Below are 144,179 nucleotides of genomic sequence, written 5' to 3' on the forward strand. Positions count from 1 at the left end.
TGAAATTTTAACGGAACAATGATCAATGTTAAAATAAATGTTCAAATATAAACTGATGTATTTCTTTTTATTTAAATTGTCTTTATATATATCACCGGTTATCGTAAGATGAGTACTAAAAGATTATAATTAACGTTAGTCTGGTTGGGAATTTGGTAAGCTAGACTGCGTACCTGGTGAAAAAGTTGTGCAGTAATGCAAGGTTAACTTCCTCAGATAGCTCACAGCTTTTAACCCACTTTTATGGTCTTGAATATCAACACCGCCTTCAGAACAAATTAATGCAACAACATTACATACTTTCCCTTTCAGATTTTATTTATAAATTTCATGTTCATGTGATGTGGTGTTTTTTCGTGTAGTTTTAGTCTGTGACTGAATCACTCTCCCTGAAAAACCTGTGAGATTTTTTTTATCTGCCACTATGGCTTGAATAGTATTTTTTGTAGTCTGAAAGTATTGAAGAAGTTATTTTTCTGAGAACCCCAAAAAATAATACTACAGCTAATGACTGAAATAAAATATACAAAATACATATTTTTTAAACTTTAATGAATGATATTATTTATGGTGTTCATGACTTTGTTTTGTTACTTAGTATGCTGTGTACATGATAACTCCACAATATCTTTTTAATTACTGATACACTTACCTATTTGACACAGATTATGAGGTACAATTTTTTGATCAAATAGTGTATTTCACGTATACATTCCACAGACTGTTTTGTGGTGAAGTGAACAATTCTAGGTTTTGCATAGTTTAATTATTTTTTACTTGCTGTGGTGTGCTGCTGTATTTTCACTCAGTAATTCTATCGGTATGGCTGGAACCTGCAAATGAGTTTGAACTTAGAGTGTGCAATGATATGTCATGCTTGGTTCAGTCTCATACCATCCTCTATGTAGATAACTCACAAGTAATAGGCTGCTATAACACTGATGAAGATTTTATCTGTCATACTGAGTAAAGGCTTGGAGAATCAAGTGCTTTCTCAGTGTGGCAGATTATTTGCATGTTCCAGCAGAACCAATAGATTTACTGAGTGAAAGCACAGTGGCATACACAGCAGTGAGACATGCAACATGGATCATCTGGTATGTGATGGCAGTTCCATGAAGTTGACCACACTGCAAGTGATTTATCTTCTATTTCACTCATATGCAGTGGCATGTTTCTGTTCTATGTATGGAACATGATTTAAAATCCTGTATCTGTCAGTACATACGTGCAACAAACTTTGAGTCAACCAAGCCAGCAACAGCTCCAACGTAACACACCAGGTATGAGATTAATTCTGTCTTATGCACAATGATGAAATGCCTTGTGAGTGATCGTCATATTCATATATGCCCAGTGTTACATCCCTGTTCCAGTATACAATGCCTGCATTCTGAATTAATGTTTACTTACAGTGTCTGTTACTGAGTGTGAAGGACTAACTTTTGGCATACCTTGGCAGCAAGAGATCCCTCACAGCACACCAGGTTCGATATTAATTTTGTGTTATGCATAATACCGAAATGCCTTGTGAGACATCACTATATTCATATATGCCCAAGGCCACTTCCCTGTTCCAGTATACAATGCCTGCATTCTGAATTAATATTTACTTTCAGAGTTTGTCGCTGTATTGTGTGACACAGCAATTGTTACTGAACATCTCCAACACACCACCTAAGGTGGTCTGTCCCTGTAGCTGTGTGGTTAGAGAGAGACAGATAGCTATGCAGGGGCCCAGGTGCATTTCCTGGCCGAGTCGGAGAATCTATCCTCTCGGAGGCTGGGTGATATGTTGCCCTTATCACCATTTTACCTTTTTTTCAGATGCAAGGCACCAAAGTGGTATCAACTGATGAAGACTTGCTGTAGGCAGCCGAATGGTCCTGCATAGGATCTGCCAACCAGGATTTCCATTCGTTCACACTAGGTATGAAACTTATTCCATGTTATACAAATTATTGAAATGTGTTGTGCGTCATCTCAGAAATCATATATGCTCAGCCAATTTAATATTTATTTGCAGGGGTCTAGAGTAAGCAGTGTATAGCTGTGTACGCTATGATGCATTGCTGTGACTTACAACTAGCATGGCAGTACAGCATGCCACTGTAACGGTGTCAACAGCGCTGGGTAGTGTTGTCTGCTCCACTGAATGGTGGTGAATGAGAAATAGACTTGTCATAATGGCCAGTCTGACCTCTGTACCACAGGTTTGCATGCTGGACAATGGGTATTTGGGGCAAATCCAGTAATACTCAGCTACAAACAAGTTTATTTATTTTTAACATCACAGGATCATGTTTCTATATCTGCATCCATCCCCCGTCCCCGCTCCCCAGGGAGACAGGTCACAATTTGTTGTGCAAAGATAAGGTTAGACCATCAGCAAGAGTGAACCGCTAGTTCCTGCTACTAATAAGGTGAGAACACTGTTCCCTTGTTGTATATTTTTAAGAGCTTAAAACAGGACCAACTGCAGTAATGGATAGCAGCTGTACAGATGTGAACTGAGTTGGCGACCCTTTGCTCACAACTCCAGGCTGCTTTGGCTTCCGTCACACAGCTTGAGGCTGCTGCCAAGGGGCGTCAGTGTGGGGGATCGAACACAGGCATGCAAGGAACATCGAGCATGTCCCACGTTTCCTCCGATTGGCCCAGTGCTGTTACTGCCCCGGGTACTGCCTGCACCGAGGTTGATCCGCTACACATGGTCGACTGGGAGATCATTCCAAAACATGGCAGACAGCGAAAAACTTTCCAAGGGGCCGGTTGTCGGGCCTCCCCATTTCGTTTGACGAACAGGTTTCGGGCATTATCTGTGGCTGACGATGTCTCTGAGTCAGATGCAATCGTCCACCCTGTTCCAGAGGAAGCTTCTCGGCCCACAAGGTCTGGGCATTCACAGAGGGTGGGTTTGTTGGTAGTTGGGAGCTCCAACGTTAAGCACGTAATGGGGCCCCTTAGGAACATGGCTGCCAAGGAGGGGAAGGAAGCCAGTGTGCACTCCATGTGCGTTCCAGGGGGAGTCATTCTGGATGTGAAAAGGGTGCTTCTGAATGCCATGAAGATTACAGGGTGCAGCCAACTGCCGGTACTAGCTCATGACGGTACCAATGATGTGTGTCGCTTTGGATTGGAGCAGATTCTTTCTGGTTTTGAGTGGCTAGCGGAAATGGTAAAGACTGCCAGTCTTGCTTCCGAGATTAAGGTGGACTGTGGTCCTTTGGTGCAGAGCCGAGCAGAGGGTTTGAATCAGAGGCTCAGGCGGTTCTGTGACCGTGTAGGCTGCAGATTCCCTGACTTGCGCCATCGGGTGGTGGGTTCCCAGGTTCCTCTTAATAGGTCAGGAGTCCACTACACACAGGAGGCGGCTACACGGGTAGCGGGGGCTGTGTGGAAGGGACTGGGAAGTTTTTTTAGGTTAGAGGGTCTCAGTGAACCACAGAAGGGGCGTCCGTCTAAAAGTGGGCAGGTAAAACACAGTAAGGTAGTTGTAGAAACGATTGGTATTGTAGTTGTAAATTGTCGTAGTTGTGTTTGGAAAGAACCAGATCCCCAAGCCCTAATAGAAAGCACTGAAGTTCAAATAGTTGTAGGTACAGAGAGCTGGCTAAAGCCAGAAATAACTCCAGCCGAAATTTTTTCAAACGATCTAACACTGTTCGTAAAGGATATATTAAATTCCGTTGATGGTGGAGTATTTATTGTTGTCAGAGGTAGTTTGCCTTGCAGTGAAATTGAAGTAGATAGTTCGTGTGAAATAGTATGAGTAGAGGTTATGCCTGACAATCCGAGTAACCCATTAATTGGATCGTTTTACCGACCCCCCGACTCAGAAGATACAGTTGCTGGAGAGTTCAAAGAAAACTTGAGTCGCATTTATAATAAGTACCCCGCCCATACAATTATAATCGGTGGTGACTTCAATCTACCCTCGATATGCTGGAAAAATTATACGTTTAAAGCCGGCGGCAGGCATAGAACGTCACCCGGAATTGTACTGTATGCTTTCTCAGAAATTTATTTCGAACAATTAGTTCAGGAGCCCACTCGAAGCGGAAATGGTTGCGAAAACATACTTGACATCTTAACAACAAATAATCCGGGACATATAGTGAGTTTTGATGGACCACAAGGTGAGTCGCTGCTAGGCTGAATACCGTAACACCTACAAGCATCAAAAAGAAACGCGAAGTATATCCGTTTTAAAGAGCTGATCAAAATGCTCTTAACGCCTTTTTAAGAGGCAGTCTTCAATTCTTCTGATCTGATCATGTAAGTGTAGAAAAGTTGCGGAATGTTTTCAAAGAGATAGTATCGACAGCAATTGAGAGATATATACCACATAAATTAATAAGTAATGGTACAGATCACCTATGGTACACAAAACGGGTCAGATGGTTGTTGCAGAAGCAACGAAAAAAGCATGCCAAATTTAAAAGAACGCAAAATCCCCAAGATAGGCAAGGTTTTACAGAAGTTCGAAATATAGCGCATACTTCAATGCGAGATGCTTTTAGTAATTTCCACAACGAAATTCTGTCTCGAAATCTGGCAGAAAACCCCAAGAGATTCTGGTCATACATAAATCACACCAGTGGAAAGACGCAATCAATACCTTCAGTGAACGATAACAACGGTTAAGTCACTGATGACATAGCAGAGTTATTAAAGCCGGTTATCCGAAACTCCTTCACCAAAGAAGACGAAGTAAATATTCCTGAATTCCAATCGAGAACAACAGCCAAGATGAGAAACATGGAAGCAGATATCCTGAGTGTAACAAAGCAGCTTAAATCACTTAATAAAGGCAAGGCCTCCGGTCCATATTGTATACCAATCAGGTTCCTCTCAGAGTATGCTTATCCAATAGCTCCATTATTTAGCACTTATATAAAACCACTCGCTAACAGAAAGATCCGCACCTAAAGACTGGAAAATTGCTCAAGTCACACCAATACCCAATAAAGGAAGTAGGAGTAGTACGCTGAATTACAGGCCTATATCACTAACGTCGATTTGCAGTAGGGTTTTGGAACATATACTGTATTCAAACATTAAGAAGTACCTCGAAGAAAATGATTTATTGACACATATTCAGCACGGATTCAGAAAATATCGTTATTGTGAAAAACAACTAGATCCTTATACTCAGGAAGTAATAAGTGCTATCGACAGAGGACGTCAAATTGATTCCATATTTTTAGATTTCCAGAACGCTTTCGACACCGTTTCTCACAAGCGTCTTCTAACCAAACTGTGTGCCTATGAAGTATCGCCTCAGTTGTGCGACTGGATTCGTGATTTCCTGTCAGAAAGGTCACTGTTCGTAGTAACAAACGCAAAGTCATCAAGTAAAAAAGAAGTAATATCCGGTGTTCCCCAAGGAAGTGTTATAGGCCCTCTATTGTTCTTGATCTACATTAACGACATAGGAGACAATCTGAGTAGCCGTATTAGATTGTTTGCAGATGATGCTGTCATTTACCATGTTATAAAGTCATCAGATGATCAAAACGACTTGCAAAATGATTTAGATAAGAAATCTATATGGTGCGAAAAGTGGCATTTGACCCTTAATAAAGAAAAGTGTGAAGTTATTCACATGAGTACTAAAAGAAATCAGCTAAATTTCGATTACGCGATAAGTCACACAAATCTGAAGGCTGTAAATTCAGCTAAATACTTAGCGATTACTATTACAAATAGCCTAAATTAGAAAGATCACAAAGATAATATTGTGGGTAGAGCAAACCAAAGACTGCGATTCATTGGGAGAACACTTAGAAGGTGCTACAAGTCTACTAAAGAGACTGCTTACACCACGCTTGTCCGCCCTATTCTGGAGTATTGCTGTGTGGTGTGGGATCCGCATTAGGTGGGACTGACAATTGACATCGAAAAAGTACAAAGAAGGGCAGCTCGTTTTGTATTATCTCGAAATAGGGGAGATAGTATCACAGACATGATACGTGAGTTGAAGTGGCAGTCATTAAAACAAAGGCGTTTTTCTTTGGGGTGGGATGTTCTCATGAAATTTCAATTACCAGTTTTCTCCTCCGATTGCGAAAACATTCTGTTGCCACCCACCCACATAAGGAGAAATGAACATCACCAGAAAATCAGGGCTCTCACAGAAAAATTTAAGTGCTCGTTTTTCCCGCGTGCTGTTTGAGAGTGAAACGGTAGAGGTACAGCTTGAAGGTGGTTCATTGAACCCTCTGCCAGGCACTTTATTGTAAATATCAGAGTAATCACGTAGATGTAGATGTAGATGGGGGTCCTAGTAATTGAAACCTCTCTACTTTTCCAGGCTGCATTAACTGTCCCGTGCTCGAGCATCCCTGTCCTCACTCCTTCCCCTCTTCCCCTTCATTAGATGTTTCCTTGCTTACATTGGCCTGGCTGTCCTGGTTTTTTGCTATCCCTTACAGTCTTATCTTAATGCTTTTCCCTTTCCTTTTTGGAGTTTTTGGTCCCTATTTGCGGTTTGAACTCCTCTAAATTTTGTCTCAATGGTGTGAGTCAACTGGGGAGCAACACCATGCATAAAGTCTTTGACATGTGGCCTTACCACTTGTTTCATTTTTCACATAAAGCCATTGTCCTTTCTGTGTTGGGGTGTTATATACTCTTTTGATTGAGACCTCTGACAATACAGGGATCACAGTTCCGATACATGACCTGTTACCTCCCCGTGTATACCTGGGAGCAGTGGCTTGTCATTCTGGAGCATCGGAACTCCCAGCAACAGCCCCTATTCCAGGTGGCCCTTGGTGTGTTTGAGTAATGCACAAGGGGAGAGCCCATGATTGCTTTCGGTGATATCAGGGTATCAAACGCATCAAACTTAAAAAAAAAAAAAACCAGCCATTCTGTGGCTGCCTCTTTAGTCAGGAATGACTCTTTTCATGGTACCTCTTTTTAACCTACAACTTTCCCCTCCCTGATATCCCCTGACAGGAGGAGGCTCAGAGTCGCTGGCTTGAGGTGAGATCTTTTCCTGCTATCTGGTTTGCGTCAAGACTGACAAGGACACCTTCCCACTACCAGCTCATTATTTTTGGTAGAAACTATCAAAGACAAGTTTGGCTGATCTATTGATCAGATTTTTTGCTGCTGAACAGTCTGTGGCCCTTTGTGCCTGTGACCATCTTCGCAACATTCTGATGTCCATTACTCCTCAATAGCCTTTGAATATGTTTCAGGTTGTCATTTCTCACAGGGACCTCATCTTCCAAACTAGTGAACTGGTGAACTGGTGAACTGCGGGCCAGTCTGGAATGACAAGGCATTCATTTTGATCAGCATGTTCAGAAAGGTCCTAAGGAAAACCACATTGATAATGACCACTTTATTCTGGTCTTTGAAGGGGATACCCTCCCAGAAAAGGTAAAGGTTATGGTTTATCAGTGCGATGGGAAACTCTATGTCCATTACTTCTGAAGTGTTGTTGGTGTTTATGTTTTGTACACATGTATGCATGCTGTGCAGCAGATCCTGTATGCAATGAGTGATGGGAATGCCTTTGTTCCCTGCCTGTGTGCATTCATTGTCATGACTATCACTCTCCATGCTTGCTGGATTCCCTGGATTATAAGAAGGAAAGGAGATACTGGGATATAACTCCATTGACTGTTTATCATAAACTGAGGCTCTTCAGAAATATGATCAACTTTGCTTTGTGTCTATGAGATCTACTATTGACTCTATTACATCCTTCCCCCCTCTTCCTCCTTATCCCAGTGATGCCCCTCTCTTCTCTCCCTCTCCCTTGAAGTTAAAACTTCTTTCTCTCTGATTGTTGCTCCCTTCATCTGGCTATAGAAGTGATCCTTCTCTGGTGTCTGCTAGTGCGAGGGTCCCTTCTCAGTCCAGGAGTCTGCTGGTACACATTGACTGTGGAAGCATCAGCTCTGGGAGGGCTCAAGGCCACCCAGTGTCTCTGAGATCTAGGGCTTGCAGAAGCCTTCTCTCCTTCTCTCTCTCTCTCTCTCTCTCTCAAGAAGGAACATAGTTCCTGGGACGAGGCCCCTCATTGCCCAGGTTTCAGTGTTAAGTATCCTTTTCCTCATCACTATTTAAGGGCTTATGACCTCCGTCAAATTGTTGGTTACCCCTGGTCTGCATGAGGATGATTTCTGTGTCTCAGTTAGTTTGCACTTGGTGGCCTCTGTGGAGTGAGAGTTCCAGGGTGCCATGTACCATGCTTCTGCATGGACCTTCCCACACAGTTTTCAGTTTTCTCCCCTTAAACTGTGGGTAGTGCATTTCTGTCACCATATTGTGTTTGATACCAACTGAAGCTCTATCATGAGACCCATTCTCTGACTGTGGTCCCTCAATGTCCTCCACTTCCTTGCCCACACCTCTGAGGGTGCAGATAGTTTGACTCCACTCCATCTTTGTTCGACCTTAGTTTTGTCCCCTCCAGTCTGTGGTTGTCAAATTTACGGCTCAGCTGCTTCTTCCACACTGATCCTCTTAGACGAGGTATACCACTGTGATATCTGTCTGGCGTCAGTGCCTTTTGCAGTAGCCCTATTGTTTCTGGTTGAAGCTGGGCATCTCCCCCACATCACCACCCTTTTGGTTTTAAGCTTCTTGTTTCCTATGTCATTGCCATCTTCTTTTTCCCCACACACCCCTCCTATTTCATACTTTAGCATCTCAGACGTCACCCACCCTCTGACCACCTTCCAGGTGGTCTTGTTGCTCTTTGCCATGATTTGGTCTTCTCTCTTTGTCTTGTTCCCCACATTCTCTCCAAACATCTCTTCCCCCTTGGTTAGTTTCTTGACCCTGGATTGAGATGGATCTCTCCTGAGGGGTCTAAATTTCATTGTTTATGGGAGTTTCAGGATGTTGTTGTGTCTTACTGCAATTGGTCTAGGCTGTAAATTCGCTGATCTCAAGGGATTTACCATCATGTCTTCTGCTGGCAAGGTACACAATCTCTTGCCTGCCACATGTAGCATGTGTACTGCATAACTAATGGCCATTTACCAGGCTCTTTTAGTTTATGAAACAGTCCTCTCTCACCCATGTTGTGTTATGTGCAGACTCAATGAGTGCCCTTGAGGCTATCAGGCAATGGTTTTCCCTCCACCTCTTGGTCTCTGCCATCTACAGCCTCCTCACCAATCTTGACCATGTTGATTGTTCAGTTGACTTTCTTTGGGTTCCTGCTCATGTGGTATTCCAGGTAATGAGCTGCTGATCATGTGGCTTGGGGGTGCATTCCTTTTCTGTGACCTCTCTGGTGCTGGATTTGCAGCTTCACGTCAAATCCCATTTGCTTAGTTTTGGGCTTACTCTTGGAGACAACCCCCCTGCCCAATAAACTTCTTGCGATAAGGGTACTCTTGCTGCATTACCCACTGTGGATCTACCATCCTCTACTATCTTCGTATTGGTCATACCAGGTTGACTCACAGCCTCTTACTCCATAATGATCCGCCCCCAACATCTCTGCCTCTCACTGTCATCCATATTTTACTAGACTCCCCCACTAAATATGCTCTTCCACTCTCCGTTGTCACAGATGTTAGCAGACGACCTTGCATAGTTACATCTATTGTCGGTTTTCATCATAAAAGTAGTTCGTCCCCTATATTTAAGTAGCTGAATTTTCTTCCATAACTGGTGGCCTTCATCGTTGCCTTCACGCCAGCCAGCTTTTCCTCCACCCTTTTCTCTCCATTTTGCCACGCGGGATTAGCCGAGCTGTCTAGGAGCTGCAGTCATGGACTGCGCGGCTGGTCCCGGCGGAGGTTCAAGTCCTCCCTCGGGCATGGGTGTGTGTGTTTGTAGTTAGGATAATTTAGGTTAAGTAGTGTGTAAGTTTAGGGACTGATGACCTTAGCAGTTAAGCCCATATAATATTTCACACACACATTTCTCTCCATTTTGTTCGGTATTTTGTGCTGTTTCGTCCCCACCCCTCTCTTCTTGTGTCATCTTCCCTGGTGTTGCAGTCTTGGTATGATGTGGGGACTGGGGTGGGTTGGCGGTAATTCCAGCACCCTGTCACACATAGCACCATTGGGGCGCATTATGATCTCCCCCCCCCCCCCCTCCTGTTCATTACTCTTCCTGCCACCCCAGTGCCCAGTGTTCCCTCTGCCCATTCATTTGCCTGTTTTCTTTTCCCATCGACTAGACTGTGTTGTTGGTTTGTTGCTCGGACTGCCACTGCCACTACTTTTGATCTTGGGATCGATGATGTCACCGTTTGGTCCCTCTCCCCATTCCAATAATCAATCAATATCTGCATCCAGCAGGCAAGCAGTGAGACACAGTATCTGCTCTGTTAGCATCTGTGTCAAGATGTTACTTGGATTAATGACAAGTTTTAAATTATTACTTATTTCGAAATACAAATAGGCTTTATTGTTCTCTGATAAATTAGGGCTTCAAAACTATGTGTGTGAATTTAGGAAATAATGACCAGTAAAAAATGCATTATTCTGGAAATTGAGAAATTTGGTTACAGATTACTTTTGAAATAATGTGATTTTAAAAAAACTAAAATATATACTGCGAAGTGGAACCAAAAAGGCTTTCAGCTAATTATATTGCTACACTCAAAATTACTTATCCACTCATTCCTAATTCCATCTCCAAGTGTTTATACTGATCCTGAAATTAATATTTATTTATGAAATTTATTTTTAGGTAACTGAGTTACATTGTCAGGAAAATTGATTGTGAACAATCAGATGTAGATATATTCCCATCTATAACAAGAAAATATTTAATCTGTTTAGCAGTTATACGTGTGTTACTCATCTAGCTGGATCAAAAATAAATATATATTACAATTTGGTGATTGCAGTCTACTCTGTTGTAATTTACCCGATTGGTGACAAATGGATGGCCATCACCAGCATTGCACTGAGCCTCAATCACAGTCATCACTGCCCAGCTCAGATTCGGAGCGGATCGACCTAACAATGCTATCATTGTAGGCTGGTGGCACAACCAGCGTCAGTTGCTGCCGATGCATAATATAGAACGTCAGCAGAACTGCCATACCAGATGCTGGTGAAGAAGGAAGGAAGATCGACGTTCGACATCCTGTCAACAGTGTAGTCGTCAGAGACAGAGCACAAGCTCGGATACTTTCAAGGATGGAGAAAAAAATCAGCCTTGGCCTTTTAAAGGAACCATCTAAGCATTTGCCTTAGGTGATTTAGGAAAATAATGGAAAACCTAAATCTGGAAGGCAGGACACAGAATAGAACCATCATGTTCCTGAATATGAGGCCAGCGTGCTAGCTAATGTGCTATAAACCTTCATCCAGAAGTGTTCTCAGTAACTTGGTTTCTTCTGTATCAGGAACTGCCATGGGTATATGGCTTGAGGAATTCGTTTTCTTTGCTGAAAACGGTCTCCTCTGCGGCGCAAGATTTCTCTTGTGACTCCTTTGTGGGCTAATGAAAGACATCCACTACTGGTGTGAATAGCACTTACATAGCTTTCAACCAAGGCACCATTTTGTTAACCAGCTGAACTTTAGTAGCTGACATACCAGAAACAATAGAAATAATTTTTCTCTTCTCTTCTGCCAATGCTTCTGCGGCACAGGATCGCTTCTGTCTCATTACTGAAAGACATCTCTCCAACATTTGTAACTGGTACATATGTCAATTCAGAAATTTCCAACCAATTTTCTACTGTACTTTCTAGCTGGCAAACATCATGTATATGCTAGCACATATTTAACTGAATGCTTTAGTCAGTACATGTGCATGAAAATCTATGAATGCATACCTTACAGTCAGTACACACTAAGTAGATAATATTTTCTTCAAGAAGATAAACTTCATCTGATTCTGTGGCTGGTACTTCGTACCCTCTGCTTACATTCCTACTTGAGTCTCCTTATTCGTCAAAAAATACTGGATTTGTGCTTACAGTGCTTGTCTTTCATTTTACTTGTTAGTTTTACTTTCAGATCGACAATGAGCCTGTGAAATAGCTTTGCTGTTACAAGCGACATCAATGCAGATATAGATTTATTCAAATGTTTCACCTGCTTTGCATTACCATGTATGTATTTCAGTGTCTTATGCATACTCTCCAGGTGCATGTTTGTGTTGAGTCTGGCTCACATCCTATCACAATATCACAACACTTCACATTCTTTTCACAATGCGTCTTGAAATAGTGACCAAATTCTGAAGTCTGTGAATCACTGCTGAGTTTCTGCACTGCTTTTATCAATGATTCCTGAAACACGGCAACGTCTTTTATCTGCATTAACGACTTACGAAGTTTATACACCTCATTTCTCTTGTCCCAATTTCGAATTTTGTACTTAATATTGGCCCTCCAGGCTCTATCGACATGTCAGGTACAGAAAAGTCTCATTTCAGGAGGTCCAATTGTTTTGTTCCAAGCGATACTATATGATTCTGCCAGAACTGTCATGAATACTTTTGAGGAAATCTGTCCAACCTGAGACTTAACACAATTGAAAAATATACTCAAAACATCAGAGTCATTCCTTTTAGATATGAGGAAAGCACAGGGAAATCCTTGCCTCATGTCATCCAGTACAAGTAACGTAGTAACTTCAAAATCATAGCCATTTAGGCCATTAGTTTCATCAACACAAACACAATCACTTCCGTATTTTGTTAATATTTCAGATTGTGTGTTGTTCATTATAATTTACACAAAGTCTTCACTTCTCAGTTCAGGGTGGAGATCATTAATTGTTTCTTGAGGCGTATAGAACAATACACATGAATTTTGATTTTGCTGCACTTCTTGCACCCAAGCTTCAATGCTGATTGCATAATTTGGATGTCTGACTGACTTTGAAGACATGTTATATGCAGCTCCAGTATTACGCAAATCCTGCAACATTGTAAGATTCTCTCCAAATTTGAATTCTGCACTGTTTCTTGAATTTTTTTGGAGGACACTAGGGAACAGGATTATTGCATCAATGTCTTCCGCTAACTCCGTTCTTTTTCTGTCAGATGCAGATAGATGACTTAGGTCCAGCATGAGTTGACAGAAAATGAAAATGGGAGTTTCCTTCCTTGTATTAGACTTTAATCTCTTCAGGCACTTTCCATTGATTTTGTTGCTCCCTGTCAATTTTAGATATCCTCCCCCATCACCTTTGGAGATAAACTGGCGTGAGAGATGGCAAATATAATAGTTGGTGCCAAAGCTTTTAACGAATTTGGAATGTGTATCACTTTCCATTTTAAAAATTCTTCTTCACTTGATAATTTTAGGGCTTGTGGTTTCACACATAATACATGTGCAGATAGGAAACATCCATCCAGCACTTTTTAGAATCGGTTTCAAATGCACACGTCGAACACTTGAAGCAATTGTGTTGTGGTTTGCCATGAATATTTTGTTGATGGCGTTTTTAACTACCTTTACAAGTAAAATCCTTGTTGCATAAGTAGCAGTGATAGGTACACAAACATTCGTTATTTGTAACAGGAGGCATCATTTCACTCAGTTTCTGTAGGTGGACTGTGGAAATATGCCTCTTCAAAGTCTTGCGGTAACTGTACTCGTTTCCGCAAACTTCACATTTAAAAGCTGTCATTTTAAAACACTATGACCACATACAACTACAAGTGATAAAAACAGCCACAATGTACAGTATCTATTGAAATCAACAGCTTAGTTAATGCTTCAATACTAGAAATAAGTTTAATCCATAGTAAAGATGTTCATGTAGGCTAGTTACTTTGGCGTAGAAGGTGTTCATTGTTCAAGAACACACCATTTCAATAACTTGTCTCTTCAAAATGTGTAACTAGTAATTTCAATTTAAGAGGAGTGTTAAATGGTTAACTGGTGGCCAACTTCCTCCACTACATTCACAAATTTATTGCATAACTACCATAACTGATGTACCAAGTGTACCAAATAACATAAATTTTATGGAAAATTTTACCTCTGTGCATGTTTGAATGAGTAATATGTTCTGTGTAAATAAGTGTGGTAAACTAATTTTCTGTTTCATGGTGTGTGTCTACAACAGGTTAGAATGTTTTGTACTCCTGTATATTGTGGATTGACATACTGTACTGTATTTAAAGTTTATTGTTACTTCTTAAATGAAAATATGTTTAAAGAATTTTTTATTTACTTCTCGTCCATGAAAACCACTTCACATTGAATCTGTGGATGACGTATTAGCATATTTATTCTTTTGTGAATAGATATAACATGTATGGTCTCACTGTGAGATTGTACATATGTATGTTTCTGTGTAAATGAAAAAAAATTATGTCATCTCTCAGTTCTCACATTTTGATCACTGTAATTTGCGTATCTCATTCTAGATTTACTATGTTATTGGTCCCCAGCATTTTTGTTTCATTTGTGTAATGCCCATACTATGTACTACATTTTGGCACAATGTAGCGTATAATTTAATGCATACACTAAATTATTTGTGTCTGTTACGTTTTTAAATGCCTTCTGGGAGTTATTTGTCCTTTTACGTAATTTTACTCATGATTATTGCCTTCATTGCTTAAGTCTCACAGTATTTTTGGAAAATGAGAAGTGTGCCAGTAATGATGTTTCGGCCCCTCAATCAACAGTAATCATAATTTTATGGGAGTTCTAAGTTATTTCAAAACATTCAAGAAAGATTATTATTTTGGGTGAAGCTGGGACACAAGCTTCTACCCCTTTGAGATATTCAGAGTTGTTTCATTGTAGTAAGCACTGAAAATCTTTTAATCATTTATAATGGAGTTAACACAGCGAAATCATTCCTGACTGTTGAACTTCAGCATTACTGTTGTGCATATCACACTACCAAAGCGAACTGACTAATTGACCTATCAGATGTCTACTTGTATGTCACCTACAATTTGTTCCCACATGTGTTTGATTCTGATGTGTTAGGTTGTTATAAAAATTTTACTGAGTCAATTTAAGTATGTCATTCTAGAATTTTTGTTTTTTATTTCTTTGCTCCTTTCACATACGTGCTAGCTAGTCATTGTGTGGTAGATCTGAAGTGGTGCTGCTGAAACATCAGTTTAGTTTTGTGTAGATAACCAAATTAAAATCTGTCTAGCTTGTTTCTTCACATAGGGAATCTGCCAATATTTAACTGTTGGCTCGTTATTCTTTCGGTACTCTATTCTTATTGAATTCTTATAATATGAATTCTCACACAAAAGTTCCCTGCACATTTTCAAATTACACAGACACAGATGTGTTTTATTATGTTACCAAAGGGAGAAAGGCTTTGGAGGCAAATGATTACTTTTGAAGTAATATAATAGCTTTGTGATTTTGTTCTGCATAAAAGACAGTGGTAGTTGAAGGCACTTTCATTTGGATCAGTATTGTTATTCTGGATGATAAATAATTTCATGGCCATTTCTTACTACTGGAATTTTTCACATGATGCTTGGAACACAAGTTGAAGTCGTATAAAAAAAATTAAACTGATGTGAAAGTTATGTTCAGAGTTTACTTATGAATTACTAAATTATCAGATGTGTTTGCTCTCATGCACCTAAAGTATAGCAAGTAGTCTCATTACCTGCAGGGAAACGAAAGTGCTACACAAGTAAGGATGGAACTCTCCACAGATATTTTAAAAAAATTATAGTATGTCACCTAACTCTCCCTGGGATTACGGAAATGTCCGATTCCACCTGTCCGCTTTGACCCATGACGTCATTGGTATGGCGGAAATGGCTATTCTAAGCGTCTCCATAATGGCGCCTTTGATGTGATTACATACACATGGCAACAAACATGAAAATACGTATAATTAAGACAGTAAAATATCCCTCCCGAAATACAATCAAACTAGCATGACAACTGCGGGAAATTGGGGGTTTTTGGGAGGGGCCAAGCTAAGTATAACAGTAAAAAAAACACACCACGATCCCAAAACACACAGAATGACGAACAAAAAAATTACAACATCAATAGGAGTCGATAACTTCCCTTGACCAATACAGATCAACCGCAGCTGACGATACCAAAACAACAACTCCAACAGTAAAAACTACAGAAAGTGGAATCAGACATTTCCCTTGACCACAGGTAACAATACCGAAACACCAATACCTACATGTAAAACTACGACAATTGGTTCGGTCATTTCCCTTGACCTATATAGGTCAACCACAACTACTGATACGAAAATACCAACACCCATAACTACGAAAAACAAAACGAAAACCACAACACCTCGAAAACGGTCAAACATCATAAATTCCGCGCCGTAATGACGTCACACACAACAACACCCTTATTCATGGGTCAGAGCAGACGGGGGAATCGGACGCTTCCGTTGACCCCTCTCCCTCACACCCTATTATCAGCACTTTGTCAGTGAAATTAATTTAAGCTGTAGAATATACATAGATGCCCGTACTGGTTAACATATATATAATAATAACATAATAACAAACAATTAAAAAACGGAAGTGCTTCTTTGCTCATATTATGGTGAAGTATCCATGTACATTTCAAAAGTTTTTCTAGCACTTTAAAAATTGATTTCAAGTCACAACTGAGAAATTACAATAGACTTAAAGCTTATGCAAACCGACAGAATTTTTAGACTTTTTGGAGTGAATCTTAAATTAATATCTTGCTAGGTGTTAAATTTTGCAAGATGGTTAAAAGACACGTTACAATAAACGTGCACAAATGGCTTCAGCTGTGCCAGGTACTTCCACGGCAAACATAAGAGATAACAATTTAGCAATGAATTCTTTAAATACGAGAACTCAGTACTCAGATGAATAGCCTATGAAGAAACGTACTTCTATCGTATGTGAGAAAAAGCATCCAAAGCTAAAACTGGAAAAACCCACCCTCAAAAAATAATTTGCTTTGAGAAATTGGAACCACAGTATACTTGACACTTCAGTTTCAGAACTCAGACAGCATATGTGAAACAAGCACCAATGTTCGCTATACTTCCAATGGGCATCAAAATTACTTCGTTCTTGCTAGATCGATCCAAACTGTTTTCGCGTGTTATTCGCTGAATAGTTTTGCTGAAAAGTTTTAGGGGTGGAAGAAGAATTAGCACAGCTTGAAGAACGTTTTACAGCTGTGAAACACTGCAGCATTTATTTCCTCCATACCTGCTCTGTGACAAACATACACATCATAATCATTGTGTTTAAAAAAATGGTTTGAATGACATTTACGAAATTAATAGATCTGTTCGTTAAAAACAGACAGGACAGAGAATAACGACAGTTTATTTTCCTGAAACGTTTGCAATTGCATATAGGACACTGATCACACAGAAACAGCCACAATTCTTTATAACCTCGTTTATAATGCGCAGGGATGTCATTGGTAGAATTTACAAGTTAAAATTCACCCATTACCCATGCAAATATTAAAGAAATATGTCATATAAGCAAATATTTGACTGCTTTCATTATGCATTTCCACTTTACGGCATTCTTATATTCTTTAATTTTCGTGAGCTACTATGAGGGCACACACAAACCAAACGACTTAGACTTCTTTCTGTATAACGTTGGTTATAGACAATAGAAAATCGACTACATCCTTGGCTTTACTACAGACATAACAGACTCAAGACGATTGTTTTCCCATTGTATGTTTGCTCTGCTGTATCCCTCAAATGAACTTATTATAATAAGTGAATTAGTTAATGAAAATTTGTCCTTTTTGCCCTTAAATAACATCACGCTATTTTTTGTTTTCTATTGCTGGCGATGCTTCCAGTTCTCTATAAATATTTTTGTTTCTTTAATAATACACATTGATATTATATTGCTATCCAGAAAAGTTAAATTTCTTATCATTACTGAATTTCGTCACGGTCTAACATGTGTTGGACTGTGACGATAACAACTTTGATGCAGCTTCCAGTTTGCGGAACTGGCAGCTGTTTAGGGGACGACCTTACACTATTGATAGGCATGGAGGGGGATGAATGGGTGGGACGTGTTCCGGGTGAAATCCTAGCGCTAAGGGCACGTTTGTCAGACAGGCTCTCCGCATCGTGTCCGTCCTTGAGCGAGGCGCGAATGTTGGCCCGGCCTCCCGCTGTATGCTCGCACCCGGCGGCTCGCCCCATGGACTCCAGCGCCTTCCTCCTCCACGGCCGCTCGCGACGACTTGGCGAAAGTGGCTGCGTTGTTACAGCCTCTTTTAGCGTTCCCCAGACGTAACCCTTACCCGATGCTGGAAATAACGAAAATGTTGACTCGTTGGACCATACGGCGTGTTTTCACTGATCAGCTGTCCATGATTTAAGCTCCTGACACCACGTTTTACGCTTCTTTGCGTTGGTTGTCATAATTGATGGTTTCGATATAGCAGCTCGTCCATGAATATTTGATTTATGGAGCTCTCCCGACAGTGTCGATAGATACGGGGTCTCTAAGATGGCTATTCAGCAATGCAGTCACTTTATCAGCCATAGTTTCGTGTTAGCGTACGACGATTTCTAACATTTAGTTTTGATTTGCGCCCACTATTACATTTACACAATGATGTCTTTCCATGTTTTGAATCTGGTGCCACGACTGTTGAGGCAGTTGCTCTTGAAACATTCAATGAGTTGGCTTTCTTGGTTACTGATACTCCAGGTAATTGGGCCCCCACAATCTGCCCTCTTCAGAACTCTGTTAGATCTTTCATTGCACGTCGACCTCAGCCTCTGACTGCAAAATACGCAGCGTGCACTACTGATAAACCACCTGCAGTCATGCCTAGTCCATACTGAACACACACAGTCCGGAGTGTCTTACCCGCGTTGTTGACCATCAAACACGACCATCCCATTACTACCACTGTTCAAATTATTTTGTCTATCCCCTATACAACATGCTGTAAATTTTCTAGTTAGCAAATTTATGCACAATAACTAAAAATAAAAATAAGAAAGAATTTCATTTGGTCTTGGAATGATTTTGATACTGGTTAGCTAATTGTTGGTGTCTATGTTTGCCCTCTTCTGACATGTAAAATAATGATTTTCCTGTGATATTTGTGTGCAATTTGTATTGTGGTCAATACGGTATTCTCCTAAGACCAGTGATCTAAACATTTTTGTTTCTTGAACTTTTACTTGAAATGACTTGACATTATGTTCATATTGTGTTATAGCTCGACCAGTCTCTGGCCATTGTTGTTAGTGAACCTGTGTCCAGGGCATTGTTGTATTGTTCCTCTGTATTTCCTTTCTCATCCTAAGTATGAGTTTAAATCAGCCAATAAAATTTTGACATCACCTGTAGGAAGTTTTATTGTGGTTTCCTCTAGTTCATGCAGGTAGTTATCCACTGCACCTTTGTCTCTTTTGCTACCTTGGTTTACTACTGCATGTGAATTAATTATTTTTGTTGTTATTGGTATCATAATTATTGATGTCTTACAATTTACCCATTTCACACAACATGTAAAATGCAAAATAATGTTGCTCTATAATATATGGATGTAGAAATATCAGGAATAGGGTTCCTGATTCCTGGGCCTGAATATTCACAGCAAGCTCATGTGATCAGTGCACATGCCAGAAGTATGTAAAACTCTACACTCACCAGAATTTTCTGTTTGTGGATTTGTATCTATTTGTGAAAATGAGGTAACCAGAGAAGTATACCTTCATATGTTCACTCAGTCAGAACATATTGTATTGTGTTTACTGTTCTCGTGCAAGGGATGAATTGGTTGTCATTCATAAGCAGCTGGGAAAAGCCTAGTAATTTGAAGTTGCTGTGATGCTATCGAAGGTCATTTATCAGAGATACCCAAGGTATGCCAATAATATCCTCTGCTGTGGATATTGTCTCTACTGCAGGAACTGCAGAGATCATAATTACTCTACCAGTTGACTGTGAATGGCACGGCACTGGTAGATGTAGGCACCCTATATACGGGATGTAGGCATCAGTGAGAACTTAGGGCGCTACTCCCATCCACCTAACAGCAAAACTGAGCCAGTGAGACTCAATTCAATCGTTTGGAAACCTGCTGTATCCTTTGTGGTCTGGTAGGCATCAGCATTTCAAATATATGGAGAATAATGTTCCCCTTAGGGAAATGGCAGCAAGGCATGCAAAGAAACACCAGATGCCACTAGTGTGCATGCCTGAGGTCTTGTTTAGGATGTTGACAAGGCTAATCTAGAAGCCACTGAAGGAATAAAGTGCAAAACAATAGTAGATTTTGATACAATTTGGAAGAAACGATGCCTGTCGTCTGGGCTCTGAGGTCATACTTGGATCATTCCAGCTACTAGCAGAGAAGATTAAGAATAACAGCATTTCAATAGAGCTCGTGATCCTAAATAGATCATGGTCACCTTGTTCTGAGATGTGAGGAAAACTAAAACCAAAGACTGTGAAGGTTCTGTGACTTCTTACATTTGTAACATATGACTGAGAACTGAAAATTCTCCCTAAATGGGTCGGGTGTGCAATACACTTCATAGGCAACTATCAATGTTGCAGGCTCCGTGTGGCGTGCAAACAAGGCTGTTTTAGATGATGCTACTCTCCATTCAACCAAGATAACGATAGCTACAGGAAAACCAAAGCTGTCAGAGCAAGATCCTAAGAAAAGCCCCCACCCTCCCTCCACAGGTGAGAGTACTACAAACCTAGTGATTTATTGTCAATGTATTCACAATAAAGTGTAAGAGTTTGGAGAACTCCTAAAGAGCAGTAAAGCGCATGTTCTATTAATTACAGGAAGTTAGTTAAGTCCTGAAGTTGACAGTAGTGAGATATTTGGAGAAAATTTAGGAGTATACCTGAAGGATAGGCTAGTGGGAAATAGACAAAGTGTATTTGTCACAGTAGATAATCAACTCAAATCCACCAAGATTGTAACTGAAGCTGCATGCAAGATTGTTTGGGCTGGACTCAGTATTGTGGGTAGGCATAAAATTATAACTGGATTCTTCTGCCAACCACCAGACTTCTCTCTTGATGTAACCAAAAACTTAAGAGGAGACCCAGTTTGCTTGTACTTAAGTATGCCAGTTGTGTTGTAATCATCACAGGAGACTTTAACTATCCAACAATCTATTCTCATAATTACATTTTTGTTAGCTGTGGGCGTGAGGGGGCGTTCTGTGAAACATTACCAAATGCCTTCACTGAAAACTACCTAGAACACATACGATGAGAATACATTACATCTAATATCAATAAATCTTTCAGGACATCTGCAAGAAAACTGCTATCACTGACCATGAGGCAGGTTTAGCAACAATAAATACCAAAGTACAAGGGGCAACCAAACCAATTACACAATGTTATGTGTTCAGCAAACTAGACGTAGAAGAAGTAACCTCATACCTCACTGAGGAGCTTGAAACTTTTAGCTTGGAACAGAATCATGTACAGGAACTATGGCTCAGGTTTTACAAAAATTGTTGACTATGTTCTGGACACACATGTACCCAGTAGAACAGCTACAAAGGAAGGTACCTTCCATTCGATACAGTCACTGTAAAGAAACTTCTAAAGAAACAGAGAATACATTATAAATACAAAGCGGAGTAAGGGGCTATAGATATGGTCATACAAAATTGAGTGTTTAAGGCCTTCACTGACTACTGCAACAGAATATTGTCAAAAGGGCCTTCACAAAACCCAAGCAATTCTGATTAACTGTAAAGGCTGTTGGTGGCACTAAAGTTTATGTCTCAAGACAGGACTAAAATTGGGAGTAGTAAGGCAAAAGCAGAAGAACTTAATTTTGTTTTAAATGTTCCCTTACAGTTTAATTCTTGTACCACTGAAAAGATGACTTATGGGAATATTAGTGCCAGTGGCATTGAGAAACATCTGGAGTCATTGAAACTGAAAAGAGCCCTACAGCCTGGTAAAATCTCTATCAGATTCAAACAAAATAAAAGTGCTGAGTAGTTCATAGAAAGCACAAGCCATACCTGTCAGGAAGAAGGGTAGCAGAAGTGATCCACAAAACTGCCATCCAATATCTTGGTATACATTTGTTGTACAATGTCAGGACATATTCTGAGCACAAATATAATGAGGTATCTTGAACTGAAAGGCATCCTCCATGCCAGCCAGCACCCATTCTAAAATCATCCATCATGTGAAACCCAACACGCACTTCCCTCACATGACATATTGAAAGCATTAGATCAAGGCAGTCAGATAAATGCAATAATCATTGATTTCCAAAAAGCATATGATTCAGTACTACTCATAAGCTTATTACCAAAGGTATGGTCATGTCAGATAGCAAGCAAAACTTGTGACTGGATTGTTTTTATATTTTTGGTAGGAAGTATGCAACACACTATCTTGGATGGAGAGTCATCAGTAGATGTACACACAGTTAGTTAGTTATTTGTTCCATTGACCAATCTTATGGTAACAATTATGATGTAGACCAAGCCAAGTGCATAATAAATGCACACATGAATCAGCGTCTGTTTTTTAAGCTCAAAATTTTTATTACCACCCCAGTCAATTAAATGGCACAAAATGCATATATTACATGTATACTTTTATTTATTCCTATTCAAGAATTCATCTATGGTATAGAAGGAGTTCTCAAGGAGATACGATTTCAGTTCGTTTTTGAAACTATTACTGCTGTCTGTCAGACATTTTATTTCTTCTAGTAATTAATTTAAAAGTTGTACAGCAGCATATTTTACCCCTTTCCATGTGAAAGGTAGGTTAAATAGAACATAGCATAAGTATTCCTTTCGCCTTATATTATAATCATGGATGTTGCTGTTGTTTTCAAAATGGTCCATGTTGTTGAGAACAAATTTCAATTCTGAGCAAATGTACTGTGAAGCTGTTGTAAGAATTCCCAACCTTTTAAACAAATACCTACAAGATGCATGACTATGAGCCCCACACGTTATTCTAACCACTTTCTTTTGAGCAGTTAATACTTTTTACCTAAGTGTTGAGTTACCCCAAAATATTACTCTATATGACACCAGAGAGTGAAAGTATGTTACTGTTGAGATGGCTAACCACTTTTGAGTACATTACTTTATAGATGATTTTAGTAAACGCTATAAGCAAGGGTACTGGCTGGTGATTATTGACATCTGTGGTGTCCACTTTTCTGTAGAGAGGCTTGGCCATGGCACGTTATACCCGGTCTGGGAAAACAACTTGAGTTAATGATACATTACACACGTGACTAAGAACTGTAACTGCTCCGCATTGTTTTAATTTCTTGTTAGAGATGTCATCTATGCTAACAGAACAGTTATTTCTCGAACATTTAATACCTTTCCTTATTTCACAAGATGTTGTTGGGTGACAATTAATCAAACTAAGATTTCTCAAAATTGATACTTCCACATACTGCTTGGCTTTCTCTGTTGAACTATTCTCATCAATTTTTTCACCAACACTTGCGAAATGTTTGTTAAACACATAGGTTTGAGAGCACCCCAAATAAGTGTGTTGGGTCCCTTGCTGTTCATGTTGTATATTAATGACAATACAGACAATATAATAGTAATCACAGACTTTTTGCAGATGATGCAGTTATGTAAAGTGAAGTACAGTCTGAAAAACAGTACAGATATTCAGCCAGACCTTGGTCAGATTTCAAAGTTGTGCAAGTATTAGCAACTTGCTTTAAAAGTGCAAAATATAAAATTGTTCACTTCACAAAATGAAAAAAAAATATGTGTAAGATCCTAGGACTATAATATCAATGAGTCACAGTTGGAATCAATCAGCTCATACAGACACCTTGGTAGTGGTTTGTAGTGATATGAAATGGAGCAATTGGATTGTTCAGTCATGGTTAAAGCAGGTAGCAGACTTCAATTTGTAGGTAGAATACTAGGGAATTGCAATCAGGAAATTACTTACTAATCACTCCTGTGATACATCCTAGAATACTGGTATTACTCAAGTATGTGGGACACATACTGAGTAGGGATAACATGGGATGTTATATGCATATGGACAGGCACAGCATGAATGATGACAGATTTGTTTCACCCATTGGAGAGTGTCATAGAGATGATGAAAGAACTGAACTGGCAGACACCTGAAGATAGACACAAACTGTCTCAAGAAAGCCTATTTACAAAATTTCACTAACCAGTGATGGTTCTAAGAATACATTACAATTACCCACTCCCCCTCATCCTCCACCACCACCCCACCACCCCCACCCCCTCCGAGACGTGTTGTTCCCATAGGGATCATAAGTACAAGCTTAGGTTACTTACAAAACACACAGGCATTTAAACTGTCTTTCTTCTGACCTTTCATATCCCTGTCAGACCCTCTGCTTACAATTGTATACATTAATTTTTACTGTGTTTCAGCTGCAACAGAAGTATATCCCTCCAATGGGATACTGAGGTACACGTTTGTGAATGTTCAACTTTTTCATCATTTACAACTACTGCCAACCGTTGGCCATCACTATGAAAATATAAGAAGGTTAACATAGCAGTACACAACAATGTGCAGCATTGCGCCTCACCTTGTAACCACCAGAATACACAGTTATGATTGGTTTACTATATTTCACAGTATAATTGATTATTGTTGTTTTGATAGTGTATGGTAATTACTGAATGATCATTTTACTATTTATTACAATAGAGACTATTTTGTAATCAGTTATTTTAGTCCATAAAATGAAGCCAAGTGCACAAAGTATGTTTGAAAAATGGGCACCTATTTTTGTATAAATATTGCATGTAAAATCATTAAAAATCAGCTACGAGAATTATCACAAAAGAAATACTTTCTCTCCTCCAGAAAAAAGATCAGGTCTGAAAGGGATATGTTAATGGAATGGGTGAAAACCTAAATAATTGGTACAATGGGACAGATGCTATATCATGCACATCACAATGGTTTGCTGAGTATAGATGTGAATGTAGATGTAGTCAGTCAAAATTCTTTCATATTAGGAGGTAATTAACTGCTTTCTGTTATTGTAAAACAGTAAATTTTATTGACACAATATCTTAAGACTTTCATTATTACCTAAAGAACAATAAAAAATATACATCGTAATTTTTGTCATATTAGCACAACATCTGATGATTTTATAGCAGTAAAGATAAAATTATTGCCGTATAAAAATGACTGTGAAGCAATATACAGAATTCAACAATGAACAGCGATTGTTTGCAGAACTGGTGAATGAAGGGAAACAAAAAAAAAAAAATACTCACTGGAAGAACGTACATGGACATGTGGATCTGGGTTTGAACCCCTCTCTACAGAAATGTGAGTCCAGAGTATTGCCACTACATAATCCTGCTTCATTCTCCCTAAAATCACAATAGTTTGAGTGTTGTTATTTTTATTTTGTATGGTCGTTATTGACTGATCGTTTTACTATTTATTACAATAGTGGAAATCAGTTAGAATAATTAATGACTCCAGGACAAATGTTTTTAAAAATAGTTTACAGGTGATGACCTGGATGAAATTTATAATGAGCCATATGCTAACATATAATTTAATCTATTCCATTATAAATTCATATCATTATCTGAAAACAGCTTTCCCCAAAAGCTAATCAGAAAGGACTCTTAAACAGACATGTAAGAAACCATGTATCACTAGAGGGATTAAAACACCTTGTGAAAGGAAGGGAAATATATCTTTTGGCAAGAACAAGAGGGGGTCCTATAGTAGCCAAACACGGCAAAAACTACTCAGAATCACTAATTGAACGTTTTTAAAGGTCAAGGAACATTCATATAATGTCAGAAATCAGTAATTCTGACAACAGATTTAAGACTATGTGGAATGCAGTGAAACAAGATACCAGAAAATCAGCCACAGAACATCACTTTTGAACTGAATGGAAGGGCTACAAATGATGAGTCACAGGTAGCAAATATATTCAATAATCATTTCTTAAATATAGTAGAAACTGTAAGAACAAGCAGTTCAAGAGGAAAATCACAGCAGTATGTTGAAAAAGTAGCTCTCATAAATTTGAGTCATATGAATGTATCAAAAACTTCTCCTTCTGAAATTAAGAGTATTATTCATTCTCTCAAAAATAAAATGTCATCTGGTTTTGATAGTATTTGCAACAGAGTACTAAATATTAGCTCCCATATAATAAGCCTGATCTTGTTCAAAATATGTAATGTGTCACTACCTAAGGGCATTTTTCGAAAGAGACTGAAATATATCATTGTTAAACACTGCTTTAATAAAAGTAATAAAAGAGACGTCAATAATTACAGAAGTGTTTCACTGCTGACATCATTCTCCAAAATTTTTGAGAAGGTGGTGTATTGTAGAATAGTATTTCACTTTACCAACAATAATATTCTGAGTAAATCATAGTTTGGGTTTCAGAAGGTTGTTTTACAGAGAATGTCATTTACATGTTCATTCACTGAATGACACAAAGATTAAATAATAAAATAGTGGTGGTTAGCATTTTTTGTGACCTCTCTACAGCATCTGACTGTGTTGATGACAATATCCTCCTTGATAAATCCAAGTTTTATGCGGCTGCTGGCACAGCTAACTAATGGATAATGTCACATGTAACCAAAAGAGTGCATAAAGAGAAAGTTCTACTTAATAATTCAAACAATATAGGCTCGGGACCTATTTTTGAGTGTGGGGGAAATCATTTATGGGGTTCCTCAAGACTCAATCTTATGCCCACTACTGTTCTTCATATGTGTAAATGATGTTCCATTTAATATACAACAAGAAGAATTAGTTCTTTCTGCAGCTGACACTAGTATTGTAATTAATCCAAGCCTACATGCAGAAACAGAAGAAATGTTTGAATAAGTTCCTAAAAGTATCATTGACTGGTCTTCTGAGAATAGTCTCAACCTCAATTTTAAAACGACACAGTACATTCAGTTCTGTACATCTAGGACTTGGCTGACAAGATGGGAAAGAAAACCAATGTGCACTCCTTGTGCATACCAGATGGAGTCACTCCAGATGTGGAAAAGGTCCTCCCAGATGCCATGGAGAGCACAGGGTGCAGCCAACTGCAGGTCGTTGCTCACGTTGGTACCAATGATGTGTGTCACTTGGGATCAGAAGAGATTCTCTCTGGTTTCGAGCGGCTAACAGAAGTGGTAAAGGCTGCCAGTCTTGCTTGCAACATGAAAGCAGAGCTGAGCATTTGCTGCATAGTCTACAGGACCGATTGCGGACCTCTGGTACAGAGCCGAGCGGAGGGTCTGAATCAGAGGCTCCGACAGTTCTGCGACCGTGTAGGCTGCATATTCCTTGACTTGCGCTAAAGGGTGGGTGGGTTTCGGGTTCCGCTGAATAGGTCAGGTGTCCACTAAACGCAAGTGGCTGTGTGGCGTCGACTGGGCTGCTTTCTAGGTTAGAGGGTCTTGGGAAAACACAAGAAGGGCTTCAGTCACAAAGGGTGCAGGCTGAACACAGGAAAAACGTATGTACAGGAACCATTGGTATAACAGTTGTTAATTGTCGTAGCTGTGTTGGGAAAGTACCAGAACTCCAAGCGCTAATAGAAAGCACTGATGCTCAAATCGTTATAGGCAGTGAAAGCTGGCTAAAGCCGGATATAAGCTCAGCCGAAATTTTTTGCGAAGAACCTAACGGTGTTCCGAAAAGATAGGCTAAACACAGCTGGCGGTGGCGTGTTTGTTGCTGTGAGAAGTAGTTTAACTTGTCGCGAAATTGAAGTAGATACTTCCTGTGAGTTCGTATGGGCAGATGTCATTGTTGGCAACCGGAATAAGATAATAACAGGATCCTTTAACAGACTTCCCAATTCAGATGACATAGTTGCTGACTGGTTGAAGGAGAACTTGAGTTTGATCTCAAACACGCACCCGACTCGTACGATAACAGTTGGTGGTGACTAATTTACCGTCGATATGTTCGCGAAAATACATGTTTAATTCCGGAGGTAAGCATAAAATATCATCCGAAATTGCGCTAAACGCATTCTCTGACAACTATTTCGAGCAGTTAGTTCATCAGCCCACGTGAATAGTAAGAGACTGTGAAAACACACATTACCTCTTAGCAACAAATAATCCTGAGTTAATAACGAGCATCAAAACTGATACAGGGATTAGTGAACACAGGGTTGTCGCAGCGAGATTGAATACAGTAATCCCCAAATCCTCCCAAAAAAAGCGAAAAATATACCTATTCAAAAATGCTGATACAAACTCACATGACGCCTTCCTGAGAGGCAATCTCCACTCATATAAAAATTAATAATATAAGTGTAGACCAGATGTGGCTTGAATTCAGACAGTTACTATCGGCAGCAATTGAGAGATTTATACCAAATAAATTAACAAACAACGGAGCTGATCCTGCTGCAGAAACAACGAAACAAACATGCCAAATTTAAACAGATGCAAAATCCCCAAGATTGGCGGTCTTTTACAAAAGGTCGTAATTTAGTACGGACTTCAATGCGAGATGCTGATAACAGTTTGCACAACGAAACTTTGTCTCGAAACCTAACCCAAAGAGATTCTGGTCGTATGTGAAATATGATAGTGGCAATAAACAATCAATGTCTTCTCCGCGCGATAACAATGGAAATAATATTGAAGACGGTACTGCCAAAGCAGAGTTACAAAACACAGCCTTCCGAAATGTCTTCACAAAAGAAGACGAAGTAAATATTCCAGAATTCGAATCAACAACAGCTACCAACATGAGTAAAGTAGAAGTAAATATCCTCCGAGTAGTGGAGCAACTTATATCACTTAATAAAACCAAGTCTTCTGGTCCAGGCTGTATACCAGTTTGGTTCCTTTCGGAGTACGCTGATGCATTAGCTCCATATTTAACAATCATACACAACCGTTCGCTCGACGAAAGACCCGTACCCAAAGACTGGAAACTTGCACAGGTCACACCAATACACAAGAAAGGTAGCAGGAGTAATCCACTTCATTACAGGCCCATATCGTTAACGTCCATATGCTGCAGGATTTTGGAACATATATTGTGCTGAAACATTATGAATTACCTCGAAGAAAACTGTCTATTGACACACAGTCTACATGGGTTTAGAAAACGTCGTTCCTGTGAAACACGAGTAGCGCTTTATTCACGTAAAGTATTGAGTGATACTGACAAGTAATTTCAGATCGATTCCGTACTTCTGGATTTCCTGAAGGCTTTTAACACTGTACCGGTACCACACAAGCGGCTTGTAATGAAATTGCGTGCTTATGGAATATCGTCTCAGTTATGCAACTGGATTTGTGATTTCCTGTCATAAAGGTCACAGTTTGTAGTAACTGACGGAAAGCCATCGAGTAAAACAAAAGTGATTTCTGGCGTTCCCCAAGGCAGTGGTATAGGCTCTTTGCTGTTCCTTATCTATATAAACGATTTGGGAGACAATCTGAACAGCAGTCTTAGGTTGTTTGTATGTGACGCTGTCGTTTATCGACTAATAAAGTCTTCCGAAGATCAAAACAAATTGCAAAACGATTTAGAAAAGATATCTGAATGGTGCGAAAATTGGCAGTTGACCCCAAATAACGAAAAATTTGAGGTCACCACATGAGTGCTAAAAGGAATTCGTTAAACTTCGGTTACACGATAAATCAGTCTAATCTAAAAGCCATAAAATCAACTAAATACCTAGGTATCACAATTATGAACAACTTAAACTGTAGGAAACACATAGAAAACGTTGTGGGGGAAGGCTAACCAAAGACTGCGTTTTATTGGCAGGACATTTAGAAAATGTAACAGATCTACTAAGGAGACTGTCTACACTACGCTTGTTCATCCTCTTTTAGAATACTGCTGCGCGGTGTGGGGATCCTTACAAGATAGGACTCGCGGAGTACATCGCAAAAGTTCAAAGAAGGGCAGCACATTTTGTATTGTCGCGAAATATGGGAGAGAGTGTCACAGAAACGATACAGGATTAGGGGTGGACATCATTAAAAGAAAGGCGTTTTTTGTTGCGACGGAATCTTCTCACGAAATTCCAGTCACCTGCTTTCTCCTCCAAATGCGAAAATATTTTGACACCGAACTAAATAGGCAGAAATGATCACCACAATAAAATAAGGGAAATCAGAGCTCATACGGAAAGATATGTGTGTTCGTTCATTCCACGCGCTTTACGAGATTGGAATAATAGAGAATTATGAAGGTGGTTCGACGAACCCTCTGCTAGGCACTTAAATGTGATTTGAAGAGTATCCATGTAGATGTAGATGTAGATGTATGAATGACAAGTGTGCCAGTGATAATTGTAACAAATGCTGATGAAATAATAAATAGGTTGGAAGTTTCAAAATTCTTATGTGTTCATACTGACAATAACTTAAATTGGAAAAACCACATTTTGGAACTCCTAAAACAACTTAGTTTAGTCACATTTTCATTTGGAATCATTGTAAAACTTTAGGAGAGAGAAATCAGTTAATTATCATATTTTCATTCAATAATGTCATAGAGTAATGTTCTGGGGTAATTAATCTTTAAGAAAACATGTCATCATTGCACAAAAACATGCTCTAAGAATAATATGGGGTTTTCACCCATGATCATCTAGTAGACATCAGTTGAAGGCATGGGACAGCCTGACTACTGTTTCACAGTATATCTATTCCCTTACAAAGGATGTTATAAGTAATCCACTACAGTTCAAAAGCAACAATGATGTAATAATTACAATACCAGAAGGAAAAATGACATTCATTACTCCACATTAAAGTTGTCTTTAGCACAAAAAGTGGTGCACAATGCTGCAAAAAAAGAAAAAAAAATCATGGTCACTTAAACAGTGATATAAAATGTCCGACAGACAGGAAACTAAAATTAGAAAATATAGTGAGAAAAATTCTCCTTAACATTTCCTTCCATACTGTATAGGAATTTATATTACTGTAATATGTATAATGAATATTACACTGAAAAATTTTCAGAATGAAATGACAGGTATAAAATAATTTTCAATCTGAATGTAAAATGAATTTTGCCACATCATTACAAATGATGCATGGAAAATATAACTAATAAACTAAACACCTTGCTTGGTTCCTCTTATGTCCACCAACCACCTTGCTAAGTTACTTAAAAGCTTTTAGAAGGCAAGCAATATAATCACCAATAGGACCACTGTCTGTAAAACACAACAGTGTTCAATATAACATAAGGGTTGATGGAAACTTTCATTTACTTTACCTCTTCATTTTCCCCATAAATTACTTGAAGCAAGTTTGGTTTCCTGTAACCAACCATTGTGTCTACATTGGGTTACCTAGGTAACCTTTATAGCTGTATCAGCCAATTTTAAAGGTGTACTGAAATTAGTGTACACAAGCCTCAGGTTGTTTCTCATTTACATCTTTATAAATGTCATAATAAAAACAAAATTTAAATACCAGTACTTTTAAGGAAGAGGATCTAAATGGGAAGGAACCTAACGCTCACTCTAATATACATTTGGGGTAAATTAAACAATATTATATAGTTTTGCTGCTCATTAGAATGGAAAGATAAACCTGCAATTTTTATTTACTCATGAAGTCCTCACACTATTGTAGTAATGCATCATATATAGGTTTTTTATATTTCTTGCAACTTTTTCATGTTTTCCTCTTCCTTTTGTTTGATTTAAATGTCTACAAAACCACCACCAACAATTTTCAGCCATCCAGAAGCATCACATTTGTGCTCAGCCTCCATTGTTCAAGAACAAGAATTAGAGGTCCTCCCACCATGCACTCCATACCTGTTTTCATGGAAAATTTTCTCAGGCTATTGGTGTGTGTGTAAATAATATATGCTGATAAAGCCAGAATTATCCAGAATGTTGTAAAAAAATGCTAGCAGCCATATCTGTGCCCTATATTTTACATTTAATGCATACACAGCTTGTCCATGTTATCGATGCTCCTTTTTGTACTGTTAAATAATGTATAACACCCGGCTTTGAAAGAAGGCCAGAAATGGATGCATCATAGTGCAGTGTGGATAACATTAAAACTGCTTTGTTCTCATTTGAAACATATGAACACAGAGAAACATTATCTTAACTGAATCAAAATATAGATGACAGTTCTTGGCGTGCAGAGAAAGATTGCATTTCTGGTCATACATAGGACTTTTCCTTTTCACAGTACTAACTATGGACAAATCCTATGTCATCAACAGCCTTGATAATTGTAGAGTTGTGAAAAAATAGTCAGTGACACATTTCAAATGCGTCAGATATTGCAGCAGCTTTGCCACTTTCAGACATTCAGCCCTACTGTTCACAATGTCAGGTCGTATAAATCTGCTTGTCTGCCAAGAGGAATAAGCTTGCACAATACAAAGGGAATGCATTTGTTTTCCACATTTCCTTTGTACATTCAGTGTCAGAGAATCTTACTCTAGCTGTAATCATGATACTAAGATATGATCAAATTTTTCACATATCAACAGCTTCAGAACTTTAGCTGCTGCTTCTGGAGAGATGCTATAGTTTGTGAATACCTGATTTTTCTTCCTTTTGATTTTATGTACTATTATACAACACATTTAATCTAAGCATTTCTGTATGTGTTGGATCAGCCCTTTCAGACAAAATATTATGCTTCAGCAGCTTTCTTGTCCCAAAACATTCCTGATGCCATTTACTTCCACCTTCACCATATAGAATGCTTGCAGATAATACAATTGCTTCACTGTTTTTGTCAGGTCTGTCATTTCCATAGCTACTATAATCTTGTGTCTCTCTTTCAACTTCACTATCACTGCAAGCACCTGTAAGAACTTCAATATCTATACGCTTCTTTTGCTTCATAGATTAATGTGTTGTATTCAGATTTAAATTGTTCCAGTTTATAATGCACGAGAATCCAAAGTTGAAGTTCACACTAGCAAAACGTATACAATATCGAACAGTTCATAATGTTGTGCAACAGTAGCCAGTAACAATTAGAACGCCTTTTTGCAATGATTTTGTATACAGCTAAGGCTGAGTGTGGACAGTCATGACTGTATGACAATAAATTCATTGGGTTACCTTGGTCCCCTCAGTAAATAACAAAGACTATTTTTTTGAATGTGGACACAAAGGTTAAAATTGCAAGACCACATTTTGTGTGTGTGTGTGTGTGTGTGTGTGTGTGTGTGTGTGTGTGTGTGTGTGTGTAAGGGAGGGTGGGGGCTGACATAGCTCTATCTGGATGCACATATCTCATTGTGTTCCAGTGTGGAACTGCTACTGTGCTGATGCCCAGAGATGACATCAGTGATGACAATATATGTTCTAATCCCACTCAAGCGCATGACAATTTCAGTTTATAAGAAAACAATGATTGAGTGCATGGAATTCATGTCATATATCAATATCCTCAAGAGCAGATGATTGTGTCTCTACAATAACTGTTGTCATTCCCACATTTGAATGGGGATGTAGATAATTGGAATGCAGAACAACTGAAAAGATAATGTTGTGAGGAAGTTAAACCAAAGACTGAGATGTATTGACAGAATTTTTAGAAGATGTAACAGGTTTACTAAAGATGCCACCTATGGTACTGTTGTCCATCCTCTTCTGGAGTATTGCTGTATAGTGTGGGAGCCACATCAGAGGGGATTGACACAGGACATTGAAAAAGTTGAAATAAGGGGATCTTATTTTGTATTATTGTGAAATGGTGTACAGAATGCCACAGGTGTGATACATGAACTGGTGTGGCAACAATTCAAACAAAGGCATTTTTTGTTGTGGCAGGATCTTCTCATTACATTTCAATCACCGAATATCTCCACTGAATGTGAAAATATTTGGTTGGTGCCAACATACACAGGGATAAATGTTCATTTTCATAAAGAAACAGAATCTGGAGCTCACATGGAAAGATTCAGGGTTTGTCTTTCCCACATGCTGTTCAAGAGTGGAACAGTAGAGAAACAGCTTAAAGGTGGTTCAATGAACTCTCTGCCAGGCACTTAATTGTCAATTGCACTGAAATCATGCATATGCAGATGCAGAATTACATTTCTCTGTTAAATGTAGAAAAGGTACCATAGTACATTAATGTCGTCCATGTTTGGTGTTGTTACTAGGCCTGGTAGGGTATATAAAGGGCATGTACAGTGTCACATGTTGAGTGATTGCTGTGAAGGACATTGAGTTGGTGCATAATAACTGAAAAACTTTGAAAGTGACCTCTTTGTGGGTGTGCATTTTGTTTATTGGTCAAATTGCACAATATGCAGATTTTCAGAGCATTTGGATAATGTTAGTGGCCTATCTTGGACTACAAGGGAATGTGAAGGCAAGTACAAACCTTGCCAAGTTCTAGTCAAAGACATCTATCACCACAAGGGTGGATCACTATGTTGTGCACGAAGCACTTCGTAACCACTTCACCTCTGCATCTGCCACCCAAGAACAAGTAATGGACTCCTTGTAAAAATTTGTATCAATGCACACCACTGGTCAGAGACCAGCAACAGGCAGACTAGGGAATTATCCCTCCATGCATTGGCTGCTATTAATACTAAAATATAAATGGTTACATCTGATTTGGTGCAGTGACTGGGAAGTGTGGACTACTGATGAACAGCATCACATTGTGTTCAACAATGAATTACAGTTCTGCCCTTCTCCAGAAAATCATAATCAGCAAGTGCGGCAGTGAACTTTGGAGAGGTCCCATTATTCCTATATTTTGGAAAGGCACAGTGGTACTACTCTGGCATCATGATGTATGGAGACTTAGGCTATGACTTCAGGTTATCGCTTGTAATGATTGAAATGCTGACTGCACAATGGTACATCATGGACATCACACATCCTCATGTGTTATCACTCATGTGTGAATATGATACCTTTTTTAAGAGGACAATGCTTGCCCTCATATGGTATGTTTATTGTTGAACTATTTTCATGATGTTGAGATACTCCCATAGCCAGCAATATTCCCAGATGTATTTGCAATAGAACATGAGTGGGACCAGTTCAGACGTGAATTGTGGCACAATCTCTCTGTCCAGGATATCAAGGACCATATACCACAGTTCTGGTCTAGTTGGCCTAAGGAGAAGATACAATTGCTTTATGACACCCTTTCCAACAGTGTCAGTGCATGCAACTGGGTCAGAGAGGGTGCAGTGTCATACTGATAAGTGGACTCACACTGCTAATTTCTTTGTAAATTTGTTTCAGTATTATAATTACTGAAGTAAGATTACATGCCCTTTCAACGAATAAGTTACATTTTTCTCACTCCTCCCCTTGTGAGTGTTTCACTTTTTTCATCAGTGTATTTTGGACACTGTTGATGGTCGTGTTGCAGCTCACAGTCTTTCTCCGCTGTTGCCTGCTACAGTGAAAGCATATTTGTAAGGTCATTCAATTCCATCCTAACCCTCAGTTAATCACCAACAAAGATTTGTTTAATAGAAAATTATCTCTTTGTAACAGCACACTAAATTGCTCATTAGTCTACAAAACCAAACAATTCCTGATCGAAATTAAACAAGTCCAAGTATGACTACTCTCTTGTGACATGTATTGCATTTATAATACTAAGCAAATTAGCCTTATAGTAGGAAAACCACACACTCATGAAATATAATCACTGTTTGGAAATGTTATACAAATCCATTGAGGGCAGACTACAGGCCTATATCTCATGCCATGCAGACAATTTGAAAGCGCATCAGTTACCATCCAAATAGAAGTCCAATCTACTCCAGGTAAACACCAAAGGCCACCACTGTAGTTCACTTCATAGGCGCAGAGTTGATTAAAGCAACTAGCAAATAAAGAACTGATTTAAGCCTGCAGCCTTGCAGCCTTATATTGGCTTACCATGGAATTTCACATTACCAGCCTATGATAGCAGCAGCATCTAGCTTCGCTGCTGGTGGTGCCTTTGCCATATATGAGTGATGTTATGCATACTTATGTATCGATATCTTCCATTTGCACATCCAGAGGAGATACTAAAATCTTGTACCATACTCACAGACACTTCAACAAATAGAATTACAGAGTTATCTACATCCTGTATTAATGAAATGAGCGTGCAGCATTGTTGGCCAGGAGGTCTCATCCAGGGAAGTTCTTCCGCTGAGTGCAAGTCTTATTTCAGTCGACGCAACATTGGGTGACTTTTGTGCTGGTGATGAGGATGAAATGAAAATCTCCAACCTGGCCGGGAATCGAACCTGGGCTCACTGCATAGTAGGCAAGTATGTTACCACTCAGCTAAGCAGGCAGACATCATGTATTAATGTCACAGGTAAACACATTTTACATTGTCTTGGATTTTGGTAATCCAAACAAAACACTGATTTACATGCGACAAGTGTTTCACATTTGATCATGATCTGTTTGTCTGCAATTGTAGTTTTGTAATGTACCTATGTTGTATGAGGTGCTCCACACTTTGGTTTATTTTCATTATGTTTGACACATTACCTTTACCACAGTTTTAATTTTGTTCTTCTTCCTTGGTATATGGAGAACATAGTAGAATGCAGTTCTGCATACAATGCTCGTATTAAATGCACTTCATTGTAAGAACAAGAATCTTATACCATAGATTAACAACAGATCAGACACTAGAGGGGCTATGAATGAATTGTCTTCACTCTTCACATTAACTATCAATAGAAATGTTTACTAATATTGATTATGGGACAAGATTCATATTCTACTATGGTTTCTCTTTACTTATCCTTACACAAAATTGTAAATGAATATCTTGAGCTATGGGCAGGTCACTATTGAACCATAACATTCTATGTATTTGATGTGAGAAAATGTAATGGTATGAGTGGCATCCTCCTCTTAGAGATGAAATCTTACTGTCATATCAGAAAGCAGAGGCTTATATTGACTAATTGTGTGACGTTGATGAAATTAAGCTCTTAATTGGAAATGTAAAATATGCACCCCATTAAGGAAATAGGGAAATGATCTAATGATAAGAGGAAAGGAAAATGAACAACTTTTACCAAAATGGCTGGAGAGCCCTACTGCATAAAGAACTGAAACAGCGTCAACACACACACACACACACACACAAATCAAACTCTCATTTGAGTATGTTATGCACTTAGAAGAATCTGCAGCATTGACTTGAGGGCACGAATATTAGCTTATTTTATACATCCCTTCTGGCCCTGTTTTAAGGGGCAATGCTGCTGAAGCAAATGAAGTATTTGTTCATCAAAATTGGCCCATAAGAATGAAAACTGCATAACTAAAATTACTGCATTTACTTCATTAAAGATCTTGGAATTACACAAGTATGAGTCTCAGTTAAACTATAATTTACACACCCACAATACATGACACAAAAAGAATCCAAAATACACTTTGGCTTTTTGATCAGGGATGAGAGTGGGGTACCATATTCTGGTGCAAAGGTTTTGAGCAAGCTAAAAACATGTCACATTAGCAATTTTTTTCATGAGTTATCTGATTACCTGGATTCAATGAATGAATACTAATAATGATTTCCTGAGTAGCAACCACATTTATATTAAACAGACTCCAGTTCTCACAACTTATGTATAACTGTTATTCTCTGATAATTGTCATTGTGGTGATATAAGACATTAAACTAATAGTAGGAGATAAATAGCTGCTATATGCTATAACTGAGAAAAATGGAGCTGTTTTAAAAATGCAGTTTTTCTGCTTTTTGTAAGCTTTTGTAAATGTAACCTGTACACCTACAAATTGTATACAGCTATCTGGTAGTGAGAGAACAGTTTTCTCTTCTCCCTTCTCCTGGAGTGTAGACTTTTCATGCTTTAAAAATTTTTCACAATTTTCTATAAATGGTTGCCTGTTAATCTACTAAGTCTTAAGCTCACCCTATTATGGCTTGACATTGTTATATCTTGGAAAATACAGTGGCTTTAGCCATCACTACAGAATTTAAGGGGGGTAAAGCAAAAAGAAATGTAGCAAGACTGAGGGTGGGGAAGGGAGGGGGGGAGAGGGAGGTTGAAAAACGGAGGGAGGAAGAGAGGAATAAGTGAAGATGTAGGGGGAGAAAGGGAGAGGAGGGAGAGGCATTGAAAATGGGGGAGTAGAATGAGGGGAGGGAGAGAGGGAGAGGGAGAGAGAGAGAGAGAGAGAGAGAGAGAGAGAGAGAGAGAGAGAGAGAGAGAGAGAGAGAGAGGGGTTCCACATGGGAGGGAGGAAGGTTGGTATGAGAGACAGTGCACAGTCTGGATAGAGAGCAAGTTGTGTGGACTGAAGAGAGATGGGAAAGGGTAAGGTGGTGCAGTGGGAAAAGATTAGTGGAGGTTTCAGCCGGGAGGATTGTGAGAGACTAGAATTGGTTGGAGATACAATTGCCATCTATGCAGTTCAGAGGAACATGTGTTGGAAGGCAGTAGCCAAATTGCCTGTGCAGTGAAGCAGCTGTTTAAGTCATTAGTGTTGTGGTGTACAGCATGTCTGGCAACAGGACAGTTATGTTTGTTGTTTGTCACAGTCCAGTGGTGACCATTCATTTGAGAAAACAGTTGGTTACTTGCTATGATCACATATAATGCTGTACCACAATAGCAACTTAGCTGATGTATAATATGGCTGCATCCACACATGGCTCCGCCTTCCACTGGATAGGGAATGCCTGTGACTGGATTGTGTTATCAGGTGGTCTGTGGGTGTATGGGACATATCTTGCACCTGGACTGACCACAATAGAGTGTATGAAGAATTGGGAGTATTATTGGGATAGGCAGGGAAACGGACAATTTGTAAGTTGGGTTGAGGATGGCATACAACTTTGGGTGATGTGGATAGGATTTAAGGGAGAATATCCTTCATCCCATGGCATGACAAAAGGTAGTCAGAGCACTGGTGGACAATGCGGTGCAGCTTTTCAAAGACACAGTGATTATGGGCGATCAGAAGAGGGCTAGTCAGTGGCTGGTTAACAGGCTTACAGGTGTCAGAGGGGCAGAAGACATGGGAGATTTGTTTCTGGGTGAGTTGGATAGGATATTGTCTGTCAGTAAAGGCTCTGGTAATATTATAGGTGTATTTAGACAATTCCTACTTGTTACTGTACATGTGGTCTCCATGGAAGGTGAGGCTGTAAGGAAGAGACTTTTTGATATGGAATGGAACCCATTCTCTTTATTACAGCCTTGTGCTATATGGACACCATATATAAAATTGAAAGCAGTTGCTAAATACACTCCTGGAAATGGAAAAAAGAACACATTGACACCGGTGTGTCAGACCCACCATACTTGCTCCGGACACTGCGAGAGGGCTGTACAAGCAATGATCACACACACGGCACAGTGGACACACCAGGAACCGCGGTGTTGGCCGTCAAATGGCGCTAGCTGCGCAGCATTTGTGCACCGTCGCCGTCAGTGTCAGCCAGTTTGCCGTGGCATACGGAGCTCCATCGCAGTCTTTAACACTGGTAGCATGCCGCGACAGCGTGGACGTGAACCGTATGTGCAGTTGACGGACTTTGAGCGAGGGCGTATAGTGGGCATGCGGGAGGCTGGGTGGACGTACCGCCGAATTGCTCAACACGTGGGTCGTGAAGTCTCCACAGTACATCGATGTTGTCGCCAGTGGTCAGCGGAAGGTGCACGTGCCCGTCGACCTGGGACCGGACCGCAGCAACGCACGGATGCACGCCAAGACCGTAGGATCCTACGCAGTGCCGTAGGGGACCGCACCGCCACTTCCCAGCAAATTAGGGACACTGTTGCTCCTGGGGTATCGGCGAGGACCATTCGCAACCGTCTCCATGAAGCTGGGCTACGGTCCCGCACACCGTTAGGCCGTCTTCCGCTAACGCCGCAACATCGTGCAGCCCGCCTCCAGTGGTGTCGCGACAGGCGTGAATGGAGGGACGAATGGAGACGTGTCGTCTTCAGCGATGAGAGTCGCTTCTGCCTTGGTGCCAATGATGGTCGTATGCGTGTTTGGTGCCGTGCCGTGCAGGTGAGCGCCACAATCAGGACTGCATACGACCGAGGCACACAGGGCCAACACCCGGCATCATGGTGTGGGGAGCGATCTCGTACACTGGCCGTACACCACTGGTGATCGTCGAGGGGACACTGAATAGTGCACGGTACATCCAAACCATCATCGAACCCATCGTTCTACCATTCCTAGACCGGCAAGGGAACTTGCTGTTCCAACAGGACAATGCACGTCCGCATGTATCCCGTGCCACCCAACGTGCTCTAGAAGGTGTAAGTCAACTGCCCTGGCCAGCAAGATCTCCGGATCTGTCCCACATTGAGCATGTTTGGGACTGGATGAAGCGTCGTCTCACGCGGTCTGCACGTCCAGCACGAACGCTGGTCCAACTGAGGCGCCAGGTGGAAATGGCATGGCAAGCCGTTCCACAGGACTACATCCAGCATCTCTAAGATCGTCTCCATGGGAGAATAGCAGCCTGCATTGCTGCGAAAGGTGGATATACACTGTACTAGTGCCGACATTGTGCATGCTCTGTTGCCTGTGTCTATGTGCCTGTGGTTCTGTCAGTGTGATCATGTGATGTATCTGACCCCAGGAATGTGTCAATAAAGTTTCCCCTTCCTGGGACAATGAATTCACGGTGTTCTTATTTCAATTTCCAGGAGTGTATACCAATAACCTTACCAGGGCCTCTGACACCCATAAACCTGTGAAAAAGACACTGACCAACTCTCCTCTGATCACTCAGAATCACCCTGTCCTTGTGTAGCTATGCCAAATTGTCCCCAAGTTCTCTGACTACCTTCAGTTGTGTCCTGAGATGAGAGATAGTCTACCCAAAATCCTACCCAACTCAATCAAAATAGTATTCCACCACCCACACAACTTACAGAATATCCTTGTCCATCCCTATTCCACTCCTACTCCCACTTCTCCACCCAGTAGGTCATTCACTTGTGGTCAGTCCACAAGCAAGATCTGTTCCATAGACCAACACACCACCTACTAACACAGTTCACTCACAGGCATTTCCTATCCAGTAAAGGGCAAAGTCATTTGCAAAAGCACCATGTTATATATTACCTATGCTGCTATTTTTGTACAGCTTCCAATGTGGGCATAACAAGTAATCTATTGCTTGCTCACATGAATGGGCACCTCCAAACTGTGGCAGACTATGAAGCTGACCAACCAGTTGTCAAACATGCTGCATACAACACAAATGACTTCAACAGATGTTTCACTACACAGGTAATTTGGATAATGTCTTCCAGAACAAGTTGTCCGAACTGCATAGATGGCAATATCCAGCACTCTCCACCGGACCTAAACCTCCACTACACTGGTCCTACTGCCCCTTCTTACCTTTTTCCCTCTCCCTTCAGTCCACACCACAGCTTCTCTGTTCATACTGTATGCTGCCTATCCCACCAAAGTCCCCCCCCCCCCCCCTGCTATCCCTCTTTCGATCCTTCCCTAAACCTCCCCCTACATCAGAGCAGGCAACTGCTTTCAGTAATTGAGTACCAATACAAATTGTTGCTGTGGCCACTGGAGTGTACATTTGGGTGTCTGTGTGGTTGCGCGTGTGAATGCATGCACTCTTGCTAGAAAAAGAGCTACTGCGTCAAAGCTAGTGTGAATGCTGTCTCCTGCTACAATTTTCTGTACTCCACTTATTGGCCCACAGTAGGTGAGTGGTTGCCTTTCCATTATTTTATGCACATAAAAGTTTGTCATTTATGCTGGTGAAGTAGCCATTTCAGTGTGTCTAATTGTCAAGGAACATGCAAACCATTGGAGACCAATTCAGAGTAGGTCACCAAATTATTTTATTTCACTTCTTTGTGCACACCCTTATCGGTATACAATCAAGGTTCAGTCCAACACTGGGGTGGCAAGGTGTCTGGTCAATTTCTATAAGGACAGTTGTATACCCCTACAAAACTTAATGCCAACTGTAGCAAACGTTTCATCTGTGCATAAAGTAGCCCAATGGAAGCTGCTAAGACTACTTTCCAATTTCTGTGGTAGAGTGATTGAAGTAGATCCTAAATTATATAGGGCTGTTATGTATGCCTGTTCATGTATGCTTGATTTGTAGACCCAATGCATCATTCAGAAAGGAGAGAAGTCACTATTTGTCACTGAAGAATGTTTTGAACATTCTTTGGGGGAAATATTGAGCCTGGGTATTTTACAAATGATATTGAAGAACTCAGTTATGTAAGTTTATTTACAAACATTACAGTAGAACTCTGTAACCTGAAATAGTTATTCCTCTGTATCATAGTAAAAATTCATTAAATTCATGTGAAAGCGCCTTTAAACCCCCCCCCCCCCCCAAAAAAAAGAAACATGACATCTTTTTACAGATGTATTACTTCTTCATGCACAAAAGGTTGCGTGAGACAGAAAACAGCACACCTTAAGAAAACACATATTACAGGATGGTGATAAAACATATGTAATGAGGCAACACTAATAAGTAACACTTTTTTTACATTAATTATGGTGACAATTTGTCATCAAGAAGCTAAGAAAAATAGAGGAATGGATGGACCAAAAAAACTAGGAACTTTAGAGATGGGTCAGTATATAACCTGAGAAAGAGAAAATTTAGGCTCTGGATACCAAGTCACTAGTTTTGTATAACCAAGTGCTAGTCTTAGATAAGTAAAAGAAAAACTGGGACAAATCTGTAAAGGATTTAGCAAAAAAGATTAAGTGATGCTAGATGAGGTAGCTGGAAACAGCCTGACTAATAAAATACAGTATTATATTTGACATCTATGAAATTGGATCTGCTAGTGACATGCAAGTGCAGGCTTTGTGGAGGTCTTGTGGTCCATAACCAGCTCAGGTCACCTTTGCTATAAAGAAAATAAGCAAAGAGGTAGATGGACCCCTCGGAATGTCTGCAAGAACTCATCTTGGTACTGTTTCAGTGGATGATTTAGAACAAGGGGGATATACACTATGTGATCAAGAGTATCCGGACACCTGGCTGACAATTTCTCACAAGTTAATGGTGCCCTCCATCGGTAATACTGAAATTCAATATGTTGTTGGCCCACCCTTAGCCTTGATGATAGCTTCCACTCTCACAGACATACATTCAATCAGGTGCTGGAAGGTTTTTTGGGGAATGGCAGACCACTCTTCATGGAGTGCTGCACTGAGGTATCGATGTCGATTGGTGAGGCCTGACAGGTAGCTGAAATTTCAAATCATCCCACAGGTCTTCTATAGGATTTAGGTCATGAGCCAGTGCAGGCCAGCTGATTACAGGGATGTTATTGTTGTGTAACCACTCTGCATCATGAACAGGTGGTAGATTGTGTTGAAAGATCCAATCGCCATCCCCGAATTGCTCTTCAACAGTGAGAAGCAAGAAAGTGCTTAAAACATCTATTTGGCCTCTGGTGTGATAGTGCCATGCAAAACTACAAGGGGTGCAAGCCCCTCCATAAAATTCATGACCACACCACAACACCACCGTTTCTGAATTTCACTGTTGGCACTACACACGCTGGTAGATAACGTTTACCAGGCATTCCCCATACCCACACCTGCCATCGGATTTCCACATTGTGTACTGTGATTTGGCACTTCACACAACATTTTTCCACTGTTCAGTCGTTCAATGTTTACACTCCTTACACCAAGCAAAGCGTCATTTGGCATTTACCAGCGTGATGTGTGTCTTATGAGCAGCCGCTCGAGCATGAAATCCTAGTTTCCTCACCTCCTGCCTAACTGTCGTAGTACTTGCAGTGTATCCTGATGGAGTTTGGAATTTGTGTGTGATGGTCTGGATGGATGGCTGCCTATTACGCATTACGACCCTCTTCAACTGTCGGCAGTCTCTGTTAGTCAACAGACGAGGTTAGCCTGTACTCTTTGGTGCTGTAAATGTCCCTTCACATTTCCACTTCACTATCACATGGGATTAAGTGTACCTATGAATGTTTAGTAGTTGGGTAATCTTGCTTACAGATGTATGACACAAGTGACACCAAATGAAATATTGTGATATGGGGGAGAGAGTGCCATAGTTATGATATTTGTTGGGGTAGCAATCATTAAAACAAAGGAATTCTTCATCGTGGCGAAATCTGTTACAAAATTTCAGTCTCCAACTTCCTCCTCCAAGTACATAAATGATTTTTTGATGACCACCTTATAGAGGGAGAAAGGCTTACATGAAGAGATTTACATGACTGTTTTTCTCTTGCACTATCCTAGAGCGGAATGCAGAGAAATAGCACAAAAGTGGTTCAATGAAACCTCTGTCAGGCACTTAAGTGTTAATTACAGAGTAGTTATGTAGATGTAGGGAAATATAAAGTAGTTACTGTATTCATTTTTTTTTTTTGAGAGCTAATTAGTTGGAAATCAGTTAATGTCAGTACTCCATTTTAACACTTCATATGACTGGTTATAAATTAGCTATATGTTCATGTACTCTGACCCGTACAAGAAGTGAAGCAGGCAGAAGATTTGGATGAAACTAAATGGAATTTCATGGGTGCAGATGGTATTTTAAATTATTTCAGTGATGCAAAGTCGATTGAATTTTAGAAAGAACTTGGCAGTCAAAGTCCATATAACAATACAATGTTGCAGTCCATCTGGGCTCCATGCATGCACTGATTTGTTTGGGAAGGGCGTCGTCAGGCCATTGCATCCTCTCTTGAGTCAGGCTGGTCACAACTGTTGTGACTGGTCATTGACATCCTGAGTATTGGCACTGGGATGGAGTTGCTGTCCAAGCAGGTCCCACACATATTGTATGAGGGATAATCATCAGGATCTTGATAATGATGGTAGTAACTGAGTATCACACAGACAGTTCATAGAGATATGTCCCACATGTGGACGAACATTGTCCTGTTGACAAATGGCACCACAATACTGTTGCATGAGAGGTAAAACATGAAGGCACAGAGTGTTCAGAGATCTCTCAATTGTTAGCAGCGATGACCCAAAATCATACCTGATGGCTCATCATACAATGACGCCAGGAGTATCACTGCTTTGCTCTACAGAACATTAGTATGTTGGGGCCTCTCCTTGGTTTACTGTCACACTAACCAACAATACTCTTCCTGGGTAGTGCTGAGCTATGATTCATTGCTGAGCACAATGCCGCACAATTTGTCAGGAGTCCATGCTTCCTGGTCATGACACCAACATAACTGCAGTTGTTTATATTATGGTGTTAAAGGGAGGCTACACATTCGAGATTAATTAGCCTCTGACTGATAGTGTGTGATGACACAATGCTGCAGGAAGTTCATTACTTGTTCTTGGATGGCAGGTGCCGTTGTGAAGGAGATACAATGTGCTTAATGCACAGTATGTATCCTCCATAGGGGTTGACTGGCACCTTAATGAGTATGCCTGGTCTCATGTTCCCGTGCCATTGAGCATCAGGCTACTGGCACATCTGATTGCCCCATAATTCTAGATATTGTACAATTCGACTAGCTGGTCACATGGAGATACAAAATGAGGCCCCTTACTAACTCTGTGAGGTGTTGCTAACAACATACCGTAAGAGTTAACAGGTATCTCTATGTCCTTTACAATAATCGCTCAATATCTGATGCCGTTCTCACCCCTTATACCTTATTTACCCTACCAGACCCAGTAAAAACACTAAATATGATCAACATTAATGTACTCTGATGGCAATTCTGTTGTCACAAGAAATGAAACTCTAATCAATTGCGAACCCACCAATGGTGTGTAAATGTGTGAAGAGCATTCACATCTGACCATGTCTTCTGAGTGCTTGACTTTTTGTCTGGAGAAGTCGGCACATAAAAAAGCCAGAAGATGCACTAGTGAGTTGCCTTTGGACTGTGTAGTTCTTGTTACTGTTACAGCTTGAATATCCCTACTTTATGACTGGGAATTTTTGTGGAACATTTTGATGCCTTGTTGTGCAGTATCACAGAGAAGAAAAGAGTATTGATTTGTGAAGCTTTTAATGTAAATTTATATAGGGAATCTGGCAACAAAAGTTATGTAATGATGTTATTAGCCACTTTACAATTTAACAATACGTAAAATATGGTCAAATATACATTTTTTATTTACTGACTGTTGTCAATCATAACGCTCATCTTCCAATTGATCTGTTTCCTTGAAACTAAAATTTAATGTCATATTAATTTTCCTTGGATAATAAATTCACTGAACTAGTAGAAGTTAAACAAACATGTACCTACCCTGTTGTAAATAGACTGCCAGATCATGGTGCACAGATAGCCAAATTACATAGTTTCTCTGCACATCAAAAACACACAAAGGAAGAAATGAGCATGGTTAATGATAAAGTAGTGCAAGACCATAGAGAAATCTTAAAAATGTTAATAGGCGAAATTTACAGTGGAACTAACGCCAGGTCAAACTCACATATTTAATAATAAGGTTTTATCCATTTCTGAAAGTAATTTTGCCAAAAATATAATTAAAGGCACTGCTAAGTTGTCTTTAAAAACTATTGATTCACACTACAAATGTAAGTAAATTTGAAATGAAAATGAGAAGTGTACAGAGTAGTAGCAAGGCTTGAGAAGTACTTTCCTGTTGTGATCTGTGCAGATGAGAACTCTCCCTGCAATACATCCTACATCTTGATAACCCCCCTGGCCCCAGTCTTTGCTAGGCCCTGTTCTTCAGCCACTTGTCCCTGTCCCTTCTTCCATTCCAAGACTATACAGCCTTCCATTCAGACAATGGACAGAATTGTCTGTCTCCTCCTCTATTTACTTTCTCTTCTGTTCCCCTGGCTCCCCTCCCCAATCTTACTAACTGCACCTAGCAGCCCTACCTCTGCCATACCGTGTCCCCACAATATCTCTGCATGCTCCCAGAGGCAGCTCTTCACTTGGTCCCACCCCTACCATGCTATCCCTCCTCTTCTCTGGACCAGCCTCATCCTTACCCCCACCACTCAGATAGCTTTTCCCATCAGTCCTGCCTTGGTGGGCAGAGACAATTGTTACATGTGTGCCAGTTGTGCCTGCAAGAATGTATGTGTGTTTTCTATGCTAGAAGAAAGCCTGCAGGCCGAAAGTTCACATGTATAGCAGTCTACACTCACCATATATATATATATATATATATATATATATATATATATATATATATATATCACTAAAAATTTCTGATACACATATTACTCCTGCTCTCCTTAAGAGAAATAGTGTCATCTTCTATGGCTTGTTACCCTCTCTTTTCAAAATAGTTCAGCATTATGAAAAGAATGGATACTCACCACACACACACACACACACACACACACACACACACGCGCACACACACACACACACACACGTATATATATATATATATATATATATATATATATATATATATATATATATCTGTGTGTGTGTGTGGGTGTGGGTGTGTGCGTGTGTGTGTGTGTGTGTGTGTGTGTGTGTGTGTGTGTGTGTGTGTGTGTGTGTGTGTGTGTGTGTGTGTGTGTGTGGTGAGTATGCATTCTTTTCATAATGCTGAACTATTTTGAAAAGAGAGGGTAACAAGCCATAGAAGATGACACTATTTCTCTTAAGGAGAGCAGGAGTAATATAAGTATGAGAAACTTTTAGTGAAATAGAACTTTTTAAAAGTGAATAAAAAAAAGTTAGTTGTAGAATATCTGTAGAGGGTGAAAAACACTTCACTGAAGCAGCAATACAGAGAAAATTTAATGAAATGAAAGTCTCTCAAAAGTCCCAATCCAGAGTAAAAAATCACGGTAATTCTCAAAAGTAAAAATTTGTATGGAGCTATTTTTAAGCTTATTGACCACATAACAAAATTTTTAAATGATAAATTGTCAACACTGGGAATCTTCTACATCTACATCCACATCCACATTTATATTCTAGACCACAGAGAGGGGCTTTGCAGAGGGTATATCCCAGTATGCCAGTAATGAGAGCTTTCTCATGTTCCATTTGTACATGGACTTCAGGAAGAATGACTGTTTTAACACTTCTGTGCATACTGTAAATAGTCTAATCTTGGCTTTACAATCCATATGGGAACATTATGTTGAGGTTTTAGTGTATACCTAGATTTGTCACTTAAAGTTGTTTCTAGAATCTTTTTAAGGAGGCCCTCATGGGATAGTTTTTGTCTACACTCTTCTCTGGGTAAAACAAACCTGTGACTAGTTGCGCTATCCTAAGGTGTATCTCTTCAATATCCAATGTTAATCCTTTTTGGTATGAATCCTACACCCTTTCCAGTATTCTAGGATGGATCACACAAGTGTTTTACATGCAATCTCCTTTGCAGACTAAAAGAATTTCCCTACTACTCTACCAACTGTACTTATGGCTGAGGAAATGTGATTAATCTATTTCTTATTTCTACAAATTGTAGCACCCAATCAGTTACAACCATGACTCACTGATATTACAGTCACAGGATATTATGTTTGGTGAAATGTGTAATTTCACCATTTCTGAAGATTTAAAGTGAGTTGCCAACCTTCACACCACTTATTGAAATATTACCAAGATCTGTCTGAATATTTTTGCCGTTTTTTCCTGACAGCACTTTATTACAGGTAACTGCATCATCTGTGAAAAGTCTGAGATTAGATTAGATTCAGTTTTCATTCCACAGGCCCCAAAATAAGAAGATTCTTGTGGGTGTGGAACATGTCAGAAAGTACAACATAAAAAAACATAGAAAATTTGAATATAATACTCACTTCCCTGAGCATTTGTCAGGAGATTGTTAAGATATGTGAATACATTACAGTAAACTGGAACTTTTAGTATTTACAGAATTAATACACACTCATAATTGAACATAGTCATTCATTTTTATGAAACTCATCATACAAAAAGTACCTAATCTTGACTGTTGTGACCAAGAGCTGCTGAAACTGAAATCTAATAAACATTTTTACTTAAGCTAGTATAACAGTCCCTGTTAAGATATTCATCTATAGAGTAGAAAGAGCTCCCTGCCAAAAAACGCTTCAAGTTCTGTTTGAACTGTGCTTTATTTGAAACCATGAAACCAAGTTTTTAATGGTTGCTATAAATTTTTTTTGAATGTATGTTCCTGAATACTTGACCAAGTTTTGGACCAAGGTAATTATAATGATTTTATTGTGTTGTTTGGATGAGAAAATGATGTATTTAAGTTGATCGCAGTGGTGTAGGAGATATAGTTCACATTACACATGGAAGACACTTAAATGGGCTAGGGAAGCAGCTTCTGGTGGAAAAAAGTTAACAGATGTGTCAACAAGAAATTGGAGATAAGACATACAATATCAAAGAAAACATATACATCTACGTGATTACTCTGCTATTCACAGATCCATCTTTACATCTTCTCCATTCACAAAAATGTCAGTTGTCTCCCTCTTACTCACAAGTGGGCCACAGCTCATTGGAAGGAAAGATTCAGAATCCAACAACTCATAGGAAGACTCCAGGTTCAAATATAGATTATTTTTTATGAGCAAATCCTTACAAAGCACGAATGGGGCTAGTGGTTTAGTATGAATATTCAGTCAGTAACAAAAAATTTTAGATGTAGAGATTTTACTTGATACAGAATTCCACTTTAACAGTTTTCTGTGCATTAGAAGCACTGGGTAAATATTGACCAGATTGTCTCTTTCTCTATCCATGGTACATACTAGCAAATGATTTCTGTAGAAACAGTTATGAGAATGGAGGTACTGCAATTTACATCAAGCAAGGTATAAAATATAGATCTGTTAATAAGTTTCAGCATCTCAGTGCAGAAAGCGAGTTGGAGCTGGCACTCATTGAAGTCAGTAAGGCAAATACAGTAGTAGCATGTATTTATCATTCCCCAAATGGAAATTCTAAGTCATTTCTCAGAGCTTGAGTATGTACTTAACAGGCTCCATCTAGACAAGAAACCAATAATGCTGTGTCAGAATTTCAACACTGATTTTATAGAAACCAACAAAAGAAAAGAGCTTGTGTTCAACCTCACAGATACTTTCAGTCTAAAACAGACTATAACCACCCCAACAAGAGTCACAAGAACTACTGCCACTGCCATGGATCAGAAATTTGTTAATACAAGCTGTACCGCAAAATTTAGAGGTGCAACTGATGGTGATCATGGAGCTCAAGATTTTACCCTCTAAAGCTACTTGTTGCAGATCCACAACTACAAAACAGCCATAACAGCAAGAAGCTTCAATACACATAATATAGAAACACTCAATTATCAAAAGAAAGGTGGAAAAAGTTTTGCAAATAGATGACATCAACAAAAAATTCAAGAAATTCTCTAGCATCATCACTGCTTACTTTGAAATTGCATTCCATCACAAAACACGAGCAATAAGAGGCACAACCTTAAAACCAAGGGGATGGATAGCAACAGGTATCAAAATCTATTGTGTGAGGAAAACAGAATTATTCACATTAAAAAAAATAAATAAATAAAATAAAACTAACATACCCACACTTCTGAACACCTCCATTTAGAAATACATTCAAATCTACAAAAGAGTGATATTCCAGGCAAGAAAATGGCCAGTTATAAGTTTATAACAGGGTCAGCAAATAACAGAGTCAGCAACAGAGTCAGCAGATAAAAATATGGAAAGTGATAAAGAATAATGCGAATAAAGTGTCCCCTAAAATAGAAAATATCACTCTGATCCATGAGAACAAGAGTGCACGTGATCCCCAACACACCAAAAATCTTTCAAGGCGTTACTATGCAGATATCACAATTAATTTAATAGTCAGTAAGAAAACAGATGCTACAAAGAAATAGAGAAACAAAGTGCAGTCAAGTTCCTCTTCAATCAATGTTCATGGAACAACTAACAAATGAGGTCATCCATGTCGCACCAACTCTCAAGAAAAAACATCAGTAATTGACAGTATTCCTGACTGCATCATAAAGCAACACATTACAATCATTTCACTGCCTCTTGTAGATACAGTCAATTGATCCTTTCTGACAGGCACATTTCCAGACTGTTTGAAAATTGCTAAGGTGGTCCTTATTGATAAGGAAGGAGACAAATCAAGTATAGAAGACTATAGACAATTTGCCTTTCTATCAGGCTTCAGTGAAATGATAGAAAAATTAATGTATAGTAGGCTAGCGAAATATTTAGAGAAAAACAAAATTCTCACTGATAGTCAGAATGAATTTAGGGAAATTAAACTAACAACTAGTGCCATCTATGATTTTACACAAAATTACCCACAAATAATGGACCAAAAACAAAGTGCCTCTAGCATTTTTTTACATACAGCACCACAATGTACAGTTGGACAAGCTACAAGTCTATGTCATTAGAGACAATGCACTAAAATGGTTCACATTGTACTTGACAAAGTACAAATAAAACATGATCTGGATGAAAATACTAGGATATGTTTCTCAGTTGCAGAAATTCTGAAATAAATAAGTTCTCTGGGAATCCATTCTTGTACCAATCCTCTTTCTTCACTATATAAATGTCTTTGACCTAAACAATAGTCACAAACAAATACATTTGCTGCAGGTGAGTAATGACACAATTATTCTTATTAGAGTTCTCAATCCCCCTCAGCTACAAGCAGCTGTAAATAAAACTACATCACAGTTTATTAAAAGGTTTGACAGGAATAAACTACTGATAAACACCAAAAAAGGAACAACATACCGGGAAAGTTTCTTGTGCCAGAGAAGTGTGTAATCATCCTACATGTTCTTGTATCACTCCCAAAATTTGTGTAATACTTTTTATTTATTTTATCTCATTTAATGGAGAAAGCATAAAAGACAGTCACACAAAATAGTTAAGTTCATATTCAGGCTTCATTTTATTATATTTTGTTGTTCATCACATAGTTTCTTAATTACTAACTATAATATTATATTTAATTCAGCTGGAAACTATTTTCATAAGGAAATATTTGCAATTTAAGGTTTATCAACAACACATGGAGCTAAAATTTTCTGTGAGCTAATGGACAGTCCATTGAAATGTATATTTCATTCTGAATCAGGATGATGACAGTCTGTTCATGTCAAACATTACGTTAACATCACGTAATTATGAAACACTATGTGTGGGAGAAGTATCTACATTAATCATATTTGTGTATCTCAGATCTGATCTGCCACCAATCAAATGTGAGACCATTTGTTAATGAGTGTAGCTTACCAATCTGGTTTACATATTGAGACTTATGACTGTTAAAATACTGATCATCGTAAAAGTTAAAACTGTATTCCAAAGAACATGAAGAGACTGAAAATCATATTCTGCAATGTAGTGCATATTACATAACAAATTTTAATCAAACTCGCTAATAGTACAAGTGTGACTGAAGACAATAGATTATGAGACAACCTAAGGTGAGTTACCAGATCAGGTTGGTTACAGTTTGCATGTTCGTTAGTAATTAGATATACCAAAATGACCACTTCGTTTTATAAACAGAACAGTTTCATGCATACAGTGTGACACCCAAACTGACTTAAATTATTCTCTGATTTCTAAACTGAGGCTATTTCCCATAAGATTTAGCCAAGTCATGCCAGACTTGGCTGAAACTTTGGTTTAGTAGAATGACAGGCAATCAACTGTAGAAATGTATGATAATTTTTTGAGGATCAGAAAGGCTATATTGCTAGGGTGAAGAGAGAAGGAAAATGTTTCTAATCCCCTCCCCTTCCCTCTCCTGCATAGCTGCACATTTACACACCCACCATCTACCTCACCTGCAGGTTTCTATAACAAAATTTCATAAATATGTTTTTGCTTTAACACAACCATAAGTGTATACTACCATAATTATTAGAAATCATATAGTGGAGCATAACTGACAGTTTGAATGATGTAATACAAAGACAAATAGTTTTCTTGAAAGCATGATACTTTCCACCATTAATCATTTCTTATATTGTCCGCCCTGATGGCTGAGTAGTCAGCATGACTGATTGCAGTCCTATGGGCCCGGGTTTGATTCCCGGCTGGGTTGGGGATTTTCTCTGCTCAGGGGCTGGGTATTGTGTTGTCTTCATCATCATTTCATCCCCATCCAGTGCGCAGGTCACCCAATGTGGCGTCCAATGTATTAAGACCTGCACCAAGGCGGTTGGACCTGCCCCATAAGGGGCCTCCCGGCCAGAGACACCAAACGCTCGTTTCCATTCCATTTCTTTTATTCACCATGTTATGCAGATACAGTTATGATATGGAATCTACATGAATATGGAATGTATGAAAGTTGCATTAAGAAAGGCAAGCATGTGTCAGTAACTAGATCTGTAGCTGCACTCTGCCCACAAAAAATTGTCACTGCACTGCTGTATACTATTTGTCATTGCACAAATTAAGTAAACACATCAGAAACAAGAAAAAGTGAGTGTCTCCTCTGTTATATTATATATTTCTCATTTATCCCCAACAAGTAGCTGATTATCTGCACAACAAAATTGACATTTATGAATTAATGACATTTACCTGCAAGTGGTAAGAACAGAGGACTGTTAAATATAAATGTGGCTCCCTGTAATGGAATTAGTGTTAACCTTCATTCCTTGAATCAGATAACTTATGAAAAATGAGGGCTAATGTGGCATGTCTTTAATTTCTTTTGAATTTGTAGGGTGTTACGAATTTTATGCTTTATGACTAATGATAGGTTCCTCAAAACTTTAGCATCAAACTATAGTACCCTTCCAATTCCAGATTTAATTTGTTGCTTATTGTGGCATTTTGTGTGTGTGTGTGTGTGTGTGTGTGTGTGTGTGTGTGTGTGTGTGTGTGTGTGTGTGTGTGATGAGTGAGGTTGGTCTCTTTAAGGAAGTGAGCTGTAATTAATTAGAAATGAATAAGACTAATCCCCACATGAAGAGCATTTAATAATACGAGCAGTGCATGCAGAACTGTATTCTACTACACGTTAAATGTTTTCACAATTGTGAATATGGACAAGCATCAACTGTAGAATGGAAATATGAAAATGATAATTTTAGCTGGATGCGGACTCATACCCGGATTTCCTGCTTATCACAAGGGGTCGCCTTATGATTTGGCTATCCATGCCCAGCACACTGCCAGACCCAAACTTCCATATATAGTCAACCCTGCATGCATGTTCAAAGGAACTTTGTATCTTAATTCAGAATAACACATGCACTGCAATATCGTATTGTACTACACTCTCCATACACAAAGGAAGAAATACAAAGCTAATAGTGTGCAAAAAGTAATGTATCAAACATGATGAAAATAAGTTAAAGTGTAGAACACATGATATAGCATAAGTAAGCCACAAAACCACAGTACCTGACAAAGATTTGATGTTCAAATGTAAATCACCTTTGGAATGTAAATAAATATTTTGTTTGGGTTTATCACATGTCAAGACAGAGTAAAAAGTGATCACCTGTAGCAAGAATACAGAACTTAGATCAATCTGTAATGCTCTTCATAAAATGTGAATATATTCTCCCCTTGGATAAGCAAGCATCAATGTGCACAACATTGCTCATGTGCAATGAGGTGACCCCTATCAAGGAAGCCGAATGCTGCTGAAATGATAGGCAGGTAATGTGAAATTCCATAGCAGGCCAATATATAGCTGCCTGGTTCCTTTGATTTCTGCTTTAATTAACTCTGTCAGTACAATGGTCATTGCTGCTTATAGACTGGATTGGATTTGTGCTTGGACAGTTGCTGCTGTACTTCCCAAATGTGTGCATGACTGAAGTGGTGGGCCTGTTATCTGTCCTCATTGATGTAAATCAATATCTTGTTTGATATACAAGAAGCCAACACAAAGCAAAACTTTTTTACCTGTAGCAGTAATGAAGGATTTAAAGCAATCTGTAATGCTCTTAATAAAACAGTCTATGAGTGTAATATGAAAGGAACTGACTTCTCCTTTTAAATTGGCTTTCAGTGTGGCTGGCAATAGCAGTAAAACATGTAACATGACTATCAAGAGTGTTCCAGATTCATTCTGTGATATTCAGATGGAGAATGATGATGGTTACTCTGTGCATGCAGTTGTTTCTCATTGATGATACTTATATATGACTAGATTGAGATGTGGATGGACAGTTATTGTCTTCTTGTGGACAAAAATCATCATGCATTGTAAAAGCATTAGGTAGAAAGACAGTTATTTATCCACTATGTAATCTTGTTTAGTGCACTTATTTGGACCTACTGAAACATTATAGGCTGCTTGTTATTGTTCTGTCGTCATGTCTATTGGCATGTAGGTATTTTATAGCTCTCTCAGATAAGATTTAGTTATGTTATTTTGAGTTCTATTGACATATTTTGCAATGAAAAACCAGCCAGACTAGTTGACAGCTTATGGGGAAGTGATGGAAACACATTGCACACATCATCATGAGGTGGGATATCTCTTCATGTCTTGTTGGACCTCCTTTTACCTAGTGTAATGAAGCAACTCAATGTGGCATGGACTCAAGTCATTGGAGCTCTTTTGCAGAAATATTGAGCCCATAATTGCAATAGTGTTACCTGTGATTTTATGCAGGACCTCCACCTCTTGATTATGACCCATGAATGTTCAACAGGACTCACGTTGAGTGATCTGGATATCCAAGTCATTTACTCAAATTATCCGGATTGTTCTTCAAATCAATCATGATCAATTGTGGCATGGTGTAAATTCCATTATTGTTTGTGAGCATGAAGTCCACGAATGGCTGCAAATGCTCTACAAGTAGGTGAACAAGCCACTTTCAGTCAATGACCAATTCAGTTGGACCAAAAGACCCAGTCCATTCCATTTAATAACAGCCCACACTATTATGAAGGTACTGCCAGTTTGAACAGTGCCTTTTTGACAACTTGCGTCCATGTCTTTGTTGGGTCTGCACCACACTTGAACCTTGCCACCAACTCTTACCAACTGAAATCGGGACTAATCAGACCAGGATATGGTTTTCCAGTCGTCTAGGGTCCAACTGATATGATCACAAGCCCAGGAGACGCACTGCAGGTAGTGTCATCCTGTTAGCAGAGGCACTCACATTGGTCATCTGCTGCCATGGCCCATTTTGCTGCACTGTCCTAATGGATACATTTGTCATAAGTACTACATTGATTTCTGTGGTAATTTAATACAGTTTTACTTGTCTGTTAGCACCAACATCTATATGAAAAACGCTGAAGCTCTTGGTCGTTAAGTGTAGGGTGTTGGCTACTACCTTGTTTGTGGTGAGATGTATTGCCTGAAATTTGGTGTTCTTAGCATTCTTTGGATCCCAGAAAATTTATTTCCACAATGACTTCCAAAATAAGTGTCCTATGCAGCTAGCTTCAACTACCTTTCCAAATTCAAAGTCTGTTAATTCCCATTGTGTGACCTGGCTACCGCTGCTAGTGAATATTGAACAACCAAACGTCAGATGCAAAGCTGCAGTAAAAAAAGGAGTCGAGGAAGTTATCAAACTAACATGATTCCCCAATTTACTGTCACTTGGACACAAAGGAGCTGCTTAAATGAAAGATACCTCTCTGAAAAATCATATAAAGATTAGAAGTTTGGGTGAAAGGGAGACAGGTGACCTTGCCTTTGGTAAGATAGGATATGTCAGTGACAGGACTTGTGTTGGTGGAAGTGAGAGGATGTACAGGACAAGTTTTGAATCTAGGTCTATTGTAGGGATGTGAATTATGAGGCAAGGAGTTGGGTGCAAGCATGGATAAGGGATTAAAAAGAAATTATGTAGGTTGGTTGGGCAGGGGAATATGACTGTGGGAATAGTAGGGAGGGTAGTCCAGAGGATATGTCTAAGTGCAGGGCATGCTGAGAGATAGTCAAAACACTGGCAGTGAACAGAATTCAGTTGCCTCCATCCTTGACAGGACTGAATGGAGTGTTCCTTCTGGCCAGACAGTGTATATCTGGAGGACGATAGGTGACTACTCAGACAAGGACAAGGTTTCAGGACAATGCCTGGAAGATAATTTCGCTCCATGAAGGCTTGAGTGAGACCTCTGGCATATTATAAGAGGGATTGCTCGTCACTACAGATGCAATGACCACAGATTGCTAGGCAGTATGGAAGTGTGCAGTTGTCAATGTGGAGGTATTGATGGTGTATAGTAGCTTTCATGAGGATATAGAGATGGAGGTCAACATCAAAGAAGGTGGCTTGTTAGTATTATCTGGACCAGAGCAAGTAAATGGTGGAGAAGGTGTTCAGGTTCTGGAAGACTGTGGATAGAGTATTCTCTCCCTCAATCCAGATCTTGAAAATGTCAATAATGAATGTAAACCAGGTGAGGAGTTTGGGATTCTGAGTGGACAGGAAATGTTCCTCTAGGTAACCTGTAAGTCGGGTAGTATAGTGTGCTGGTGTGTGTATGCCCATTGCTGTACTACTGAATAGCTTTAAAAGGAAAGGTAATTGTGAGAGAGAATATACGGAGTGTCCAGCAAAGGGGGCTCTGGTTTCAAAACTAAATATCTCGAAAAGTAAGATCGATAGACAAGTTCAACAAAATGTATGTTCATCATGGAAGAGCTAAGACTTTTGTATAGAAGTCATACAGAACTTTTGAAAGGGATAGGAAAACTGGTAACAAATGGCTCCCTAGGCTGTGCACCTCGAACAATGTCAGCTACATAATTAAACTTGTCCTCTGCAAACAGGTTTTGCAGTCGTATCATAATATTTTCGAAATGTTGATCATTCGTAATATGGAGGTAACACAAATGAACAATGATATTTGCCATCACATCCTGTAGTGTGTCAACCGGAATGAATTCAGATACCATACTGATCGCCGATTCAAGCTTGTGATAGTTTCTCACACGAAAAAACGGCCAATAATTCCTATCCTACATACAGCACGCCAAACTTGACCTTGAGTTATTACATTGGTTTGAGTTCACAAAAATAGGTTTCTTGGAACATCAAAACTGCCAGTTTTGTTTATTCACAACTCCATTCAGGTCGAAATATGTTTCGTATTCCTCAACTAACATGAATTTCTTCATCATTAGTGACTGTGAGAATCAGGTATGCAAAGTTAGTCCTCTGCCGCAAATCTCGTTCTGGTATGGCCTGATGGCTTTGAGTTTTGAATGGAAACGTGTACACTTCGTTTCTGGATTTTTGTATGCTGGAATGCTTCAAACAGGCTCTGCTGCAATTCTTCAGATGGATTTCTTTGGATTTTCCTGAATAATTCCAGAAACTGTGGCAACATTTTCAGGTGTGACTTCAGTTCGTCTAGGGCCAACATTCCCTCCAGATCATCAGCGCTGCTATCTATCTCGTGAAATTAGCGGAAGAGGTTGTGGATGGTTTCCACATTGGGTCCTTTTGGAACATAACATCATGTTTGAAAACTGCACCTTGTTGCCATAGGACTGTGTTCTAACCTGTGGAACTCAAGTACCAGAAAACACGTTGTTCAATGTAATACATGATTTCAACCTCATCCTTCTATACGCTAACCTCCTTTTTATGTTTCAACGATGGAACTGGTTGCTCTGAGCTACAGAGCAATATTTACAGGCACTATGTATTGCGATCGCAGTGCATCTTTCAGAAGAATTTCGAACTATTTAGAAAGTTCTATATAAAATTCTTATAGGTTTTATAATAAAAATTCCGTTGGTTGCACTCATCTGTCGATCGTAGTTTGTGAGATATCTAATTTTGAGATCAGGGAGTTCTCTCCTGGACAGATTATAGTTGGTCATGGTGAGCAGGAAGGGAGATGTAGATTTATAGTTGGTTGAACATTGTAAACATAGTGTTCAATAGTGGCAAGGGCACAGACAATGGGGACCTTAGTGTACATGGAGGTGGCATGGGTACTGTCAAGCAGGGTGCCATGTGGTCAAGGATCAGGATCTGTGGAGAGGTGGTTATCTGAGGAAATGGTCGGTCTTTTTTATACAGGAAGTTAAGTTACAGGTAAAATTCTGATGGGGTCAGTCCACAAGAGAGAGTCTCTCCCAGGGAGGGGGGGACAAAGTAGTCAGACACAAAGGGGCAGTCTGGGTGTTTGGGTTTATGATCTTTAGGAAGGATGTAGAAGGTGTCAGTGTGGAGAATAGTGGGGTAGGGAGCGAGATAGACTCAGGGGAGATTCTGGGATGGGCATAAGGGTTTGAGGATGGACAGAAGATGTTGCTGGGTTATGGCATGGGGTCACTATGACAGGCCTTGTAGATGGACACATGTGACAATTGACAGAGTCCCTCTGACAGGTAACCCCTGCGGTTCATAATCATGGGGGTGGAGTTTATGTCAGTAGATGGGATTATACGGTAAGATTATGGGACTCTCTCAGCCAGTCCATGTACAGCTGCTGCCCTCTGTCTTCACACATATAAACCCACAGAATTTTTAATTTTTTTCCCCACTTTGACTGCATCCTGTTTTCACGAAGATTTTTTTTTTTTTTTTTTTGGGGTTTCATTATAGCCCCTTCTCAGATTTCATCGTTTTTCACTGTACTTCATTCATTAAGTACTTTTTATGATTTTTACAAATTTTTCATCGTACACTATAAATTGTCCCACCTCCCATTTGAGTCAGTACAGAAAAAATTCCCTACCTCTGGCGAGACTTTAGTCCACCATATTGTTCCAGTGTTGTTGCCTAGCTCATGGAATCCCCACAAGACCATGAAACTACCAATCTTGTGTAGCAATCTGTGCTTCCCAAATGCTAGCTACAAAAATTCCGACATAGCATAGCCCTCACCTACCAAGTACTTGAAAACCATGTAAAACTGGTCCAAACCACATTGCGCTACCTCCTATCCATCTGTACAATTCTCCTGCTCTGTAACCCCAACTTTCTGCATACCATCTTGCAGACTGTGTCCAGTCAGTCCACTTTCTCTCCTACCTTTGACTACTATCTACAGCCACTAAACAAGCCATCAAACCCCCCCCCCCCCCTCCCCCCTGCACCCCTCATAGCCACCAAATGCTGAATTGCAGACCTACTGTATTTAATACAGCCTCGAAAACTTAATTCTGGCATCCCACAGAACCCAGAGCCTAAAGAGATGTAGAACGTAGTCCTGAACCAATCCGCCAAAAGCCTCAGTCCTACAGAAATATCAGTCTTTTCACAAAGAGTTATCTTGGGCTTGACTCACAGATCCCGTCATGCTGGGTTTATGAAAGGCCTACTCTTTCTCGTGGCCCCTACAGTGGAAATAGTTTCTTTGTCACTAACTGCATAAATCAGACTCATTCCAAAACCAATGTTAAAACCTCACTGACTCAGCTTGCTCCTCCATCCAACTGTGAGCCAAATCCATTACCCCAGTCCCCAAATCACCTTCTGTTAACTTTTCAGATCTTCCAGCCTCAAACCTTGTCTCAACATCATTTTCGAAATCCCTCAACATGTAAACCAATCTCTCATACTCAGAAAGGCCCACTAACCACGACCTAATAACTGATTCTGATGTTATGATCCTACGAATAGTGTTTAAAATTGTGGTTATGAATCACAGTTATTGTCACGCAGAGGGACTCCAGTAGCTGTCACATATGCGCACCTACAAGACTTATCATAGTAATTGCATTTCCAAAATCTTGCAGGATCTCCAGTTACTCCTCACATCCTTAGGCCCATCCCAAAACCTGCCACGAGTCTGTCTCTCTCCTTACCCCCAAAACTTCCTGCACTTTTACCTTCTACATGCCTCCTAAATATCATTAATGCAAACATCCAAGATCTCCGATTGTGACTGGTTACTGTATACCTACAGAGAGAATCTCTCCCTTGTGGACTAACACCTACTGCCTATCAGTTGTAACTTACCGTCCTATATAAGAGACAGCAACCATATCCCCCACAAACCATCTCCCCACCATTCCTGTTCCTTTACCACATGGTTCCCTCCTTGACACTGTTGATGCCACCGCCATCTACACTAACATCTCCAGTGATTGTGGTCTTGGCACTGTTGAACACTATGTTTCCAACAAACAAATGACTACAAATCTATAACCTCCTTCCTGATCAACATGACCAGTTATATCCTCAGCTATAATTACTTCTTCTTTGATGGCTGGTCCATGGTACAGCAATTGGCACCTGCATGCCAATAACCTATGCTAATCAGTTCACTGGTTATCTAGAGCATTCATTCCCAATTAATTAGAATTCAAAATGTCTCATCTGGCTTGGATTCATTGATGACATCTTCATGACCCCAACTGAGGGTATGGAAAACCTACCCATATTACTCCAGAACATCAACACCTTCTCCATATTCACTTCACCTGGTCCTACGGAGCGTAAACTCAACACTTTCTCCACCATTCGCTAAATCTGGTGCTCAACAGCCCAGCAGGCCACCTTTTTCAGTGATGACCTCCATCTCAAGGAAGATTACATCAATACCTCAATTAACATCAGACCTGCCAACCACCAACAATACCTCCACAACTACAAAAAAATGGCTCTGAGCGCTATGAGACTTAACTTCTGAGGTCATCAGTCCCCTAGAACTCAAACCTAACTAACCTAAGGAGATCACAGACATCCTTGCCTGAGGCAGGATTCGAACCTGCGACTGTAGCGGTCGCGCGGTTCCAGACTGTAGCGCCTAGAACTGCTTGGCCAGTCTGGCCGGCTCCACAACTACAGATGCCACTCTTTCTACACCAAGAAGTTCCTTTCATATGGCCTATAGAGTTGTGGCCATACATCTGTAGTGTTAAGCAGTACCTCTACTCATATGCTGAATGTTTCTCTAAGGCATTCACAAAGCGAAAGCATCCTCCCAACCTTGTCTAGAAACAGAGTTGGGGATGGCCTCACCAGTCACCTGCAGTCCTCTCCACCTGCCCACAATCTAGCCACAAGAGAACAGTTTTCTTGAGATTCAGTATTACCTAGGACTGGAGCAACTGAATCACATTCTCTGCCAGCCTTTCGACTGTCTCTCACTGTATCCTGAAATGAGAAATATCATTCCTATTATACCCCCTCCCAACCCCTCCAATAGTGCCATACTGCCACCCACCCAACCTGTTCAATATCCTTGTACATCCCTACTCAATCCCTGCTCCCAAACGCTTGCCTCATAGCCCTGCAATAAACCTAAGTGGATGATCTGTCCTATAAAGCCTTCCAGTACTGCTTGCTCCAGTCCTATCACATGCACGGGCATTTTGAAAGCAGCCACATGAGCTAACAACTTAGCTCCAACCACTGTACCACATGCTACTTTGCCATCTGGATTCCTACCACCAACTTCAACTTTTCTGAATTATATAAATCGAAATTCTGCATACAACACATCCATAATTCCCACAACCCCCCTGGTCTCAGTTCTTGCTAGTTCCTATCCTCCACCTGCCTGTCCCTGTCCCCTCTCCATTAACGTACACTCTTTCTATCCCACCAATATGACTGCATAGTCCTTTCTTCTTAACACCCCTTCCTTTCCCCCTCCCCTTTGTTCCTCCTTCACAAAGTCTCGAGATTCTGCACAGTGGGTCTATCCTGTTCCCACCATGTGTTATGTTACACCACAGAAATTTTCATTCAGCTCTTAATCTAGCCTTCACATCTCAGTTATGTACCCATACATTAATACTCCAGAAGAGGAAGGGCAAGTGAGTATAGGCAGTCTCTTAAGTAGATCTGTTGCATTTTCTAAATGATCTGCTAATAAATCAGTCTTCGGTTTACTTTTCTCACATTATCTATTTGATCATTCCATTTTGAAGCTATTCACAGTTGTAAACCATAAGTACTTAATTGAATTTACATCCTTTAGATTTGTGTGCTTTATCGAGTAACCGAAACTTAGCTGATTCCATTTGGCACCCATATGAATAACTTTACACTTTTTATTATTTAGAGTCAAATGTTACTTAAAGGACTATACAAATAGCTTGTCTAAATCATTTTGGAAATTGTGTTTGAACATCTGATGACTTTTCAAGATGGTAAACGATACCATTATCTGAGTATACTCAAGGGCTGCTCAGATTGTCTCTTAAATCGCTTCTATAAATATGGAATAGCAGAGTGCCTATTACACTTCATTGTGGAACATCAGATAGTACTTTGTTTTAATCGATGACTTCCTATCAGTCACTATAAACTGTGATCTTTCTGACATGAAATCATGAAACAAGTCGCACAACTGACATTATACTCCATAGGCATCCAATTTCATTAGAGGTCACTTGTGAGGAACGGTGTCAAAAGACCTCTGGAAATCAAAAAGATGGAATTAGTTTGACATTTCCTGTCGATAGAACCCATTACTTTGTAACACAGACACCCAAATTTGCCATCATGTCACAGAACTTCTATGGTGAATATTAAACATCAGTCGCCTCCATGGGATCTATAAATGGCGACAGCCATTATAGATGCAACAAGTTATTGTATTTTGACGTCAATTTTATCAAAGAATAAAGTTACATTGTCCAGCTGTTTAGTGCATTCTGTGCAAATATCGAAATAACGTCTGTGACAAGGCTGGGGGACCTAAATGTCCAACATACAGGCAGTTATATGAACGAGAAATTGAACACATGGAATATGAAATCATGGACAATGTTCACTAATACCGCACTGTGGTACAACCACCCCCACCTCAGACAGAGGTGCAGACTATGAAACAGAAACTATAGTTGGGAGTAAATGTAAGTCACCATCAACTAGACCAGAGATTTGTGTTATTCAGTCACCTGCAGGCAACACAATCGACTTCTGCCAGATGTGGACCTAGATACAGATAAACAGCTGCCACTTCATTCGTGTGATACAATTCAGCAGAGATATATCACAGATTCCATCGTCATTTCATGTATCCAAAAATCCATAAGCTACTACGTAGCCAGGCCTTTCAAGCACACCATGCATCAATGGGCCAATTTTCAAACTGGGCTCTCACTCAGAATAGAGGGACTCAAAGTAGAAATTTTCCATTTAGGTACTGATAACGTTCACATACATATAGGCACAAAACACCGAAATTAATGAAACAGCCCTGACACACACACACACTTTTCTCTGACACTAACATGTCTCAGAATAGTAATGAACACACAGCCCTAACATATCCACAGCAGAAACCAGAATACAATACAACAAAATTTAGACGTTACACAACGCCATTGTACTTTACTTGTGGAGGATCTACACACAGTCAAACATTCAAGTACATGTACTTGGTGCAGAGTGCAAGTAAATCCAAGATTGAAATAACCCCAACAACAGTTAGTCAGAAGGAAGAGAACAGCAGGGCAGGAAATCCACACAGACATGTAAAACACGTGAAAATAAAAACACTGTAAATGAAGGCAATCTGGAGCCATCTTTGTTACGTATATTAAAAGCAGATGCAGTGTGTCCCAAGTAAATATCAGAATAAACAGATTGCAGAGACCGACTCTTACTAATAAAGGCAAACATCAGGACGTATCACCAGAGACAAATCAGTAACATGCACGTGGCATAACAGATATAATCTATTACCATGACATTGAGACAAACCTACATAACAGTAGACCCGAAAACAAAGATATATTTCAAACGATACTGCTCTTAGTTACATGTCTCAATCATCCAAATGGGCGCAGAACATGTTACCTGACCAATGAGCAGACAGATCGTATGATCCTCCAAACTGTAAACCTCCCAGCCGACAAACATGAGCTCTGCAAACGTCTTGGGAGCAGCATATACACAGAATAGAGAGGGCTTGAACTTACAGAAAGTCTACAAGGATTTTGTAACATCTTCTTCACTGCAAAAGTGACTACACCTCAGTGTTTCGCTTACACTGAATATCCATTCTGAAGATAAAACAGTTACATTATATGAGGAATACATTAGCTGGAATCGACCTTCATGGTAACAAAGATTACTCAGACAGTTTGGAGCACATAGCCACAGCTGAACTCATTCACAGTCATGACAGATGGATACTAATATAATGTATGCACAGTATTCGTCTGACACAGAAACATTTGGAGACCTAATCAGAGGAGTTGTAGAATTTTTCATAGGTAGAACACTACATGCACATTAACGCCCACTCTGCACTCTGGAAAACTGATAGAACAGATACTCGAGGACATATACTAATTGCCACCATAAATAAGTGCAACCTCTTTGTATTCAAAAAGAGAGGACAAGCATCAACATATTGCGGTAACGCTGTAGGAGTTAGTAACATAGATATATCACAGAACCAAACTAAAACTCACTTGTCGGCCGGTGTGGCCGAGAGGTTCTAGGCGCTTCAGTCTGGAACCGCACGACCGCTACGGTCGCCGGTTCGAATCCTGCCTCGGGCATGGATGTTCGTGTTGTCCTTAGGTTAGTTAGGTTTAAGCAGTTCTAAGTTCTAGGGGACTGATGACCTCAGATGTTAAGTCCCATAGTGCTCAGAGCCATTTGAACCATTTTTTTTTAAACTCACTAGCACATATAGCCCCCCATGAACCGTGGTCCTTGCCGTTGGTGTGGAGGCTTGCGTGCCTCAACGATACAGATAACTGTACCATAGATGCTACCACAATGGAGGGGTATCTGTTGAGAGGCCAGACAAACATGTGGTTCCTGAAGAGGGGGAGCAGCCTTTTCAGTAGTTGCAGGGGCAACAGTCTGGATGATTGACTGATCTGGCCTTGTAACACTAACCAAAATGGCCTTGCTGTTCTGGTACTGCGAATGGCAGAAAGCAAGGGGCAACTACAGCTGTAATTTTTCCCGAGGGCATGCAACTTTACTGTATGATTACATGATGATGGCGACCTCTTGGGTAAAATATTCCAGAGGTAAAATAGCCCCCCATTTGGATCTCTGGAAAGTCGTTTCTGAGAGTATGAATGCTGTTGATTTTGTCAGGGCACTTCATAACACAAACACTTGCGTCCTTCGCTGTAGTATTTTTGCTTCTGGTCCATTCATGCTGCTTTTCTTTCTCACTATTTACAGTTTCTTTCGGTTTTGTTTTGATTGGTGCACTCGATTTCAGATAACCTAACAGTTCGGTATTTTCATGTCGAAGTTTCGTTAAATCATTCTTTAAAGTGTTAATCGCTGTTTGCATGCTTATGATACACTCTTTTAATTGTTCAATACCTGTTAAACATTTGTTACACGGAATATTTTCAGTTTCAACGGCTGTATTTCCGCGCGGTAGAACATTGTGCAAATAACACTCGTGAGTCATTTTATTTGATTTCATATACGTACCAGTAGTTCACTATTTCTAGGCCGAATTCCCGGACACTTGAGTTATAATATCACGCAAAATGCATTTACGACTGCAGTATTCACTGATTTTTACGTATGTCGTGGATTTTTCGTTCAATTTACGTTTATACTTGTAGAGCTAACACACTAGCAGTTTACACTTTCCGCCATGTTGTCAGGCCTGTATTTCAGGAACAACTGTAGCCATTGACATGAAACTTTTACAGGACATTAAACAGTATGTTCTGAGTCTACTAAACTACAATAATTGCATTTCAGTCACTGCTTTCGGAAATACAATTTTTTAACTACACGATTAAAATTTTGTGTACTTTTTTATGTTATCCTAAATAATTTTAATTATACATAACATTTTGTTCTGCTTTTAGTTCAGTAGACTCAGGATATGTATGTTATTACTCCCTGAAAATTTGAATACTCTACTCAAAGAGGTTTCTGAAATTTAGGGAAAAATGCAACAGAAAATAAAAATTTTCAGGAACGGCTTCTAAGGTTTCAAAAGACTGTAACTCACTTAATATAAGCTTAACTTTTTTTATTTTTAGTCACTCAAAAGCACCCTGCACCACACTGTATATCATCCTCTAGAGCTTTTTCCAAGTTTTTTCTTCATTTCTTGTTCTGGACTCCTTAATGGCCAACTGTTCTGCATACTCTGCTTTACCAATGCGAATCTTGTCCATCTGTTCAAGTTCTTTGATGTGGTTTGCTCCACAATTAATTCCCATATGCTGTAGCACTTTCACCCTACCAATGTTGTCATAATTAAAAGCAACAACAGCCTCACTGACCTCCACTTTAGTGTTTTCATTCCAACAAAAACACTTTTTGGTAAGCGAGTCCATATAAGATAATTGAACGACTCAATGGGATTTTGAGTCTGACCATGCATTTCTTCAGTCAATCAGGATTTGCCAGGTCTGTGTAAATAGGTTTTATGATATCAATGACTGCTGTTGGAATGGAATGTTTATGGTTGTATGAACTGTTTGAGTACTGGGCATTGCGGTAATTGCACCACGAGTCAGGTCCAGGAGGACAAACGTGGTGTACTGGTTTTTCATCAGTTGACAATCTGTGGAAGAAGTTAGCCCATACTTCCTGCTTCATTTTAAACAAATATTCAGTATCATTTCTAATAGCCACCCCATAATACTGCTGTAGTTCATCAATCATTTTGTCTGTCAGCCTGCCTCTTATGGTTTTACCATCAGAAAGTTTCTTGTCTCTCAAACTTTGTTCCAGCTTCCTCAACCTGGTGCCCATCCTCTTCTGGATATGACCAACACTTTTAATCTTCGAAACACAGCAATCCACAGTCTTCTATGCAAAAATTACCGATTTTAAGAGATCTTGAAGTAATGCACGTAAAAACTAACATTTTCTACCGGTGTACATTATATATGAAAAAAATGAGATAAAATACTTCCCCTGTGAGTTTATATGTGACATATATATATACCATTTTATTCGGAAAACTGCTAATTTTGTAATGAGATACGAATCCAAAAATGTGAAAAAAAAATTTCCGCTCCAACTCCCCTTAATAAGCTTACTCCAAAGAGCGCTGTCAGCACCCATTTCACCAGTGAAAGATAGATGGAATCGTAAACTACCATGGTCCACAGAATTGACAAGATTGCAGAAAGATTCACATGACAAACAAAACCACTATCAAAGAACTAAGACAGCTCAATAACAACTCAAACTTGAACTATACCAGATGCAAAAAAAAAAAAAAAATAGAAAACAGAACTAAACAAAACAGGGGAAAACAACTGGGCCAACTCTGTTAAAACACAACTACAGAACAACGTATGGGGAGAACAGTTAGAGATATAACGAATTAAGATCACAACAGTTTTGTAGACATTAAAACGAGCGGACAGTACGATGACACAGGGCTGGGGATGCTCAGCGGAGTTTCGGCTGAGCAGGTTCCGTCCTGATGACAAAGAAACACCAAGGATCCCGAAACACTATATGGACTTACGGTACCTGATGAGCAATACTAACGAAAATGGTTGTGTTACCATGCCTTTCGCCCATGAATAGGTAGCGCTAGAGATGGCTAGACTTAAAAATAGAAAGGTGCCTGGCCCAGATGGAACACTTCTGGAAGCTCTTAAAAATAATGTCACACAGATAATCCCTTTTGTAATGGAGATGTATAACGATGCCTTACAACAAGGAAGAGTCCCTGATCTTTGGGAAACAGCCAAGTCCACACCAATATGGTTTTGTGGCAAAAAGATCAACAGGTGATGCAATCAACCATGCATTAGAAATAATACACACCATAAAGGATAAATATCCATTTGAAATTTTAATCAGCATCACAAGTGCTTTTCATAACCTTTGGTAACCTGTGTTGTTCGCTAGGTTGAGAGGGATGCAACTACCAACTGCCCTGTGTAACAGCTTACTAGATAGAATTAGGACAGAAAAGTGGGTAGCAGGATACCAAAAGGTAGTCGAGAAAATAACGAAAGGTTGCCTACATGGCTCAATCTGCGGAACAATATTTTGGGACATTGCTATCGAGTCACTTGTAAACAATTTGGATGCAGATGACGGTAAATGGGGTGGTCACATATGCAGATGACTTGTTAATCGTTGGATCAGCAGACTTATGAGCACACCTAGAAAACAAAACAACACGACTTCTACTAAGTAAACCTATAAGTAATTAGTGTAGCAGAAACATAGTCAAAATAGCTGCAAACAAAACAAAATATCTGTTATTCAAAAGAGCAATGAAATGGAACCCAATTATTAATATGGATAACGTTAACGGAAAGAGGAAACAAGCAATACGATAGTCAGGAATACATGTTAATGTATGATGTACTTTTAATATGCGCACAAGACTGGCAATTGACAAAGCAACGAAATTGATATACAAACTTACAAGGCTAAATACCCCACAATACAGACTACCTTTGAAGATGCTTCTAATGTATCACACAGCTCTCTTGGAAGCTACAGTATGCTTTGCATCAAATGCATGGGCGAACCATCTGTGTCTAGTGACCTATAGAAACATAGTGAGGAGAGGACAGAGGAGCATACTACTCAGAATATTAGGTGTTTTGGCATTACATCAGTAGAAGGCTTGTATGTGGTTCTTGGGACTTCCTCACTGATATCACTATCCACCACAGTGCAGCTGCATACTAACTAAACAGGGCAGACACGACAAGGTTCGAGAAATAACAGGGGAAAACATCATAGGCATGTGTCAGTTAAACAACTATTGCCTTGACGCATGGCAACAGGAGTGGAAGAGGCTCATAAAGGGTGTCGAGTTTTCTCTTTCTTCCCCAATATCCAGAAACCACTGAAGTTGAAGCATGTGGATCCAAACTGTTGCACAGTTCACTTTTTGACCAGCCATGGCCCATAGCAAGCTTTTTTTAATTGGGTGAGCCTTAGCTAGAGCGCTATGTGCAGATGTGGGGCATATAGTGCTCCTGAACATGTCGCAGTACATTGCAACACTCTCACACACATAGGAACTGTAACAGAAAACAATGACATGAAAGAAATGTTACAAGATACAGATTAATTGTGTTCTCTTGGTTACACCTCTGATAAGGTTTTAAGAATACTGCATGGCATCTATAGACAAGAAAATCCATATGGCAGATCTCTAAGAGACAAAAAGCAACATGATCCTTTGGATGAAAGAAAGTCAATCACAGCCACCGACAGTGGTGGAGATGCAGACACAGAAAATGACAAAAGCACAACAACATTAGACACAGGTTTATAACATATAGGAGTATAACACCTAAGATATACAAATGATTATAAGACAGGCAGACAGTGCGTGATAGTTTCATGCATCTGAACTTCACTATAAGTATGATAACTAAATAATATAAAGGAAAATGTCTAAAGTAAACAACGAGGTAGTCGTAATATCTAAGGAATACACCATACTGGAGGTCGAGGCTCGAAGTTTAAGTTCGGAGTGTTTCCGTCCAACTATGGCACTGGTCAAGGGGAACAGCATCATACAGACAAACATACAACACAACAGCACACATACAACATATAGTACTACGTCTAGATGTAGCAACACAAACAGTGCAATAGGTACACCTCACACAAACACTTAAAAGATGTCATAATAGTGCTAGTTCCTAGACCATAGAAACAAGTACAAAAGAGTCTCTCATGATGTACTTAATTTAGTAACGAAAGGAGACACAATTTCGTATGTAACTTCAGGTGGGACAAGCTCGATGTTTCTGCCGAGGCCTTCCGACCTCGAATAGTAACAACACAAACGATAATTTATATGTTACATTTTGTTTTTAACAGTAAAAGTAAATGTGTAGATAGTCCCTTCCCTATCTTTCTATTATTTTCTTCCAAATTACTAAAATGTTTTATTTTAACACTATTTCCTACGACTAACTTAATTTTCTTGGAAACTTATTGTTATTACCCTTCCTTTATTGCTCAAATCAAATTTGCTAGTAATGTGAACCAACGGACTATTGCATGTAAAACACTTTAATGACGACTTGATTTTTAAAATATCAGGCAGGAAGTCTTAAATATGCAATAAATAAATTGATGTAAAATATCCAGGGTCATGAATGAATAGAGTGAACCCCACACATTTCAGAACAACATGGTATTGGCTACGAACTCATCAATTCATTCATAATCCCTGCATAAACATTTCTTATTTTGTTCGTGTTGTAACATCTCGGAACTCAACACTGTATTTTGCTGTGTTGGTGCACCTCTGTTCAGTATCATGTTTCTGTGTTACATGGATTAAACAAGCTTTTGGTAGGATGAAAGGGAAGGGATTCATGTTGTTATTCTGTCTACAGAATAACAACAACAGAGCCGACTAGTGATAGCAATATAGGCCTTTGGTTGTATGAATCAACTCGAAGATACTTTTCGCAGTACATTATAAATTTCAAATGTGACTTCAAACTCACAGAACAGGTGTAGTTCTGACATACAGAAGTCCTATCCATTGAATTATTATGTTAAATCATTCACATTTTTACCACAGACTCAAAACCATTACAATTTGGAAACCGAACGTTTCATACACACTTCTGACGAGCAGTGCAATTTTTGAACTGTTAGACCATTTTTTCTTATTTCTTGAGAATCAGATGTACGCACACAAGGTGAAAACGCAGAACGCACACAATGCGAATAATAAACGTACTGTAGATCCAGCTATCGAGCTGCAGACTACAGTGGCAAGCTTTAGGAGGGACTCCAAATGCTACATTGATTCTGTCACACACAACACAGTTATAGGATCCCGAAAGTGAAAAACAGCAACTGTTAAAAAGTCATATCCGATTACAGTTCGGAAATTGTGGTACGTTCACATCATGGTGGTGAACGGATGTGATGAAGCAGTGACGTCTTACGAGACTAATAGTATTTTCCCTTCTTATCTATAATATTTCAACACGAAAAACAGTCAACAGGCCACAACACACCACGTATTTAACACCAACCTGAAGTCAGGAACGCTAACTTTCTGTTCGAACAAATACTCGATAACCTACTGGAAGAGTAGTTTTAAGACAGGTCCACCTTAGATTGAGTCTCTCCACAGCAATCCATACTGCAGGCTATAAGTCACACAGATTTCATCATAATTAAACAAGAAAGAGACATATTTTCATTCTGCACTGCTCCATATACACATGCGACAGCAGAAGGCGTCAAACCATTTATCTCTTTCTGTGTCAATGTGCATGTCGAGGCATTCTTAACTGACATAAGCTCACCATGCCTAATCTCAAAGGTAACTAATGCTCATAATCCTTATAGAACGTACGTGAAGCAAACCTGATTAGAATCCCCATAGAGGAGCTACTAGTTCCACTCGTCTGTGACTGAATAGACAGCATCTTCCTGACGTATAAAAATGTCTGCCAACTTTCATTTATGTCGAGTGACTCTTTTTGGTGTTGCGATTTTTTCCTATCGGTGTATGACAATAAATAATATTTTTCTTTTGTTGTTGTTGTTGTTGTGGTCTTCAGTTCTGAGACTGGTTTGATGCAGCTCTCCATGCTACTCTATCCTGTGCAAGAGTTTTCATCTCCCAGTACCTACTGCAACCTACATCCTTCTGAATCTGCTTAGTGTATTCATCTCTTGGTCTCCCCCTACGATTTTTACCCTCCACGCTGCCCTCCAATCCTTTTTTTCTTTTCTTTTACAATTTGAAATAATTTTATTCCATCATACACGTATAGCATGTGACTTAACAGTTAAGATGTTGGAAAGAGAGTTTGTAGTTCATATATTTGCAATTTCAGAGACTTCAAAGTTCAGCTACTGCTGTATCAGAGAGACTTAGCACATTAATAACCTTCACAATCATATGTCGTTCAGATGACAATACACATGATGGTTTAGGGATAGCAACCATTATAGATTCTTGTAGTTTAATATTAGCTGTTGCTGTTGCTGTAATTAATACATCTTTGTCCTGATATGTAGCATGTATCAAAAATCTTCCTCATGGAATTTACTTCATTTATGACTTCTATAGCATTCATACAATGCAAATAAAATAATTCTGGATAGTTCTTTAGTACGTCTATGGAAGTGAGTATGATCATGGACTGCCTGTTCCCATGGCGGCAGTATCACATACACAAGATATGAAACGTCATGCATTGGTGGAGCTGACACTTATGCTAAGACGAATAACGTGAAACGGTTTCAGAAGCAATTATGGCCGCAGGAGGGAAATGAAGAGACTTATAGTGGGGAATTGTAGTTGGAGCTAGACACATAGGACATTCCTCTTCTGAAACAGTTAATGAATCCAATATCCTGAGACCCACAGTATTAAGAGTGTGACGAGAATGCCCATTTTTAGGTATTACCACTCACCATGGACAACACAGTGGCCGACAGTCTTCCCTTAACGACCGGGAGCAGCAGCATTTGTAGAGTTGTCAGTGCTAACAGAAAAGAAACACTGTGTAAAAAACTACCGAAATCAGTGTGAAACGTACGAAGGACGTATCTATTAGGACAGTGAGGCGCAATTTGTCGTTGATGAATTATGGCAGCAGATGACCGACACGAGTGCCTTTACTAATAGCATGACAATGCTTGCAGCACCTCTCTTGGAGTCGTGGCCATATTGGTTGGACGCTAGATGAGTCCTGAATTGAGTTGCTAAGAGCTGATGGCCGTGCGGTTCTAGGCGCTACTGTCTGGAACCGCGAGACTGCTACAGTCGCAGGTTCGAATCCTGCCTCGGGCATGGATGTGTGTGATGTCCTTAGGTTAGTTACGTCTAAGTAGTTCTAAGTTCTAGGGGACTGATGGCCTCAGAAGTTGAGTCCCATAGTGCTCAGAGCCATTTGAACCATTCGTGTAAAGTTATATTTGGCAATAAGAAATTTAGCCTTACGATGCAAGGTTAATTTTTGTTTAGTTTACCTAGGTTTCGATGCTAATAATTGTATCTTCTTCAGAACAAAAATTACATTATTTTGAGTGCCTTACGTTGGCCATGTCACGGAATAAAACTAATACAGAATAAAGACGCATAATCATAAAACCATGACGGTCAGTACTAAAAACAATAAGAAAAATGTAGATGGTACTACGCCGGGCCAGGAACAAGGGACACACGCAAGCAAGAAGGAGTTTTCCTTGTTGCTTACGTATGACCCGTATTCCTGGCCTGGCGTAGCTCCGTCTACGTTTTTCTTATTGCTTATGATTATGCGTCTTTATTCTGTATCAGTTTCATTCTGTGACATGGCCAACGTTAGGCCCTCAAAATAATGTAATTTTTGTTCTGAAGAAGATACCATTATTGGCATCGAAGCCTAGATAAACTAAAAAAAAATATTTTACCTTGCAACTGAAGGCTGAATATCTTATTGTCTGAACAATTGCCGGACGCTGTGGCCTAGTGGTTCTAGGCGCTTCAGTCCGGAACCGCGCGACCGCTACGGTCGGAGGTTCGAATCCTGCCTCAGGCATGGATGTGTGTGATGTCCTTAGGTTAGTTAGGTTTAAGTAGTTCTAAGTTCTAGGGGACTGATGACCTCAGATGTTAAGTCCCATAGTGCTCAGAGCCATTTGAACGATTTTGAGAGGTAGTTGGTACCACATCTGCATACATACCTAATTCCCATAAATTCCGCGGGAGGGGGCTCTGAGCTCTGATACTATGTTCAATCAAATTCCAGATGTGTTCGATCAGGATCATATCTAGCGAGCTGTAGGTCAGCACATCAATTAGAACATGCCACTGTGTTCCTCAGACCACTCCACCACACTACTGGCCTTGTGACATGGCGCATTATCTTGTTGTAAAATGACATTGCCGCCAGAAAACATGATCGTCATTGTGGTATGAAACTAGTGTACGATATTCCTTGGGCATCATGGTGCTTTGCATCAGCTACTCTGGACCTATGGATGCCCACGTGACTGTTCCTTAAAGCATAATAGAGGCGCCACCAGGTCTCTGTCCTGTAGTACGAGTATCAAGGAGCTGTTTCCCTGGAGGATGACAAATTCCAACAGTGTGATGAAGAAGGGATGAAGATTCGTCAGATGTTGCTATGCTCTGCCACAGTGCAAACGTCCAGTGCCAATGGTCATATTCCCATTCCTGCCACTGTGTTCCTCAGACCACTCCACCACACTACTGGCCTTGTGACATGGCGCATTATCTTGTTGTAAAATGGCATTGCCGCCAGAAAACATGATCGTTATTGTGGTATGAAACTAGTGTACGATATTCCTTAGGCATGATGGTGCTCTGCATGAGCTACTCTGGACCTATGGATGCCCACGTGACAGCTGCTGATGTGATGTTAACAGAGGTACATGCATGGATTTTCGGCATTGGAGGCAGTTCGTTAAGAGTGTTCAATGCACTCTGTGTTCAAACACACTTATATTCTGCCCACAATTAAAGTCTGATGTTAGTTCCACCACAGTTCGCTGGCTGCCTTGTTTTACTAGTCTGTCCAGCCTACAACATCTGACATCTGTAATGACGGGTGCTGCCCAACCCAATGACACCACGAAGTCATTTCACCACGTGTCGAAGAAACTCAACACAGCACTCCTTGAGCACCTGACAACTTGTGCAATTTCAGAAATGGTCGTGCTGAGCCTCTGGGCCATCACCATCTACCCTTGGTCAAACTCAAATACATTGTACATCTTCCCCATTCTAAACATGGACAACACATTCACTGATATTACATGCACCACACATGTGGTTGACTAACAGTCATTCCTCGCCAGGTGACGCTGCCGTCGTCCAGATGGGTTTATATCGATAGTAGGTCGGTTATCATAAGGTTCTGGCTGATCAGTGTATAGTATCAACCACAGGAGGTGCTGTATTTTGGATCTGAATTATGTGCATTATGGTGTGTCTAACAAGAAAAAGCACCAAGTGTAGTTTGCAGAAGGAGAAGAATGTCAGACGGTTTACAGACTAACTGCTTGGGATTTTGCCTATCGTACTGCATCTATGAGTCCATCAGAATAGGCAGACCACTTCCATAGAAATATCGAACAGGTGTCAAAAATTTGTCATCTATACTGGATGAATACTACAGAAGTCATATACGGAGTAATTTTCATGAGAAAGATTTTTCACAGATGCTATATGTCGGAATGAAGACATATTAATAAGAAGCAAGGGATGTAGCTACAATTAAACTTTAGAAATCTGTAACGGCTTCTATCTGTAAAACATCATTTGCATTGTCGTCTGAGCGATATATGACTGTGAAGGTTGTAAATGCGCCATGTCTCTCCATTACAGCAACAACTGAACTGCAAAGTCTGGCATTCAAATGTATGAACTACCAAAGCTTTTTCTTCAACATCTCAAGTGTCAAGTCTCGTGCTATAAGCGTATGATGGAATAAAACATATTACAACTTGAAAACATGAATATTATTGATTAATAAATTTATTTTGATGAAACTTCTATACATTCTTATCTCACAATTGGTACATTGTGAGCTGTGGGAAGGAATTCATCATCCTTAGAAAAACGTCGTCATTCCCTTCTTTCTCCATCATCACTAATCATCAGTTTGCAGTACCTTCCAAATAACTGTTTTTATGTCCTCTAATTCAGCATATATTTCTCGCTATCCAATCGGAGCATTATTAGACTTAGGAATGCTTTCTGAAAACTACATTTGTATGGAATGTATTGTTATAGGAGCAACACTAGCAGACTTATGTATAGCACACACCTATTCACACAATTATAGCCTCATCCTTATCTTGAACGTCGTGTTCCAACAGATACATGAATCATTGAAGAGTGGTCTGACATACCTTCAGCATAGGCTGAGTCTGTCCCTGGCCATTCGTGTTGCATGTTGGTGACGCCTGGGTGCTTTAAACATACTCATTGCATTGGGTCTTGAGATGTTGACTTCACAGTATCACCTACAAACATGTTGACTATGGATATACTGTTGCTGCTTAAGATATTGATGTCTCGAGGAACAGGATTCTTCTTGGTTGTCATGGAATCTTCGACGTATTTCAGCTTGCTGCTCAATTGATCCCTGTCCATATTACTAATCGGCACCTTTGTACCCTGGTGGATATCCTCTATTTTAAGTATAGTTTTTAAGTCTACATCAGGCTCTAAGCCAATATTAATACACTTAAAGCCAGTGGCAGTCAGTTGATAAGTAGAATGAACAACATCACTCTGTGACGAATTAGCTGAGGCTCGATGGGTTGAGCAGCCGTTGAATATAGTGGAAAGTCGAAGACTGTCATCATTTACGTGTCCTGGTCAGAGATATCAGACTGCTCAAATGATCAAGCACTGTATTGTGTACATCATGGAGCTGTTGAAGTGTGGGAAGAATAGAAGAAAACTGCGAAAAACGTGTACACAGGCATACATATAAACATGCAAACGCACACGCACACACGCTCACACACACGCTCGCTCGCTCACTCGCTCGCTCACACACTCGCTCACACACACACTCGCTCGCTCGCTCGCTCACACACACACACACACACACACACACACACACACACACTCACACACTCATACAGCAAATAAAAAAAATTGAGGTAAACGAATGGTTTAATACTTAAAAGCCAGTGTGTGAGACAGATTCTTCTGCCTGGATGTCGTAGATCTCTGATTATACTTCACAATAGTGATGCTCAACCCTTCACTATGGAGTATAGTGCCCATATGTTGATATAACGTAATGGATAGTAAGCGTGCACTGAAGGTGAGTGGTGGGAAGGTAGATGATTGAAACACACCACGAGAGAGGTCAGTAGCGGAGTACGTGTGGAGTGCACATGGGGGTTTTTTGGGTTAGAGAATTCCCTCCCTGTGCCCGACAAGACGCCTCCTGAGAGGCAAGGTAGGAGTAGGCAAAATGCAACAGGGAATAACAATATTAATGAGCTAATAGTAAACTGCAGGAGCATCTATATAAAGGTCCCAGAACTGCTCTCATTAATAAACGGTCACAACGCCCATATAGTACCAGGGACAGAAAGTTAGCTGAAACCTGACGTAAACAGTAATGAAATTCTAAACTCAGATTCGAATGTATACCGCAGAGACAGGCTGGACAGTGAAGGGGGAGGCGTGTTTATAGCGATAAGAAGTGCAATAGTATCAAAGGAAATTGACGGAGATCCGAAATGTGAAATAATTTGGGTGAAGCTCACTGTTAAAGCAGGCTCAGACATGGTAATTGGATGTCACTATAGGCCCCCTGGCAAAGCAGCTGTTATGGCTGAACACCTGAAGGATGATTTGGAAAATATTTCGAGTAGATTTCCCCACCATGTTATAGTTCTGGGTGGAGATTTTAATCTGCCGGATATAGACTGGGAGACTCAAACGTTCATAACGGGTAGCAGGGACACAGAATCCAGTGAAATTTTTGTAAGTGCTTTATCTGAAAACTACCTTGAGCAGTTGAACAGAGAACCGACTCGAGGCGATAACGTATTAGACCTTCTGGTGACAAACAGACCCGAACTATTTGAAACAGTTAACGCAGAACAGCGAATCAGCGATCATAAAGCGGTTACAGCATCGATGATTTCAGCCATAAATAGAAATATTAAAAAAGGTAGGAAGATTTTTCTGTTTAGCAAAAGTGACAAAAAACAGATTACAGAGTACCTGACGGCTCAACACAAAAGTTTTGTCTCAAGTACAGATAGTGTTGAGAATCAGTGGATAAAGTTCAAAACCATCGTACAATATGCGTTAGATGAGTATGTGCCAAGCAAGATCGTAAGAGATGGACAAGAGCCACCGTGGAACAACAACCGAGTTATAAAACTGCTGCGGAAGCAAAGGGAACTTCACAGCAAACATAAACATAGCCAAAGCCTTGCAGACAAACAAAAATTACGCGAAGCGAAATCTTGTGTGAGAAGGGCTATGCGAGAGGCGTTCAATGAATTCGAAAGTAAAGTTCTATGTACTGACTTGGCAGAAAATCCTAAGACATTTTGGTCTTATGTCAAAGCGGTAGGTGGATCAAAACAAAATGTCCAGACACTCTGTGACCAAAATGGTACTGAAACAGAGGATGACTGACTAAAGGCCGAAATACTAAATGTCTTTTTCCAAAGCTGTTTCACAGAGGAAGACTGCACTGTAGTTCCTTCTCTAGATTGTCGCACAGATGACAAATTGGTAGATATCGAAATAGACGACAGAGGGATAGAGAAACAATTAAAATCGCTCAATAGAGGAAAGACCGCTGAACCTGATGGGATACCAGTTCGATTTTACACAGAGTACGCGAAGGAACTTGCCCCCCTTCTTGCAGCGCTGTACCGTAGGTCTCTAGAAGGGCGTAGCGCTCCAAAACATTGGAAAAGGGCACAGGTCATCCACGTTTTCAAGAAGGGACGCCGAGCAGATGTGCAGAACTATAGACCTATATCTCTAACGTCGATCAGTTGTAGAATTTTGGAACACGTATTATGTTCGAGTATAATGACTTTTCTGGAGCCTAGAAATCTACTCTGTAGGAATCAGCATGGGTTTCGAAAAAGACGGTCGTGTGAAACCCAGCTCGCGCTATTCGTCCACGAGACTCACGAAGGCCATAGACACGGGTTCACAGGTAGATGCCGTGTTTCTTGACTTCCGCAAGGCGTTCGATACAGTTCCCTACAGTCGTTTGAACAAAGTAAGAGCATATGGACTATCAGACCAATTGTGTGATTGGATTTAAGAGTTCCTAGATAACAGAACGCAGCATGTCATTCTCAATGACGTCTTCCGAAGTAAGAGTGATTTCAGGTGTGCCGCAGGGGAGTGTCGTAGGACAGTTGCTATTCACAATATACATAAATGACCTTGTGGATGACATCGGAAATTCACTGAGGCCTTTTGCAGATGATGCTGTGGTGTATCGAGAGGTTGTAACAACGGAAAATTGTACTGAAATGCAGGAGGATCTGCAGCGAATTGACGCATGGTGCAGGGAATGGCAATTCAATGTCAATGTAGAAAAGTGTAATGTGCTGCCAATACATAGAAAGATAGATCCCTTATCATTTAGCTACAAAATAGCAGGTCAGCAACTGGACGCAGTTAATTCCATAAATTATCTGGGAGTACGCATTAGGAGTGATTAAAATGGAATGATCATATAAAGTTGGTCGTCGGTAAAGCCGATGCCAGACTGAGATTCATTGGAAGAATCCTAAGGAAATGCAATCCGAAAACAAAGGGAGTAGGTTACAGTACGCTTGTTCGCCCACTGCTTGAATACTGCTCAGCAGTGTGGGATCCATACCAGATAGGGTTGATAGAAGAGATAGAGAAGATCCAACGGAGAGCAGCGCGCTTCGTTACAGGATCATTTAGTAATCGCGAAAGCATTACGGAGATGATAGATAAACTCCGGTGGAAGACTGCAGGGCTTTTGTTAAAGTTTCGAGAACATACCTTCACCAAAGAGTCAAGCAGTATATTGCTCCCTCCTACGTATATCTCGCGAAGAGACCATGATGATAAAATCAGAGAGATTAGAGCCCACACAGAAGCATACCGACAATCCTTCTTTCCATGAACAATACGAGACTGGAATAGAAGGGATAACCGATAGAGGTACTCAGGGTACCCACCGCCACACTTGCGGAGTATGGATGTAGATGTAGAACCGGATCAATTACTGGACTGTATTCATAACCTCAGATCAGTTACCTTGGGTTCTGACATCACTGAAGATGTCATGGATTCTAAATTTAGGACCATACAGGTTAGTACCAACAGGGTGACATCATGGGTACCGCTACCCTGCTCAGTGATTTACTGTGTTGGAATATCGCATGAGAATAACGTGTTAGACATTCATAGCACAGACTTCATTCTTGATGACAAGTAAGCACTGACATTACGTGAGTAGCAGATAGAAATCTGCAGGAAATCTTATATCTCTTATGTACAATGTAAAGCTATTATATGTATGTGACGAATCACTTCAAAATGGAGTGGCAGCTCGGACATTAGATCACATTTTGTTTATAGGAAGGATAGTTGCAGTTTAATGTTATATCTTTACTGATATCAAATTTATATCATACAAAGCCATGTCTACAGCGAAAATCGGTATTAGTTAAAAAAAGTCTTATTGCCATCCATCAAAACAGTGTGTGGGTAGCTATGGTACAGATGGCTTTCAATTTTATGGTTACCTGGAAACCTATTGCAATCTGAATTCATCAAGAGGTCTACTGTTTGAATATATTCAGTCTAGTACAGCAAATGTTAGTATGGTAGTATACCAACTGAACCAAGGCTATCCACATGTCTGTATGAACTATTAAAGCACTTTTCCCTCCCTTACAATTAATCAAAAATGAGAGGTACGATATGCAGTTTCTGGTGTGCGTTGTATGTGGTGGCTCAAATGGCTCGGAGCACTATGGGACTTAATATCTGATGTCATCAGTCCCCTAGAACTTAGAACTACTTAAACATAACTAACCCAAGTACATCACACACATCCATGCCCGAGGCAGGATTCGAACTTGCGACCGTAGCAGTGACGCGGTTCCAGACTGAAGCGCCTAGAACCGCACTGCCACCGCGGCCTACTTGTATGTGGTGTTAAGGACTTTAACACCGTCTTGTTCCGTTATATTCTCGATGAATAGTAAGCCTGCGTGCAACACATTGTGAAGAATATCTTATATCACTAATAATCAGTACCTTTTCAGTTCCACTTGCATATGGAGCAACAGGACAAAGACAAAGTGTCTCTGACAGGTAAATTTTAGTGTAGAACTGCGATGAATCTGTGGGAGGTGTACTCTGCAATATCGACTGCTATGAAGAAACCTAGTAAAAGGTGCGAATTCTTAAAACAGCTATTCCATTATGTTGTCAAGTATTTGTTGGAACAGGAAATTAGTGTTCCTGACTTTTGAACGATATTAAATACATGATGTGCTGTATTCTGGTGACTGTTTCTCGTCTTAAAATGTCATGTATAAGAAGGAAACGGTTCACCACCAGGACGATGAATGTGCATCCCTTGATCTGCTCGACACACACATTGACACAGAGAGAGATGTATGGTCGGACCCATTCTGTTTTTTCTGGTGAATATGAAGCAACTGGAAACGAAGATATGCCTCTGTCAAGTAACTTCAGGTGTTAAATTACTGTGAACCTGAGCGACTTATACCCTGCAGTATGGATCGCTATGGAGTAACGCACTTTATGGTGGACCTGTCTTAAAACTACTCTTCCATTATGTTGTGAAGTATTTGTTCGAACACAAAGCTAGAGTTCCTGACTTCTGGTTCGTGTTAAATATATGATGTGGTGACTGTTTTGCAGCGTGGTCTAGCACTGGTGACTGTTTTTCGTGTTGAAATGTCACAGGTAAGGAGGGAAAAGACTATTATTCTCGTAAGACGTCATTGTTTCGACAAATACGTTCACCACCCCTGACGATCATTTTATAGGGGATGATGTGAACTTGCCACAATGTGAGAACTATAATCAGATATGAATTTCTAACAAGTAGCTGTTTTCCACCTTCAGGAGCCTATAAACATGTTGTGTCAGACATAATCAATGTTATATTTGGTGTCCAAGGTAGTAATTCACCGTCCTAAATAATGCGACCGTAGTGTGAGCAAGCTGATAGCTGAATTTATGTTTAATGCCAGCTGAATGTTGTTAAATAACCATTAGCATTTTCGAATTATGTGGTTCCTGCATTCCCACCTTTTGTGCATACGTCTCATTCAAAAGGAAGTTTAAAATATGGACTACCGGTCCTAAAATTGCTCAGTTTGTCAAAAATGGAAAATTCAGCTTCCAAGTTGTGATGGTTTTGGGTTTGTGGTAGAGATGCGAATGACTTATCGTGATAATTCAATGGATAGGACTTCTGCGTGTTAGAATTTCACTTGTTCTGTAAGTTTGAAGTTATAGTAGAAATGCATGATGTACTGTGTGAAGTACCTCTTGATTCATACAATCAAAGGTCTGCATCGCTAGCGCTAGTCGTTCAGTTTTGGAGAACGTCTTATGCCCTTTCTATATATAGAAAAACAACAACATGTATTCCTTTAGTTTCATTCTGATAATAACTCGTTTAAAACATGTAACACAGAATCTGGACACCGAAAAGAGGTGGACCAACACAGCAAAATTCAGTGCTGAGTCCAGAGACGTTACAACATGAGAAAAATACGGAATGTTTATACGTGAATTACGAATGAAGTTATGAGGTCCTAGTATATGCCATGTTGTTCTTAAAGGTGAGGGCTCACTTTCTTCATTCGCGATCCTGGATAGGGTATCTTTCGATAAGTTATTCATTGATTTCATCATAAAATTGATATAATTCAATGACTGGCCTTAAGTATGATGCCTGTCCTCATTTATTAATTCTACGGAAGTAACAGATAAGTGTGCACCGTAATAGTTCTGTGACTGCGTCATCTAGGTGTGAGTGGCTGGTTGGGCACGAGTGCTGGCCATCAGTGCTTTCATTGCCCGGAGATGGAGCACAGCCAGTGGGAACAAACCATGCACGACGCCGTACAGTAGGTAGATGCTTTCTTACACTCTGGTCGCATCCTCGAGTAGAGTTCATAGAGTTCATACTCCTCCCACCACATGAAGCTAGGAATATGTGCTGTGTCGCTGGGCAAGGCTACTGTCACACATTAGTCCTGCATGCTGTTGAAGTTGACAGTACAGTTTTTCGTCTTGAAATGTGTTGTACGATTATGGTGTGGACCATTACTGCCATAAAAAATGTCATACCTTCCAGTCATATGTATATGTCACTTTTTGATGAGTACATTTCAGCTTGTAAATATGTATAAGCGTGTTACATTCCCAAATGTCAATGCTACAGAGCTTCCATGTTTAAATTCATGTGTGTGACAGGTTTGTGTTATTGTTGGTAAACAACCACAGTCAACTCCGCAACAATTTATATCTGTGGTAAAATTTAGAATTAGCACACGAATTTCATTTTTTTTTCTTCTTCTTCTTTCTCTGGGTTCAGCATTTGCGCACAAGTGTCCTCTGTCAAGAGGACGGATGTGCATCTCTAGAATTTCAGTTTCCATCCAGAACATATATACATATGTATCGGTTATAGTTTACTGGTGCTTCTCACTAGCTGTCCCTGCATTACTCTCTCATTCCCTACTGAGTAGAATTTGTTTGGTGCAACTCTGTTTATTTACTTAGTTATTTATTTATTTACGCGTTAAGTTCCGCAGGATCAAATTGGGGAACAAATCACCAAGGTGATGGAACGTGTCAGTCATTAAATTACAACTAAAAACTAACAGACAAAAATAAAATGTTTATGAACCCGAATAAAGGTAGTCCATAAGTTTAAGTAAACGCAATCAACAATACAAGAATCACCTTAATTTTTCAAGGAACTCCTCAAAAGAATAGAAGGAGTGACTCACGCGGGAACCCTTCAGTTTCAATTTGAAAACGCGTCTATTAGTGCTAAGATTTTTAAATTCTTGTGGTAGCTTATTGTAAATGGTTGCAACAGTATACTGCACACCTTAACGGACAATCCAATCCAAATGCAGGCTGGATTTCTGCCGAGTATTAACTGAGTCAAAGCTGCTTATTCTTGGGAATAATCTGATATTGTTAACAATAAACGGCAGTAAAGAAAATATATATTTGGAGGTCAATGACAAAATACCAAGACTAGTGAACACGGTTCGACAAGAGGTTCGTGAACTTACACCACTTATTGCCCGAACCGTCCGTTTCTGAACCAAACATATCCTTTTGGAATGGGAAGAGTTACCCCAAAATATAATACCATACGGCATAAGCGAATGAAAATAAACAAAGTAGACTATTTTCTGTGTTGAACGATCACTTCCTTCAGATACCATTCGAATATTAAAATGGCAGCATTAAATCCTTGAAGCAGATCCTTAACATGGGCTTTCCACAACAGTGTACTATCTATCTGAACACCTAGAAATTTGCACTGTTCCGTTCCACCAATAATATTCCCATTCTGTGAAATGAAAACTGCGGGTTTTGTTGAATTGTGTGTTAGAAACCGTAAAAACTTGCTCTTACTGTGATTTAGCGTTAGTTTATTTTCTACAAGCCATGAACCTTTGTCATGAACTGCAGTGTTTGAAACCGAGCCAATTTCGAACACAACATGTTTTACTACCAAGCTGGTGTCATTAGCAAAAATAAGTATTTTAGAGTTACCAGTAACACTAGAGAACATATCATTTATGTAAATAAGGAACAGGAGTGGCCCCAACACTGATCCCTGGGGCACTCCCCCAATCCCCCCCCCCCCCCCCACCATTTGACCGTACCCCACTCAGACCCCACATCACAGCCATTCTCAACTTTACACTGTGAATAATGACCTCTTGCTGTCTGTTGTTAAAGTAAAAGGTGAACCAATTGTGAGTTACTCCCCATATTCTATAATGGTCCAACATCTGGAACAATATTTCGTGATCAACACAATCAAACGCCTTAGTAAAATTAAAAAATAAGCCTAGTGTTCGAAACCTTTTGTTTAACCCCTCCAGTACCTCACAGACAAAAGAGAATATGACATTTTCAGTTGTTAAATGACTTCTAAAGCCGAACTGTACATTTGATAGCAAATTATGTGAGTTAAAATGATCAATTATCATTACTTACACAGCCTTCACAATAGCATTAGCAAACACTGATGGCATAGAAATAGGTCTAAAATATTATCCCTTTCTTCCTTTTTATGAAGCGGCTTTACTGCTGAGTACTTTAATCGTTCAGGAAACTGACCATTCCTAAAGGAAAAATTACAAATATGGATAAGTACAAGCCTAACATGTGCAGCACAGTACTTTAATATTCGGCTAGACACTCCATCATATCCATGCATCCTTAATCTTAAGTGATTTCATTATTGACTCAATCTCCCTGTTGTCAGTATCACAAAGGTGTATTTCAGACATCAGTCTCAGAAAGACATTTTCCTAGAGAGTTACATTAGTCTGTGTTGAAACTAAATTTTTATTTAATTCACCAGCAATGCTAAGAAAACGATTGTTGAATACTGTACATATGTCGGATTTATCAGTAAAGGAAATACAGGGCTATTACAAATGATTGAAGCGATTTCATAAATTCACTGTAGCTCCATTCATTGACATATGGTCACGACACACTACAGATACGTAGAAAAACTCAAAGCTTTGTTCGGCTGAAGCCGCACTTCAGGTTTCTGCCGCCAGAGCGCTCGAGAGTGCAGGGAGACAAAATGGCGACAGGAGCCGAGAAAGCGTATGTCGTGCCTGAAATGCACTCAGATCAGTCAGTCATAACAGTGCAACGACACTTCAGGACGAAGTTCAACAAAGATCCACCAACTGCTAACTCCATTCGGCGATGGTATGCGCAGTTGAAAGCTTCTGGTTGCCACTGTAAGGGGAAATCAACGGGTCGGCCTGCAGTGAGCGAAGAAACGGTTGAACGCGTGCGGGCAAGTTTCACGCGTAGCCCGCGGAAGTCGACGAATAAAGCAAGCAGGGAGCTAAACGTACCACAGCCGACGGTTTGGAAAATCTTACGGAAAAGGCTAAAGCAGAAGCCTTACCGTTTACAATTGCTACAAGCCCTGACACCCGATGACAAAGTCAAACGCTTTGAATTTTCGGCGCGGTTGTAACAGCTCATGGAAGAGGATGTGTTCAGTACGAAACTTGTTTTCAGTGATGAAGCAACCATTCTTCTTAATGGTGAAGTGAACAGACACAATGTGCGAATCTGGGCAGTAGAGAATCCTCACGCATTCGTGCCGCAAATTCGCAATTCACCAAAAGTTAACGTGTTTTGTGCAATCTCACGGTTTAAAGTTTACGGACCCTTTTTCTTCTGCGAAAAAAACGTTACAGGACACGTGTATCTGGACATGCTGGAAAATTGGCTCATGCCACAACTGGAGACCGACAGCGCCGACTTCATCTCTCAACAGGATGGTGCTCCACCACACTTCCATCATGATGTTCGTCATTTCTTAAACAGGAGATTGGAAAACCGATGGATTGGTCGTGGTGGAGATCATGATCAGCAATTCATGTCATGGCCTCTACGCTCTCCCGACTTAACCCCATGCGATTTCTTTCTGCGGGGTTATGTGAAAGATTGAGTGTTTAAACCTCCTCTACCAAGAAACGTGCCAGAACTGCGAGTTCGCATCAACGATGCTTTCGAACTCGTTGATGGGGACATGCTGCGCCGAGTGTGGGAGGAACTTGATTATCGGCTTGATGTCTGCCAAATCACTAAAGGGGCACAAAAAACTTGGGGTTTTTGTATGTGTGTGCAAAGCATTGTCAAAATATCTCAAATAATAAAGTTATTGTAGAGCTGTGAAATCGCTTCAATCATTTGTAATAACCCTGTATTTTTACCACGAACTGGCTTTATAACATCGACCTTGTGCTGCTGAGCAGACACTTCCTACACAACTGACAGCATAGTTTTCATTTTATTCTGTGATTTATCTATTCTATTTGTGTGCCACATACTCTTTGCCTTCCTAATAACAATTTCAAGCACTTTACAATACTGTTAGTAATGGGCAACTGTAGCTTGATTCTGACTGCGTCTAACATTTTCATATAATTCCCGCTTTATTCTACATGATGTCCTTATCCCATTAGTCAGCCACCCAGGCCGCCTTTTACTGCTAGTACCCTATTTAGAACGCTCTATTGGAAAGCAACTCTCAAAGAGCATGAGAAATATGTTAAAGAAAGCATTATATTTGTCATCTATGTTATCAGCATTACAAACTTGCAGCCACTCCTGTTCCTTGATGAGTTTTAAAAACCTCTCTATTACTGTTCTATTAACTTTCCTACATAGTTTGTGATTATATGTGACATTTGATGAGTACAAAAGGCTTTTAGTGTTAAATGTGCATCATGATCTGAAAGGCCAATCACCCTTTTAGTAACACAACGGCTATCTAGTAATGAAGAATGCATAAAAATATTGTCTATGGCTGTGCTACTGTTCCCCTGCACCCTAGCTGGAAAAAATACAGTCTGCATCAGATCATATGAATTTAGGAGATCTACCAACATCCTTTTCCTATCACAATCATATAGAAAATTAGTATTGAAGTCACCACATATAACTAATGTCTGGTACTTCGTATAAAGTGAATCAAGAAACCTCTCTAGCTTGAGCAGAAGTGATCTGAAGTCAGAGTTAGCGGACATACACTCCTGGAAATGGAAAAAAGAACACATTGACACCGGTGTGTCAGACCCACCATACTTGCTCCGGACACTGCGAGAGGGCTGTACAAGCATTGATCACACGCACGGCACAGCGGACACACCAGGAACCGCGGTGTTGGACGTCGAATGGCGCTAGCTGCGCAGCATTTGTGCACCGCCGCCGTCAGTGTCAGCCAGTTTGCCATGGCATACGGAGCTCCATCGCAGTCTTTAACACTGGTAGCATGCCGCGACAGCGTGGACGTGAACCGTATGTGCAGTTGACGGACTTTGACCGAGGGCGTATAGTGGGCATGCGGGAGGCCGGGTGGACGTACCGCCGAATTGCTCAACACGTGGGGCGTGAGGTCTCCACAGTACATCGATGTTATCGCCAGTGGTCGGCGGAAGGTGCACGTGCCCGTCGACCTGGGACCGGACCGTAGCGACGCACGGATGCACGCCAAGACCGTAGGATCCTACGCAGTGCCGTAGGGGACCACACCGCCACTTTCCAGCAAATTAGGGACACTGTTGCTCCTGGGGTATCGGCGAGGACCATTCGCAACCGTCTCCATGAAGCTGGGCTACGGTCCCGCACACCGTTAGGCCGTCTTCCGCTCACGCCCCAACATCGTGCAGCCCGCCTCCAGTGGTGTCGCGACAGGCGTGAATGGAGGGACGAATGGAGACGTGTCGTCTTCAGCAATGAGAGTCGCTTCTGCCTTGGTGCCAATGATGGTCGTATGTGTGTTTGGTGCCGTGCAGGTGAGCGCCACAATCAGGACTGCATACGACCGAGGCACACAGGGCCAACACCCGGCATCATAGTGTGGGGAGCGATCTCCTACACTTTCCGTACAGCACTGGTGATCGTCGAGGGGACACTGAATAGTGCACGGTACATCCAAACCGTCATCGAAGCCATCGTTCTACCATTCCTAGACCGGCAAGGAAACTTGCTGTTCCAACAGGACAATGCACGTCCGCATGTATCCCGTGCCACCCAACGTGCTCTAGAAGGTGTAAGTCAACTACCCTGGCCAGCAAGATCTCCGGATCTGTCCCCCATTGAGCATGTTTGGGACTGGATGAAGCGTCGTCTCACGCGGTCTGCACGTCCAGCACGAACGCTGGTCCAACTGAGGCGCCAGGTGGAAATGGCATGGCAAGCCATTCCACAGGACTACATCCAGCATCTCTACGATCGTCTCCATGGGAGAATAGCAGCCTGCATTGCTGCGAAAGGTGGATATACACTGTACTAGTGCCGACATTGTGCATGCTCTGTTGCCTGTGTCTATGTGCCTGTGGTTCTGTCAGTGTGATCATGTGATGTATCTGACCCCAGGAATGTGTCAATAAAGTTTCCCCTTCCTGGGACAATGAATTCACGGTGTTCTTATTTCAATTTCCAGGAGTGTATAAACAATAAATATTAGAAGTTTTGTTTCAGTAAGTTCAACTGCCCCTGCACAACACTCAGGTATCTGTTCTGTGCAGTGACGTGATACGTCTATGGACTCAAATGAAATATGGTTTTTTATGTACATAGCCACTCCCTCACCCCGCAACGAACTCCTTGAAAAACAGCCAGCTAATCTGTATCCTAGTACATGAATCCTCTCAATTGTCAAATTATTTAAGTGGTGCTTTGATATACCAATAATTTTAGAGTCAACATCCATAAGCAGTGCACTAACTTTATCGCTAATACCTCTTATATTTTGATGAAATATGCTAATTCTTCTCTGCTTGTATACTTGACATCCTCTGAAGGTGATTCCTCAGTTGGAGGGACTTCCTTTAAGTGGGTAAACCTATCGGATGACTTCAATCTAAAAAGGGTGAAGCTCTAACACCAACTACAACAGGAATTTTTCCATGAGTGATCCTACCACCCACCACTACACTGTCACCTACACGTTTTGCCAGCCTCCCCTTCCCATACCTATTGAGGTGCAGGCCATGCCTTGTGAAATCCGATCTACTGATAGACACAAATGTCACAGCTGCAAGGTGACCCATGCCCTCTGCCATTAGTAATCTCTCCATCCCCATGTTAACGCGCCTAACGGCCGCATTAAGATGAGGCCGATCAAGACGCCGAAACAGTTACATGAAATGCTACCAGTTTGAGTAGCTATCTTTATCAGGTCATCACCTACATCATATTCTCCGTCTCTATAAAGACTATTCCCTTCTCCACCCACTATTACTACCTGATCCTCCTCCGTAAAATTCCTACATAACTCACCTATGCTGCCTGTCACCTGAGCCAACCTGCACTAGGCTTCACAATGCTGGTGATCTGGTACTCACTTCAGGACACTCCCTGCAACTGCTGGCCCACACATCTACCATGTGAGCTACCTAGCAGCAGAACCTTCTTCTTTCTGTTAGACTTTGCAACTGACTTAGGCCTCCTAACTGCTGAGGACTGTTGCATGTATCCCACACCTACAGCTACAAGAGGCTCCTCTCCACTCAACGCTGACAGTTGGTCAAATCTATTGCATATACGCAAAGTACAACTGCCTGAATACCTCCTCCTCGCAGATGCCTTCTTGCCAACTGGCAGTTCCCATTCCACAGCACCCTTCACCCTCATCAAGCCATCTAGTTCCTCCTTTGCGTGTTGTAACTGCATCTGAAGGGCACATAGCTTACTCTCCTGCTCCTCTAGCAACTTATTTCTGCTACAGATTCTGCATTCCTAGGAGAGGGTCTCACTAGAATGCCTACTGGCTTCCACACTGCATTTGCCGCAATGAAAATACTCTGAACAAATCCCACAGCGTAGCCCACTACTGACAAACCTACGACAGAGCCCACGCTTCTCACTCATCGTAAAATTTTACAGTTACTGAAGAAAACTTAATGTCTATGTTACCTAAGTTCAGTTACACCAGTAGAACTGTTTATGAAACTAACAATAGCGGTCTCTAAATTCTCCCTCTACTAAGAAAGCAACCACTTTTTTAAACTACTAAACCACAGCTAATACCAATACCAACAAAACTTCCCAAACTGTATTACCTAGCTGAAACCAAAAATTCATGCCGTCACTGGAACACTTGAAAAAAGTTAAAACAATGAATGAAAATCTTACAGAAATATTTCACTAGAAACAATGGGAAAGAAGAAACGTCAGCTGAAAACTAAAGCACGAATTTTCTAAACGACTTCATCGCACAGAAAACTCTGAAAAACACAGCGAGCGAACGTTTCCAAAAGTTTGTTAAATCGTTATTTCACCACAAACAGCACGAAACACCGCTGAAAACTATTAAATTTAATGACTGTATAACAGTGCACGAACAACTTTGTCAGCACTTAGCTTTATAACCGCAGCAGCTGCAACCGCACGCCGCGAAATGTAAACACACTACTGCGGCGTGAGACTTGGATGAACGACGTAAGCACACTCACGAATAACAAACCACTCGAGTCAATAACACAGACTTTTTTTTTCTTTATTGTGATTTTAAACACCTTATACAAAGGCTGGCTGTCAGCAGCACAATACGCCGCTCTTCAGCCTCGACTTTGACAACAAGTAGCACATAAAGGTGGCACAGAGAAGACAGTCAAAACGGTGGGCAAAAAAATGTAGACACTAAAAATCGAAAAAACATGGAGCCGTTCACGCTGGACGAGAAACAGCACTAACACTAGGCGACACGGTGCACAGAACATGGATGATGGCGACGGCATGTGAACGGTGGTGGCGTGACGGCGAACAACACTACACACAAACGAAGGCACACACACGAAACACTGACGGCGACGATCTCCGGAGCGCGAATGTTCACTGAGCGTGTACGAGTCCGGGGGCCTGCCAAGAGTGGAGGTGGAGGAGGAGGAGGAGGGGAAAGGGAGAGGGGAGAGCAGAGATGCCATGGGCAGAGGAGAGAGGGGGAGGGAGGAAGGGGGAGGGGAAGCCCGGGGGAAGAGGGGAGGAGGAAGGGGGTAAAGGAAAGAGAAGGGAAGGGAAGGGAGGGAGGAAGGGAGTGAGGGTGCCTAAAGGAAAGGACACAGGAAGGGGGGGAGGATTAAAGTTGATAGGAGGGGTAGATGGAGAGGAGGAGGACATCATCAGGGAGGGGGAGCTGGCAGAAGCCACCTTGGGAGAGGGTAAGGAGGGTGGAGAGATGGAGACCGGGTGGGACGTGGGAATACAAGCGCGGCAGCGGGCGGGGGTGGGAGAGGATCGGGGAGACTAGCGGGTGAGGAGGATCGAGTTTACGGGAGGTGTACAGGATCCGTATCCTTTCAAGGAAAAGGAGGAGGTGGGGGAAGGGGATGAGATCGTACAGGATCCGCATGGGGGAGGGGAGACGGATGCGATAGGCGAGGCAGAGAGCATGGCGTTCAAGGATTTGGAGGGATTTGTAAAAGGGAGGGGGGGGGCAGAGGTCCAAGCTGGATGGGCATAACAAAGGATAGGGCGGATGAGGGATTTATAGGTGTGGAGGATGGTGGAGGGGTCCAGACCCCACATACGGCCGGAGAGGAACTTGAGGAGACTGAGTCGGGAGCGTGCCTTGGCTTGGATTGTCTGGAGGTGGGGAGTCCAGGAGAGGCGACGGTCGAGGGTGACGCCAAGGTACTTAAGGGTGGGAGTGAGGGCGATAGGATGGCCATAGACGGTGAGATAGAAATCAAGAAGGCGGAAGGAAGGGGTGATTTTGCCTACAATGATCGCCTGGGTTTTGGAGAGATTGACCTTGAGCAACCACTGGTTGCACCAAGCGGTGAACCAGTCAAGATGGGATTGGAGAAGGTGTTGGGAGCGCTGCAGGGTGGGGGCAAGGGCAAGGAAGGCGGTGTCATCGGCAAACTGGAGAAGGTGGACGGGGGTTGACGGTGGCGGCATGTCCGCCGTGTACAAAAGGTACGGAAGGCGGCACACCAGCGGAGGGAAAAAAGGTGTAGGAATCCGTGTTATGGATGGTGACATAGGAAGGACGGCGGGAGAGAAAGGAGCCGATCAGACGGACATAGTTAATGGGAAGGGCGAGCGTTTGGAGCTTGATGAGGAGACCGGAATGCCATACGCGGTCATAAGCACGTTTGAGGTCCAGGGAGTGGGAGATTGCGGAGCGACGGGAATTAAGCTGTTCGGAAAGGAGATGAGTGAGGTGAAGGAGAAGGTCGTCGGAAGAGAAGGACGGCCGAAAGCCACACTGGGTAACGGGAAGGAGGCAGTGCTGGCGGAGATGCTGGTGGATGCGTCGGGTGAGGACAGATTCCAGGACCTTGCTGAAGACCGAGGTAAGGCTGATGGGACGGTAGGAGGAGATGCTGGACGGCGGTTTGCCAGGTTTAAGGAACATGTGGATACGGGAGGTTTTCCACAGGTCTGGGTAGTAACTGGTGGACAGGACTACATTGTAGAGCCTGGCCAGGGTGGAGAGGAAAGAGACAGGAGCTTCACGAAGGTGACGGTAGGTGACACGGTCGTGACCAGGAGCGGTGTTGCGTTTTATGCGGAGTGTAGCAATGAGATCCTGTGTAGTGATAGGGGCATTGAGTTACGTGTGTACAATGTTGTCCAAGTACTGGAAACCAGGAGCGAGGGGAGGGACAGAGGTGTCAGTTCGATCGCGAATATCCGGGAAGAGGGAGTAATCGAACTGGGGATCATCGAGGATGGAAAACACATCAGACAGGTAGGAGGCAAAGTGATTGGCCTTACTAAGGGCATCAGGGAAGGGGTGATCATTATGGAGAAGAGGATAGTAGGGGGAGGGCTTAGTTCCGGTAAGGCGACGGAAGGCTGACCAGAACTTGGACGAGTTGATAGGTAGGGTAGCATTTAAATGGTTGCATGTCTGTCGCCAGTCCCGGCATTTCCTAGCCGCGAGCAAATTACGAATGTGTCACGGGAGTTGCCGATGGTGTCGTAGAGTGTCCAGGTCACTCGTGCGGAGGAAGGCATGGTAGAGACGGCGGGATTCACGGAGGAGGAGGACGGCCTGTGCGGGTAACGTAGGACGGTGGGGGTGGATGGCGACAGTAGGGATGTGGGCCTCCACGGCCTCAGACAAGGTCTGCTGGAGAAAGGAGGCGGCATGGGTGACATCATCTGGGTGATGGTAGGTGAGAGGGTGGCTATCGACCTGGGTGGAGAGGGTATCCCGGTAGGCATTCCAGTTGGCACAGGAATGGTCATGGACGTACTTAGGGGGAGGGTCATAACGAGGGTCAGGGCGGGGGCGACGACCGTCTGAAACGGTGAGGACGACAGGGAGATGGTCACTACCAATAGGCTCCAGGACATCCACCGTTTTGCGGCCAAGGAGAGTGGGGGAGGAGAGGATATCATCGGGAGTGGAGTTGGATTCAGGACGGGTGTGCTGGGGGATGGGAATGAGGTCGCCTTGAAGGGAGGAGAGGAACCGATGCCACCGCCATAACTGGGCAGCAGAACGACTATGGATCTTGAGGTCGGCGGCGATCACGTAGGAGGAGAAGGTACGGTCGATGTGGGAGAAGAAGTCGAAGGGAATAGGGGCGTTGGGGCGGACATAGATGGTGGCGCAGGTAACGGTAAGGCCGGGGAAGAAAAGACTAAGGATCAGGTGTTCAGTGGGGTCGGGAAGGAGAGGTTGGAGCCGAACCGGGATCTGGTGGTGGTGCCCAATGGCAACTCCGCCATGCACAATCGGGAGGGGATTATCGGAGCGTTGGAGGAGGTAGGGCGAATTGTGGATGGTGTGGTGGGGTTGCATTGAGGAGGAAGGCATCCACGCAGTGGGTGGCAGGGGTGTGCAGGAAGAGGTTCTTGTTGGCAGGAAGGGAGCGGATGTTGTTGAAAAGGATACAGTGCTGCCGTGCCATGACAGGGAGTTAAACGACGGAGTCAAGACGGGAGAAGGTGAAATGGGCCTGGTTGTTGGAGTAGGTGGCGTACATTTTGAGTTGGAAAACGGAACGGGCGGCGAGGGAGATCTGTTGGAGGGTGTGCGGGCGCTGAAAAGGATGAACATTCTGAAGGACAATGGTGAGGAACCTGATGATGTCCTCAGCGGTAGAGGGCGGGCGAAGGGAGTTGCCAGGAGGGGTGGGGGCGTCCAGAGGGTGGACAGGATCGGTGAGTTCAGGAGTGGTAGGAGGGGGCCGGGCCTTACACTTCTGGGAGTAAGTAGGATGAGGGAGGTTACAGGTATTACAGGAGGGGAGGGAGAACTGGAGATTGGAGCACTGCCGTAAAAAGTAGGCTTGCCTACAGTGCGGGTAGGTGGGGGCCTCGCGGCACTCAGATGTTGGGTGCGCATTATACCGCAAGCACCTTTGGCAGCGGAGGGATTGAGGAGGGGAATGGGAGACACAGAGGAGAAAGGGACAGATAATGACAAAGGAGACCGGGGCCGAAGCCCCACTCTGCTGCCGCTGGGGGGGGGGGGGGGGGAGGCTAACCCGGCTGGCTGGCTGGCTGGTGGGGACGCCTCTGCTGCTGCTGCTGCTGCTGCTGGCGGATGGTGGGGGCAGCGAGGACCACCGCTGGCTGCGACCGCTGGTGGCGAGGACTGCTGCTGGCTGCTGGCTGCTGGCTGCTGGCTGCTGGCTGGGGCTGGCGCAGGCGAGGACCGCTGCGTGCTGCTGGCTGCTGGCGAGGACCGCCGCTGGCGAGGACCGCCGCTGGCGAGGACCGCCGCTCGCTGCTGGCTGCTGGCTGCTGGCTGGACCGCTGCACGCCGACGGGCTGGCTGGCTGGCTGGCTGGCTGGCTGGAACCTGCAACTATTATCACTTCGATTGGTACCAGAACAGCACAAATCGAAGGGCGGTATTCAACCGAATTACCGCCGGAGATGAATAACACAGAAAGAAAGACTGAGATTAATGAAAATAGACCGATAAGTTACTTTTACAGCAGCTATTAACACAAATAAACTTTAAAATAAGTAAATGAAGACTAAACCCTTATAGAATATTGACGAGTAATTTCAACAGCAGTCCAGCTTCTCAACCCCAGTATAACTCTCTCATTCCCACTGATATTATCATTTACCGGTCACTTAGGTTTAAGGTCAAATGTTTTCACGTTTTCCATCATTTCAACTGAAGACCCTCATGGCCTATGGGGCATAGTGAGCCATGCCGCCCTGTCTTGCAATGTCAGCAGCAATGCACATTGACATGGTTCTTAGCAGTCACGTGCGGACTTCTTGATCAGGAATTTCGCGGTTGTGGAAAGGGTACTTCTCTATAGTCTGGTTTTTGTATCTATAAACAAAGTTGAATTGTTACTGTTCTACTCCATGCAGTTGCTTTAATCGTATCACATGTGGACATAAACATAGGCCAAGGTGTATGGCCTCAGCGATCGCCTCCACTTCGTTTAAGGTAGATGAATCAGCAGTATGTACATAACATGTCTATGCACAGAACTGTCACCAGCGCGCATCCATGGCAAATTAGCGGAACCGGAGATAGGCGAAGCAGTGTGCAGGAATTCTATAAGTAACGATACATCTTTGAGTAAGAACCTCTCACATCCAGGGCGGCATTAAAGATATAAAATGGAAATAAACAAACTTAGAGTTATGGGAAGCAGTGACCATACACCTCTGAGTGAACAGCATCTGAGGGAAACAAGTCACAGGGCTGAACCTGCACAAACATTTCTTTAGGACACCACAGTGGCAGTATTCTGGAACTTGTATTTTGACATCATAGAGCCTGTCGCTGTGTTTGGAGTCCTGAACTCTGGGATTTCCTCCCCCAGTAACGCAGGTCGGCCATCTTTTATTGCCATCTTGTATACTGAGATCATAACAAGACTCCACCAATATTCCAAGTATTGGGTTATGACGTTGCACTAAGACTGCACAAGAATTCCAGATCGGCCATATTTTATTCAGGTGAGCCATCTTGCTTTGATGTCTTCGATTCTGACATAATACTAATGTGCACCTGTATTACAAGTCTCGGATTGTGACATCATGTAGCCGGTATTCCTAGTCAGCCAGTATGGCAGTGCACCATTTCGAATTCCCTGCCAATTTATACTTAGGACAACAGCCTACTGCCTCATGAAACACACCAGCGCAATTGGGCTAGTGGTCTAATTTCTCGCCAAAATTTGAATCTCCTGCCAACATTTAAATTCCTGCCTTCTTAAAATGGAAGTGTGTCGGGGTAGGGGTTGATTTGAGGATGAGGGTTTGGCTGTAGGTGGGGAGGGGCGTGGAAAATCCCATGTCTCCTTGATACGTCATCGGTGATACACTGAGTGCTCGTTTTCACCTAGAATAACTACTAGCGTATTCATTGCGTCTTTCCGCTAGTGTATTTAGCGTATGACCAGAATATCTTTGGGCTTTCTGACAGATTTCGAGGTAGAATTTCTTTGTAAGAACTATTAAAAACATCTCGCATTGAAAAGCGCGCTGCCTTTAGAGCTGCTGTAAAACTTTGCCATTCTTGGGAATATTTCAGTCTCTTAAATTTGACATGTTTTTGTCGTTACTTCTGCAACAGTGGTCTGACCGGTGTTGTGTACCAGGGAAATCACTACCTTCTCTAATTAATTTATTTGGAATAAATCTCTCAATTGCCGTCGATATCATTGGTTTTAATTTAAACAATATGTGGTCTACGTTTACATAGCCGTATTAAAAGGTGTGGAGAGTGTCTCTTGGAAATATTTCAAGCGCATTTTTATCTACTTTTTTTCTAAATAAATACATTTTGCATTTATTTTTGGTGGATTTGGATGTTACAGTATTCAGTTTTGTTACAATGACATTTTCGTCACTAATCCCTGTACTCGTTACGATGCTGCCAATTCGCTGATGATTATTTATTACTAAGAGGTCAAATATGTTTTCACAAGCATTCACACTTCCAGTGCACTCCTGAACTAACTGTTCAAAATAATGTTATGTGAGAGCATTCAGCACGATTTCGGATGGCATTTTATGCCTACCACTGACTTTAAAGACGTATTTTCACCTAGATATCGAGGGCAGATTGAAGTCATCACCAACCATAACTGTATGAGTGGAGTACCTATTTGAAATAAGACGCAAGTCGTATTTGAACTGTTCAGCAACTGTATCGCCCAAGTCGGGAGAAGGGGGGAGGATCGATAAAAGGAACGAATTATTAAGTGGAACCAGAGAGCCCATCTCCGCATGCCACAAGTCGAGGAATCTGTACCCTACACGGTCGCAAAACTGCCTGAGCCTGTGATTTAAACCCTGCACTCGGATCTGTACAAAAGATTCGCAGTTTGTCATGAAATCGATGCCACAGATGGTGAGCTTCACCCTTATCTCGCAAGAACGACAAGGTCTTTAACATTTCAGCTACCCGCCAAAAACCAAAGCGACACACAGAATTAGTACCAATATGAGTCACCACCTGCAGCTGGCTGCACCTGTCTGTTTATGGAATCTGGAAGCAACCATTCCACACTTGGAATGACTCCTCCCAGTATGCACATAAAGTAAACACTGGATTCATTCCTCTCCTCGGAAGCAATATACGTAAAGGGCCCTATTACGCGCCTAGCCGTTGTGCTCCCCACTACCAGTAATACCATTATCTGTGACTGCTCAGATCTTGCAGGCCGAGATGCTTCCCATGAAACAGGGCTAACGACTGCATCTGGCTCAAGATCTTTATCAGACCCAGTCAGCGACTGAAACCAGTTTGTCAGACGAACCAGAGAGGTCCTCTAATCAGACCTCCAGAAAGACTTCCGCTGCCTGCCATACCTATGAACGACCTCTTACTCATAATAAACTCTAACATGTGACATTTTAAATGTCAGTTTGATCATAGCAATTTCAAGACATTTTTAACTTTTAAATTGAAATACCAGTACTGTTAATGTAAACGTGAACCCAATTCATAGGCCGTAGTGAAAAACTCGATATCGACCGACCGCTGTGTAATTCTCTACCAATCGAGTAATTTTATGCGGTATGGAGAGGCGTTGAGTCAGCACATGGCTCTGCTAGACGTTTTCAGTTTTTTTTTGGCTTGGAGCCGCTACTGCTATGTCAAGTAGATCCTCAATTGACCTCACGGGGCTGAGTGCATCCATAGTTCTCCCACCAAGGGAGAAAACTGGCAGTACAGGGCATCGAACTCGGGTCCTCCACATGGCTGTCAGTAGCGCTGACCTCTTACCTACCAAGGCAGACATTAATTATCAAGGTTAACTGAAAAGCACAGAACTGTTAGTTAAAACCTGTCCCTTTTCTATACACTTTCGAGTGATAACAACACTGGCGAAGTCACGGAGACATCTACTGAGTACGAAACGGCCACCAAAAAAAAAAAAAAAAAAAAAAAATAGTTTTGCTGTCTTCTAAAAGGCAGAACGATGGGTAAATGATAGAACTTAAAAAACCCACATTATGTTTCTAGCGAAACAACCAGATGAATTCGAACGGCTTGCAAAGTACGTGGCCTTGGAGCTTCATATTATGCTATTAGATGAATTAAGAAGGAAATTAAAATTAGAAATTCGAAAACAGATTTTTCGTGATACAGACGAGAATGGTGTTGAGACGAACAGGTATAAATGTAGGAATCAATAACTCTTCTACGTAAGTCGTTTATTCTCCCACAAACATACGTGTTAGTGCAACTGCTCCAAGTAAGTTCACCACAAACTTTTATTGGTGGCTCTTCAGAACTGTGGCGTGGCGACGGCCCACCAATGGCGAAACACACGTTAACTTAGAAAAATACATGCGCAGAAATATGAGATACGAAAATTAGCACTTATTTGGCCATTTTACCAGTCTGGCCTTGTAAAATATGAGCAGGATCGTCAATCTGTTTCTTATTCAAGACCTAATGTGAGAAGGGGTGGTGGCTATGAATAGACTGTTGTAGAAGTTTATTGTTTGTGAATATCTCGTGGTGTACCGTGACAGAAATTATTCTAATGTTTAGCTTTTGAGGAGATTGACAATATCATAGAAAAGCTTTTAGAAGGAGCATGCCTAGAGACGATTCTTTAGGGAGGGAAATCAATAGATGGCACCCAATATTTCGTCTAAAATGGCGTGCTCTCACTTGTCACGAGATTCTATTATACAGGTAAAAACTTCGAGGAAAATTTAGGCACTGAAAAACAATAAAATTGCAGATTTTCGTTTTTGTATCGGCTACTGATGTGTTTATTTGACAAGTAGTCGCTGGTATAATCGAAAGATACTTTTGGCTTTGTTGGCTGGGATTCATCAAGGTGCAAATTCGGTCGTGTAAATCTCCTGGAATGGCTTCCAGCCTTGTTATAGTGTTGGAGATGTGTGTTAAATACATGTGTTGGGTTTAGGTGAGTGTTCAAGAATGTGTTTATAGTGTAATGTTGGAATTGTGTTTGTATGATGGAAAAAGGAGGAGGATGAAACCCAGTGTTGACTCGTAGACTACTAATGTTGAACAGCATCAAAGGGCTTTGAATGAAATGATCCACAATGGCTGCAAAATACTTTTATTCAAAGTCATGACCGTTTTCGTGTCAATTGAAGACGCATTCTAAGATGATAGAGATTATATTTAACAATTCATAACGGAAATTTAACTGCCTTCGAGCCACTCCCCACTGTTCGCATAAGAAAATAAAAGATGTGGGAAATATCTTCTGCCCTGCAAAAACTTTATTTATTGGAAACGGACACATGCCGTGCAAAGGATTACATTCATATTACATTACATTCACATTACTTGTCTTTGTTATAAGCTATGGTGGACTTCTGTCTATTCCTGCATTTGATAATATGGTGTCGGTCACAAAATTCGAAGCACAACTCACACACACACTCGTCATTTGGTTCGTAAAATAATTTGCTGCAACACACCATTTGCTGAAAACCATGGGTTTCCAGTCTCGTCGTCACGTGACGCATTTCATGGCTAGGTTCCATCCAGGTCCTGTCTTGCATAGTAGACGTTGCATAGACGTCCTCCGGTATGTAGTTTTTCTTCTCATGCAGATCTTGTAGAAGATGTTTGAAGTCGGCAGTAGCTGGGAATATGAGATCGCATCTTAGATCCTCTATCAGGTGTTCTCCCTGGTAAGCTCGTACACTAGCCTCGATCTTAAGTTCTGCGGGACTCCTAAAATTCTCTTCAGGTATCTAGTCTTTACTCGCTCCAATTCTTCCAGCTGTTTGTATGTGAGGTATTCTCCCACTGATTCTAGGCCACACGTCGGAACAGGTAGTATCTTTTGCCTATCAGGTCCATAATTGTGCTGGTCGTTAGTCGTGTGATTTTCCTGATTTCATTCATACTTCTAATGGCCGCCACTGCTCTAAAAAAGAATCAATTGGCTCTGAGCACTATTGGACTTAACTTCAGAGGCCATCAGTCCCCTAGAACTTAGAACTACTTAAACCTAACTAACCTAAGGACATCACACACATCCATGCCCGAGGCAGGATTTGAACCTGCGACCATAGCAGTCGCGCGGTTCCAGACTTTAGCGCCTAGAACCGCCCGGCCATCCCGGCCGGCGCCACTGCTCTAAATCTTATATGTAGTCTGAAACTTTTTCCCGTTGTTTGGACAGTTGTAAGTAGGCTGTTTAGGTTTTATATTGGTAACGCCATGTAGCGCTCTATATGAAAATCATTGACTATACTGTGTGTAGTCTGTGGCTGGTTTGCATTCTTGGAATATTTTCTATTGTAGTGTTGGGCAGTTGGATCTGAACAGCGCGTAGCGCTGCGCAGTTGGATGTGAGCCGCCAGCAGTGGTGGATGTGTGGAGAGAGATGGCAGAGTTTTGAGAGCGGATGATCTGGACGTGTGTCCCTCAGAGAGAGTAAATTTGTAAGACTGGATGTCATGTATGACTTTTGAACACTATTAAGGTAGATACATTGTTTGTTCTTTATCAAAATCTTTCATTTGCTAACTATGCCTATCAGAAGTTAGTGACTTCAGTAGTTGGAATCTTTTATTTAGCTGTCTGTATTGGCGCTCGTTGTATTGCAGTAGTTCGAGTAATGAAGATTTTTGTGAGGAAATTGATTCATGAAAGGTATAGGTTATTGTTAGTCAGGGTCATTCTTTTGCAGGGATTATTGAATGTCAGATTGCGTTGCGCTAAAAATATTGTGTGTCAGTTTAGTGATGATCAGTATAAGTAAAGAGAGAAATGTCTGAGTACGTTCAGTTTTGCCCAGCTGTTTGAAAATGAAATAACCTAAAGGGTTTACCAGCACAATAATTCATTAATTTTTCTAAGGGGACGTTTCACAGTGATGCATAGATATTTCAAATTGTTAACTCTCTTGAGGGGTTTTCCATTGCATTTGACATTCTCTGCTTCAGTGTGTCTTCCTCCTTTCCTGAACACTACTAACTCCATCTTCTCTTCGTTTATCTTGATGTCGCTTCGCTCCGCCCATTCGCTTAGTGTGTTTAGCGCCATTAGTAGTTTGTCTATGCATGTCGCTGCGATGGCCATGTCATCGCGTACATGTACATGCTTGTTCCTGCCATTCCTTTCGGGACATCGCACGTCAGGACGTTAAACATGTTAGGGCAGAGTGGATCGCCTTGGAGGACACCGTTCGTCTGTGGCAGCCACTCGGATATGCCTACTCCATCGTCTACCATTATCTGGTTATCTCCCAGTATATTCGATATCAGGGTCGTTGTACTCCTTCTTCCAATTATTTCCTCTAGTTTGTCTATTAAAACGTTTCTGTTGACCAGGTTTAAGGCTTTTGAGTAGTCGACAAAAACCTCACATGGTTTTCCTTTGGGTCTTCGTACCTTCTGTTTTATTTGTTCCAGCAGGCTTTCTACTGCCAGTGCCGTGGACCGTCCCTTCGTAATACTGGACTGCTTCTTTGGTCGAAGGGGTTCGAGCTTCTCTGCCAGCTTTTGGCGAGAATTACTGTTAGGACTTTCAGTGGCGTGTATTTCAATGCTATTCCTCTGTACTCGCGTGAGTTCTCTGTGTCTTCCTTCCCTTATGCATCTACATCTACATCTACATCTATACTCCGCGAGCCACCTTACGGTGTGTGGCGGAGGGTACTTATTGTACCACTATCTGATCCCCCCTTCCCTGTTCCATTCACGAATTGTGCGTGGGAAGAACGACTGCTTGTAAGTCTCCGTATTTGCTCTAATTTCTCGGATCTTTTCGTTGTGATCATTACGCGAGATATATGTGGGCGGTAGTAATATGTTGCCCATCTCTTCCCGGAATGTGCTCTCTCGTAATTTCGATAATAAACCTCTCCGTATTGCGTAACGCCTTTCTTGGAGTGTCCGCCACTGGAGCTTGTTCAGCATCTCCGTAACGCTTTCGCGCTGACTAAATGTCCCCATGACGAATCGCGCTGCTTTTCGCTGGATCATGTCTATCTCTTCTATTAATCCAACCTGGAAAGGGTCCCATACTGATGAGCAATACTCAAGAATCGGACGAACAAGCGTTTTGTAAGCTACTTCTTTCGTCGATGAGTCACATTTTCTTAGAATTCTTCCTATGAATCTCAACCTGGCGCCTGCTTTTCCCACTATTTGTTTTATGTGATCATTCCACTTCAGATCGCTCCGGATAGTAACTCCTAAGTATTTTACGGTCGTTACCGCTTCCAATGATTTACCACCTATGGCATAATCGTACTGGAATGGATTTCTGCCCCTACGTATGCGCATTATATTACATTTATCTACGTTTAGGGAAAGCTGCCAGCTGTCGCACCATGCATTAATCCTCTGCAGGTCCTCCTGGAGTACGTACGAGTCTTCTGATGTTGCTACTTTCTTGTAGACAACCGTGTCATCTGCAAATAGCCTCACGGAGCTACCGATGTTGTCAAGTAAGTCATTTATGTATATTGTAAACAATAAAGGTCCTATCACGCTTCCCTGCGGTACTCCCGAAATTACCTCTACATCTGCAGATTTTGAAACGTTAAGAATGACATGTTGTGTTCTTTCTTCTAGGAAATCCTGAATCCAATCACAAACCTGGTCCGATATTCCGTAAGCTCGTATTTTTTTCACTAAACGTAAGTGCGGAACCGTATCAAATGCCTTCCTGAAGTCCAGGAATACGGCATCAATCTGCTCGCCAGTGTCTACGGCACTGTGAATTTCTTGGGCAAATAGGGCGAGCTGAGTTTCACATGATCTCTGTTTGCGGAATCCATGTTGGTTATGATGAAGGAGATTTGTATTATCTAAGAACGTCATAATACGAGAACACAAAACATGTTCCATTATTCTACAACAGATTGACGTAAGCGAAATAGGCCTATAATTATTCGCATCTGATTTATGACCCTTCTTGAAAATGGGAACGACCTGCGCTCTCTTCCAGTCGCTAGGTGCTTTACGTTCTTCCAGCGATCTACGATAAATTTCTGATAGAAAGGGGGCAAGTTCTTTAGCATAATCACTGTAGAATCTTAAGGGTATCTCGTCTGGTCCGAATGCTTTTCCGCTACTAAGTGATAGCAGTTGTTTTTCAATTCCGATATCGTTTATTTCAATATTTTCCATTTTGGCGTCCGTGCGACGGCTGAAGTCAGGGACCGTGTTACGATTTTCCGCAGTGAAACAGTTTCGGAACACTGAATTCAGTATTTCTGCCTTTCTTCGGTCGTCCTCTGTTTCGGTGTCATCGTGGTCAACGAGTGACTGAATAGGGGATTTAGATCCGCTTACCGATTTTACATATGACCAAAACTTTTTAGGGTTCTTGTTTAGATTGTTTGCCAATGTTTTATGTTCGAATTCGTTGAATGCTTCTCTCATTGCTCTCTTTACGCTCTTTTTCGCTTCGTTCAGCTTTTCCTTATCAGCTATGATTCGACTACTCTTAAACCTATGATGAAGCTTTCTTTGTTTCCGTAGTACCTTTCGTACATGATTGTTATACCACGGTGGATCTTTCCCCTCGCTTGGGACCTTAGTCGGTACGAACTTATCTAAGGCGTACTGGACGATGTTTCTGAATTTTTTCCATTTTTGTTCCACATCCTCTTCCTCAGAAATGAACGTTTGATGGTGGTCACTCAGATATTCCGCGATTTGTGCCCTATCACTCTTGTTAAGCAAATATATTTTCCTTCCTTTCTTGGCATTTCTTATTACACTTGTAGTCATTGATGCAACCACTGACTTATGATCACTGATACCCTCTTCTACATTCACGGAGTCGAAAAGTTCCGGTCTATTTGTTGCTATGAGGTCTAAAACGTTAGCTTCACGAGTTGGTTCTCTAACTATCTGCTCGAAGTAATTCTCGGACAAGGCAGTCAGGATAATGTCACAAGAGTCTCTGTCCCTGGCTCCAGTTCTGATTGTGTGACTATCCCATTCTATACCTGGTAGATTGAAGTCTCCCCCTATTACAATAGTATGATCACGAAACTTCTTCACGACGTTCTGCAGGTTCTCTCTGAGGCGCTCAACTACTACGGTTGCTGATGCAGGTGGTCTATAGAAGCATCCGACTATCATATCTGACCCACCTTTGATACTTAACTTAACCCAGATTATTTCACATTCGCATTCGCTAATAACTTCACTGGATATTATTGAATTCTTTACTGCTATAAATACTCCTCCACCATTGGCGTTTATCCTATCCTTGCGGTATATATTCCATTCTGTGTCTAGGATTTCGTTACTGTTCACTTCCGGTTTTAACCAACTTTCCGTTCCTAATACTATATGCGCACTATTTCCTTCAATAAGAGATACTAATTCAGGAACCTTGCCCTGGATACTCCTGCAGTTTACCAATATTACGTTAACTTATCCTGTTTTTGGTCTCTGAGGACGGACGTTCTTTATCAACGATGATAATGTCCTCTCTGGTAAGCCGTCAGGTAATTTATTGTTTCGCCCAAGGGGGGGTCCCTCTAACCTAAAAAAAACCCCGTGTGCACGCCACACGTACTCTGCTACCCTAGTAGCTGCTTCCGGTGTGTAGTGCACGCCTGACCTGTCTACTATCTGCAGGGTGATCCATTGATAGTGACCGGGCCAAATACTCACGAAATAAGCATCAAACGAAAAAATTACAAAGAACGAAACTCGTCTAGCTTGAAGGGGGAAACCAGATCGCGCTACGGTTGGACCGCTAGATGGCGCTGCCATAGGTCAAACGGATATGGTTCTATAGGCTCTGAGCACTATGGGACTTAACATCTGTGGTCATCAGTCCCCTAGAACTTAGAACTAATTAAACCTAACTAATCTAAGGACATCACACACATCCATGCCCGAGGCAGGATTCGAACCTGCGACCGTAGCAGTCGCGCGGTTCCGGACTGAGTGCCTAGAATCGCGAGACCACCGCGGCCGGCAAACGGATATCAACTGCGTTATTTTTAAATTGGAACCGCCACTTTTTATTACATATTCGTGTAGTACGTAAGGAAATATGTATGTTTTAGATGGACCACTTTTTTCGCTTTGTGATAGATGGTGCTGTAATAGTCACAAACGTATAAGTACGTGGTACCACGTAACAATCCGCCAGTGCGGACGATATTTGCTTCGTGATACGTTACCCGTGTTAAAATGGCTCGTTTACCAATTGCGGAAAACGTCGATATCATGTTGATGTATGGCCATTGTGATCAAAATGCCCAACGGGCGTGTGCCATGAATGCTGCTCGGTATCCTGGACGACATCATCCAAGTGTCCGGACCGTTTGCCGGATAGTTACGCTATTTAAGGAAACAGGAAGTGTTCAGTTACATGTGAAACGTCAACCACGACCTGCAACAAATGATGATGCCCAAGTAGGTGTTTTAGCTGCTGTCGCGGCTAATCCGCGCATCAGTGGCAGACATATTTCGCGAGAATCGGGACTCTCAAAAACGTCGGTGTTGAGAATGCCACATCAACATCAATTGCACCCGTACCATATTTCTATGCACCAGGAACTGCATGGCGACGACTTTGAATGTCGTGTACAGTTCTGCTACTGGGCACAACAGCAATTACGGGACGATGACACATTTTTTTCACGCGTGCCATTTAGCGACGAAGCGTCATTCACCAACAGCGGTAACGTAAACCGGCATAATATGCTCTATTGGGCAACGGAAAATCCACGATGGCTGCGACAAGTGGAACATCAGCGACCTTGACGGGTTAATGTATGGTGCGGCATTATGGGAGGAAGGATAATTGGCCCCCATTTTATCGATGGCAATCTAAATAGAGCAATGTATGCTGATTCCCTACGTAATGTTCTACCGATATTACTACAAGATGTTTCACTGCATGACAGAATTGCGATGTACTTCCAACATGATGGATGTCCGGCACATATCTCGCGTGCGGTTGAAACGGTATTGAATAGCATATTCCATGACAGGGGGATTGGTCGTCGGAGCACCTTACCATGGCCCGCACGTTCACCAGATCTGACGTCCCCGGATTTCTTTCTGTAGGGATAGTTGAAGGATATTTGCTATCGTGATCCACCGACTACGCCTCACAACATGCGTCAGCGCATTGTCAGTGCATGTGCGAACATTGCGGAAGGTGAACTACTCGCTGTTGAGAGAAATGTCGTTGCACGCATTGCCAAATGCATTGAGGTTGTCGGACATCATTTTGAGCATTTATTGCATTAATGTGGTATTTACAGGTAATCACGCTGTAACAGCATGCGTTCTCAGAAATGATAAGTTCACAGAGGTACATGTATCACATTGGAACAACCAAAATAAAATGTTCAAACGTACCTACGTTCTGTATTTTAATTTAAATAACCTATCTGTTACCAACTGTTCGTCTAAAATTGTGAGCCGTATGTTTGTGATTATTACAGTGCCATCTATCACAAAGTTAAAAAAGTGGTCCAACTAATACATTCATATTTCTTTACGTACTACACGAATATGTAATAAAAAATTGGGGGTTCCTATTTAAAAAAAAAAACGCAGTCGATATCCCTTTGACCTATGCAGCGTCATCTAGCGGGCCAACCATAGTGTCTTCTGGTTTCCCCCTTCAAGCTAGACAAGTTTCGTTCTTTGTAGTTTTTTTCGTTTGACTCTTATTTCGTGACTTATTTGGCCCGGTCACGATCAGTGGATCACCCTGTATAGTAGTTCGATTGTTGACTTTCTCCATTAGCCCGGTATGCTTCCTAGTCCTATACATTTATTTAGATGGAGTTTCCATATCTACAGGTATTCTTGTGCTGTCTGTTTTAAGTGTTTGTTCCTTATTCCACCTGCTCCTAGGGCTCCGTTGTTCCTCATTTTCTGTATCACTCTCGCAATTTCATCTTTGGCGAGGACCTCATTAGTCTGCGGGGTCCTAAATATCCTCATAGTGGGTCTTGTTTCTTTTGAACAGATTACTTTTCTTATGTGTTCTTTCCATATTTCCAAGGGGATGCTGGGCTGTATTTTCTTCCTTTTCGGTCTCAGAGCTCTGTGTGGAACTTCTTCTGCCTCGTCTATCGTATTCTTTTGTTCTTCATCCAGGTCTTACTTTTTCTTTGCTCTTATCAGGTCCTTGTATTTCTTCCGTTCTCGTTGGTATTCTGCTGTGGTTGCGCTTGCCATTTGTCCTCAAGTTTAGCATAAGTTCTCCTTTCTCATAGCATTCTCTGTCGAATCACGGCCTCGCTCTTTTATTTCTGTCTTTTGTGGTGTCCCCGTCTATTATATTTGATTTCAGTCATGTGACAAACTCGTCAGTATTTCCTGTTCGTATTGCTCTTTCAACCTTATATTTTTCTGTCATTTTCCCTTTGATTATTTCCATGTCCGGGAACTTGCCATGTGTTACATTTCACCTTTCTTCTAATTTGATGGTTTTGTCGTTTTCTATATTTATTTGTACTAGAATGTGCTTACGAATGACTGCTTCTTCCTCTTTCACTGCAGTGGCAGGGAGGTTTGTTCTGATGCCCTTTGTGATTATTAGGTCTATTGTGCTAGCTGCATTATGCCCTATGTAGGTCCAGTCCTCCCGTCTGTTGCATATTGTGAATCCCTCGTTTACTAGATATTGCATTACTTCTTTGCATTTTCTGTCTTGCCTATTTATCGCGCAATTCATGTCTCTCGCAATGATTATCTTGGCCTTGCTTCTACTGTAATCCAAGGCAATCCCTAGTTTATCTATTATGTCTGTTGCGGTGTGATCTGGGTTAAAGTAGACTGCTACTATAGCTCCAATCCTTGTCCTAACAACCAACATGTCCAGCAAAAAGTCAGTACTATTTTGCCTGCTGCCGTTCAACCACCGTCTTGCTCATGGCACGGTTCTATGTGTTGTCCCCTTCATTGTAACTATGGCGTTCCAATTTGAACGCGATATGTGTTTCTAACTTCAAGTGAACAATGGACAGTGGGCCTAAGGCAGTTACGTTTACGATGAACTGAATTTCGTTCGAACAGGCCTCGGAAGGACTAACGGTACGGACCGACTGCAGTGTCATCCTCAGCCGATAGGCGTCACAGGATGCGGAAATGCAGAGGCATGTGTTTAACACACCGCTCTCACAGACATTGTCAGTTTTCGTGACCGAAATTGTTACTTTTCAATAAAGTAATTCCTAAATTGGCCTCAGAACGACTGAATGCATCCCGTTTGCCGACAGTGCTCAACAGACGCGTACGGTCAATCATCCAAGTGACAACCAAGCTTGACAGCACTTAACTTCGGTTAGCTGACGGGAAATGGTGTTATCACTACGGCAAGGCCGTTGCAGTCACCTTTCCGCTATGAATTGTTAAACAGAATGTCACCTAAGGATGCGCCTTCGATTGACGAGAAAACGGTCGTGATTTCGAATAAAAGTATATTACAGCCACTGCGGATCACTTTATTGAAAATGTGGAAATATGGTTGTGGTTGCCCTCAATTTAAAATAGCCTCCAACAGGTTTCTGAGCTTAACGTCCTCATTCGAAGACTGTGTCATTATAAATGTTGTCCATGTGCCTGCACTCAGTGTCACACTGCATAGAGACCAGCTAATTAATCCAGGACATTTCCGAAAAATCTAGTGATATGGTTACTTCTTCTTCGCCTCCTCTTCGCAACCTAGTACTGGCGGTGAAAATTCCTTCCGCCTCCAGGATTCCAACACCTTGCTTTCGAATGGAATGCTAACTCTCGTTAGCGGTCTTGCCTACCGAGGCGGGTATCTTTTCGCAATGATATGGTACTCGGGAGGGATTTAGGTTGGTCCGATTGTCGATTTACTGAACAATATACAAATTTACCTCATACCAGGCTGGATTTCTGACGGTACGATATGCACAGACCTAAAAATAATTTGGCGATTACCTAAAGGAAGTCTTACAGGGTCATTACTGTGTGTATGTGTGTGTGTGTGATGATCGAGTGAGTGACATCGGTGGTCTATGAGGCTTTTCACAAAAATGCTAGTGCCTGCAGGTTGGTTGCAACGCCAGAGGACTCGCGAAAAGCAAGGAGACCTGCAGAGTATCGATGATTGGCGTGGAAACTTATATTTGACAATGAACCTAAATAATGGTAACGTATTGCCCATAAATAAATCAAGAGCTTCATTACGCTATTGACTATAAATCACTGGAGACTTTAACAGTCGTAAAATATCTAGGAATCACAGTCTGGGTCGATCTAAGCTAGAACAATCATGTTAAACGAATTGTAGAAAAAGCTGCTTACTTACTATCTGTGTCCGGGAGAAAGACGTCACACTGTTCCTCTCCATAATTCCTTAAATTGTCATTTAAAACATCTTCGAGAGTACATGATTCATCCATGTTTCGGCATACAAATAGATGGTTGGGGGTCTGGACTGCACCGCAGCTGCAAGTAACGTCCTCTTTATACCCCCATGAGATCAGCTTCGTTCTGTACCTTGAGAGTCCTGTTCTTAATCTGTTAAGGGTTCTCCAAGCTGTGTAGGGTAGGTGGTAACCACAGATAATTTATTCCCTTGTAGTAAACCTGCCTGTTCAGGAACACTTTCTTCGTACAGTAAAACATATGTAACATCTGGCTTGATATCTAATGGTAATGTTCGCTGCTGAAACTTTTCCTGGACTTAAGGCGAAGTGCTGCAGGCGCATAATTGTACATAAAGTGTTTTGGGTTTTCATGCTTCTTATTTCATGCCGTTTTTCTCGTCATTCTGCGTCTTATGCGTGGAGGTACAATTCTGGCCAAGGGGTACATCTTTCGCACTGGGTTTGGTCCAAGGCAATCCGTAAATGACTCGTTTCAATCTAGGTCCACATGCCTCGTGTGGACAGATGTTCCTAAAACTGGTGCTCCATGATCTCCCACAGGCAAACATTTGTAGTAGGGTTTTGGAACATATACTGTATTTGAACATTATGAAGTACCCCGAAGAAAACGATTTATTGGCACATAGCATGGTTTCAGAAAATATCGTTCTTGTGAAACACTACTAGCTCTTTATACTCATGAAGTAGGAAGTGCTATCGACAGGGGATGTCAAATTGATTCCATATTTTTAGATTTCCAGAAGGCTTTCGACACCGTTCCTCCCAAGCGTCTTCTAACCAAACTGCGTGCCTACGGAGTATCGCCCAGTTGTGTGACTGGATTCGTGATTTCCTGTCAGGAAGGTCACAGTTCGTAGTAATAGACGGAAAGTCATCGAGTAAAACCGAAGTAATATCCGGCGTTCACCAGGGAAGTGTTATTGGCCGTCTATTGTTCCTGATATTTATGAACGACATAGGAGACAATCTGAGTAACCGTCTTACATTGTTTGCACATAATGCTGTCATTTACCGTCTTGTAAGGTCATCAGATGATCAAAACGACTTGAAAAATTATTTGGTTGAGATATCTGTATGGTGCAAAAAGTGGCAATTGACCCTTAATAAAGAAAAGTGTGAAGTTATTCACATGAGTACTAAAAGAAATCAAGTAAACTTCGATTACACTATAAGTTCCACAAATCTGAAGGCTGTAAATTCAGCTAAATACTTAGGGATTACAATAACAAATAACCTAAATTGGAACGATCACATATATAATATTAATAAGACTGCGATACATTGGCAGAACACTTAGAAGGTGCAACAGGTCTAATAAAGAAACTACTTACACCACTCTTGTCCGTCCTATTCTGGAGTATTGCTGTGCGGTGTGGGATCCGCATCAGGTGGGACTGATGGATGACATCAAAAAAGTACAAAAGAGGGCAGCTCGTTTTGTATTATCACGAAAAAGGGGAGATAGTGTCACAGACATGATACGTGAATTGGAGTGGCAATCATTAAAACAAAGACGTTTTTCGTTGCGACTGATCTTCTCATCACCATCAAAAGGTTAGAAAAAGTTGATATCCGGCTAAGATTCATTGAAAAAATGTTAAGGAAATATAGTTCATCCACGAATGACGTCCCTTACAATACACGTGTAAGGCCGAATCATAAGTGTTGCTCATTAAAGTGGGGCCCTCACTTGGAGACGATCCAATGTGAAGAGGCCAGTTTCCGCACGGATTCCTGTTGCACCAAAGTTTGATAGTGTTACAGAGATCCTTAACCCGCCACAAGAGAGGTGTTGTGCATCACAGAGGCGCTTACTAAGTAAATTCCGAGAGTATACGTTCAAACTAATCAGGAAGCATTTTACATCCTCCCACTTACCTCTCGCGAAATGACCATGACGAGGAAAGAAATTAGAGCTCATGCGGAGGTTTATTCGACACTAAAATGAAGTGCTAAGTCGTAAGAAAATTCATTAATTAACTAATTTGATCTCTGACTTTGACACAGATAAGACAGGTACTGCATTTAAAGTCTCTTTTGATTTTTCTGCCTAGATGCATATATAAAAATTTTTTTTATCTGTCTAAGATAAAAACCTGTAGAAAAAAATTTCACTGTAGATGATAATGTTTTCTTCGTGGCTGCTGTAAGGAGAGAACGGGTTAGGCAGAGGATGAGTTGGCGGTCGGTTTCCGTTTCTCCGGTTCTCAGAGAACGCCAGGCAAAGTCGGAGAAAACTGCTACAACTCGCGACGAAGACTCCGTCTCTATTGGCAGCTAAAGTACACACAGTCGCCGTAAGATTTTCTGGAGGCACTTTAAGAATGAGAAGGTTGAACAACAGTGGCAGTGTAGTATCTTCTAACAAACTGGTCGCTTAGGGAACGTCTTGAACACAAGCTGACGGCGAAATATTGCGCGTCGTTAGTAGCAGATTCGCCCAGTATTGTTAATTCGTGAAGAAATAACTATGTACGGTATTGCTAAACACCCTAATAGTTTTTATGAGGGTCCGGGGATCCTACAATGAATAGAAGTTCGTAGACGATATTTACCTATGTTTCCATAAGAGAAATATTTTATTCTTGATAATTGCGATTACAAGGTGTTTATCCTCTCTGCACTTCAAATTACGTCTATATGCAAACTTATCTGAGCCCCCCCCCCCACAAAAAAAACAATCCCCAATAGCCATACCTTATCTCTAACAATTGCGAAAAAGACTAGCAAAGAACGTTGTCGTCACAGCAAAGAGCGTTGTCGTCTCAACTACGGTAGCGCATCATCGCTAGCACTCGCAGCCTACATTCCGTAGGGACATATCACGACGCACCATTAGCGAATGGAACAGAGAAGATGGAAAAGATATTGGTACCCGAGGACACTCTGCCACCCATCATAAGGCGACTTGTGGAGTGGAGCTGTAGATTTTTTCGGGTGCGTAGATTGCAGGTCAAGCGCCATAGCAGTACATAATTCGAAGGCATAGCTGTCGCTTGAAGTATAGAGGATTATAACTCCAACCTACCGGTCTGTCCAGTTTTTTTTACTTTTCCTTGATGTGTTTCGTAATATCCGTATTCCATGGATGTCCAGTTGTTATATTACTGTACCTTTTTACAGGGGTGAATGGCTCTAAATATAGTAGATACTTTCACTTAAAGTTGTTCTTGATTTAAATTCAGTAGATAGTTTTTTCCAAAATATTTTGTTTATGTTGATGTCTTGAACCGATTATAAATAATCTGTAATTTCTGATCAACTGCTTTCAAATTGGAGTGCTAAATCCTAAATTAATCTGTAATTTAACTTCTCAACATAATGCTCTTCTTACGTTGGATACTAGATTTTGTGTGATGCTTACATATGATGATCTTGATACGTAATATATATTAACTTACATCTTCGTTGTATTATATTTTATTTAATATGACGGACATCTTCCATGTTTCTGAACCAATAACGAAATTTTACTTGCTGTTAATCTACATTATATTAAGTTTATATGACTACAATTGTAGGTGATTTGGGTGTATACAGGGTGCTAAATGTATTGTTTATACTTATGTTTTGTTATTATTGATAATGCCCCTTATCTGGTGCTGGAAGAGCAGCTGCAGCCTCCAGCAGTCCAGACTGAATTCAGAGGTAATAGAGAGACGTGAGCAGTAAACTGTATGCTATCAGATGTACGCAGTGCCATCTGATTGGTCACCATGCTCATCCATACAACCAAAATATACATGTGCGTTTGTGAAATATGGTGGGACACTGCCATAGTTGCGCATGACTGTCTCACTGATAAAAGAAGTAAAAGTTACAGAGAGTTTGTCATGTCCAGTTCAGATGATGTGCTCATACATACGTAAATAACATGTTCTATAAGAACTGTTTTTTTGTTATTATCAACTCTATCCGACAATTACAGCACACGAACTCGCAGTTTATATAGTGCCTGTGAAATGCGAACCTGTGTGCCAGCATTAATAGGTAGGTGAAATTCCAAAAAAATCTATAGACTATTCAAAACTAGAGTCTTGAAATTTTCAGTTTCTGGCGGTAGTATATTACAGTGGTTTGCAATCGCATCACGTTAATACAGGAGCAGCGCTTATAATTTTTAGATAGAGGTCATCAGCTGTGAATTCGTAAGTTACAGTCAGCAATATCCTGTGGCACCATAAATTTATTTCGAAGAACGTTCGTGAAAAATGTTCTTTGTTTAGGATGGCGGCACTTAATTCGCAGAAAACTGGTAGAACAAATTAAAAATATACAAATATGTCTATTTCATTAACCGCCTGTCCTTAAGATACTGAATATGTTGTACTAGAGGCAAGCGGTGTGCAGAAGATTTCGGCAGAGTGACTTTTACTGTCGGAGACCTGCTGTATGTGTAACTCTGACGCTTCTTTACAGAACTGAACGTCTAGAGTAGAGTCGTCAACATGCCACCTGAATGGTCGAACAGTGGGCAATGTTCTTTTCACAGATGAGTCCCAATTTGGTCTGGAGAGTCATTATGACGGATTCGCATCTGGCGGGAACGTGTCACATGATTTTGGGACTCAGACGTTGTGGAAAGAGACCGATATCGAGGAAGATCCCTAATGGTGTCGGCAGCCTTTATGTTGACCACTGAAACACCTCTTAAAGAATGTGTGCAGGTGGACTGGCAAGTTTTAACGGCTGTCAGACATCTTGACGAGATCTTGAGTCATCATATGTGGTTTTTGCGATGTTCTGTGGGCCGAAACTTCGTACTGATGGACAACAATGCTCGACCTCATAGATGACGGGTGGTTGATGTTTTCTTGGAAACGGAAGATACTGCATGCATGGCGTGGCCTGCACGCTCTCCAGGTTTGAATTCCATGGAGCATATCTGGAATGCATTAGATAGACAGGTTGCATCACGTCAGCTTCCACCAACCATTCTTCAAGACTTGCGAGCAGCTCTGCAGGAAGAATGGGCGTTATTGCCTCAACATGAACTGATGACATAATTCACAGCGTGCCCCTTCGTTGTCAGGCCCATATCGTTGCCAGAGGCGATCACACGCCATACTGAGCACATTAACCAATTGTCGGAATGTATGTGCAAATCCGTTAAGTTGGAGAAAACGGAGTACTTTTTGTCTGCCTTTATGCATATTGTAATTGTTTATGTTCTGTATTTTTACGCTGTTTCTACTCAACTATCACCTGCTTATACTACCTTGTATCAAAATAAACGCAACCTTGCTAACTCTCCGTTTGTTGCTTTAATTTTGGACACCGGTGTACATCCTACTGACTCCTACCGTGAGTCAGTTTGAAAACGAAAATTCATCTGGCAATAGCGGCTAAAAGGAGACACACAGCTTCTCTTGACCAGTCATCATTTGCCATAAGTCGCTAACAGATACCGCCGCACAGTTCATGTCGAGCAGTGAAGGCACAGACAACGCACAATGTCGAAGATACGCTGACTGTTACAGTGTGCATTATTAACAGAGCGTAGAATTATACATTGTTTGTTCACATTAATGTGACCACCTGTCAGAAGTCTGAATCACTGCCTTTTGCAGCGTGAACGTACAGGAAGAGAGGTAATGAGGTTCTGGAAGGTACCGACATAGATGTGGAGCATTGCTGACTGTAGTGCCGTGGCCAGCTGCTCTAGGTTTCTCAGGTGATGATTCCTGGCGCGACCTACTCGATCAAGGTGGTCCCACAGATTCTTGATTGGGTTAAAATCCGGGGATTCTGGTGGCCATGGGATTACGGTAAACTCACCCCGGTGCTCTTCGAAACATGAACGTACACTGTGAGCTGTACTAATCGTTGCATTGTCCTGCTGGTGGAACCCATCCAGCTGAAGAAAAACAAACTGTATGCACGGGAGGAGATGATTTCCAAGAATAGATGAATACTTTCGTTTATCGATTATGCCTTCCAGAATGACGAGATCACCTAGAGAGTGCAGGCAAACATTCCCCAGCCCATAACTTTCGATCTTCTGGCCTGCACCCTTCTGAAGATTGTTGCAGGGTGTTTGCTTTCAGACATTTCACATTGTACACGCCAACAGCCATCTGACCCATGGAGTATATAACGTGAATCATCTGAAAAAGCCACCTGTCACTACTCACTGGTCGTCCAGTTGCAATGTTGTCGTGTAAATTCCAACCTTCATCGCCTATGAACAGCACTCAGCATGGTTGCACGAACCAAGCACCTACAGCGAGGCCCATAACAGCAACTTTCGTTGCACATTCGTTGAGGAAACTCTGTTGGTAGCCTCTTAGTTCATGTGGGTGGTTAGTTGCTCAACAGATGGACGTCTATTCGCTCATACACTTCTCTACAATCACCCCTATCATCTATGGGCCGTGATTCACCCTCGGTGCTGGTTTTGGATAGCGCAATTTTGCCAAGTGTGGTACACTTCAACCATGGTCACAGGCGACAGTTTAAGAACTTAGCGGTTTCGGAAATGTTTTGACCCTTGGCCTGAAAGGCCTACGTGCTTTATATAACCTCCATTGCTAAAGCTGCCACCTGTGGTCTGTGGGTGGTTATTGCAGGTTGACGTCAAAATAGGCGGTGGTCACATAAAAAAAATGACTTGATCGTGTATATTATCACAGCAAGCAGAGGTGGAATGAGCTTACTGTTAGATTAATTATTCATCATTCACTAAGTTTCGTTAGGATTACTCTTCAGAACTTTAATCTCAGAGCAACATCTCCTCCTAACCGTCACTTTAATGCTGATTATTTGCATATACAATATTTTAATAAATGACTGTTAATTGTTACTTATTATGTTGCAAATATTATTTTCATCTTACTAGGGTGAAGCTCTTCTTTCCGTTGGCTCAAATGGCTCTGAGCACTATGGGACTTAACATCTATGGTCATCAGTCCCCTAGAACTTACAACTACTTAAACCTAACTAACCTAAGGACATCACACAACACCCTCTTTCCGTTCTTCCGTGATATAACATCTTCAGCAACCCTAGTACCTTCTGACATCACATCCACGTACACAAATGTGCCAGTAGAAGAAACAATCAGCATTGTTAAGAAACACCTGCAGTATCGAGGGGACATCACAAGTACACACATAGATGAAATAGAAGCCACCATAAAGATTATAACAGAACAGAACTACTTCACTTTCAAGAAAGAGTTCTATTTGCAAAAAGATGGTCTACCAATGGGCTCACCCATCAGTGGTCTACTTGCAAACATATTTCTAAACCACACTGAAAACAAAATATTCAGTGAAATTATACATCCAAAACTGTACAAGGTTTTATACTGGTACCGATATGTAGATGACATCATTTGCTTGATTGATGAAACAGATGCATTACACAGTGACATAAATGCAGTTCACCTAAAAATAACATTCACCATTGAGACAGAAGAGGAAATGAACCTTAATTTCTTAGACATTAGCATACACAGGATCAACAACAAACATAATTTTGGAATTTTCAGGAAACCTACAGCCACAAGTATCACCATTCACATCAACTCCAACCACCCACAAGCACACAGACTCTCAAGTTTCAGACTCATCTACACAGGCTCAACAGCACTCTACTGGACAAACTCAACTACACACAGGAACTAAATACAACACTGCCTAATTACTTTTGACTCGGATTCTTCGGCCGACGTTCGTCTGATGATTATACTGACGTTTCGCCAGCACGAGTGGCTGGCATTGTCAAAGCTTCACCCTCAATTTCGGTAGTGAACTGGAGCCGAGCTAGCGGCCGCAGACTATATATACAGTCGTGGACAAAACGAGCGAGACCCCTCGCCTTTTCGTTATGCTGATCCGCACAGCTTTAAAGTCTGCTACACAGCATAACAGGCAAGGCGACGAAGTGCTACCAACATACCATGCACAGGCGTGAAATTGAAAAACTACCCGAAATTTGTCAGACTATTTTCAATTATGTGTAAGACTATATCAATGCTGATTAGTGTCTTAACCACAACACCTAAATATAAAATGTAAATGAAAGAAGAAACGCTAATTAGTATAAACTGTACTAATAAAAATGAATTTCAGCTTATCGAGATAACATAACTGTTTTAGTAAGACAAAGTATCCCAGATCGTTACGAATTAGCAAAATATTATGCGCATTCGGCCGCGAAGTGGTCTGTGTCAACGTTCAGACCAGTCATACTGGATACCGTCGCTGACCTACCATGAAAGTGTGCAAATTCAGCAATGCGTGAAGATTCATATCGAAATTCAGTTAAAAATTATTCAGTGCCACACTTAAGTCAACTCAATTATTGACAGAAGCGGAAAAAGTAGGCAGTAACAAGTATTAAATTCTACAAGAGTTTCATATCGCCATCCACGGGGGGCCGGTACAGAATAAAGGTAGCAATAAAACGTATTGGGGGTCCGAGAATTTCTTAAAATATTCCTTTACTGATAGTCTGTCAGCCTCCATCGAAATTAGAACCGAAAACAAACCAGACCACCCTTGCAGAAGCAAACACCTTTCACTACGCTAGCAGACAACCCAGGCAAACATCCCTCTATTATTACCCCAGAGATGAATAAACCGGCAATTTCACAATGAAAGTGGCAAAATTATCTGTAGTTTCTGTTGCACAGAAACTACAAAAACATGAATTGTCTACCTTTATGTCACCGCTTATGTGACAATCATTCTGGCTGTTTATCGAAATTACAAAAAACTGTTATTAGCGAGTAAATTTTGTAGGATAATTCTGCACCACCCCAGGAAATAAACGGCGACATAGCTGCCAAACGTATTCTACAATGTTTCGAATTCTCCATTAGACGTGCCACAGCCGAAGTGTTCCTTAAGGTAGCTAGCAATGGGAATGGTCGCACATCTAAAATGCGGTGGCATTAATAGTGGGATCTGAATTATCACGTGTATAGGCAAATCGATTTTATTTGCATTCCTGTAAACGTGATTTGAATCGAAAGCGTAGCTACGGTTAATATGCTGATGTATCGACTGCAACTGGAACATTTCGAATAAAGAGTAGGGGAAATTACTATGCGGCCCTCATCTTCAGTAGCTGTGGTAGCTATTTACGTTGTTAGGATTTCGTTACGTAAATCGGTAAAAATGGAACCGTACTAGTCCCACTTTCTTGACCGTCTATCTGTCTACCCAACCCTTAAAACACGTTTACCTCGAGTACGGGTGGACATAATAAGCGGAAATGTATCGCACTTCCTGCGGTATACGGTCCCTTGGTGGTGTAAAAATGTGAGCTATGTCAACGCAATCTAAAGATACGGCCGTTTATGTAAAGAAAATTTACGCGAAAGGCCAAAAAAGGACTCTAAGAACTATGCCACCAAACTGCTTAGGTCATAAGTCCCCTAGACCTAGAAGTACTTCAACCTACAGAACGTAACATACATCCATGCCCAGGGAAGGATTCGGACTGACGGCGCAAGGAGCCGCGCGGTCCGCGATATGACGTCGTTGAGCGCACGCCTAACCCGCGCCGGCAAGCTGTTAATATCATCTGGTGTTACTAAAAAGTTATTCACTTGTGGTGAATGATCTTCTGCGCAGTTCATGTAAGAAAGAATAAGTAAAATATATTTGATGTTACGGAAGAGGAAGGACGCCTAATTCATTTCCCCTTGTCTTTATTCATGATGTTAGATTCGCAATCTGAGCATACGTACTATCCATAATCACACTTTAGATCCAAGTGACAGTCACAGACATGCGAATACAACACATTGGCTTATACTTGAGATATTTCGTTTCCCACGAAGTGGTGGTAAACGATGCTGTGGCGTCTTCGAAGCGCGAGTTCCTCCAGTGCTCTAGCTATCTCAGCACATCAGTTGAGCGAACTTGCACAGTATGTTGGTAGCACTTCGTTGCTTTGCCTGTTATGCTGTGTAGCAGACTTTAAAGCTGTGTGGATCAGCATAACGAAAAGGCGAGGGGTCTCGCTCGTTTTGTCCACGACTGTACCTGGCGCGCCAACGTCCGAGGGCTTCTCCGCGGTCATTTCCGGTGCGGTTCTCCTCTTGCTACCTGCGACGGTCGTTCGCTGCAGTACGGGAAGCCAGGATCCGTTTACCTTAAGGATTTCCTCTTTCTTGTTGAATCTGTTCCCGTGTTTGTGTATTTCTACAGCTTCTCTAAACAAGCGCGTGTGATAGAGCTTCCCTACAGCCAGAACTTCCGTATCGGAGAATTTTATTACATGGTCGGTCTCACTCAGCGCGTGCTCTCCCACGGCCGGTTTCTCCACCTGCCCCAACCTGCAATGTCGCTTATGTTCTTTGATCCTGGTGTTGATTAATCGTCCAGTCATTCCGACATAAACCTTTCCGCTTGTGCATGGTAAGCGGTATGTTCCCGACATTGTAAGTGGGTCCCTCTTATCCTTCGCCGATCTAAGACATTCTTTGATCTTCCTTGTCGGTTTGAAAATTGTCTTTACGCCGTGTTTGTGCAATATACGGCCGATTCTGTCCGTCACTCTGGGAATGTATGGCAGAAAGGCCTAACCGACATTTCTTTTCCTGATTTCTTACTTCGCCGAGTATTTGGCTCTGTTACACTTCTAATATAATTTGTGGAGTACCCATTGCTCCTCAGAACACTTTCCAATTGTTGCATTTCGCGTTTGAGGTGCTGCGGCTCACATATTCGTCCTGCTCGCGTTACGAGCGTATGAATCATGCCTCTTTTCTGGCTCGGGTGGTGATTTGATAGTTTATGCAGGTATCGGTCCGTGTGTGTCGGCCGTATATTGCATAAACACGGCGTAAAGACAATTTTCAAACCAACAAGGAAGATCAAAGAATGTCTTAGATCGGCAAAGGATAAGAGGGACCCACTTACAATGTGTGGAATATGCCGCTTACCATGCACATTCGGAAAAGTTTAAGTCGGAATGACTGGACGATTAATCAACACCAGGATCAAAGAACATAAGCGACATTGCAGGTTGGGGCAGGTGGAGAAATCGGCCGTGGCAGAGCACGAGCTGGGTGAGACCGACCATGTAATAAAATTCTCCGATACGGAAGTTCTGGCTGTAGAGAAGCACTATCACACCCGCTTGTTTAGAGAATCTGTAGAAATACACAAACACGGGAACAGCTTCAACAAGAAAGAGGAAAGCCTTAAGCCGCCGGCACACGAACCGTGCATCCGAACGTTGAGCGTGCCGAGTTTCTGACGATATAGCGTGCAACAGCACGCTCGGGAGTCTTTCCGAAAGTGCAGAGCACTATCTGACATGTCAGATATTCTGAGCGTGCGTCAGAGCGTTGACCAATGAGATGGCACAACGCCACCTACGTCACACGGACGCCCTCTCCCTTCAGTACAGAGTTGTGAGGCGCCATATTGGCATTCATTTCAAGCCTATATGTATATATGCTGTTTCTGAGCACCAGCAAATTGTGAATCACTGGAAAACCCGTTGATAACTGTGTGATTTGTTTCAATAAAATAATGGGAAACATCGTATTCGTGGCAAAAGAATTATTGTAACTTGCGTATTATGAGAGTCAGGCTAGTTGAAGGCAGCGACACACTGATGATCCACCCAAAACGCATTGTTCTTGGTACAATTTGTTATAATTAAATTTCAGTTAGTAACATATGTACGATTAAGTTTTTCAGCAAGGGGTAACATAATATGGTTAAATACAAGGGGTTTGTTGTTCGTTTACCTTAATGAGTAGCGTCACTGTCATATATTGAGTTATTTGTTGGGGCAGTGGTTCGCGTTTTCACATTTCCAAGTTTTTTTTCCCTAACATTCGAGTTTTTATTAGGTTCTGATACTTTATTATTAGTTTAATACAAGAATATACCATAATATTTGATGTTATGTAAATATAAGTTCACATTTTTTGAGGCGTGACTTCGTTCGATTGGCTTCATCTACAGGACACCTTGCGCTACTTGTATAAAGACGTTTTGCTCCTATTTCTTTTACGCTTCGTAATTCACATGTTGCAAAGATTCTGCTACTGCGTAGGAACAGTGATCAAGTAAGACTGACCTTGGGGTTTTACTAAAATTTGGGAATGATGAAATAATGTTTATCTTATTCGGAGAAGTATTCCAAATTTGTAACGCACAGTTTGTAATGGAACTTTTATAAGCCTGTGTCCCTATTGGTTGGGAATGGCAGTTTCCTTTTCGTGGACTAAAGAGGAAATGTTCGTTTTAATAGAGCTAACGTGGGAATTTTACGCGTGCCCATTGAGTAAACAGTGTGATTTACCAACTACAAACATCCCTCAACTGCCGCTGGAGAGCGTTGCGATCGCGTATATCACGTTGGGGCCACGTACCTTGTGATGGGGAGCTTGTGAATGAGTCGTTCAAATGAATGCCTCACCCCAGTGAAGTGTGAACTAACCACTCAAATTCAATGAACTGGTACTTCAAACTCTTCAGAGGTAGCACTCACTACACTTTTATCTAGTTCACTCACTCTCTTCCCCTCTCCCTCTCCCATTACATCGGCGCTACATCACTCATTCTCCCTTCACTTCAGTCATTCCTCTACTACCTGTCAACGAATCGCACGGTGTTTGTGGGGAACGATAGGTTTAGGAGGGGTTGGGGTGGTGAGGGGAGAGGGGAAGGTAGCGTCAGCAGTGCTGACATCATTACCCGTGACTATTTGTGCAGTTATACTTCGCGTCTACGGGTAGCCCACCGTTGGCAGCGCTTGCAGACAAATGAATATTAAAGATACAAACGAAGAGGCTGACTGTGTGAGCACGCACAGCCAACATGAAAATAAAATGCTTACCTTGCGAGTCTGGAACTGAAGCATGCGTGGAATCCACGCTTGAAAGATAATCGTTCATGTAGGAATGTTTATCTCGTACACCTTATTGAAATAATTACACTAAATGTCAATTTGAGGATTGTCCTGATTAAATTTAAAGAAAATACATATATATTTATGAATAAACATCAACGGATTTGGCGAATGTTCTGAGATTTCCGTTTAAAAACATGATTTGTTCCACTATTTTCCTGTCGGGTGATTTCTTCTGTCAGTTATAAGGTGTCCTGCCTTCGAGAACACTCTTTCACACGGCGTGGAGGTTGCAACCATACACAGTCGTATTTCTGCAGCGAGGGGTATACTGACAGCCGTTGAGACTACCACTGAAGTGGATTGTCTTGTCTCTGTAGCAGGGGCTCTTGTAAATATTTGTCCACTTCCACTATTGCAGCAGCTCTTGGGTGTGGATTATTCTGCAGCTTGGAAAATACTTCATCAAATTCGAGCCAGGGACTAGAAGTAGATTCAGTGGTTGGAACTGAGATTATTGCAGTAGCAGTGGATGTGTTCGTCACAAATTTCTCACAGTGCCTGATCAGGTTTAATTTCACCTTCTCAGCAGAATTTTTATCAGAAAAACCATGTAATTTGAACCGGGGATCCAATGAAGCTGCTTCTGTGAAAATGGAATTTTCCTCTGTATTTCGAAATCGTCGTTTTAGGTCTTCAGCCAACTTTTCGGCCATCTGTTGCAAGTCTACATGGATTTCAGTGTTATTAAAAAACCTGCAACACCATTTTTTCAACGAGCGACTAAGGAGTATAACTTAAGAAGCAGTGACAACATTTTCACTTGACATTTCTTCAGTGCAGTCTTTGAAAACTTTCAACAGGTCACAGGGTTGTGTTACACTTGCAATGTCCTCTGCACTGAGATTTGGAAGATCCGGATGATTCAGAGTGATAACTTTCATTAGGGAATTCTTAACGTCGATTATTCTTCACAGCATATCATACGTTGAATTCCATCTTGTAACAGTGTCCTGTTTTAGTGTCAGAACTGGCTCTTTTAACTGTTCCTGCGTCTTTTTCAGTTTTGTGCAGGTCTGCGAACTTCTTTTAAAAAATTCAACATTTTTTTTTTTACTTTATTCAGAATGGGTTGAATGTGCGGAAGCCCATTCTGAACAATTAAATTGAGTGTGTGTGCAAAGCAGGGGATGTGTGTCCAGGCTGTGAGTCTTATAGCTGCCACAATATTAGCAGCATTGTCGCTAACAACACACATGACTTTTTCTTGAAAGTCCCATTCCCTTGTGACACGTCGCAGTTCTACGGAGAGTTTTTCTGACGCGTGCCTTTCGTCGTATTTAAAGCACTCTAGGACGGAAGACGCCAGCTCCAGGTCTTTAACGTAGTGTGCTGTCACCGAGAAATAACTCTCATTTGTGGTTGAGGTCCACCCATTCATTGTCAGCACAACCGCTTCCGCAGAATTAATTTTGACTCTCACAATTTCTTTCATCATGGCGTGCTGTTGTTGTAATAGTGTATCGGAAATGGTCTTCCGAACTCGAATTCTGTAAGCACCATTCAGCTTGCCTACAAATCTTTGGAAATATTTGCTTTCCACTATGTTGAAGGGCAAATAATCCTTTACAACAGTCTCCAGAAGTGCGAAATCTATCTCCTGATTTCTTTTGTTCGAAAGAGGTTTCGGAAAATACATAGGTAATGTTCCGTGATATTGATGTCTGCTGTCTGATAATGAAGTGATATTGTTATTTTCTGGCACTGACTGCTATTCGCTTCTGGCAACTGCTGATGCTGGTTCTGGATTGTCCGGGTTATTTGTCCAAGAAATATCGGAAGATGCAAGAGCAGGGGGCGCTAAGCGCCTGACTGTCAATGACACTGTTGGATGCAGCACTCGAACATGACGCATTAGATTAAATGTATTTCCTCCTTTACATGAAATACACTTGCACTTTGCTTTCCCATCACCTAAATCGGCGAAGAAACCGCAAATTTCACTACTTTTACGCGATCGCGACTTGCTAGTCATTGTATAAGAGTGAACAGACACAAAAACTACTTTCCGGATAAAATAAAGAGGAATTTTACCTGAAATCGTGCCAATGAGTACAGGTGACAGTTTACGTTTTGAATTTGGAGGGTTATTATTCTCAACAAAAATAAAATCTACAGGAAAACTTCTGAATAATTACGTAATGTAGATATATAGACTTTGTGACAGTGGTAAACATACTCTATTTAGGATTAAATTTTAAAAGGAACATAAAATTTGACTGCATTTGGTTGGTAGCCCTAGTTTTCAGTCCATGAATACAACAAATAAGGTTTCACTTGGCAGATAAAGACTTTTTTGGGCGCTTCATGAGAAAATGTCGAGCAAGATTAAATGTAGTACCTTCTTTATATGTGACAGGCTTCTCTGTTTATCTTTCCTTTGTCCCCTTCGACCATGCTCTATTTAACTCAGACACTGTAAGAGCGTAAAACGTTGTGTGCACGTTACTACATAGTTTGGCCATCTACTGCCAAAATTACGAAGTACACTCCTGGAAATTGAAATAAGAACACCGTGAATTCATTGTCCCAGGAACGGGAAACTTTATTGACACATTCCTGGGGTCAGATACATCACATGATCACACTGACAGAACCACAGGCACATAGACACAGGCAACAGAGCATGCACAATGTCGGCACTAGTACAGTGTATGTCCACCTTTCGCAGCAATGCAGGCTGCTATTCTCCCATGGAGACGATCGTAGAGATGCTGGATGTAGTCCTGTGGAACGGCTTGCCATGCCATTTCCACCTGGCGCCTCAGTTGGACCAGCGTTCGTGCTGGACGTGCAGACCGCGTGAGACGACGCTTCATCCAGTCCCAAACATGCTCAATGGGGGACAGATCCGGAGATCTTGCTGGCCAGGGTAGTTGACTTACACCTTCTATAGCACATTGGGTGGCACGGGATACATGCGGACGTGCATTGTCCTGTTGGAACAGCAAGTTCCCTTGCCGGCCTAGGAATGGTAGAACGATGGGTTCGATGACGGTTTGGATGTACCGTGCACTATTCAGTGTCCCCTCGACGATCACCAGTGGTGTACGGCCAGTGTAGGAGATCGCTCCCCACACCATGATGCCGGGTGTTGGCCCTGTGTGCCTCGGTCGTATGCAGTCCTGATTGTGGCGCTCACCTGCACGGCGCCAAACACGCATACGACCATCTTTGGCACCAAGGCAGAAGCGACTCTCATCGCTGAAGACGACACGTCTCCATTCGTCCCTCCATTCACGCCTGTAGCGACACCACTGGAGGCGGGCTGCACGATGTTGGAGCGTGAGCGGAAGACGGCCTAACGGTGTGCGGGACCGTAGCCCAGCTTCATGGAGACGGTTGCGAATGGTCCTCGCCGATACCCCAGGAGCAACAGTGTCCCTAATTTGCTGGGAAGTGGCGGTGCGGTCCCCTACGGCACTGCGTAGGATCCTACGGTCTTGGCGTGCATCCGTGCGTCGCTGCGGTCCGGTCCCAGGTCGACGGGCACGTGCACCTTCCGCCGACCACTGGTGACAACATCGATGTACTGTGGAGACCTGACGCCCCACGTGTTGAGCAATTCGGCGGTACGTCCACCCGGCCTCCCGCATGCCCACTATACGCCCTCGCTCAAAGTCCGTCAACTGCACATACGGTTCACGTCCACGCTGTCGCGGCATGCTACCAGTGTTAAAGACTGCGATGGAGCTCCGTATGCCACGGCAAACTGGCTGACACTGACGGCGGCGGTGCACAAATGCTGCGCAGCTAGCGCCATTCGACGGCCAACACCGCGGTTCCTGGTGTGTCCGCTGTGCCGTGCGTGTGATCATTGCTTTTACAGTGTCATCGCAGTGTCCGGAGCAAGTATGGTGGGTCTGACACACCGGTGTCAATGTGTTCTTTTTTCCATTTCCAGGAGTGTATTACGAAGCTTTATTGTAAGAGCGAGGCGAAGCGAGCGTAGCCGCGGCTGAGCGGCGAACCAGGCAACTTCGCCAGGCTTCCGTACTTCATGAATGAAGCAAAGAGTGAAATGAATGAAGTAGTTCACGGGAATGAACGAGTTCGACCCATCTCTACACGTACCGTAAGCACAAGTCGCATCGTTCCTGAGCGTTCAGCAGCACGTTGAACTTGGCACGCTCAACGTTAACGTTCGACAGCACGGTCTGCGTGCCGACGGCTTTAAGGTAAACGGATCCTGGCTTCCCGTACTGCAGCGAACGACCGTCGCAGGTAGCAAGAGGAGATCTGCACCGGAAATGACCTCGGAGAAGCCCTCGGACGTTGGCGCGCTAGGTACATATAATCTGCGGGTCTCAGCCGAGGATGGCCGGTGCAACGGTAGTTATCGGGGTTTAGGCCTCGTTGACCGCTCTGCTCTACAGATAGTTCCCTTTCGAGGCGCCAGTAGCGCTCGGTGGATCGGCGGAAGGTTGAGCTTTGCTCCCTTTCGTCGAAAAGCCGAGTAGCTCGCGGAGAAGCTAATTGTCACAAGAGTCACTGACTCACAGCAACCTGTAACTTCGGTTACAAACTCCCTTAGCGAGACTATCTCGTTCTGTGTTAGGGTTGAGCAGTGCCAGGGGCCCGTTCACGTCGGACCAACCCGCGTACTGTAGGCCACTTATCTTCCTCCACACCTCCTTTAGGTGCCGCGCCACTGCACCAACGGCGCACGCTAGGCCGTAGGGCATTGCCCCTCTTCAGCAGGACCTATTTGATAGCTCTTTCTTTTCAGAAAAAGCAAAATTGTCGTGCCCACCCGTACCTAATAAAGCTCCTGACAGCACCAAGATGGCAGATTCCGCCGGTGTTTCCCCTGCCCTAACCCGCAGCAAGGCTGCAGCGAAGGAGGCGCGTGAGTCGGCTGTTCCCGTCTTCAACGTCCCGCTTGCCGCCGTTGAGGAGGTGTTGGTCAACAAGGATCGGCAGATCGCTGCGCAATCGCAAGAACTGCTGAACCAGCGTCGATTAATAACCGACCTCTGTGGCCCAAGTGACTCCTCCACGCGGACAAGTACCCTCCACATCACGCTACATTCACTTGCAACTGGTGACTCATGCACTACCGTCCCACTGCGGCAGCTGACTCCAACGGCGGAACCAGCGGCTGCAGATGCGGACACAGAACACCACTACACTGGGCCCTGGCAGGTGGAGGGCCCACGACGCAAACCGAGAAACAGCACGCAAACAAGCGAGCAACCACACTCGCTAGGTAGCCGAAAGGCGCTGCTGCCTACACCGAAACCCACACTTCCGGTTAGGAACACTACCACAACAACAAACACGACCCGACCTGCGGTCAGCAACACCACATAAACACCAACCGCAGCTACGCCTGCACAACAGAAGACTGGTTTTCCCCCAGTCGTAATACAAAACTACGGGGACCTTAGTGTCCTCAACACAACATTTACGGAAAGGCACACACCTTGCACGCTACACACGAAGTACTCTGGGGATAGGGCCTCACTGTACGTGTCAACTAACAACGAATATAAAGATCTTCTTATCTTCCTCAAAGAAAAGGGGATCGAACATTGTACATACAGGACTGCTGAAGAACGAACACAGCAGTATGTGGTGAAGGGACTGGACCCCAATATCCCAAACACTACAGTACAAGCGGCGCTCAACTTCCTAGGATTCGACTGTAAAAGTGCTTCCAGGATGAAGGGCTTCCGCTCCCACCATCGTCTACCACACTACCTGGTCGAGATGGCCGACACGGCAGCCTCCCGCGGCCTTCTGCAGATAAAAAGCCTTCTTCGGATGGATGTAAGGGTAGAGATATACGAACCACCACAAGTCCCCCAACAATGTAACAGCTGCCAGCGGTTCGGTCATTCGGCCCTTCGCTGCGGCCTGGCACCCCGTTGCCGCGGATGCGCTGGCAAACACGCATCCAACGCCAGCACACTAATCCACGAAAACATACACCGTTGCGCCAACTGTGGCCAAGGCCATGCAGCCAACTACAGCGGTTGTGACGAGTACAAAGAGGCGCGGAGGCGCAAAAATCAGAAGTCGAAGCCAACCAACGCCATAACACGTCCAAGGCCAGCACCAAACCCTGTTAAGAACGGAGTATCGTACGCCATGTCTACACGCCCTGGAGGAGCGGAGCAGGCCGCGGAACTTCTGCGCCCAGCACACGCACCTAACACAACCGGTGCGACAACACAACCGTCTCAGCCAACATGCAACACTACAACCACACCGGTACCAACACCAGTCCCCAAAAAGAACACAACCCCTGAAGCCACTGCCTGCGAACCCACACATGACACACAGGAAGACACACCTACACAAGGACCCCTAGAACCAAAAACCCAGAGAAGGCGTAGGCGACCACGAGGTAACAGGAGTGGGAACACACGTGAGCCACAACAAAGTACCCAACAACAACAAAACACTGACACGCAGACACACAGTCAGCAAGCCAGTGATACCAGCACACACACTACTCCACCCCTCACCGCAACTGAAGCACAGGCACCGCACAATGCTCCACACAACAACACAAGCACCAGCCCACACATAACGCCAACACCCGCACCAGCGGCCGCCAACACTACAACCGAGCCACAGGTCGACACACACAACACCAACACAACACTTGAGGGTTTATTGGCAGCAATATTCCCCCATCACACGACCGCTCAGATCTTTAACAAGTTCGCGGCGGCCATCACCACACTCGTCACACGGCTCATGACTGCTCAACCTGGGCAGTACTGGGCCGCCATACAAACAGCGCTCACCACACTGTTTACACCCATACATGGATAACACGCCGCACCCGGCCCCCATCGCAAGCAACCAGATACTGACACAGATCCTGTTCTGGAATGCAGACGGGATCAACAACAAAAGGGCGGTATTTGCCGCGATCATGGAGCGTAAGGGTATCCTTATCGTACTACTGAGCGAAACTAAGCTCAAACCACGCAACCAACTAAACTTCACCGGTTACTGCGTCCATCGTACCGACCGACCGGACGGCTCCGGTCATGGCGGAACAGCCATCATCATACACAAAGGCATAGAACACACTAACATAGTGCTCCCTGAACTTGAAAAACTAGAGACAACTGCCGTCAGAGTCATGTTCAACGGAACCGACACTACACTGGTGTCAGTATACAACAGCCCTAAAAACATCAAAACACGCGACATCAGCACAATACTCAACATATCACCGCGCGTAAACGCCGCTGGAGATCTTAACGCAAAGCACCTGGACTGGAACTCACGGATACGAAACTTCAACGGCAAGAAACTGTACAAACACGCACTAGGACGAAACTACACCACAATAACGCCGACCGAATCGACGCACATTCCCTACCGGAGGGGACACAGGCCAGACGTGTTAGACATGACCCTCATCGAGGGCATAACAACGACACTCAACGTTGCCGTTGAAAACGATCTGCCCTCAAATCACCAACCCGTTATACTGTACATTGAAGAAACACTGCAGCACATGGAACAACGCAGGATGTTAGGCTACAGGCGCACGAATTGGACCCAGTTCAAGGAAACGCTTAACAGTCGCATCCCACCCACCCACGCGATTAACGAGACAGCCCAAATTGATGAGGCAGTTGAAACCCTCACCAGCGCCGTCCAAGACGCAATAGCCGACATCATACCGATCCGCACGCCGAAACAACACAGTGCTGCCCTGCCCCAGGAAATCCTGGGCCTAATCTCAATGAGGAACCGCCTCAGGAGACATTGGCAGCGTACCACGCGCCAGCACTTCAAACAGCACATGAACAGGCTCCAGGGTATAAGCCGGGAAAAAATACAAACATTTAAGACACAACAGTGGGACCAGAAAGTCGAAGGGCTGGACACCATGCGACATGGCGTGTGGCAGCTGGCCCGACACTTCACCAGGGAGAAACTGTACACCCCAAAGTTACAAGGGCCCGACGGACCAGCATATTCTGCGGAAGAAAAAGCGGAACTGATGGCCCTCACGCTCGCAGCGTCATTCACACCGAACCTGGATCCCTCAGACACAGCGTTCACACGCATCTTGGCCCAACCAGTGCGCAACATCATCCGACAAGCCAGCACAGCTGAAGTGAAATGGGCCATCATCATGCATACCACCGCTAGGAAGGCCCCTGGTCACGATGGCATTCAAAACCATGTCCTCCAGGAGTTCACGGACAAAGTTGTAGACTACCTAACACACATCACGAATGCCATACTCAAGCACCAACACTTCCCCGCCTTTTGGAGGACGGCCAAGGTTCTGATGTTCAGGACGCCGGGGAAAGACCACTCCCTCCCACAAAATTACCGACCCATCAGTCTGCTGAGCGCGCTCAGCAAGATCGTTGAGAAGGTAATATTAAAACGACTCACCAGGCACTATATCACAAACGACGCCCTGAAAGCGGAGCAATTCGGTTTCAGGAATCACCACTCAACAACACAACAACTCCTCCGCGTCGTTGAATACATAACACACGGATACAACACAAAAAAAGCGACTGGGGTGGTGTTCCTGGACATCGAAAAGGCCTTCGATTGTCTATGGCACAACGGCCTAATACGCAAACTTAGCGACGCAGGGTTCCCCGACGGGCTCGTACGTCTGATACACTCATATCTCACGGACAGGAGTTTCAACACCGACGTGCAGGGCAAACAATCGACACGACATGGTATCCGGGTAGGAGTACCCCAAGGAAGCATCCTAGGGCCCTTACTGTTTAACCTCTACATTAACGACCTCCCAGCTACACACAACACGATGGTGGCAATCTACGCAGATGACACCACCATCCTTGCGCAAGATTGGAAGCCGTCTAACATTAATTCACGACTACAGACTGCACTCAGAACGGCGGGGCCTTGGCTGGTGAAATGGCGTGTTAGAGTAAACGTCGACAAGTGCGAGGCCGTTAAGACCGAAGCAACTGCGCAAACATCAGCACTGCAACCCAATAACACTACACACACGCCCAATACATTTCCGCGAGAAGGTCAAATACCTCGGTGTCTGGCTGGACTGGAAACTACTCTGGGGGGACCACATTCAACACGTGACCAACAAAGCAAACGCGAGGCTCAAACAACTCTACCCTATGCTTGACAGGCGTAGCACACTGAATAGGAGGGTCTAGGTACATGTACATGACACTTATTCAACCCCTGATGACGTACGCAGCCCCTGTCTGGGGATACGCTGCGCCAACTCGCCTGCACCGTCTGCAGCTCATACAGAACTAAGTACTCAAAATCATAAGCAACGCTCCGCGCTACACACGCATCGCGGACCTTCACCGGGAATAGCAGCTAGATACTATCTTGCAGGTATTCCAGAAACTCTCCACACGACTGTACAATAACACGAGATACTCGCGTAACCCGTTTATCCTTTCTCTGGATAACTACGACCACAACCATAGATGGAAGCATAACAGACCAAAGACACTACTGGCTAGGAACTAAACATCTATGGTCCATAGCACGCTAACACGACAGTACTGGCGAGCCCCTGCAACACAGCTACTACTGGTAACCCCAGATGTTCGACCAGCCGAAAAACAGGCAACCGCAGGGAAACCGAACTGTACACAGCACGCAAGCCACCCACACACACCCCCTACACTGTGAGCCGATCTATGACCGATCGCCCACTAATGTATAACGACCTTGAACTGTTGCAGGGACGCAGCAACTGCAGCAAGCCCCGGAACGAGCTCCAACAACGACAAAGGTAACGATGCACGATACCTCGCACTAACATAACTACACCTTGCATGCACTGTCGCAGATGGCAAGCCGCTACTGCCCTTACTACCCGTCCTAGTGTCGCAGAGGTTTTTTTTTTCTTGGAGCTTGCCTTGGCACTTTTTTTCCTCTGGCCTTACAACCGCTACCCTTCGATCGCTTTCGTCCACTTTCCATCTCCTGATGGACCATGTTAATGAGTAATCTTACCCAGAAGCATGGATAACATCACAGCCCGCATCCTGTGACTCCTGACTCAAAAACTAACATGTTATACGGAGGTGACAGTAGATCTTTTGGTTTGGTCACCACGTTGGTGTGGGCGTGGAGGGGCCCCATCCTGCGCCAAAAGAGCTTGGCTCCAGTTCACCACCGGCAATGGAGGGTGAAGCTTTGAAAATGCCAGCCACTCGTGCTGGCGAAACGTCAGTAGAATAATCAGACGAACGTCGGCCAAAGAACCCGAGATAGAAGCAAATAAACAGTTTGTCAACAACTGGCCACGAAAACCTTAACAATTTTGTAAATACAATACACCAAATAGCCAGAGAGAATGTGTACAACACACAAATGATAAACAAACTGAACAACAAAATTAAAAAACATATTAAAAGAGAACAAGCCATCAACATATTACCAGCCATAACAGAATACCAAGAACACAAGTACCAGGCAAATACAGAATACCAGGAGCACTCTACAAAGAGTACAGCATGGCACACACTAACACAAAAACGTACACAGGATGGGAAACATACTGAAGAAACAAGGGCTACAAATATCATTCTGCACAAATAACACAGTAGAGAAGAATCTAAGATCTAAGAACACCTCTGCAGACAACTTCTCCAGAGCTGGAATATATCAGTTAACCTGCAATTCATGCTAGTCGGTCTACATAGGCCGTTTCAAAACGAGGTACTCCGAACTCCTCAGAGCCCTAAGAAGTGATAGTACACACTCCACTTTTCCAGACCATCTGATACAAGGAAACCACCACCCAAAAAACATGGAGACCGTCCTTAAGATCCTCAGAGAAAGCAACAGACTCCATCAAAAACTCACAATAAATGGAGAACTTCCACATACGAAAAGCGATAATACAGGGAAAGAGAGTCCTGAATGAAAATACAACACTGTGCATCAAAAAACAGTTTGGAACACTCAATGGACTATACAATGGTGACTCCCGACAAAAAAGGTAAAAAAAGAAAAAAAATCTGTTTTCATGGTTCTCTCCCCACCCCTCTTTCCATCTCTCTCTCTCTCTCTCTCTCCCTCTCTCTACCTCACACACACACACACACACACACACACACACACACACACATACACACACACACACACACATTCAAAATCAGCGCCATAACAAACACAAGACCAACGATGAACAAGTGAACAACGACAATAAAATGGCACCTCTCACTGAGTGTGTTTTCAGAAGTGCCTGCGCAGATCACATTTCGCCACATTTTGTGTAAGTGCATGTGAGGTGGAGTAGTGAGCAGGAATTTGTGAAAAACTGAGTGAAAGCAATGCATTAAATAGCAGCTGATTGAGACACCAACCAGGGACACGAAACAGAACGGAAAATGTGAGTATAGAATCGTACATAGCCTCTACCCTCGAAATAGTTCTCCACAAATACACAATAATGTTCTTCATGGCTAGTTTGCAGATGACATGCTGTCGAAAAATAAAAAACGTCGAAAACTTTCACTTAAATGGATGTATAATAATACAGTACAGATAGCGATGCAATTTTAACGTGAGTATCCAAACAAAACGAAGCAAATTGCAAATATTGTGTTTCTTAGGCCTACAGTAGTTAAATTATTACAAATGTGATATTGTACTTTACAGAAATAAAAATTTGGCCCACATAAGATAACACATTGGCGTCGAAATATGTCTGGGTAAATATAAAATTAAACTAATTGTGTTTGCATAAGGATAATTTCCAAAACAACCCAATTATTTTCATCGTAGTTTCTTTTTGGCCTATGACCAGACTAACTGCAGCTTGAAAGAACGCCACCTCATAAATAGCAACTTCTTTCTGTGGTGAGGCGTTCGCTTACTGCTGCCTTTATGTTGATGCAAATCTTAATTCTTGAGTACAACATAAATTAGAAAATTGAATCAAGGAGAATGGACACCATAAGTTGGTGACAAAGATTCGGAAACCATGAGTTGGTAATGAGGATTTACAAGTAATGAAACGTTGCCACTACAACATAAATTGGCGATAAGAGCGAAAGACAACATACTAGCAAGTTCTAGTGAAAGTTTTTGTGGCAAACTAAACTGTATGATCAAAAGTATTCGAGCACCTATTTCCAGAAACTGATTTGAGGTATGTCCACGTTCCTCCTTTATAATGGCTTAAACTCTGCTGGGACGCTTTCAATCAGGTGTGTTAGAGTATGAAGGAGTATGTCCATTCTTCTTCAAGAGGAGAAGGCAGAGAAGATACTGATGTGAGACGCTGGGGTGACTCGAGCTTTCTAACTCATTCCAAAGGAGTGCCTTCGCAATCAAGTCGAACATCTGGGCAGGCCTGTCCATTTCAGAAATGTTATTGTTAACAAATCATTCCCTCACATATACTGCATAATGATACAGTGCTGTGTCATGTTGATATAGTCGTCATCTCCGATCTGTTCCTCTACTGAATACAGTACACAGTGGTTTAAACTGTGTTCATATCCTTCAGCATTTTCTTCAGCTCAATAAAGGGACCACACCCTATCCTCGAAAAGCAGCGGTATACTATAACACTATCTTCTCCATACCTCACAGTTGGCACTATGTATGATAGGACGTAATTTTCTCCTGACATATGATAAACGCAAACCCTTCCGTCAGACTGCCCCAAGGTATAGTGTGATTCATCTCTAAAAACTACTTGTTGCCAGTCATCCACTGCTAAGTGACGTTGGCCCTTATACTTACTTAAGTGACGCATAGTACTGGGTACAGAAATGTGTGGATTATGAAGAGCTGCTACACCATTGTACCCTTATCATTTTAACTCCCTATGCATAGTCATTGTGATAGCTGGATTGCTGGTAGAACTTCGGAACTAATGAGTGATTCCTTTTCCTGATTTCATGAGTTCTACAGCCACATGCTCCAATGATCGATTGTCCCTGTCCCTAAGTACATGCAGTCTACTCGGTCTTGTTTTATCGGTGGATTTTTCTTCTCAGTTCCATTTCGCAGTCAATTCACCCGTAGTCGACTTGCGCAGCCTTGGAGAGGTTTGAACTCTCCCTCATTGATTTCTTATTGAGATGACATCCAGTGACCAGTCCACGTCCACAGTCACTCAGTCCTCCTGACTGGCAAATTCTGCTGTCACTGCATTTTAACTGACAACGCAGCAGTCACTACATCCTTTTATCTATGTGAGCTCACCTCTCGTGATATCTAGTGTTCTCTTGTGCATTTCATAGGGATGCCCAAGCAGTGAATCCATTTAGAGCTTGAGGTGACAAAAGTCCAAGGTACCTCCTAATATCATTTCGGATCTCCTATTTGCAGGCGTAGTGCAGCAACTCGCGTGGCATGGACTCAACGAGAGGCTGGAAGCCCCTTCAGAAATACTGAGCCATGTTGTCTTTGTAGCTGTCCATAACTGCGAAAGTGTTGCTGGTGCAGGAATTTGTGCACGAATGCTCTCTCGATTATGTTCCATAAATGTTCGATGGGTTCATACCGGGCTATCAGGGTGGCCAAATAATTCGCTCGAATTGTCCAGAATGTTCTTCAAACCAACAGCGAACAGTTGTGGCCCGGTGAAACGGCACATCGTCATCCACAGTAATCACATCGTTGTTTAGAAGCATGAAGTCCCTGAATAGCTGCAGGTGGTCTCCATGAAACTGAACATAACCGTTTTCAGTCAGTGGTCGGTTCAGTTGGGCCAGAGGACCCAGTCCATTCCACGTAAACACAGCCCACACCATTATGGAGCTACCACCAGCTTGCACAGTGCCTTGTTGACGACTTGGCCTCATGGCTTCGTGGGGTATGCACCACACTCGAACCTACCGTCAGCTGTTACCAACTGAAATCGGGACTCATCTGACCTGATCAGGGTTTTCCAATCGTCTGGGGTCCAACCGATATAGTCACGACGCCAGGATAGGCGCTGCAAGCGATGCCGTGCTGTTAGCAAAGATACTTGCGTCATTCGTCTGCTGCCATAGACCATTAACGTCAAATTTCACCGCACTGTCCTAACGGATACGTTCATCGAGCGTCCCACACTGATTTTTGCGGTTATTTTACGCAGTGTTGGTAGTCTGTTATCACTGTCAACTCTACGCAAACTCCACTGCTCTCGGTTGTCTGAAATTTGCTATTCACGGCCCACTCTTGACGCTGTGGATCTCGGAATACTGAATTCACTAATAATTTCCGAAAGGAGTATCCCATGGGTCCAGCTCCAACAACCTTTCCGTGTAAAAAGTCTGTTAATTCTGTCGTGCCGGTGTAATCACGTCGGAAACTTCTTCATAAGAATCACCTGGTTATCAATGACAGCCACATCAATGTACTGATATTTTATACCTCGAGTATGTGACACTACTGCCATCTGTTTATGTGCATATCGCTATCCTATGACTTACGTGACCTCAGTATATAAGTACGAGGGCCATTCAATAATTAACGAGCCAAATTGGTCTAGGGAAAAGCTGTTAGTAGGGAAAGTTTGGTACTTTTATGACTGTAAGTTGGCATCACTGGAATGAGCCCTCATCAGCTGATGTATCAACACTGTTTTGTTTATAACCTCAAAATACATTTCAAGATGGCGAGTCCACTTGCAACGTCCACGTTAGTTGAACAACGTTTTGTTATTCGTTTTTAATTTGCTGAAGTCGAGAAACCAGTGAATATATACTGTTGAATATCTAAAGTTTATGGTGTAGGCTGTATGTTTCGCCCAAATTTTTACAAGTAGGTAGAGCAGTTCAAAAATGGTCGAGGCTCAATGACTGGCCGACCAGTTGCAGTTTCAACTCCCCCACTTGAAAGTCGAATTGATGATATTATTCGTGCTGACCGCAGTGTGACAAGTTGAAGTACCGCAAAATATGTGCCAGATGGGTCCCAAAGGAGTCGATGCGGCTACATAAGGAAACAAGGTTGAGAGTGTGCACAGAGCTAAAGGAACGTTATGAAAGAGAAGGTGAGCACACTTCCTCAACAAAATTTTAACTTGTGATGAAACTCTGGTTCACTATTACGAGCCAGAATAAAAAAAAATAAAAAAAACAAGGCATGGAGTGGAAGCACAGCAACTCACCTGTCAAAAAAAATTCAAACCCAAGCACCAGCAAAAAAAAAGGTCATCTTGACAGTGTTTTGAGATGCTGAATGTCAAGTTTTTTGTGATTATCTCCAAGAACAGCGTAAAATCAACAGCCAATACTACCCGAATTTATTTTTAAACAAGTTGAAGCCAGCTATGAGAGAGAGACGTCGTGGATCTCAGAGGAGAGATGTGATGCTCCAGCAAGACAACGAACGTCCTCATATTGCTCAACCAACCTGTGAAACCATCAACAGAATGGGTTGGGAAGTACTGCCTCATCCCCCTTAAAGTCCTAATTTAACACCTAGTGATTCCCATTTGTTTGGTGCACTGAAGGAGGCATTACGTGGGAAGAGGTTCCAGGACAACGAGAATGTGAAAAAGTTTGTGGGAAATTGGTTCAAACATCAAGTTAAATAGTTATTTGCAACCAGAACAAAGAAAGCTTGTAGCCAGTTGGAACAAGTTCATATATGTTCAAGGGGATTATGTTGAAAAGTAAAAAAAGTATTGTTTTGCAAAAATAAACGCGTTTTTCTCCAGACCAATTTGCATCTTGTAATACACTAGTCAACAGGCATTTTGCATCTGTGATGTGATACATCAACTAGTATGTATTTTGGTGTGTAGAACCCGAATATACCTTTCAAAATGTTCTAGCACGTACCATTTTTGGGTTTTTAAAGGTTTTTTTATTTTTCGTATTAATTATTTCGGTTTTTGCTGTTCTTCGGTTTTGACGTTTAATTGTTTGTTTCTGATTTGCACAGGAGAGCTAGAACATCTACAAAACGTCGGTAAATGGTTGTTGTGGTAATATATTGTTGTAAAACAGATCCTCAGTGCAAACATTTTGTGTTTAAAATTTACACTAAGAAAAATGGGAACTGGTAAAACTCGTTGCTGTCTGAACCAACCCGACAACTTTTGTTATGTGTGTGGGAAATTCACTGCAAAACCCAAAGAAAACCAATCACTGATTTCTTCGTACATCCATAGTTGAAATGGTGGACAGTGGGACGTCAGCTGGTATAAATTTATATTAAAAATGAAGAAATTCCTCCAGCTGTATTTAAGCTGTCGATTTTATTTTAGCAACTAGTTTCAACGTTGTAACAAAGTCATCTTCAGGCACATACACTTGTTCACATCAACTGCGTGCGGCTGATACTAGAAGTCAGTGGTGAGATGCGGACGGGCTCCATGTGGAAAGTGTTAGTAACTCAAACCACCTTCCACACGGAGTCCGTCCGTATCTCACCACTGACTTCTAGTATCAGCCGCACGCAGTTGACGTCAACAGGTGTCTGTGCCCGAAGATGACGTTGTTACAACGTTCAAACTAGTTGCCAAAATAAAATCGACACCTTAAATACAGCCGGAGGAATTTCTTTATTTTTAATATAAATCACTGATTTGGTTAAGAAGGCATATAAATTGTATTTTGATTGTCCTGATGCTGATCAAGATAAAAGTTTTGCACCTCATATTGCCTGCATGACCTGCACTACAACCTTAACCGAGGGGTTGAAAGGAAAACGCCGCGCCATCCCATTCGCTATTCCGATGGTGTGGTGTGAGCCTAATGACCATTATTCCGACTGTTACTTCAGTCTTACAAGTATTTCGGGACATTCAAGCAAAACTAGACATAAAATAAAGTATCCAAATATATCTTCAGTGCATTTGCCTGTGCCTCATGATGAGGGATTGCCTGTTCCTGTCTGTTACTTGAAAGCTGCGGAACCAGACACGAGGTCAAGTGAATCAGAAAGTATTGAACAAATAGAAGAGTACTGCCCTCAGTATCGTGACACTTCGCTCAACTCTTTAATCAAAAGGAATTGAACGATTGTGTTCGCGATTTAAAACTATCGAAACAGCAAGCTGAACTCTTGGGGTCGAGCCTGCAACAACGGAACATGCTAGTTCCAGGAACAAAAATTTCCAGTTTCTGATCAGGAGGTGCTTCCTTCGCACAGTATTTCGATATGCAGAATTCAATATGTGTATGTAGAGATGTCAATGGTCTCATGATGCAGCTAGGTGAACAACATAATCCACGGGAGTGGCGACTATTTATTGGCTCCAGTAATACCAGTTTGAAAGCAGTACTACTGCGTAATGGCAATGCATTTAGATCTGTACCTTTGGCTTACACAGTAGACATGAAAGAAACTTATGAAACAATGGCTTTCCTGCTAGAGACAATCAAATATAAGGATCATGAATGGCAGCTTTGCTGTGATTTAAAAGTTGTTGCACTCCTTGCTGCTGCTTTTTGTGCCTTTGGGACAGCTGTGGCACCAAGAACCGCTATACAGTCAAGGAATGGCCTATGAGGAATTCATATGTTCCTGGAAACGTAAATGTGAACAATACCCCATTGGTTGAGCCCAATAAAATCTTTTTGCCTCCCCTTCATATCAAATTGGACCTTACCAAGAACTTTATAAAAGCTCTGGATAAAGAAGGTGAGGCCTTTAATCGCTTAAAAGAAAAGTTTCCCAAATTAAGTGAGGCAAAGCTGAGAGAGGGTATATTTGTTGGACCACAAATAAGAAAAAATGCTGAAAGATCCAACCTTTGATACCAAACTTACAGATATCCAATTAGCTACTTGGTCTTCTTTTAAAGCAATTCTGAAGGGCTTTTTGGGGAACAGAAAAGACAAAATCTATGCTACCGTTGTGAATGATCTGTTGGACAACTATAAGAACATGGGGTGTAGAATGTCGCTTAAAATTCACCTTTTACATTCTCACCTTGATTTCTTTCCTGAAAAATTGTGAGCCGTGATCGATGAGCATAGTGAACGCTTTCACCAAGACATTCTTACCGTGGAACACCGCTACCAAGGCCATTGGAACCCTTCGATGATGGGTGACTACTGTTGGGTCGTGTTAGGGAGAGTGATGAAACGACAAACAAAAGAAGAGCTCTGTCGTCGCATTTTTCAAAAACAAAATGTGATTAAAGGTGAAAATATCGTCTGAACTAATTAGGACCTGTTATTGGCATAATGTCCATTATACATACAAAATTGTGTTGATTTCGAACGTTTTGTATCTGTATTTTTGTTTGATTTAATTGTTTCAATTTTGGCTATTACCATTTTATATTCTGCTGTGTATCTAGGAAATGTGACGTCTTCGAGAAAAACTGATTTATTATCAGTGTATTCAGCACCCCAAAATTAGGTAAACCCAACCATTTACAAAACATATGCAGAAAAAAGTTTAAATTTGTTAAGTAGCGTTATTGAATGTCCCTCGCTTATATTAACGAACCTGACAATTCCTCGCAATTGCTAAATATGTATGGAAATTAGATGTAAATCATAAACTCCTTCCAGCCCACTTGCCTCTGCCCATCTTCTCTTCCCCATCTCTTTGTCCATCTCCTCCTCTTCCCCTCTCTCTCTGTACATCACTTCTTCCCTCTTCTCCCTGTCCATCTCCTCCTACTTCCTATCTATGTCCATTTCCGCCCACCCTCCCCCGATGTCCTACTAGCTCCCTCTCACTGACCTTGAGCCTTGTTTATTGTCAAGTCAAACAAAACCTAGATTGCGAACTGAAGTGTCTTAATGCGAATGGATAGTCCCTTAGGTACCTTTGGTATACAGAGTATGAGAGACACTTCTTCAGCTACTGGAACTGTGAGGATAGTTGCTTGTATTACATTATTTCGCATGGTTTTAATCTGTGAAGGAGTAGCATTACAAAGCTTCAGACGATTCAGATAACGTGGTAGTATTCTAATCAAAAGATGCTAAGCCATAAATTCAACATTCCTCTCTTCTGTGAAGCTCGCAGCGAGGAAGGAAACAGGGAGCTCATTGTTGTGTATACAATTTATGTCTGAATATATAAGAGGAATATGGGAGTAACATATTTTCCAATCGTTTACATGTCCTACTATCGCAGTTGAAATTGACTGAAAGCAATAAATAGAAAGCATACATTTTCACAGCAGAGCACAGAATTTTCTTTCTCTTAGTCGATTTTAACAGAAAACCTGTCACAATCTTTTGAAAAAATGTTGACTGTTTCCGTCTAAGTTTGTATTAGAGTATCTGAAACGATTCTCCTCCTGCGTCGTCCGATGACCATAGATGTTAAGTCCCATAGTGCTCAGAGCCATTTGAACAATTTGAATCCTCCTGCGTCTGCGGCGGGGCGGGGTCGGTCGGTCGCGTTTTTGTTAACGCTATCTTTCAGTCCATCTACCTCGATTGGACTCTTGCCGATGTCCCTTCACTCTGTGGTAGCAGATACGTGCTAGGCAGTTGATGAAACCACCACCTAATACCTACCACACACAGGCCGCGTAACTCCAGTTGAATGTCAGTTCCTGAAAGTTCATGATTAAAAAAATCGGGCGTTCGGGATATTCAGTCTACTTGCAGAAAAGCGTTTAACATTAGATTAACTCTGCTTTTTATTCATTACGAAACACATGCAACGGCCATCAAGTTCGTATTTAATACGGTAAAACGTTATCATTCAAAGTTCACCGTCTGTATAACACATATTCAAAGCAGCCAGAATTTGAGTAAGTCCGACCCGACTAATTTTCACGTTCTACCAGTCACAGACTCACAACTATTCGCGAGTTAAACATTCGGTCGTTTCAGTGGTCTTCTTCGTAAAAGGTGCACGCCAAAACATTCCGAACAAATACTTCCGCACTCCCTGATGAATCAACCTGCCGTCGCTATTGACACATCTCAGCAAAGCTCCCTTGATTTTCATAACATTCACAAGCTTTGTCCACAGGTTGATGGTGTTATACATATATACAGCTTATTATTTAAAACTGACGTCACTGAAGTTTAGTCCTCCATTTTTTTGTCGAAAGAGAGAGATTGTCTAATTCCACTTTCAAAATATGGCCACGGCTTATTTAGTATTCTAATGCGGACATTATTCTCGTGACTATGTCATTAGGTATTACTAACACGTGGGACCAAAGTTGAATTTGGATGTTATGTGTGTGTTTCCTAGTTCTGTTTTCTAAACTTCGTTCAGCTTCATCGTGCTGTGTGCTTGAACTGCAACGCGTATGCTTGTTACGGTTTTCTTGTAGTTGGGAGTGATGGTGTGCTTTATGTTGTAACTATACTCGATGTCTAAGGCATGCATGTGGGAGATTACTTTTATTTCCCCTGTGTTTTGTGTAGCAAGGCCTCGTCCTCATCTGCGTATAATTTGTAGCGGGATTTGTATGTTATTTTCATTTGTTACCACAAGACCTACATCGTCGGCGTATGCCTTGTAGACAATGTCGTGGCCATGTGCATGTAATCCTCGACGCTTTTGCTGCAGAGTGACGAGTGAAGGTCCAATAGCAATGGGAAACAAGGCCATAGATATTGGGCAGCCAAGCCTCAATGAACAACTAAAATCAAAACTCTTCGATAATTGAGCGTTGATCTAAACCTTTCTCTAATATTCTGTGCATCACGTTGAGAGACCGTAGTATAAAGCCAATTGCACTCATTGACTCTAGGAGGTTGGA

The sequence above is a fragment of the Schistocerca serialis genome, chromosome 3, assembly GCF_023864345.2.
Source record: "Schistocerca serialis cubense isolate TAMUIC-IGC-003099 chromosome 3, iqSchSeri2.2, whole genome shotgun sequence".
Classification (NCBI taxonomy): domain Eukaryota; kingdom Metazoa; phylum Arthropoda; class Insecta; order Orthoptera; family Acrididae; genus Schistocerca; species Schistocerca serialis.